Source organism: Daphnia magna, linkage group LG10 (genome assembly GCF_020631705.1).
Source record: "Daphnia magna isolate NIES linkage group LG10, ASM2063170v1.1, whole genome shotgun sequence".
NCBI lineage: Eukaryota > Metazoa > Arthropoda > Branchiopoda > Diplostraca > Daphniidae > Daphnia > Daphnia magna.
Window position 1 is genome coordinate 4,500,428 of NC_059191.1, and position 144,179 is coordinate 4,644,606.

General features: G+C 37.1%; 7 protein-coding genes and 5 long non-coding RNA genes across 22 annotated transcripts; 5 read left to right on the forward strand and 7 right to left on the reverse strand.

Annotated features, from left to right (window-relative positions):
• Positions 1–18,059: 18,059 nt before the first annotated feature.
• LOC123476898 lies at positions 18,060–18,812 on the reverse strand. The gene is made up of 3 exons (XR_006651951.1): positions 18,480–18,812; positions 18,160–18,405; positions 18,060–18,101 (listed from the first exon to the last, which is right to left on the reverse strand). It is a non-coding gene; the product is annotated as an uncharacterized LOC123476898 (long non-coding RNA).
• Positions 18,813–39,991: 21,179 nt separating this feature from the next.
• LOC123476820 lies at positions 39,992–42,490 on the reverse strand. Its single transcript, XM_045179564.1, has 6 exons — positions 42,171–42,490; positions 41,780–42,105; positions 41,559–41,714; positions 41,199–41,505; positions 40,255–40,716; positions 39,992–40,177 (listed from the first exon to the last, which is right to left on the reverse strand). Exons 1-6 carry the CDS (start codon positions 42,397–42,399, stop codon positions 40,038–40,040), a joined length of 1,620 nt encoding a protein of 539 aa, XP_045035499.1. The 5' UTR covers positions 42,400–42,490; the 3' UTR covers positions 39,992–40,037.
• Positions 42,491–59,897: 17,407 nt separating this feature from the next.
• Positions 59,898–60,601, reverse strand: LOC123477105. The gene is made up of 2 exons (XM_045180522.1): positions 60,563–60,601; positions 59,898–60,260 (listed from the first exon to the last, which is right to left on the reverse strand). Exons 1-2 carry the CDS (start codon positions 60,599–60,601, stop codon positions 59,898–59,900), a joined length of 402 nt encoding a protein of 133 aa, XP_045036457.1.
• Positions 60,602–61,390: 789 nt separating this feature from the next.
• LOC116935691 lies at positions 61,391–63,869 on the reverse strand. Of its 2 annotated transcripts, XM_045179675.1 has the most exons (7): positions 63,719–63,869; positions 63,516–63,653; positions 63,128–63,450; positions 62,906–63,061; positions 62,546–62,852; positions 61,875–62,338; positions 61,391–61,796 (listed from the first exon to the last, which is right to left on the reverse strand). In XM_045179675.1, exons 3-6 carry the CDS (start codon positions 63,368–63,370, stop codon positions 61,920–61,922), a joined length of 1,125 nt encoding a protein of 374 aa, XP_045035610.1. In that variant the 5' UTR covers positions 63,371–63,450; positions 63,516–63,653; positions 63,719–63,869; the 3' UTR covers positions 61,391–61,796; positions 61,875–61,919. The 2 variants fall into 2 exon arrangements, with proteins under 2 accessions (XP_045035610.1, XP_045035611.1); XM_045179676.1 differs by having other exon boundaries at positions 63,516–63,862.
• A 13,209-nt stretch (positions 63,870–77,078) lies between these two features.
• LOC116918382 lies at positions 77,079–79,756 on the reverse strand. Its single transcript, XR_006651659.1, has 4 exons — positions 79,356–79,756; positions 78,774–79,284; positions 77,730–78,695; positions 77,079–77,659 (listed from the first exon to the last, which is right to left on the reverse strand). It is a non-coding gene; the product is annotated as an uncharacterized LOC116918382 (long non-coding RNA).
• A 1,921-nt stretch (positions 79,757–81,677) lies between these two features.
• LOC116916450 (protein mothers against dpp) lies at positions 81,678–84,410 on the forward strand. 5 transcript variants are annotated; one of them, XM_045179504.1, is made up of 7 exons: positions 81,678–81,769; positions 81,867–82,040; positions 82,133–82,373; positions 82,476–82,938; positions 83,039–83,347; positions 83,441–83,681; positions 83,735–84,410. In XM_045179504.1, exons 3-7 carry the CDS (start codon positions 82,143–82,145, stop codon positions 83,892–83,894), a joined length of 1,404 nt encoding a protein of 467 aa, XP_045035439.1. In that variant the 5' UTR covers positions 81,678–81,769; positions 81,867–82,040; positions 82,133–82,142; the 3' UTR covers positions 83,895–84,410. The 5 variants fall into 5 exon arrangements, with proteins under 5 accessions (XP_045035439.1, XP_045035440.1, XP_045035437.1 ...); XM_045179505.1 differs by having other exon boundaries at positions 81,721–81,862; positions 81,934–82,044; XM_045179502.1 differs by having other exon boundaries at positions 81,721–81,862; positions 81,934–82,040.
• An 801-nt stretch (positions 84,411–85,211) lies between these two features.
• LOC123476794 (tetraspanin-2A-like) lies at positions 85,212–86,963 on the forward strand. Its single transcript, XM_045179506.1, has 5 exons — positions 85,212–85,426; positions 85,782–85,979; positions 86,127–86,306; positions 86,400–86,585; positions 86,711–86,963. Exons 1-5 carry the CDS (start codon positions 85,337–85,339, stop codon positions 86,807–86,809), a joined length of 753 nt encoding a protein of 250 aa, XP_045035441.1. The 5' UTR covers positions 85,212–85,336; the 3' UTR covers positions 86,810–86,963.
• A 2,978-nt stretch (positions 86,964–89,941) lies between these two features.
• On the reverse strand, positions 89,942–93,576 carry LOC116916447 (PAN2-PAN3 deadenylation complex subunit pan3). Of its 3 annotated transcripts, none has more exons than XM_045179514.1 (10): positions 93,162–93,575; positions 92,986–93,074; positions 92,550–92,883; positions 92,190–92,348; positions 91,799–92,077; positions 91,507–91,724; positions 91,286–91,425; positions 90,972–91,172; positions 90,737–90,899; positions 89,942–90,455 (listed from the first exon to the last, which is right to left on the reverse strand). In XM_045179514.1, exons 1-10 carry the CDS (start codon positions 93,364–93,366, stop codon positions 90,306–90,308), a joined length of 1,938 nt encoding a protein of 645 aa, XP_045035449.1. In that variant the 5' UTR covers positions 93,367–93,575; the 3' UTR covers positions 89,942–90,305. The 3 variants fall into 3 exon arrangements, 2 of the variants coding, with proteins under 2 accessions (XP_045035449.1, XP_045035448.1); XM_045179513.1 differs by having other exon boundaries at positions 93,144–93,574; XR_006651665.1 differs by having other exon boundaries at positions 90,283–90,455; positions 90,604–90,899; positions 93,144–93,576.
• A 4,519-nt stretch (positions 93,577–98,095) lies between these two features.
• On the forward strand, positions 98,096–98,600 carry LOC123476803. The gene is made up of 2 exons (XR_006651668.1): positions 98,096–98,159; positions 98,236–98,600. It is a non-coding gene; the product is annotated as an uncharacterized LOC123476803 (long non-coding RNA).
• A 4,133-nt stretch (positions 98,601–102,733) lies between these two features.
• On the forward strand, positions 102,734–105,306 carry LOC123466330. Of its 3 annotated transcripts, none has more exons than XM_045179515.1 (8): positions 102,734–103,060; positions 103,121–103,279; positions 103,334–103,511; positions 103,597–103,773; positions 103,838–103,948; positions 104,006–104,089; positions 104,157–104,656; positions 104,719–105,306. In XM_045179515.1, the coding sequence occupies exons 1-7, from the start codon at positions 102,923–102,925 to the stop codon at positions 104,348–104,350; spliced, it is 1,041 nt and encodes a 346-aa protein (XP_045035450.1). In that variant the 5' UTR covers positions 102,734–102,922; the 3' UTR covers positions 104,351–104,656; positions 104,719–105,306. The 3 variants fall into 3 exon arrangements, with proteins under 3 accessions (XP_045035450.1, XP_045035451.1, XP_045035452.1); XM_045179516.1 differs by having other exon boundaries at positions 104,006–104,074; XM_045179517.1 differs by lacking the exon at positions 104,006–104,089.
• On the reverse strand, positions 105,065–105,687 carry LOC123476804. Its single transcript, XR_006651669.1, has 2 exons — positions 105,306–105,687; positions 105,065–105,179 (listed from the first exon to the last, which is right to left on the reverse strand). It is a non-coding gene; the product is annotated as an uncharacterized LOC123476804 (long non-coding RNA).
• A 3,389-nt stretch (positions 105,688–109,076) lies between these two features.
• Positions 109,077–110,192, forward strand: LOC123476802. Of its 2 annotated transcripts, none has more exons than XR_006651667.1 (3): positions 109,077–109,141; positions 109,693–109,751; positions 109,828–110,192. It is a non-coding gene; the product is annotated as an uncharacterized LOC123476802 (long non-coding RNA). The 2 variants fall into 2 exon arrangements; XR_006651666.1 differs by lacking the exon at positions 109,077–109,141 and adding an exon at positions 109,311–109,470.
• The last annotated feature ends 33,987 nt before the right edge of the window (positions 110,193–144,179 follow it).

Here is a 144,179-nt window from a genome sequence, read left to right on the forward strand (position 1 = left end):
ATATACTTGTATTCAATGTGAATACACTGTTATACCATGAGTTTTTACTTCTATATGTAAACAGCATCAAATATACTTGTATTCAATGTGAATACACTGTTATACCATGAGTTTTTACTTCTATATGTAAACAGCATCAAATATACTTGTATTCAATGTGAATACACTGTTATACCATGAGTTTTTACTTCTATATGTAAACAGCATCAAATATACTTGTATTCAATGTGAATACACTGTTATACCATGAGTTTTTACTTCTATATGTAAACAGCATCAAATATACTTGTATTCAATGTGAATACACTGTTATACCATGAGTTTTTACTTCTATATGTAAACAGCATCAAATATACTTGTATTCAATGTGAATACACTGTTATACCATGAGTTTTTACTTCTATATGTAAACTGCATGGAATATACTTGTATTCAATGTGAATACACTGTTATACCATGAGTTTTTACTTCTATATGTAAACTGCATGAAATATACTTGTATTCAATGTGAATACACTGTTATACCATGAGTTTTTACTTCTATATGTAAACTGCATCAAATATACTTGTATTCAATGTGAATACACTGTTATACCATGAGTTTTTACTTCTATATGTAAACAGCATCAAATATACTTGTATTCAATGTGAATACACTGTTATACCATGAGTTTTTACTTCTATATGTAAACAGCATCAAATATACTTGTATTCAATGTGAATACACTGTTATACCATGAGTTTTTACTTCTATATGTAAACAGCATCAAATATACTTGTATTCAATGTGAATACACTGTTATACCATGAGTTTTTACTTCTATATGTAAACACCATCAAATATACTTGTATTCAATGTAAATACACTGTTATACCATGAGTTTTTACTTCTATATGTAAACAGCATCAAATATACTTGTATTCTTTGTGAATACACTGTTATACCACTAAGAGTTTTCTACTTCTATATGTAAACAGCATCAAATATACTTGTATTCAATGTGAATACACTGTTATACCATGAGTTTTTACTTCTATATGTAAACAGCATCAAATATACTTGTATTCAATGTGAATACACTGTTATACCATGAGTTTTTACTTCTATATGTAAACAGCATCAAATATACTTGTATTCAATGTGAATACACTGTTATACCATGAGTTTTTACTTCTATATGTAAACAGCATCAAATATACTTGTATTCAATGTGAATACACTGTTATACCATGAGTTTTTACTTCTATATGTAAACAGCATCAAATATACTTGTATTCAATGTGAATACACTGTTATACCATGAGTTTTTACTTCTATATGTAAACAGCATGCATGGAATATACTTGTATTCAATGTGAATACACTGTTATACCATGAGTTTTTACTTCTATATGTAAACTGCATGGAATATACTTGTATTCAATGTGAATACACTGTTATACCATGAGTTTTTACTTCTATATGTAAACTGCATGGAATATACTTGTATTCAATGTGAATACACTGTTATACCATGAGTTTTTACTTCTATATGTAAACTGCATGGAATATACTTGTATTCAATGTGAATACACTGTTATACCATGAGTTTTTACTTCTATATGTAAACAGCATCAAATATACTTGTATTCAATGTGAATACACTGTTATACCATGAGTTTTTACTTCTATATGTAAACAGCATCAAACATACTTGTATTCAATGTGAATACACTGTTATACCATTAGGTTTTACTTCTATATGTAAACAGCATCAAATATACTTGTATTCAATGTGAATACACTGTTATACCATGAGTTTTTACTTCTATATGTAAACAGCATGAAATATACTTGTATTCAATGTGAATACACTGTTATACCATGAGTTTTTACTTCAATATGTAAACTGCATGGAATATATTTGTATTCAATGTGAATACACTGTTATACCATGAGTTTTTAGTTCTATATGTAAACACCATCAAATATACTTGTATTCAATGTAAATACACTGTTATACCATGAGTTTTTACTTCTATATGTAAACAGCATCAAATATACTTGTATTCAATGTGAATACACTGTTATACCATGAGTTTTTACTTCTATATGTAAACAGCATCAAATATACTTGTATTCAATGTGAATACACTGTTATACCATGAGTTTTTACTTCTATATGTAAACTGCATGGAATATACTTGTATTCAATGTGAATACACTGTTATACAATGAGTTTTTACTTCTATATGTAAACAGCATGGAATATACTTGTATTCAATGTGAATACACTGTTATACCATGAGTTTTTACTTCTATATGTAAACTGCATGGAATATACTTGTATTCAATGTGAATACACTGTTATACCATGAGTTTTTACTTCTATATGTAAACTGCATGGAATATACTTGTATTCAATGTGAATACACTGTTATACCATGAGTTTTTACTTCTATATGTAAACTGCATGGAATATACTTGTATTCAATGTGAATACACTGTTATACCATGAGTTTTTACTTCTATATGTAAACTGCATGGAATATACTTGTATTCAATGTGAATACACTGTTATACCATGAGTTTTTACTTCTATATGTAAACAGCATCAAATATACTTGTATTCAATGTGAATACACTGTTATACCATGAGTTTTTACTTCAATATGTAAACAGCATCAAATATACTTGTATTCAATGTGAATACACTGTTATACCATGAGTTTTTACTTCTATATGTAAACAGCATCAAATATACTTGTATTCAATGTGAATACACTGTTATACCATGAGTTTTTACTTCTATATGTAAACAGCATCAAATATACTTGTATTCAATGTGAATACACTGTTATACCATGAGTTTTTACTTCTATATGTAAACAGCATCAAATATACTTGTATTCAATGTGAATACACTGTTATACCATGAGTTTTTACTTCTATATGTAAACAGCATCAAATATACTTGTATTCAATGTGAATACACTGTTATACAATGAGTTTTTACTTCTATATGTAAACTGCATGGAATATACTTGTATTCAATGTGAATACACTGTTATGCACTGAGTTTTTACTTCTATATGTAAACAGCATGGAATATACTTGTATTCAATGTGAATACACTGTTATACCATGAGTTTTTACTTCTATATGTAAACTGCATGGAATATACTTGTATTCAATGTGAATACACTGTTATACCATGAGTTTTTACTTCTATATGTAAACTGCATGGAATATACTTGTATTCAATGTGAATACACTGTTATACCATGAGTTTTTACTTCTATATGTAAACTGCATGGAATATACTTGTATTCAATGTGAATACACTGTTATACCATGAGTTTTTACTTCTATATGTAAACTGCATGGAATATACTTGTATTCAATGTGAATACACTGTTATACCATGAGTTTTTACTTCTATATGTAAACTGCATGGAATATACTTGTATTCAATGTGAATACACTGTTATACCATGAGTTTTTACTTCTATATGTAAACAGCATCAAATATACTTGTATTCAATGTGAATACACTGTTATACCATGAGTTTTTACTTCTATATGTAAACAGCATCAAATATACTTGTATTCAATGTGAATACACTGTTATACCATGAGGTTTTACTTCTATATGTAAACAGCATCAAATATACTTGTATTCAATGTGAATACACTGTTATACCATGAGTTTTTACTTCTATATGTAAACAGCATCAAATATACTTGTATTCAATGTGAATACACTGTTATACCATGAGTTTTTACTTCTATATGTAAACTGCATGGAATATACTTGTATTCAATGTGAATACACTGTTATACCATGAGTTTTTACTTCTATATGTAAACAGCATCAAATATACTTGTATTCAATGTGAATACACTGTTATACCATGAGTTTTTACTTCTATATGTAAACTGCATGGAATATACTTGTATTCAATGTGAATACACTGTTATACCATGAGTTTTTTCTTTGATATGTAAACTGCATGGAATATACTTGTATTCAATGTGAATACACTTCTGTTATACCATGAGTTTTTACTTCTATATGTAAACAGCATCAAATATACTTGTATTCAATGTGAATACACTGTTATACCATGAGTTTTTACTTCTATATGTAAACTGCATGGAATATACTTGTATTTAATGTGAATACACTGTTATACCATGAGTTTTTACTTTTATATGTAAACTGCATGGAATATACTTGTATTCAATGTGAATATATTGTTATACCATGAGTTCTTACTTCTATATGTAAACTGCATGAAATATACTTGTATTCAATGTGAATACACTGTTATACCATGAGTTTTTACTTCTATATGTAAACTGCATGGAATATACTTGTATTCAATGTGAATACACTGTTATACCATGAGTTTTTACTTCTATATGTAAACAGCATCAAATATACTTGTATTCAATGTGAATACACTGTTATACCATGAGTTTTTACTTCTATATGTAAACAGCATCAAATATACTTGTATTCAATGTGAATACACTGTTATACCATGAGTTTTTACTTCTATATGTAAACAGCATCAAATATACTTGTATTCAATGTGAATACACTGTTATACCATGAGTTTTTACTTCTATATGTAAACAGCATCAAATATACTTGTATTCAATGTGAATACACTGTTATACCATGAGTTTTTACTTCTATATGTAAACTGCATCAAATATACTTGTATTCAATGTGAATACACTGTTATACCATGAGTTTTTACTTCTATATGTAAACAGCATCAAATATACTTGTATTCAATGTGAATACACTGTTATACCATGAGTTTTTACTTCTATATGTAAACTGCATGAAATATACTTGTATTCAATGTGAATACACTGTTATACCATGAGTTTTTACTTCTATATGTAAACTGCATGGAATATACTTGTATTCAATGTGAATACACTGTTATACCATGAGTTTTTACTTCTATATGTAAACTGCATCAAATATACTTGTATTCAATGTGAATACACTGTTATACCATGAGTTTTTACTTCTATATGTAAACAGCATCAAATATACTTGTATTCAATGTGAATACACTGTTATACCATGAGTTTTTACTTCTATATGTAAACTGCATGAAATATACTTGTATTCAATGTGAATACACTGTTATACCATGAGTTTTTACTTCTATATGTAAACTGCATGGAATATACTTGTATTCAATGTGAATACACTGTTATACCATGAGTTTTTACTTCTATATGTAAACTGCATGGAATATACTTGTATTCAATGTGAATACACTGTTATACCATGAGTTTTTACTTCTATATGTAAACAGCATCAAATATACTTGTATTCAATGTGAATACACTGTTATACCATGAGTTTTTACTTCTATATGTAAACTGCATGGAATATACTTGTATTCAATGTGAATACACTGTTATACCATGAGTTTTTACTTCTATATGTAAACTGCATGGAATATACTTGTATTCAATGTGAATACACTGTTATACCATGAGTTTTTACTTCTATATGTAAACAGCATCAAATATACTTGTATTCAATGTGAATACACTGTTATACCATGAGTTTTTACTTCTATATGTAAACAGCATCAAATATACTTGTATTCAATGTGGATACACTGTTATACCATGAGTTTCTACTTCTATATGTAAACAGCATCAAATATACTTGTATTCAATGTGAATACACTGTTATACCATGAGTTTTTACTTCTATATGTAAACTGCATGGAATATACTTGTATTCAATGTGAATATATTGTTATACCATGAGTTCTTACTTCTATATGTAAACAGGATCAAATATACTTGTATTCAATGTGAATACACTGTTATACCATGAGTTTTTACTTCTATATGTAAACTGCATGGAATATACTTGTATTCAATGTGAATACACTGTTATACCATGAGTTTTTACTTCTATATGTAAACAGCATCAAATATACTTGTATTCAATGTGAATACACTGTTATACCATGAGTTTTTACTTCTATATGTAAACAGCATCAAATATACTTGTATTCAATGTGAATACACTGTTATACCATGAGTTTTTACTTCTATAGTAAACTGCATGGAATATACTTGTATTCAATGTGAATACACTGTTATACCATGAGTTTTTACTTCTATATGTAAACTGCATGGAATATACTTGTATTCAATGTGAATACACTGTTATACCATGAGTTTTTACTTCTATATGTAAACAGCATCAAATATACTTGTATTCAATGTGAATACACTGTTATACCATGAGTTTTTACTTCTATATGTAAACAGCATCAAATATACTTGTATTCAATGTGGATACACTGTTATACCATGAGTTTCTACTTCTATATGTAAACAGCATCAAATATACTTGTATTCAATGTGAATACACTGTTATACCATGAGTTTTTACTTCTATATGTAAACAGCATCAAATATACTTGTATTCAATGTGAATACACTGTTATACCATGAGTTTTTACTTCTATATGTAAACTGCATCAAATATACTTGTATTCAATGTGAATACACTGTTATACCATGAGTTTCTACTTCTATATGTAAACAGCATCAAATATACTTGTATTCAATGTGAATACTCTGTTATACCATGAGTTTTTACTTCTATATGTAAACTGCATGAAATATACTTCTATTCAATGTGAATACACTGTTATACCATGAGTTTTTACTTCTATATGTAAACTGCATGGAATATACTTGTATTCAATGTGAATACACTGTTATACCATGCTTTTTTACTTCTATATGTAAACTGCATGGAATATACTTGTATTCAATGTGAATACACTGTTATACCATGAGTTTTTACTTCTATATGTAAACAGCATCAAATATACTTGTATTCAATGTGAATACACTGTTATACCATGAGTTTTTACTTCTATATGTAAACAGCATCAAATATACTTGTATTCAATGTGAATACACTGTTATACCATGAGTTTTTACTTCTATATGTAAACTGCATGGAATATACTTGTATTTAATGTGAATACACTGTTATACCATGAGTTTTTACTTTTATATGTAAACTGCATGGAATATACTTGTATTCAATGTGAATATATTGTTATACCATGAGTTCTTACTTCTATATGTAAACTGCATGAAATATACTTGTATTCAATGTGAATACACTGTTATACCATGAGTTTTTACTTCTATATGTAAACTGCATGGAATATACTTGTATTCAATGTGAATACACTGTTATACCATGAGTTTTTACTTCTATATGTAAACAGCATCAAATATACTTGTATTCAATGTGAATACACTGTTATACCATGAGTTTTTACTTCTATATGTAAACAGCATCAAATATACTTGTATTCAATGTGAATACACTGTTATACCATGAGTTTTTACTTCTATATGTAAACAGCATCAAATATACTTGTATTCAATGTGAATACACTGTTATACCATGAGTTTTTACTTCTATATGTAAACAGCATCAAATATACTTGTATTCAATGTGAATACACTGTTATACCATGAGTTTTTACTTCTATATGTAAACTGCATCAAATATACTTGTATTCAATGTGAATACACTGTTATACCATGAGTTTTTACTTCTATATGTAAACAGCATCAAATATACTTGTATTCAATGTGAATACACTGTTATACCATGAGTTTTTACTTCTATATGTAAACAGCATCAAATATACTTGTATTCAATGTGAATACACTGTTATACCATGAGTTTTTACTTCTATATGTAAACTGCATGGAATATACTTGTATTCAATGTGAATACACTGTTATACCATGAGTTTTTACTTCTATATGTAAACTGCATCAAATATACTTGTATTCAATGTGAATACACTGTTATACCATGAGTTTTTACTTCTATATGTAAACAGCATCAAATATACTTGTATTCAATGTGAATACACTGTTATACCATGAGTTTTTACTTCTATATGTAAACTGCATGAAATATACTTGTATTCAATGTGAATACACTGTTATACCATGAGTTTTTACTTCTATATGTAAACTGCATGGAATATACTTGTATTCAATGTGAATACACTGTTATACCATGAGTTTTTACTTCTATATGTAAACTGCATGGAATATACTTGTATTCAATGTGAATACACTGTTATACCATGAGTTTCTACTTCTATATGTAAACAGCATCAAATATACTTGTATTCAATGTGAATACACTGTTATACCATGAGTTTTTACTTCTATATGTAAACTGCATGGAATATACTTGTATTCAATGTGAATACACTGTTATACCATGAGTTTTTACTTCTATATGTAAACTGCATGGAATATACTTGTATTCAATGTGAATACACTTTTATACCATGAGTTTTTACTTCTATATGTAAACAGCATCAAATATACTTGTATTCAATGTGAATACACTGTTATACCATGAGTTTTTACTTCTATATGTAAACAGCATCAAATATACTTGTATTCAATGTGAATACACTGTTATACCATGAGTTTTTACTTCTATATGTAAACAGCATCAAATATACTTGTATTCAATGTGAATACACTGTTATACCATGAGTTTTTACTTCTATATGTAAACTGCATGAAATATACTTGTATTCAATGTGAATATATTGTTATACCATGAGTTCTTACTTCTATATGTAAACAGGATCAAATATACTTGTATTCAATGTGAATACACTGTTATACCATGAGTTTTTACTTCTATATGTAAACTGCATGGAATATACTTGTATTCAATGTGAATACACTGTTATACCATGAGTTTTTACTTCTATATGTAAACAGCATCAAATATACTTGTATTCAATGTGAATACACTGTTATACCATGAGTTTCTACTTCTATATGTAAACAGCATCAAATATACTTGTATTCAATGTGAATACACTGTTATACCATGAGTTTTTACTTCTATATGTAAACTGCATGGAATATACTTGTATTCAATGTGAATACACTGTTATACCATGAGTTTTTACTTCTATATGTAAACTGCATGGAATATACTTGTATTCAATGTGAATACACTGTTATACCATGAGTTTTTACTTCTATATATAAACAGCATCAAATATACTTGTATTCAATGTGAATACACTGTTATACCATGAGTTTTTACTTCTATATGTAAACAGCATCAAATATACTTGTATTCAATGTGGATACACTGTTATACCATGAGTTTCTACTTCTATATGTAAACAGCATCAAATATACTTGTATTCAATGTGAATACACTGTTATACCATGAGTTTTTACTTCTATATGTAAACAGCATCAAATATACTTGTATTCAATGTGAATACACTGTTATACCATGAGTTTTTACTTCTATATGTAAACTGCATCAAATATACTTGTATTCAATGTGAATACACTGTTATACCATGAGTTTTTACTTCTATATGTAAACAGCATCAAATATACTTGTATTCAATTTGAATACTCTGTTATACCATGAGTTTTTACTTCTATATGTAAACTGCATGAAATATACTTCTATTCAATGTGAATACACTGTTATACCATGAGTTTTTACTTCTATATGTAAACTGCATGGAATATACTTGTATTCAATGTGAATACACTGTTATACCATGCTTTTTTACTTCTATATGTAAACTGCATGGAATATACTTGTATTCAATGTGAATACACTGTTATACCATGAGTTTTTACTTCTATATGTAAACAGCATCAAATATAGTTGTATTCAATGTGAATACACTGTTATACCATGAGTTTTTACTTCTATATGTAAACAGCATCAAATATACTTGTATTCAATGTGAATACACTGTTATACCATGAGTTTTTACTTCTATATGTAAACTGCATGGAATATACTTGTATTCAATGTGAATACACTGTTATACCATGAGTTTTTACTTCTATATATAAACAGCATCAAATATACTTGTATTCAATGTGAATACACTGTTATACCATGAGTTTTTACTTCTATATGTAAACAGCATCAAATATACTTGTATTCAATGTGAATACACTGTTATACCATGAGTTTTTACTTCTATATGTAAACTGCATGGAATATACTTGTATTCAATGTGAATACACTGTTATACCATGAGTTTTTACTTCTATATGTAAACAGCATCAAATATACTTGTATTCAATGTGAATACACTGTTATACCATGAGTTTTTACTTCTATATGTAAACAGCATCAAATATACTTGTATTCAATGTGGATACACTGTTATACCATGAGTTTCTACTTCTATATGTAAACAGCATCAAATATACTTGTATTCAATGTGAATACACTGTTATACCATGAGTTTTTACTTCTATATGTAAACAGCATCAAATAAACTTGTATTCAATGTGAATACACTGTGATACCATGAGTTTATACTTCTATATGTAAACAGGATCCAATATACTTGTATTCAATGTGAATACACTGTGATACCATTAGTTTTAACTTCTATATGTTAACAAGATCAAATATACTTGTATTCAATGTGAATACCATGTTATATTATGAGTTTATACTTCCACATGTAAACAGAATCAAATATACTTGTATTCAATGTGAATACACTGTTATACTATGAGTTTATACTTCTACATGTAAACAAAATCAAATATTCTTGTAATCAATATGAATACACTGTTAAATTTTGAGTTTATACTTCTACATGTAAACAGAATAAAATATACTTGTATTCAATTCGAATAAACTGTTATATTATGAGTTTATACTTCTACATGTAAACAGAATCAAATATACTTGTATTCAATGTGAATACACTGTTATATTATGAGTTTATACTTCTACATGTAAGCAGAATCTAATATACTTGTATTCAATGTGAATACACTGTTATATTATGAGTTTTAACTTCTATATGTAAACAGGATCAAATATACTTGTATTCAATGTGAATACACTGTGATACCACGAGTTTTTACTTCTATATGTAAATATGATCAAATATACTTGTATTCAATGTCACTTCAATTCTTAATACACTGTTATATTATGAGTTTATACTTCTACATGTAAACAGAATCAAATATACTTGTATTCAATGTGAATACACTGTGATACCCTGAGTTTATACTTCTATATGTAAACAGGATCCAATATACTTGTATTCAATGTGAATACACTGTGATACCATTAGTTTTAACTTCTATATGTTAACAAGATCAAATATACTTGTATTCAATGTGAATACACTGTTATACTATGAGTTTATACTTCTACATGTAAACAAAATCAAATATTCTTGTAATCAATATGAATACACTGTTAAATTTTGAGTTTATACTTCTATATGTAAACAGGATCAAATATACTTGTATTCAATGTGAATACACTGTGATACCACGAGTTTTTACTTCTATATGTAAATAGGATCAAATATACTTGGATTCAATGTCACTTCAATTCTTAATACACTGTTATATTATGAGTTTATACTTCTACATGTAAACAGAATCAAATATACTTGTTTTCAATGTGAATACACTGTGATACCATGAGTTTTAACTTCTATATGTAAACAGGATAAAAAATATACTTGTATTCAATAAGAATACACTGTGATACCATGAGTTTTAACTTCTATATGTAAACAGGATTAAATATACTTGTATTTAATGTAAATACGCTGTTATATTATGAGTTTATACTTCTACACGTAAACAGAATCAAATATACCTGTATTCAATGTGAATACACTGTTATATTATGAGTTTATACTTCTACATGTAAACAGAATCAAATATACTTGTATTCAATGTGAATACACTGTTATATTATGAGTTTATACTTCTTCATGTAAACAGAATCAAATATACTTGTATTCAATGTGAATACACTGTGATACCATGAGTTTTTACTTCTACATGTAAACAGAATCAAATATACTTGTATTCAATGTGAATAAACTGTGATACCATGAGTTTATACTTCTATATGTAAACAGGATCCAATATACTTGTATTCAATGTGAATACACTGTGATACCATTAGTTTTAACTTCTATATGTTAACAAGATCAAATATACTTGTATTCAATGTGAATACACTGTTATATTATGAGTTTATACTTCCACATGTAAACAGAATCAAATATACTTGTATTCAATGTGAATACACTGTTATACTATGAGTTTATACTTCTACATGTAAACAAAATCAAATATTCTTGTAATCAATATGAATACACTGTTAAATTTTGAGTTTATTCTTCTACATGTAAACAGAATAAAATATACTTGTATTCAATGTGAATAAACTGTTATATTATGAGTTTATACTTCTACATGTAAACAGAATCAAATATACTTGTATTCAATGTGAATACACTGTTATATTATGAGTTTATACATCTACATGTAAGCAGAATCTAATATACTTGTATTCAATGTGAATACACTGTTATATTATGAGTTTATACTTCTACAAATTAACAGAATCAAATATACTGGTATTCAATGTGAATACACTGTGATACCATGAGTTTTAACTTCTATATGTAAACAGGATCAAATATACTTGTATTCAATGTGAATACACTGTGATACCACGAGTTTTTACTTCTATATGTAAATAGGATCAAATATACTTGTATTCAATGTCACTTCAATTCCTAATACACTGTTATATTATGAGTTTATACTTCTACATGTTAACAGAATCAAATATACTTGTTTTCAATGTGAATACACTGTGATACCATGAGTTTTAACTTCTATATGTAAACAGGATAAAAAATATACTTGTATTCAATAAGAATACACTGTGATACCATGAGTTTTAACTTCTATATGTAAACAGGATCAAATATACTTGTATTTAATGTAAATACGCTGTTATATTATGAGTTTATACTTCTACACGTAAACAGAATCAAATATACCTGTATTCAATGTGAATACACTGTTATATTATGAGTTTATACTTCTACATGTAAACAGAATCAAATATACTTGTATTCAATGTGAATACACTGTGATACCATGAGTTTTTACTTCTACATGTAAACAGAATCAAATATACTTGTATTCAATGTGAATACACTGTGATACCATGAGTTTATACTTCTATATGTAAACAGGATCCAATATACTTGTATTCAATGTGAATACACTGTGATACCATGAGTTTTTACTTCTATATGTAAACAGGATCAAATATTCTTGTATTCAATGTGAATACACTGTTATATTATGAATTTATACTTCTACATGTAAACAGAATCAAATATACTTGTATTTAATGTGAATACATTGTTATATTATGAGTTTATACTTCTACGTGTGAACAGAATCAAATATAATTGTATTCAAGGTGAATACACTGTGAGACCTCGAGTTTTTACTTCTATATGTAAACCGGATCAAATATACTTGTATTCAATATGAATACACTGTTATACTATGAGTTTATTTCTACATGTAAACAGAATCAAATATACTTGTATTCAATATGAATAGACTGTTATATTTTGAGTTTATACTTCTACAAGTAAACAGAATAAAATATACTTGTGTAAAGGAGTACACGACGTTGTCATGTTGTCTCCAATACGGAAAAGTTTAATTTAATGCGGCGTCTTTACTCACAATGTCTTGTATACTTAGCAAGCATAAAACAACACGCACGCAATAAATAAAAAGCCGTGTATTATAAACCGATTTGCGACAGGTAGCCGTAGAATAATTAAACAAGCTCGTAAATTGAGGGAAGAATACTCATGACACTTTAAGGTTGCCAATGGGTACTAACTTCAAGGCATAGACGTAATAAAGTAATAGTCAATCAGCTACTTAGTGATTACTTAAAGGGTACTTATTCTGCGGCTTGCAAGAGTTACGGTAGCGGGCTCGGCGGGAGAGCTGCAGAGGCCTAAGTTGGCACACGGAGCAGGCAGAGTAGATCTGACTGCCTTTTGGGAGTTTACGGTGGCTTTTTATATGTTAGTCATCATCCCGTGGGGGACATACGGGACAATGTTAAGGTATAGGGGGACAAAATCGGGCGGTATCGGGCGAATTTGGACGTCACGAAGAGGTATAGGCGGACAAATTCAAGCGGTATCGGGCGAATTTGGACGATTGTTAAAAATAGGCCGGGCAGTTTCGGGCCGTTTCGGGCAATTCCCAACAGACAAAAATATATCTATTTTTAGCTACGGCAGGTTAAGGCCGTTTTGGGCGGCTTTGGACAAATCATAAAAGTTTCTATTTATAACGGGCGTGCGGAGACTTGTTCTCTCCGCTTGTTATATTTTCTAGAAAGTCTAATAACTAGGTCAACTAGTGGGGTATTAAGTTAAGGGGAGTTTAAGAAATAAGGTCTTAGTTTAATTAAGCAAAAATAAAAGGGGCAAGAAGGGGCTTCACTTGGCGTTTCGTTACACTTGTATTTAATGTGAAAACACTGTTATATTATGAGTTTTTACTTCTACGTGTGAACAGAATCAAATATACTTGTATTCAAGGTGAATACACTGTGATACCATGAGTTTTAACTTCTATATGTACACAGGATCAAATATACTTGTATTCAATGTGAATACACTGTTATATTATGAGTTTATACTTCTACATGTAAACAGAATAAAATATACCTGTATTCAATGTGAATACACTGTTATATTATGAGTAAAAACTTCTACATGTAAACAGAATCAAATATACTTGTATTCAATGTGAATACGCTGTTATATTATGAGTTTATACTTCTACATGTAAACAGAATCAAATATACTTGTATTCAATGTGAATACACTGTGATACCATGAGTTTATACTTCTACATGTAAACAGGATCAAATATACTTGTATTCAATGTGAATACACTGTGATACCATGAGTTTTAACTTCTACATGTAAACAGGAGCAAATATACTTGTGTTCAATGTGAATACACTGTGATACCATAAGTTTTTACTACTAAAGCTAAAACGGCGTTCGTAACACCAGATGGCCTTTACCAGTTTCTGGTAATGCCGTTTGGATTGGCATCAGCCCCAGGCACCTTCCAGAGGATGATGGATCTAGTGTTGTCAGGTCTAAGGTGGACGATTTGCTTAGTCTACCTAGACGACGTCATCATCTACGCGGGAAGTGCAAACGAACATCTAGTGCGCATTCGACAAGTGCTAACAGCACTGCATAACGCAGGACTAAAGATTAAACTAGTGAAGTGTCAGTTTGCCGCCCAAGAAGTGAAGGCTTTAGGCCATGTGATTAGCGGAGAAGGCATTCGCCCTGACCCGGAAAAACTAAAAGCTATAGAAAAATTCCCGTCACCAAGCTCATTACAGAAACCGGCTGAACAACTGAAGTGCGTTCGCAGTTTTATAGGATTGTGTTCCTATTACAGACGGTTTATTACTCAATTCGCTCACGTAGCTAAGCCCCTGACAGACATGTTCAAGAAGGGAGGAAGCTTCGTGTGGGAAGTGCCGCAAGAAGAAAGCTTCAAGACATTAAAGCAAGCGTTAGTGAAAGCCGCTACACTAGCTTATCCCGATTTCACAAAGCCTTTCGAAATTCACCCAGATGCGTGTGATTACGGTCTTGGGGCAGTGCTGCTGCAAAGAGTGGACAACGTAGAAAGACCTCTGGCCTATGCCAGCCTCTTTGCAAAAAGTGAAAATAACTATTCCATAACGGAAAAAGAATGCCTTGCGTTGGTCTGGGCAGTGAAGAAGTTTCAAAGTTACATCTGGGGAATGGAAACCATCGTAGTAACCAATCACCACGCCCTGTGCTGGCTACTCAGCAAAAAGGATTTGGCAGGACGTTTAGCACGCTGGAGTCTTCAACTACAGGAGTTTCTCCTAAGAATAATGCATCGCAACGGAAGATTGCACACAGACGCAGATGCGCTATCACGCTACCCCGTGAATGTCGTAACAAATTCAGACGAGGGTTTAACATACATTCTGGCCGCGTTAAGCATCGACCAGGACACTAAGAAAGAATTACAGCGCGCTCAACAAGAAGAATGGAGTGAAGCGTTTGCCGCCATCAAAAAAGGAAAAATGTCGGGACGCTATCGAATTAAAGATGACTTGCTGTTCTATGAGAAGATCGTGGACGACGGACGTCTTTTAAAATTGTGTGTACCACAGTCGTTTAAAGAGGAAGTTATGCGTTCGTGCAATCATGACATTACCGCAGGTCACCTAAGATTAACGCGTACTTTAGCGAAAGTACGTGCTCGTTATCATTGGTGGGCAATGGCCGAAGACGTAAGTGAATTTGTGCGTAGTTGTCGAGAGTGCCAATCTCGCAAACCTGTGTACCAGCGACCCGCAGGATTTATGGAAGTAAAAAGAACTGAACGCCCGTTCCAGAGACTAGGATTGGATATCCTAGGCCCGTTCCCACTATCAAAGAAAGGGAACAAGCAAATTATCGTGGCAGTCGATTACGTAACAAAATGGGCCGAAACAAAATCACTTCCGACTGCTGACGCAAACGAAATAGCGGATTTCCTAGTGAAAAGTATTTTGTTAAGACATGGAGCACCACGTCAATTAACAACAGATCAAGGCCGCTGTTTTACTGCAGAAGTGACACAAAAAGTGATACAGGCGCTCGAAACGAATCATCGTACCACGACAGCTTATCGTGCGCAAGCCAACGGACTAGTGGAACGTTTAAACCATACATTGGCAGACATGTTGTCAATGTACGTGAGTGCTGACCATCGTGATTGGGACGAGTCGTTACCATTTGTAACATTCGCCTACAACACAACCCGGCACGAAACTACGGGAAAAACTCCATTCTACTTGGTCTACGGAAGAGAAGCTGTACTTCCGATAGACGTTACGTTGAATACAGACCCAAACCCAATACCACCTGAAAATCGTAATTCATCGGAATGGGCAATTTAACGTCTAAAGCAGGCTCGACTAGAAGTACAAGCCAGAGCCGCCACAGTACAACAAAAACAAAAAGAAATCTACGATGAAAATCGTAGAGAAGCAACCATGTACCTACCAAATGAGGAGGTACTGGTCTACAAACCCATTAGAAAAGTGGGCATGTCAGAGAAACTTCTACATCGTTGGTTCGGACCCTATACAGTGGTGAGGCAAACAACGCAAAGCAACTACGAGCTTCGATTAGGCAAATCACCAAAACCAGAAATTGTGCATGTCGAACGAATGAAACCATTCATTGACATGACTAGTGTTGCACAGTGTACCAAAAATCCAGTGCCTTCTGAAGATTTGCAAGAAAATCAAAATAAGGGGCCAGAAAAAGAAGCATCTGCCAATGCTCAAGATCAAGAACAATCAGAAGAAACAAATACAAGGCCCTCCGAGGAAAATGGTGCACAGTCAGAAACTGCAGAAACAAATACTGACGTACCAACCATACCGCCAACAAGACAAGGAAGACAAGAAACCGTGCAAATGGCAAGAGCAGAAAACGCAGGCATACGAAGATCTGCTCGCATAGCTCAAAGAAAAACAGTGATGTTGACCCTACCTTTGATGCTGCTGCTTTCCGTAATGTCAGGACCAACAACTTCCAAAGAGATACTCGCCTATCAAGGCGTTATCTTCAAATCTGAAGAAGAGATAGCCTTTTCAGACTCTGAGTGGGTAGTCGTCACCGACTTCACATTCAATCCTTTAGAAACCGTCATTAAAACTCTACATGATGTATTAGGAAGAAAGGTCAACACTCTGAACTTCAGATACGAAGGTCCAAACGACGGGTTTAAAAACGGATAAAAGAAGAGGTCGAGGAACGAGCACGAGCAGAATTAAAAAACCTGAAAAAGAGTCAAGAAAGACTTAGACAACTAAAACAAGCAGTAAATATAGGCAGTACCCGTAAGAAAAGAGGCCTAATCGATGGAGGAGGAAAAGTTCTCAATTGGCTCTTTGGGGTGTCAACTGAAGAAGATCTAGAACACGTCAACAATCATGTTGAAAAGTTATCAACAGAAACCACTTCAATCGCTCACGAATTGGAAGTGCACGCGTCACTAATCAACGAAACGCTTTAAGAAACAAAATCAACGTCGAACGCCGTTGAAGAACTGCAAAACGCTTTTGAAAAACTAGAACGTGAGGCGTGGAAAACAGATCACAAAATTGATGGAATTACCCAAGAAGTTGAAAAACATGAAATAGCCAGAGCAGCCATTGAAAACACCTTTCGTGAAATCAAGTCAGCCTTGGCATGGCTGGACGAATCGATTGAAGATTTTGCCGTCGGCCTAGCAACAATGGCAATGGAAAGACTTCCAGCACTACTTTTCCCACCTATGCAAATCCAAGCAGTGTTAAAGGAAATAAAAGCAATCTTGCCATCTGGATGGTCATTGAGCCCTTCTATTCAAATGGGAGACACCTGGCAAGTTTATAAAGACGCAAAAGTAGCTGTGGCAGCAATTGAAGACAATTTAAGAATTTTCATTCACTTACCTGTGTTCGAGTTCCCATTTGGATTCACACTATACGAGGTAATAAGCTTGCCAAGACCAACGAAAAACGCCACCCAAGGGGCACAGTTTCATCCGTTACCGGCATTCTTAGCTGTGGCAAACGATAGACAAGCGTTTACCGAATTGTCAACACACGAAGCACATCGCTGCATGATGACAACCACATCGATTTGCCCTATCAGCAAAGCAATAAACAAAAGGCATAGGGAACCAAGCTGCGCAATGGCATTGTTTCTAAAAGATGAGAAAAGAAGCCGCGTACAATGTTCAACAAAATTATCTCCATGGACCGGACAACAAACTGTATACCTGGGACACCGAAGATGGGGATACACCTCAGCACAAGAAAGGACAATCACCATAACTTGTCAAAACAGCAGAGGAAAAACTAACACAGTGATTAAACGTGAACCTTTTGACGTGTTTGAAGTTCCAACAACATGTACGGCATACACAGAAGATTGGATTTTTCAAGCAAGCTTCAAGAAGAACGTCAAACATTCGTTGAACAACGTTACACTACCGCCGCTATCCGAATTGGAAAATGCAGACCTCATTCCACAAGAGTATGAAACGTGGAATATGGAAACGGCAGAGCCAGAAATGAGAAAATGGAAAAATAGGGGTCAGGCAACAAGCAAGGCCTCATTACAAAGCCGCGTTACTCTTATGGGGGAACATTTACGGATAATAGAAGAAGAAGAAAAACAAAGAAAGAACACCGAACGTACAATCAACGTCCGGTATCCCTTCGAAATTATCGCTGCTATAGCCACACTGTTTCTCAGCCTGGCAATAGCACTATTTCTTAGCAGACGACAAAACAAAGTTGTTCTGTCAAATCTGACTAAACGAGTGAATGAACTCGAAAGTCGACTGAAAAAACACGAAGAGGAAGTTGAAGAGCAGCTGTAAAATGTTCTTCATACGTCAACAAAAAAATTTTTTTCTCCCTCTTCTTGCTTCTTAAACTTTATATTCCGATTCTCATTTTGAATGTTCCTATAGTATAGGCATAGGAAAATTAAAAGAAAAATATTTCTTTTGATATAGAATTAGAAATTCTACTGTTTAAATGTTCTTTTTGAAAAATTTTTAGACTAAATGTTTCAAATGTTATCAATAGAAATAGGAAATTCCCTAAAATAACCCCAATATGAATGTTCCTTTCAAATAACTAGAAAATAACATAGTTATTTAGAGCTGTGCTAAAATTGTATTGCAATCGGGACGAGTTGCAGTCTGAGAGGGGGCATGTAACGCACAGCTGACGTAGGGTTATGCAACCTATAGAATTTATCTCATGGTTTATTCCCGAGAAATAGATAAAAGTGATGATTATTAAATGTCACAGGAAGGTTATCACCCAATTACTTAAATCCCTAGAACAGGAGAAAACGCCCAACGATGGTATAAAAGAAGACCACTCGGCTGGATCTGGGTTCCTTCCGTCTTAGTTATTCTTATGTGTCAAACTTGTTTAAACCTTGTTTCCCTTATTCTTAGTTAACTCTGTAGTCAATTCTCTTTGATTTCCAAATAAACGGCTCTGACGTCGATCGTCAGTTACATTATGAGTTTATACTTCTACATATTAACAGAAATAAATATACTGGTATTCAATGTGAATACACTGTGATACCATGAGTTCTTTATGTATACAGGTACAAATACACTTGTATTCAATGTGAATACACTGTTATATTATGAGTTTATACTTCTACATGTAAACAGAATCAAATATACTTGTTTTCAATGTGAATACATTATTATATTATGAATTTTTACTTCTACATGTAAACAGGATCAAATATACTTGTATTCAATGCGAATACACTGTGATACCATGATTTCTATTTTCTATATGTAAACAGGATCAAATATACTTGTATTTAATTTGAATACACTGTGATACCATGAGTTTTTACTTCTATATCTAAACAGAATCAAATATACTTGTATTCAATGTGAATACACTGTTATATTATGAGTTTATACTTCTACATGTAAACAGAATCAAATATACTTTTATTCATTGTGAATACACTGTGATACCAAGAGTTTTTACTTCTATATGTATACAGGATCAAATACACTTGTATGCAATGTGAATACACTGTTACATTATGAGCTTATAGTTCTACATGTAAACAGAATCAAATATACTTGTATTCAATGCGAATACACTGTGATACCATGAGTTCTATTTTCTATATGTAAACAGGATCAAATATACTTGTATTCAATTTGAATACACTGTGATACCATGAGTTTTAATTTCTAGATGTAAAAAGGATCAAATATACTTGTATTCAATGTGAATTCACTGTTATATTATGAGTTTATACTTCAACCTGTAAACAGAATCAAATATACTTGTATTCAATGTGAATACACTGTTATATTATGATTTTATACATCTACATGTAAACAGAATCAAATATACTTGGATTCAATGTGAATACACTGTTATATTTTGAGTTTATACTTCTAGATGTAAACAGGATCAAATATACTTGTATTCCATGTGAATACACTGTAAGACCATGAGTTTTACTTCTATATGTAAACAGGATCAAATAAACTTGTATTCAATGTGAATACACTGTTATATTATGAGTTTATATTTCTACATGAAAACAGAATCAAATATACTTGTATTCAATGTGAATACACTGTGATACCATGAGTTTTAACTTCTATATGTAAACAGGATCAAATATACTTGTATTCAATGTGAATACACTGTTATATTATGATTTTATACTTCTAAATTTAAACAGAATCAAATTTACTTGTATTCAATGTGAATACACTGTTATATTTTGAGTTTATACTTCTACATGTAAACAGGATCAAATATACTTGTATTCCATGTGAATACACTGTTATATTATGAGTCTATACTTCTATACGTAAACAGGATAAAATATACTTGTATTCAATGTGAATACACTGTAATACCATGAGTTTTTACTTCTATATGTAAACAGGATCAAATAAACTTGTATTCAATGTGAATACACTGTTATATTATGAGTTTATACTTCTACATGTAAACAGAATCAAATATACTTGTATTCAATGTGAATACACTGTTATATTATGAGTTTATACTTCTACATGTAAACAGAATCAAATATAATTTTATTCAATGTGAATACACTGTGATACAATGAGTTTTTACTTCTATATGTAAACAGGATCAAATATACTTGTATTCAATGTGAATACACTGTTATATTATGAGTTTATACTTCTACATGTAAACAGAATCAAATATTCTTGTATTCAATTTGAATACACTGTTACATTCTGAGTTTATACATCTACACGTAAACAGAATCAAATATACTTGTATTCAATGTGAATACATTGTTATATTATGAATTTTTACTTCAACATGTAAACAGGATCAAATATACTTGTATTCAATGCGAATACACTGTGATACCATGAGTTTTTACTTCTTTATGTATACAGGTACAAATACACTTGTATTCAATGTGAATACACTGTTATATTATGAGTTTATACTTCTACATGTAAACAGAATCAAATATACTTGTTTTCAATGTGAATACATTATTATATTATGAATTTTTACTTCTACATGTAAACAGGATCAAATATACTTGTATTCAATGCGAATACACTGTGATACCATGATTTCTATTTTCTATATGTAAACAGGATCAAATATACTTGTATTCAATTTGAATACACTGTGATACCATGAGTTTTTACTTCTATATGTAAACAGAATCAAATATACTTGTATTCAATGTGAATACACTGTTATATTATGAGTTTATACTACTACATGTAAACAGATTCAATTATACTTGTATTGAATGTGAATACACTGTGATACAATTGAAACAGAATCAAATATACTTGTATTCAATGTGAATACACTGTTATATTATGAGTTTATACTTCTACATGTAAACAGAATCAAATATACTTTTATTCATTGTGAATACACTGTGATACCAAGAGTTTTTACTTCTATATGTATACAGGATCAAATTCACTTGTATGCAATGTGAATACACTGTTACATTATGAGTTTATAGTTCTACATGTAAACAGAATCAAATATACTTGTATTCAATGCGAATACACTGTGATACCATGAGTTCTATTTTCTATATGTAAACAGGATCAAATATACTTGTATTCAATTTGAATACACTGTGATACCATGAGTTTTAATTTCTAGATGTAAAAAGGATCAAATATACTTGTATTCAATGTGAATTCACTGTTATATTATGAGTTTATACTTCAACCTGTAAACAGAATCAAATATACTTGTATTCAATGTGAATACACTGTTATATTATGATTTTATACTTCTACATGTAAACAGAATCAAATATACTTGGATTCAATGTGAATACACTGTTATATTATGAGTTTATACTTCTACATGTAAACAGAATCAAATATACTTGGATTCAATGTGAATACACTGTTATATTATGAGTTTATACTTCTACATGTAAACCGGATCAAATATACTTGTATTCGATGTGAATACACTGTTATAATATGAGTTTATACTTCTACATGAAAACAGAATCAAATATACTTGTATTCAATGTGAATACACTGTGATACCATGAGTTTTAACTTCTATATGTAAACAGGATCAAATATACTTGTATTCAATGTAAATACACTGTTATATTATGATTTTATACTTCTACATTTAAACAGAATCAAATATACCTGTATTCAATGTGAATAAACTGTGATACAATTGAAACAGAATCAAATATACTTGTATTCAATGTGAATACACTGTTATATTATGAGTTTATACTTCTTCATGTAAACAAAATCAAATATACTTGTATTCAATGTGAATACACTGTTATATTATGAGTTTATACTTCTACATGTAAACAGAATCAAATATACTTTTATTCAATGTGAATACACTGTTATACCTAAGAGTTTTTACTTCTATATGTATACAGGATAAAATACACTTGTATGCAATGTGAATACACTGTTACATTATGAGTTTATACTTCTACATGTAAACAGGATCAAATATACTTGTATTCAATGTGAATACACTGTTATATTATGAGTTTATACTTCTACATGTAAACAGAATCAAATATACTTGTATTCAATGTGAATATACTGTGATACCATGAGTATTTACTTCTAAATGTAAACAGAATCAAATATACTTGTATTTATTACGAATGCACTGTGATATTAAGAGTTTATACTTCTACGTGTAAACAGCATCAAAAATACGTGTATTCAATGTGAATACAATGTGATATTTTGAGTTTTTACTTCTACATGCAAACAGAATCAAATATACCTATATTCAATATTAATACACTGTGATACAACGAGTTTTAACTTCTAATGCAAACAGAATCAAATATACCTATATTCAATTTGAATGCACTGTGATACAATTAGTTTTTACATCTATTTTTAAACAGGTACAAATATACTTGTATTCAATGTGAATACACTGTGAGACCATGAGTTTTTACTTCTACATGTAAACAGGATCGATTGTACTTGTATTCAATGTAAATACACTTCGGTATTATAAGTTTATGCTTCTAAATGGAAACAGAATCAAATATACTCATATTCAATATGTACACACCGTGATACCATAAGTTTATACTTTTATTTGTTAACAGGATCAAATATACTTGTATTCAGTGTGAATACATTGTGATACAATAAGTTTTTACTTTTTTATGTTAACAGGATCAAATATATTTGAATTTAATTTGAATAATCTGTTATATTATGAGTTTATACTTCTATATGTAAACAGAAAAAAATATACTTGTATTCAGCGTGAATACACTGTGATACCATGAGTTTTTACTTCTATATGTATACAGGATCAAATTCACTTGTATGCAATGTGAATACACTGTTACATTATGAGTTTATAGTTCTACATGTAAACAGAATCAAATATACTTGTATTCAATGCGAATACACTGTGATACCATGAGTTCTATTTTCTATATGTAAACAGGATCAAATATACTTGTATTTAATGTGAATTCACTGTTATATTATGAGTTTATACTTCAACCTGTAAACAGAATCAAATATACTTGTATTCAATGTGAATACACTGTTATATTATGATTTTATACTTCTACATGTAAACAGAATCAAATATACTTGGATTCAATGTGAATACACTGTTATATTATGAGTTTATACTTCTACATGTAAACAGAATCAAATATACTTGGATTCAATGTGAATACACTGTTATATTATGAGTTTATACTTCTACATGTAAACCGGATCAAATATACTTGTATTCGATGTGAATACACTGTTATAATATGAGTTTATACTTCTACATGAAAACAGAATCAAATATACTTGTATTCAATGTGAATACACTGTGATACCATGAGTTTTAACTTCTATATGTAAACAGGATCAAATATACTTGTATTCAATGTAAATACACTGTTATATTATGATTTTATACTTCTACATTTAAACAGAATCAAATATACTTGTATTCAATGTGAATAAACTGTGATACAATTGAAACAGAATCAAATATACTTGTATTCAATGTGAATACACTGTTATATTATGAGTTTATACTTCTTCATGTAAACAAAATCAAATATACTTGTATTCAATGTGAATACACTGTTATATTATGAGTTTATACTTCTACATGTAAACAGAATCAAATATACTTTTATTCAATGTGAATACACTGTTATACCTAAGAGTTTTTACTTCTATATGTATACAGGATAAAATACACTTGTATGCAATGTGAATACACTGTTACATTATGAGTTTATACTTCTACATGTAAACAGAAACAAATATACTTGTATTCAATGTGAATACATTGTTTTATTATGAACTTTTACTTCTACATGTAAACAGAATCAAATATACTTGTATTCAATGTGAATACACTGTTATATTATGAGTTTATACTTCTACATGTAAACAGGATCAAATATACTTGTATTCAATGTGAATACACTGTTATATTATGAGTTTATACTTCTACATGTAAACAGAATCAAATATACTTGTATTTATTACGAATGCACTGTGATATTAAGAGTTTATACTTCTACGTGTAAACAGCATCAAAAATACGTGTATTCAATGTGAATACAATGTGATATTTTGAGTTTTTACTTCTACATGTAAACAGAAACAAATATACTTGTATTCAATGTGAATACATTGTTTTATTATGAACTTTTACTTCTACATGTAAACAGAATCAAATATACTTGTATTCAATGTGAATACACTGTTATATTATGAGTTTATACTTCTACATGTAAACAGGATCAAATATACTTGTATTCAATGTGAATACACTGTTATATTATGAGTTTATACTTCTACATGTAAACAGAATCAAATATACTTGTATTTATTACGAATGCACTGTGATATTAAGAGTTTATACTTCTACGTGTAAACAGCATCAAAAATACGTGTATTCAATGTGAATACAATGTGATATTTTGAGTTTTTACTTCTACATGCAAACAGAATCAAATATACCTATATTCAATATTAATACACTGTGATACAACGAGTTTTCACTTCTAATGCAAACAGAATCAAATATACCTATATTCAATTTGAATGCACTGTGATACAATTAGTTTTTACATCTATATTTAAACAGGTACAAATATACTTGTATTCAATGTGAATACACTGTGAGACCATGAGTTTTTACTTCTACATGTAAACAGGATCGATTGTACTTGTATTCAATGTAAATACACTTCGGTATTGTAAGTTTATGCTTCTAAATGGAAACAGAATCAAATATACTCATATTCAATATGTACACACCGTGATACCATAAGTTTATACTTTTATTTGTTAACAGGATCAAATATACTTGTATTCAGTGTGAATACATTGTGATACAATAAGTTTTTACTTTTTTATGTTAACAGGATCAAATATATTTGAATTTAATTTGAATAATCTGTTATATTATGAGTTTATACTTCTATATGTAAACAGAAAAAAATATACTTGTATTCAGCGTGAATACACTGTGATACCATGAGTTTCTACTTCTATATGTAAACAGAATCAAATATACTTGTATTTAATACGAATACACTGTGAAATCATGACTTTTTACTTCTATATGTAAACAGGATCACAAATACTTGTATTCGATATGAATACAATCTAATACCATGAGTTTTTACTTCTATATATAAACAGCATCACAAATACTTGTATTCCATGTGAATTCACTGTGATACCGTGAGTTTTTACTTCTATATGTAATCAGAATTAAATATACTTGTATTCAAATTGAATACACTGTGATATTATGAGTTTATACTTCTACATGTAAACAGGATCAAATATACTTGTAATTAATTTGAAAACACTGTTGTAAAGAACCAAAACAATTTATTCTTTATTCTTTTCCTTGTTTTTCCCTACCATTTATTCTTACGTAGCATAAGTGTTTTATACGCCTCTCTTTTCTATGTTATTTCTTTTTTAGACGTCTTACAGTCTGTTTTACCCTTCAAGCGTTTCAACTTGATTTTCTTGTAGTTCGACCTTCACGAACCCCGTATAAAAACTTTTTGTTCTATAGAAAATAGCTAGACCCCGTTCACAATTCAGTCCCTTCTAGAGATGTTCCCCAATTTTTTGTACTACTGAAAATGTACTTCACAAGAAACGACAATGAAAAAATAAGGTAAATTGTTAATAGTTTACATTACGGCGGAGTCGAACTCGGGTTCCGTGATCAGCTCAATAGCGTGTGTTTTTTGTTTGTTTCTTGTTTGTTTTCAATTTTTATGGTAATAAGTGTTACTTATTGCCTTCTCTTCGTTTGTTGGCTTCCTGTTTGGTTGAAATTTTTGATAACTTTTCATTGTTATAAAAGAACATGCTTTGTTAGAAATTAGTTCGTTATAAAAGATGAGGACACATGAGGATAGCGGTTTAGAAACCACTTTAGAAAGAAGATCTGTAAGAAAAGGGCCACTAATACAAAGATTTGTTCGTTCAGTAGGTGAAAGGTTCACTCCCTTACGATCAGGAGGCGGGTCGACGTCAATTTTGAGAAATAATGAAAATCCAGGTGACGACCTAGATAGTCATATCCCACATAAATGCGATATTGATCTTCTTGATTCCAATGAAATTAAAGAATTGAGATATGATGATCAGTGGAACGAAGTACTTAATATGCAAGTATCGTCACAAGACGAAATCGTAGTCGAACCCCTGATAGGCGATGAGACAAGAGAATTTCTATCATATAATCAACTTCTAGAACAGGCTCGGGCAATTACGGACCTTGTAAAAACAACAGATAGGGTAGAAAACACAGGAAATATCTCTACAGATTTCCAAAACCTAGAACTAATAAATGAAGAGAACCAAGATCGGGCATGGTTTTATCAGCAATACGGAAATACGAGAATAACGGAAATTCCTGTTGACGATCTTATTTTTGAATTGCAGTATTTGCTTCGAAATGGAAAAAAAAATAGAGTTAACAAACAAAGAAGTAGGAACAGCCTTAAGAGCATTACTCTTAACCGAGCCCACAATTTTTACACCAATTGAACTCTTTATGACCTTAGACCACAGTGCTTCTGTGGTCTAAGGTCATACTACGAAAGTACTGATTCAGGGTATGAATCGTTGAACCAGTAAAACCAAATCATGCAAAACAAACCGTCAGAAGAAATAAACCAAGACATGTCCATTAAAATATACGTAAAAGAAATGAGCCGTTTGATGGAATCCGGAATGGATTATGAGGATGCTTCTAAAGCAGCTGATTTTATTGTGCAACACGTTCTAACGAATACTAAACGTTGCATTAATTCCTCTCAGAAAACGAAGCATAATGAACAGCCTGTTTTTAACTAGCTATCAGCATTCATATCTTACCTTAACCCCTTTACATACACAACCACTTGCGTTAAGTGGACAAAGTGTAAAAATTCCAAGCATGTACAATAAGCAAAGTAATAACGGAAAAACTCCAAAGTACTCAGTTACCAGCTCAATTTCCAAAATGAATCCCTCAGTAATGTGTCCGTCAAAAGTAAACAGCATAGGAAACACCAACAATTCTATTTCTAACGCCATCGATAAAAATAAAAAGTTACAACAAAGCCAAGCAATGACGTTATTTAGTAACGTCGGAATTTACATAGACTGTGATCGCTCCGGTCGCTCTGATGACTGGCTTGCACATCTAGAATGAGTACTGGTTTTAGGCGATTTTAAAGAAAAACTATCTTACTACGCTCCAAATTGTATGGTGAAGCGGCTTATGAGTTTGATAACTTTAAACTTGAAATCCCAATTAGCGCGAAAATTTACGACAGAGTAAAGGAGCGTTTAATCAAACTTTTCCACTCTACAGAGACCAGGTCTAAACAAAGCGTTGAATTTCATAATATGCTACGGGAACCCGAAGAGAGTATGAGACGTTATGCGAACCGTATACGCAAGGCCTTCCACTTAACGTATCCTATAAAATCCACGATAGATAAAGCAACAGCTTTTTCCAAAGAGAAAATCATGATGGAAAGGTTTCTGGAAGGGCTGTCTTTCGACTTCCAGACCAGACTAATGTATAAAGAATTCGAAACTTTTGAAAAACTCATAGAAAAAGCTGAAATGATGGCCATGGCAGTAGAAGAAGCCCGAGTTACATCCAGACTAAATGCTTTTCAGGCCAAATACGTCGAACCTAATAGAGAATTGAATAAAGTAAAGGAGGATCGCCTTAGTACACAGGTGGAATCAAACACTTACCAAAAACATTTAGAAGAAAACACGGAGAAAATGCAAAGGCAAAAATCCACCAGAAGAAACGTGAGTTTTTCACGGCGCTCACCACAGTCAAACCCTCCAATCAATAAAACAGGGGATTTCTATTTTTGTGATTTTCACAACGATTGGAGCTATCACTCAATAAGCAATTGTAAAGCAAGGGAGAGTCAAGCTAATGATAAATGTTTTTGTTGTAAAGAAATTGGACGCCGAGCAAACCTTTCCCTCAGATAAAAAATTTGAAACCCAGTCCTCAAGAGGGTTATGACGGAAATGGAAAAAAACTCTCTTCGTTTGATGAAAGGGGAAACTAAAAACTACCGATGTAAGCGATGGGCCCCTAGCTGGAACTAAGAAAAAAGCCCCGACACCATATAAATAGTTTAGCAGTAAAATCTACAGTTCCTAGGATAAGAATAAAAATAGGAAATTCTGTTGTAAAGGTGCTGTTTGACACTGGAGCCGAGAGAAGTGTTATTAGTAGCACATTTTTTCACAAGGTTAAAAAAGGAAAGGAATTAATTAATTTCACTAAACAGGTAGATGTGGATCTTTTCAGCATAAATGGCACGCAAATCGTCACGGAAGGCACAATCACCGTTAACTTTTTTGTGGCAGAAGAAACGCCACGCCAAGCACTTAGGCAGAAATTCATCATCGTAAATGGAATTGTTGAAGATTGTGTTCTAGGGCGCGATGCACTTTGGAAACATCAGTTTATCTATAACGGAAGACAACAGTCCATCTACCGAGTCCCGGAAATTGATCACTTCCAGGAAACAGAAAATCCTTTGTGATTAGCAAATCTTCGAGAATTCTTTCAAATTCCACTAGTCATCTAGGGATTAGAGATGAGGAAACTCACCGTTTCAACCCTCTCAATACTTGTCATTTTGTTAGATGCTGTAATATTCCGTCCGGGCTTAGCCTGGAACCCTACATCTCTACGACACCAAATCGTTCGCTCCGAGTGGTGGCTGTTAATGGAACAAATAAAACTATATTTCTACCTCGCCTTACAGTGTTAGAAACCCTTCGTATTTCCAGACTCTCAAGAAAGCCTGTTGAAACAATGGCTTCAATTAGCGTAGCTTCAGATCAAATCAACACAGCAGCCGTTGAGTCGGCTCTTCCAGACATAGATGAGGAAAAAAAAGAGAAATTGCGTAGATTAATAATAAATAATTATAACAGTTTTGCTTTTAAAACCAGTGAGTTAGGCCATACTACTTTAGTAAAGCATGTCATTGACACACAAGGACAAGGGCCTATTCGTCAATGGGCATATCGCACGTCTCCAAAACAAAAAGAGATAGCTAAAAATATCATCTAGGAACTGATGCAAAATAAAATAATTCGTTATTCAATGTCCCCGTGGGCAGCCCCCATAGTTTTAGTAAGTAAGAAAACAGGGGATGTCCGTTTGTGTGTAGATTTTAGAAAATTAAAGGCAATTACAAAAAAAGATTATTTCCCTTTACCTCGTATTGACGACGTTTTAGATTTACTGGTGGGATAGAGGTATTTTTCCACATAAGATCTTGTCTCCGGATATTGGCAAATTGAGCTCAAGGAGGAATCCAAAGAAAAACAGCCTTCGTAGACGATGACAATTTGTACGAATGGAATCGTTTGGCGTTTGGTTTAACCAACGCCCCGGGAACGTTTCAAAGACTGATGAATTCAGTTTTACGAAGAATTATTGGAAAGATTTTTCTCGTTTATCTTAACGACATAATAATTTTTTCAAGAACAATTGAAGAGCATTTTACCAATTTGAAGACTGTTTTCTCCCTCTTAGAAAACGCGCACCTAAAAATGAAATTGTCAAAATGTGAAATTTTAGCGCAATCTGTTTCCTATCTTGGACACGTTATCACGGCTGAAGGAATAAAACCAGACCCTGCTAAAATTGAAACCCTTGTGAATTACAAAAGACCTGGTACAGTAAAAGAGTTACAATCTTTTTTGGGACTAGCCAGTTACTACAGACGATTTGTAAAAAAATTCTCTACCGTCGCCCACCCCTTGTTATCACAGACTAAAGGAAAACCTGCTGATAGTGTAACTTGGAAAACAGATGAAATTGCAGCTTTTGAGCACTTGCGACAATGTTTAATATCAGAACCTATCTTGATATACCCGGATTTTTCGAAGGAATTTCTGATTTACACGGACGCAAGTAACTATGGCTTTCTCTCTCAGATGAAAGACGGAAAGGACCAACCTTTAGCCTATGCAAGCAGACATCTCAATAAAGGGGAAATCAAGTATTCGGCAATAGAAACAGAGGCCACAGCAGTAGTATTCGGGATAAAACGTTTCCGACTTTACTTACAAGATCAACCTTTTGTTTTTGTAAGCGATCACAGGCCTCTTGATGGTTGCAGACTTTTAAAGACGAAACAATTCGACTAGGTAGATGGGCGATTTTGTTATCTAATATGAAGTTCAGTGTTCGGTACCGACCAGGTCGATTACACGAGAATGCTGATTTTCTTACGAAGAAGAAGAATAAAGAATACCGATGAATCTAATATCTGCCATTTCTGCAGACAACAACGTAATGTGTCAAGAACAGCAGAAAGACTCTCTGTGCAAAGCAATCGTTACGTTTTTGGAACAAAATGAACCTTGGAAAAAAAAGATGGCCCGATGCCTTCTTGGATCAATGAAATAGATAATTTCTTTGTTGAAGATTGTCTTTTATGTAAACACTACGAACCTACGTCAGTGAAAAGAAGAAACTTTGAACAGTGTTTAATGGTTGTTCCACTTTATCTTAGAAAGCAACTTTTACAAGAATACCATGATTCCCCATTGTCAGGACATATGGCAACTAGGCGAACATTCTTTCGTCTAAGGGACAAATACTATTGGCCTACCATGTAACGGGATGTTAAGGAATATTGCACTTCTTGTGAACCTTGTTCTCTGGGACGTCGAGTGCACAGTACGAAAGCCTATCTCAACCCGTTAGAACTCGCTACAAGACCTTTTGAAGTATTGGGCTTAGATTTTCTAGGTCCAATCACACCTCATTCACTTCAAGGAAACAATTATATATTAGTGATCACGGATAACTTTTCTAAATGGATAGAAGTTATTCCTCTTACCAACTGTACCGCCCTCAGTACTAGTAAAGCCTTAGTAGAACGAATTATTTTAAATCATGGTCCCCCGAAAGCAATAATTACAGATCGAGGCAGTAATTTTACTTCTGAATTATTTTCTGCGCTTTGTAAAGCTATAAACCTAAAACACATGAAGACAACTGCGGATCACCCTCAGACTAATGGGCAAACAGAGTGATTCAACAAAACTGTTGTTGAAATGATAAGGAAATATTTGGAGAATGGATTCGCGCGGTGGGAGGATATTTTAGCCCCCTTGTTTTCGCTTATCATAATTCTGTCCACTCGTCAACACTTGAGACTCCATATTTTCTAAATCACAGTCGTGATCCAGTCATGCAGATTGATCGATTTCTCCATCCTCTTCCCCCAGTAATAGTTACTCCCTCGGACTATAAAACGCTTACACGAAGCCTTTCAGCTTGTCAAAATCAATCTTTCCCAAGCTCGTGAACAACAAAAAGCCCAGTACGATAAACGCGTAAAAGAGCTTAAAATTTAACGTAAGAGATAAAGTTTTACTGGATATGCGAATGCCCTTGGCGGGAATTAGTAAAAAACATCCACATTTTATAGGCCCAATTCGAATTTTGAAAGTAAGCAACAATAGTACTGTGGAAATACAACAAGGCGTAGGAAAACAAACTCAGCTTGTACATGTGAATCAAATGAAACCCCTATTTGAGTCAATGATCTGGAAAGACGAACCAGGTGTCGACTTTTTAGATGTAAGAATTGAGAAACAGGCCGAAAAATTCGTACAAGAAACCGCAGATGAACTCGAAACTTTCCCTCTACCCCTAAAAACAAACCTTCAATCTGAATTAGAAAAAATTCCTTGTGAAAAAAAACTCCTACTCAAAATTCGATCAGAACCCCACCTACAATTCCTCCTACTCCAAATTTAATGATTAGTTCACCAACAATTTCGTTACCTCTCAACCCGATTCCAGAGACGTCAACCTTGCCCATACAACCAGAGCGTCGCCTCGGTTTACGTCCTCGGAATCTTTTAAAACCAGTTGTCAAATTCTGAAATTGTATTGCTGTTATTTTTTTTGTAAATCACCTTCAACTCACTTAAACTATCTTTAAGCCGTGCTTAAATTCTAATTATTGCGTATTAACGGATTTCTTTAACTTTTAGTAATAGTTGAACAATATCACTTAAAGCACTCTGTAAAAAAAAATAAATAAAACAGCTTTGTATAAGTAATCTTAATAATTCATGGAATGGATCCCTAAAATTGAATTTGAAATTACTTTTCTCATAGATTATGTCTTCTGCCTCTCCTAATCATACCGTTTTTCTGTCGCTCCATGCTCTTAACATCACTATTTGCAATTGTATGGCTTCTCAGCCAAACGGCGTCCTAAAATTCACTAGCGATGACTGTGTTATTTCTAAATAAGCTCCCTTCTCACTATTCCAGTATATTATGATGTATATTATATTCTTTCCTAAATCACCCGTTTTGTTGGTCATTCGTGTACCATGTGGCTGGAAAAGAAACACATCTATACTGAGTTCTGGGGTTGGCAAACTCCAAGTCAATCAAGAGTACCAATAGAAGTCAATGCACAAGAATGTGAAAAAATTGAGAGATTCCCGATTGTGATATGGCAAAAGCATGGACTACTTAGGAAACAATAAGTGGTCGTTCGAACGTATTCCAAAAGTGCAGAGTACCTGGCTTCAAGTCACAGCTGATCAGCTGATCAACTGTCCATTAGAAGAAGTTACTTTAGAAACTGAGTGCGCTAACTGTACGATAAGCTTACCCATTGGCGATATACCGGGAGGGATCAACGGATCCGTTTCTCACAACCTAGTGACCATTGTCTGGAAAGAATCGTTAAGAGAAGTTCAACAGTGCAAACTAAGGCTTGTGGAAACAGGTATCGCTCAACGTTACCTGACTAACAATAGTGAAATAGAAAGAATTTGTGACGTCGAAAGACATCGAAAATATTGCTGACATTATTCGGGCTGAAATCAGCGGAGCAGTACATTCTCAATACGCACGAGATCGAACTACCGATGGAATAAATGGAGTGGCTCGAGAAACTCGAGCTCTACAATGGGAAAATCAGGTGCTGAAACACAAAATTGCTATCGCCACCACACAACACAGTGGATGGCTTGCTGCCAATTACGTTAATTTACCCACATGTTGCAAATTGATAGCCACTGGTGCGTCTATCAATGCTCCCTAAAAAATTCAACAACCAACACTGAAATCACAAGCTGTGGTCAACAACCCAATCTCAGCGACTACACTTAAGACACTGAAGGATGGGAACTGACGCCTTACAACCTCTGTTACTTGCATAAAAATTTGGTCATAGTTAACAGCCTAGCACATTTCTACAAAAACAGTTCTTGGCATCCAATTGTCCCCGGTGTAATAATCCAAGGACATAGTTTGATCAACACTTTGCCGTATGAAATTGATAAGCTACTCGCACTTAGTTTACACCCCGCGTTAATCCCCCCAATGAGCACTACAGCTGCAATCGCCGAGATAATTGCTGCTGCTAAAGAAGAACATAGCATCCAACTTGGAAATCCTTTTCACATGAGCACTCTTCTTTCCTCACTCCAAAAAGAAAAGAACGTTTCCCTGTCGTCCAAGATTCTTAGTTGGTAAAGTAGCATTTGTAGTCTTCTAGGGATGGAATTTATCGGATTCGTTTTCTTTTATTTTTGTGGAGTAGGTTCCCTTATTGCAAGATACATACCTTGTTGTTCTTTTCTAAGTACTTGTAACCCTTTCACTTGCTTCACCAAAACATCTGATAATGATATAGAAATTTGCCACCCCACGTTATTAAACCCCTTAAAATCCATCCCCGCCCATTATTATTGTAAACTTACCCACCTCTAATCAACAACCCGCCCCGGAATTTTTTGCCCCATCAGCCCCTTTTCTACAAGGAGAGCCTCCATGGAACAAATTCCATCGGGACGCACTAAGACAAACGAATCGAGAAGCAGCTGTTCTGTTGAATTAATTAATGTTGTTTTCTTTGTTTTGGTTTTGACTTACTTTCTATTCCGTTCCAAATTTGACCTTCATTGATTGCGAGACGCAATCTTTTGGAACCGGATAGCTATATAAAGAACCAAAACAATTTATTCTTTATTATTTTTCTTGTTTTTCCCTACCCTTTATTCTTACGTAACATTAATTTTTTATACGCCCCTCTTTTCTATATAATTTCTTCCTTAGACGTCTTACAGACTGATTTACCCTTCAAACGTTTCAACTTGATTTTCTTGTAGTTCGACCTTCACGAACCCAGTATAAAAACTTTTTGTTCTATAGAAAATAGCTAGACACCGTTCACAATTCAGTCCCTTCTAGAGTTGTTCTCCAATTTTTTGTGCTAATATACTTCACAAGTAAACGACAATTAAAAAGTAAGATAAAATATTAATAGCTTACACTGTGATACCGTGTATTTTTACTTCTATATGTAAACAGGATCAAAAATACTTGTATTCAATGTGAATACAATGTAATATTATGAGTTTTTACATCCACATGTAATCAAAATCAAATATACCTGTATTCAATGTGTATACACTGTGATACCGTGAGTTTTTACTTCTATATGTAAAGAGGATCAAATATACTTGTATGCATTGTGAATACACTGTGATACTGTGAGTTTTTACTTCTATATGTAAACAGGATCAAATTTAGTTGTATTTAATACGAATACACTGTGATATTATGAGATTATATTTCTATATGTAAGCAGAATCAAATATATATGTATTAAATGTGAATACACTGTCATGTTATGAATTTTTACTTCTACTTGTAAATAGAATCAAAAATACTTGTATTCAATGTGAAAACACGGTGATACCATGAGTTTTTACTTCTATGTCTAAACGGGATCAAATACACCTATATTTAATATGAATATACTTATATTCGATATGAATACAATGTAATACCATGATTTTTTACTTCTGTATGTAAACAGAATCAAATATACTTGTACTTAATGTGAGTACACTGTGATATTATGGGTTTATACTTCTACATGTAAACAGGATCAAATATATTGGTATTCAATGTAAATTCACTGTGATATTGTGATTTTTTACTTCTATATGTAAACAGGATCAAATATACTTGTATTCAATGTGATTTATTTGTTTTTTATGAGCCCAGGCTATATCTATACTTCTACATGTAAACAGGAACAAATATACGTGTATTCAGTATGAATACACTGTGATACAAAGAATTTATACTTCTTTATGAAAACAGGATGGAATATACTTCTATTCAATGTAAATACACTTTTATACCATGATTTTATACTTCTATGTATAAATAGGATCAAATATACTTATTTTCAATGTGATTAATTTCTTTGATATGAGCCCAGGTTATATCTATACTTCTACATCTAAACAGAATAAAATATACTTCTATTTCGTGTGAATTCACTGTGATAACATGAGTTTATACTTCTAGAAGTAAACAGGATCAAATATACTTGTATTCAATTTTAATACACTGTGATTTTTTTACTTTATACTTCTACACGCAATCAGAATCAAATATACTTGTATTCAGTATGAATGCACTGTGATGGTATGATATTGTCGTGGGTGAAAAGGGAAATTGGTTATCTCTTCGCAGAGATGAGTCATCCGCTCCTTGGACAACGCTGCGATCATGGTGAAGAAATTATCGGGAGAAGTCCGCTCCAAGAAAGATACGCAGATACGCAGTCCGGAAGGGGAGTAATTCGCGCGACGGTATAAAACGCTGCCCCGAATCTGCGTTAGACGAATCTCCATCGGGTGAGCTCCCGGAGCTGGGCTCCGTTAGAGGAGTTGCCTGGTTTCCCTAGAGGTCTTCAATCGCTTCTCCAACTTTTGGTAATGGTTATCCCTTTTTGTTCGAGTTAAACCATTGTTTAGAATTTAAGTCATCACTTGTTGTATTCGTTTGTGCTCGTTTAAATACAACCAGTGTGACAATATTATATTTCTACATATAAACAGGAACAAATATACTTATACGTATGTAGTGTGAAAACACTGTGATACTCTGAGTTTATACTTCTTTATGCAAACAGGGTCAAATAAATTTTTTTCCTATGTGCTTCATTTCTTTCATATTGTAAGGACTCCCTCTAGAGTTAAGACGTTAATTAGAATTAAGTTAACTGCATTTAGTTTAAGGGTGTACAACCTCATATTTCTCCCCCCACCCTTGACCTCCTTTTTACGATATCTCTTTTATTATTTTATTGCCCCCCCTTCCGCTGACCAAGGTGTCAATGCCCCCATCTTATATCTCAACCTTGTTTCCCTTTTTCGCACCAGTTCACATTTCTTCATGAACTGGTTGCTGATGTTTTCTTTTTATTACCCCACGCCAACCTTAGCGTCCCCAAGCCAACTAGTGGTATAAAACCCAAAACACGATTTCTTTTCGCCAGTCTTCTCCTAGCTAGTGTGTGTATTAGTTCTCTTGTAGCTGTGTGACCAACTTGTTAGTGTTGAGACGGTATTAGTTCTCTTGTAGCTGTGTAACCGACTTGTGAGTGTTGGAGACGAGTTGAATAAACGGTTCACACCCTACCAATGCACGTCCTTTTCTTCATCCAGCGTTACCATACCCTCCGTAAAGTCGTCTTCAAACCGAATCACCTGGCATCGGAATGGAGTCAATTCAAGCGTAAGTACCACTCCAACGTATCCTTCATTTCTTTCCTACAATCTGTTCATTTCACATCCGTGCAGCCGACGTGACTGGCTGACGGATCATAACCCCATAACTTGTTTACCACCCAAGACAAACTGCCAGAATACTTTCCCTTATTTGCATTAACCCTATCTGTGCGTGTCTGTGTTTTATTGTGTGCAGTCAAATCAGTCACGTCAGACGTGACTGATCAAATATTGCAATATGAGCCCAGGCTATATCTTTACTTCTACATTTAAACAGGATCAAATATACTTGAAATCAATGTGAATACACTGTGATACCATGAGTTTAGACTTCTATATGAAAACTGGATCAAATATACTCGTATTCAATGTGAATACACTGTGATACCGTAATTTTAAACTTCTACATGGATCAGGATCACAAATACTTCTATTCAATGTGAATACACTGTGATACAAGGAGTTTTTACATCTTTATGTTAACAGGATCAAATATATTTGTATTCAATGTGAATACACTGTGATAGCATAAGTTTATATTTCTACATGTAATGGGAACAAATATTCTTGTAGTCAGTGTGAATACACTGTGATATCATGAGTTTATACTTCTTTATGTAAACAGGGTCCAATATACTTGTTTTCAATGTGCTTCATTTTTTTTATATGAGCCAAGGCTATAGCTATAATTCTACATGTAAACAGGACTTTCATTATACTTGTATTCAATGTAAATACACTGCGGTATTATAAGTTTATACTTTTATATGTAAACAGCAACAAATATACTTGTATTCAGTGTGAATTAATTGTCATAAAATAAGTTTTTACTTCTTTGTGATAACAGGGTCAAATATATTTGTATTGAATTTGAATACCTTGTTATATTATGAGTTTATACTTCTACATGTAAACAGAATCAAATTTGCTTGTCTTCAGCGTGAATACACTGTGATACCATGATTTTATACTTCTACATGTAAACAGGATCAAATATACTTGTATTCAATTTGAATACACTGTGATTTTTTTACTTTATACTTTTATTTGTAAACAGAATCAAGTATTCAGTGTGAATACAATGTGATATTATGATTTTATATTTCTACATTTAAACAGGATCAAATAAACTTGTATTCAATGTGAATTACTGTGATTCCTTGAGTGTATACTTCTATATGTAAACAGAATCAAATATACTTGTATTCAAAGTAATTCATGGGTTTTATATGAGCCCAGGCTATATCTATACTTCAACGAATAAAGAGAATCAAATATACTTTTATTCAGTGTGAATACGCTGTGTTATGAATACGAATGAGCGAATGAATACGATGACCCAACCAAAAATCCGAGGCAATTAATTGCCTGTTTTTGGCAATATAATTGTATGTTTTAACACGCAGTTATTTTGAAACAATTTCCTAAGACAATTAATTGGGTTGTAACGTACTTAATTGGGTGGTAACATAATGAAGTATAGAAAAAAAATTTTCAGGCAATGACGATAAATTACGTACTTATGTCCAATCTATAGTGTACGAAGTTTATTTAGTAACAAAGTGAGTGGTAATTTTATGTTTCTGGTATGATTTATTGTATACGACACTAACTGAAATTAATTGAAAATCACACGATTTATTGCATACTGAAGAATTGGACACTACGCTTGTTTTTACTTCAAAATAATATTTATTTATAATTGCATGATACCTGTTATTAGAATCACGTATTTTATCATACATTAAATAAAAATTTAATTTAGAGGAATTGTAATTAATCAAGTAATTGTATTTCATCGTTCAATAATGACAATTATTTTGCTGACGAGACCGTTACTTTATAACTTGCTGCTGTTATTTTGGAGCTTCTTCAACTTCTGTTTGGTATTGTTTAGAAAAGTGGAAATACCCTTTCGTACTTCTCCTTCTTTTTTCACCTTCTCGTGATCCTTGCATTGGAAAAAATCCAATGTCGCTTCTAGAAATGTTGCAAAAACAGTTGTGATTAGTAATAATGAAATATTGAATTGATTCTAATATATATATATGACTTACTAATTATGCTGAGCAATTCATTCTCATCCATATACTTCTTTCCTGTCAAATTTGCTGACATGGTATGCGTACCCAGGTAATTATCGGTGTACATGAGGCGAAGAAGAGACCCCACAAAGCGAGTTTCAGATTTCTTTGAGCCAGGCGGAATCTGGTCGAGAATGTCTTGCGTAATGGGAAATGGATTGTTATACAAATCCGACGGATATTTTTGTTGTTTGTTAGTCTCCTCGATCGGTGTCTCTGGTGCATTCAAAACAGGTGGTGGTGGTGAGGAACTCCCATTTGCTTGAAAATGTGGCTTAATATCTTCATACGCAAGTTTCGGTAAATTCATCTTCACACTTGAAGTAGCAGAAGCAAGTGGGGCAGCTGAGGCACATTCCCCATTCTTCTGCAACTGTTGGATGTACTGCTGTTTAAATATCAATTGGTCAACCCAAGCTTTGACGCTGCCGAATTCTGTAATACATAATATATACATTTAACTTATGACATACATACATTCTATATATATTCTACATACAATAATAATAACCAAAAATTCAACCAAAACTTATTATAACTTATGACATACATACATTCTATATATATTCTACATACAATAATAATAACCAAAAATTCCGTGCAATAAATTGGGCAAGTGCGCAATAAATTGTGTAATTATGTAATTATTTTTGCGTTGAAATGCATTTATTCAGAGTCGGGCATCACGCGAGCGCGCTCGAGCGTGTTCTTTTTTTTTTTTTTTTACACAAAGTTTTGAAAGGATAGTAAAACAGCTTACAGACAAAGGTAAAGTCCAGGGGGTAGAAGAAGAAGCTGTAAGCTGTTTTACTATCCTTTCTAAACTTTTTGTAAAAAAAAAAAAAAAACGAGCACGCTCGAGCGCGCTCGCGCGATGCCCGACTCTGCTAAACGGTATAATAAAGATTACAATTTACCTTGAAAAAACTTAAGATCTTTCTTCAAGCGATCATTCTCTTCTACTAGGGCACGTATCTTGCTTTTTAAGTGCTGGACGTCTTCAGTTGAAACAGGGGCCTGGCCCATCAGCATACTCGCCTTTAAAGATGATAGCACCTCCACCTCTGATTGCAAATTATCAGTACGGGTCAAAGTAGGAACGACATCTTCACATTCTTCCTCATCTACCAGCTCATCAGTTGTTTCGGGAAATACGAGTTTTTTCTTTGCTGGCGTTAGTTTTTGTAACGTGAAGCAGCCTGAATTGCTTTCAGAGGTGGAACCCTAAAAACAAGTTCAGTTATGATAAAATAATTGATAAATCTGCACATGATTACATCATCATTGCGTTCTTCCTTGTCGGAATACACCGAATGGCTTCTTTTCCTTGAGTTTCCCGATAACGAAATTGGCTCAGCATGAATCTCAGCAACAGTAACAGTGGGTGGCGGGCTACCAGGCTTATCCCGTTGAGTGTTGTTTAATAATAGACTCTAAAGAAATATATATCACACTTTAAATTTTAAAAAATATATTAATTAGAATGTCTGTTTGCTACCTTTTGTTGAACAATTTTTGCCAACGTATTTTCGTTATTGAAGGACTCACAAGCCTTTCTGCTTCTTTTGGGTGGTGGGTGGGTGGTCAATAGAGAAGAATTTGAAGAGTTTTTCTTTGACTGGTCATCAGCATGTTCTTTTTCGGATGCTCCATTTTGCTTTCTTTCTTTCAAACGCCTTGACTGTCTGCTTGCTCCACCTGGGCAGGATTCTTCAACTGCTGTTGATTTCTCCCAAACCTTCATTCTTATTTTGGGAAACAACTCGACAGCAACAATTTCATCTGACAACTGGTCACGATACTGCTTCAAAATTGATATATCATCTGAAAATTCAAAATAATATTTAAGTTACGAAACACAGGCTAGGAATTAAGAAATATATACTTACTACTGAACAACAGTATTTTGGCACACTGTTTCAATTTGATAACATCCTGTTCAGTACTACTTTTAATTGGACGACTTGGCCAAAACACCGTATGAGACTCGTTATAATCAAAATCCTGATCTGATACATCAGCAGATGCTATGTCGATTAAACAACTAAGACCTGTAGCCACAGTGCCATCGTCGAAATCGTAAAGCGCATACTTAGGCAATTTTTTCGTGGTAGGCATCACGCACCAAATCAAATTATAACCGTTAAAATTAAAAAAAAACAAGAAAAAAGCAAGTTTTAATAAGCACTTCACGCGTAGTGTCTCACGTGTTTCGAGTCTTCACACTGAATTATGGCTAGTTTTCCGTCTGCTTCAGGGATATGACTAAACAGCATTCTGTCAAACCACATTTTATTCGGTAATTTAATAAAATTAAAATGTTGCAACACGATCTTTGACATATTAAAATTATAGGATATATTTTTTAGTTTCATTTTAGCATATTTATTAATAGTGAAATTTATTACATATAATATGGAACCCAAAATAAACCGAGGAATCGTTTAGGGACATTCCACGCCAAAAAAACAAATCGATGGCACGTCAAAATTTAGATTTTGATAAAAATTGGAGTGTGTATTGGAAAATACATCAACGATTTATTGTCCAATTTTTGGATTTTTAATTTAATTAGTTTAAGAGTTATTGCGATGTAAAAATCGCATTTTTTCATTTTGCCGTGAAGGCAGAAAAAATTTTTCTTTTTCTTTTTTCTTATTCTTGCCTCTATTTTTCACTCGATTGTGATTTTAAAAATGTCAATCGATTCCTTATTACTTTCTTTATATAGTTCATAAAATAGTTTTCTTTTTAATAAAAAATTAAATGTATAGTTAAAAGAATGAAAAAAATTTCTTCTATACTAGTTATAGTTATAGTTATAGTTAACTATACATTTAATTTTTTACCAAATGTCCGTAAATTTTACGAAAAACTAGATAGCCCTTTTTCTTTTTCGGCACCTAGCAACAGTACCTTAAACGTACGAACTTCTACTATTGGTTCCCAAAAAAAAAAAGTTTTGGTCCCTGAAATAATTATTGCGATTGAACGGAAGTTTGGTTTGTTATTGGGTTGTCACAATGCTTTCTTTAGTGAACGGTTGGCGATTAACGGTAAATTGTTCACTACTGATGCCTATTGCCAACGTTTCAAAAAAGACAACTCAATTATTTGCACGAATTCTTCTTTCAACAAAGTGAACGTAATAAAAAAAATAATTTCTTATCATCCAAATTGCAATTGTCTTACATCTGTTGGGGACGATTGTTTGCTTCAAAAATCCAATGTTACCGAGTTAAACGTTATTTTGTTTTGCAACCGATTCTCTCTTCTTCCGTATCCCCTGTGTTATGATGAATATTCTGGTAGAAATTTGACAGCGTTCATGAAAGTGGTGAATCGAAATAATATTTCCACTGAAGTGATTTTTGCAAGTGAAATTCTGCATAAATGCATAATAATAAGCAGAGATGAAGATGAAAGCGACATTTGCATTCCTTGCAATATTAGAATTGAAAAAGATTGATATTTCTGCTGTGTGTTTACATGATGAAACAAGCCGGGCTTAAAAATTGCAGGGCAATAAAAATACAAATTTCTGTTGTCTAATTTTGTATTGTTCAATTTAGTACGTAATGAGCACAATTTTATTGTGTTAATTTTTATATTGCAGAAAAAACTTCCAGGATAGTACGTTAAAATAACGTTTACATATGTTTAATTCAATAGTGCATGATTTATTCTAAAGTTATTGCGTAATATTTTTTCAACGCGCATTAACTTGTATTTAAGTTTATCTATTGCATACTGTAGTTCATGATAGCATGATAAAATCTTATTAACATATGATAAAAAGATGTTAACACACAATTAATCGTGTTAGTATGCAATTTACTATTTAAACACGCAATGAATTGTATTTAAGTATGTCTATTGCATACTGTAGTTCATGATAGCATGATAAAATCTTATTAACATATGATAAAAACATGTTAACACACAATTAATCGTGTTAGTATGCAATTTACTATTTAAACACGCAATGAATTGTATTTAAGTATGTCTATTGCATACTGTAGTTCATGATAGCATGATAAAATCTTATTAACATATGATAAAAACATGTTAACACACAATTAATCGTGTTAGTATGCAATTTATTGCATACTTAGGCAATTAATTGCCTCGGATTTTTGGTTGGGGAGTTTATTCTGCAATATGTAAACAGGATCAAATATACTTGTGTTCAATGTGATTCATTTGTTTTATGCGTGCCGAGCCTATATCTATTCTTCTACATGTAAACAGGATTAAATATTCTTGTATTCAATGTTATAGCCACCACTTTTGGGATTTTTTCAAATGGGGAGATCTTATGGTTAGCTTTTACTCCAGATGGTTTTTTGCACTCGGTTTGCGCCAGTCTGTCCGCTATTTTGTTGCCTTGGAAGTCCTTGGGACTCGATATCCAGATGAGCGATGTTTGGGTCCATCTGGATTTGAGGCCGGATATCGTTTCTCTAATCTGGTGTAATGTCTCGTTGTTTCCTGGTGTGGTACACCCAACTGTTTTTTACCACCGAGCTAGAGTCGCAGAATACCATCATCTCTGGTGGGTTTTCGTCTTGTTTGTATGTATAGTCAAGGGACATTTCTCATTTGGATGTACATTGCGCATGTGGTCGTTTTTTAGGTTTTCGATTTTGCCCCGTCCGTGTATATGCACAACGTTGATGTTGGTATTTGCTGGTGTAGTGTTCTGAATTTCTCTAAGACTGCACCAGAATTAGCTTTTGCTATGTTCTTTGTTGTTTGGAACCATAGTGTGTTGCAGAGCATTGGTGGATGGGAGGGAGTTGTAGCTTGTAAATGGTGGCGGTGTTTTCTCGAAAGTGGATATCCCCAGCCGCTGGATGTACTACATTTCGTTTATCAGCCGCTGTGTGCTGGTTGCTTCTGGTCGGGTATTCCATTTGTTCGTCGAACAGTTTCTTCTCCGTATTGTACATTGGGTTGCGGGGTCTGGTGCTCAGATTTATCAAATATTTTCTGGTTAGCCACTTTCTTTTGGTAGCGATGGGTGCAGTGTCTGATTCTGCATAGAGTATCTCTTTGGGTGTTGAAATTTTGGAGCCTAGTATGATCCTGATTATGGCCTGGTGTACTATATCAAGCTTTTGCTTGACCGTAGTCTATTATGTTTGAATTAGCTATAACACAATTGAGAAACACACTTATGATCTTTTTATTAAGTACCTGGATGAATAGTTGGAGATCACTAGTTTGATAGAGAGATGCAGAGAGAGAGCATGTGAACGGTAGCAGTACTAGAAAAGCAAGAGAGCCACGTACAATGGCTGTACATGGTTGCACATTATGCACACAGATGGCGTTGGACACGTATGTTTTAACATCCCCTTTCAAACAGTACAGACATGAATAACGGAATGCAGATACATAAGATGTTTTTGTTTGTTTGTTTGTTTTTGTTTTGTTTTTTTTTTTATTTCCGGAAAGAGACGGGGCAAGACCAATGTGTGAGCGAATGAAGGAGAAACGCGAGGCCTCAAGAGGTTTAGTAAAGATATCAGCTAACTGATAGGTTGTACTGATGTAAACAACGTCAACAATACCAGCAAGTTGTTTCTCTAATGATTTGGTACCTGACATCAATGTGTTTAGTGCGCTATGATAGCGAAGTTTTTTCTTAGTGGATTCAGGGTCTTCGGTGATTTTTTCTTGTTGTGATGTTGAGAAAATACAAATTTCTTCCAGTGCGCTTCCCCGTCATTACAATTGTTCCTTCGCGTACGAAAGTTACATTTTGGTTTTTAAAATGAACATCAATTCCACGATCAGTGACTGATGCGATCGACAACAAATTTGTGTCTAGACCAGGCACATGCAACACGTCATGTAGTATGGCCGCGTGCATCGTATCACATACTGTAGTAGTGATATGTACACTTCCTTGTCCGCGAACAATCAGTTGGATTCCACCAATTCCATTTACAGTCCACGAAATCGATGTGGTGGGAATGTAGTTGTGCATGATGGACTCATCCTCACACATGTGATGTGTGGCTCCTGAATCGGCATACCATCCTCCTTTTGTAAGTTGTCTGGTACTTGCTCCAAGCGCAAAAGGTAGGTTATTAGATAGGGAGAGTTTAGCATTGCTTGTCTTTCTTTTAGAATGATTCCTTTCGTGTCTGATTTTCTTTTGACATATTGATTCAGTGTGATCATAGCATTTACAGTATGAACATATTACGTCTGGGGTTCCATTTTCTTCGTTTATGCGTCTTCGACATTCTGCTTCCGTGTGGCCAGCCTTTCCGCAATATTCACATAGAAGTTTTTGTTTCTTATAGTTTCTTGTCGTGTCTTGATGTTGATTGTTCCTGAAAATATACGATTTAGTAGCTGTAAAGGCTTCAGCATTTGGGGCTTTCATAGAAGACTTCTCTAAGAGAGGGGATGAGCAAGTGTTTCTATGTTGTTCATTCATCAATTTGGTAATAAGTTGGGGCATCGTCTTCTCTTTTGCAGAAAGATTGTCCCGTACGGTCATGAAACCTCTGAATTTGTACGGCAGTGTAGACACGATCTTGGTCATAATTTGGGATTCAGACATTGGTTGCCCTAGGTCTTCCAACTGTTGAGCAAGATTTTCTATTGCCGTGATGTGAGTCATCATATTATGTTCACTGACGTATTGGTAGTTGAAGAAACTTGCTTGTAGCACATGTGTGTTTGCAGAAGCATTTTGCAAGTACTGTGCTGTAAGTTTCTCCCAAATGGCAAACGCTGACTTGCAATTAACGAACGCCTGTTGTTCTTTTGGGGTGATAGTTGCCATAAGAATAACTCGAGCAGTTGTGTCACACTTCTTCCATTCTTTGATAAGGGTGCTATTAGTGGTAACCCCGTCTTCGTTAACAATTGGTTGGGGTAACTTGGACCTCCCCTGAGAACAGTAAGTATTGTTAAAGTTTAGGGGGCAATCGATCACATATTGTCAAATGATTATGTGTAAAATACCTCTACTATATCAAGTAAATCACTTTGGTCAAGAACGAGCCAGCAATTGTACTTCCACAATTGAAAGTTTGTGCCATTGAACTGCTCGATATGGCTACGTTTGGGAATTTTTGATTGAGTCATAGTAGTAACGTCCCTTAAGTCTGTGCATATAAATGATTAGTGGGCAATCGATCACATATTGGCAAGTAATTATGTGTGAAGTACCTCTACTATTTCAATTCCACAATGGGAGGCAGAAAAACAATTGTACCACTGAGTTGTTCAACGTGGTTGAGTTTGGTTTTTTTTTTTTTTTAACTTACGAAGAAAAAAAAAATCGGTTAACCTGGGCCCATAACCTGTTTGAATTAGCTATAACACAACTGAGAAACACACTTATGATCTTTTTATTAAGTACCTGGATGAATAGTTGGAGATCACTAGTTTGATAGAGAGATGCAGAGAGAGAGCATGTGAACGGTAGCAGTACTAGAAAAGCAAGAGAGCCACGTACAATGGCTGTACATGGTTGCACATTATGCACACAGATGGCGTTGGACACGTATGTTTTAACATATTATGCTTTTGACTAGGCTCTTGAAGAGTAAGATGAGTGTTGGCGTGGAGGGTCCCACTTTGGTGTTCGTTAGCACCTTAAACAAGTTCTTAACTCTCATGCATTTGGTGATTACTTGTTCTATTTGTTTTTTCCACAGCAGTTTGTAGTCGAATGTTACTCCTAGTAATTTTGCCGACGTTTTCGGTTGGATCCTATGGCCATTCAGAAAGAGCAGTGGGTCATCCCCTGGTTTATAGGCGCACGTGAATGTTATCTGCTGTTATCGTGCTGTTTTGTTACCTTCCCGACTGCATTGCTTTTTTATTTTGCCAAGCGTTTTTCTATTTCCTCTATTGTTATTTGGTCGTTGATTGTGTTTTGCGTGTTTAGCCGGGATTGCCTAAGTATTATCTCTTGATAGGTGGTGTTGTTTGGGACGCCAGTCGGATGAGCGGAGCTGGAATGGTTTAAGAAGACCTCGGCTTTTTCGCTGGGGTCGTTGGCCCGGGTAGGAAACAATACTGACCATTCTTAATCCGATGTTGATTTTAGGTCGGTTCACGTCGTAAATGCGTTATAAGTTACATGAGATTGGTCCATGGTTGGAAAAATATTGGAATGTGGTTTTTCAAAAACCAACTCAATTCCATCCTGGGCCATTCTTAGAAAGTTGAGTTTTAACGATGCATGTATCCCGCTACTAAACCAATGTCGATACAATTTCGAACCTTTGCTGTTGTTCGATATCGACTAGCCAATAATAATCCAATGTCCGAAACCCAAATTTCAACGATGTATATATCCCAATATTTATCCAATGTCAATACAATTTCGAATTTTTGATGCTGTTCGATATCGAAATGCCAATGGTGCCCCAAAGTCAGAAATTCAAGTTTAAACGATATATCTATCCATATACTAATCCAATGTTGGTACAATTTAAAAATTTTGCTTTTGTTCAATATCGAAATGCCAATAGTACCCCAAAGTCAGAAATCCAAGTTTAAACGATATATATATCCATGTACAAATCCAATGTTGGTATAATTTCAAATTTTTGCTCTTGTTCGATATTGAAATGCCAATAGTACCCCAAAGTTAGAAACCCAAGTTTAAACAATATATAAATCCATATACAAATCCAATGTTGGTACAATTTCAAATTTTTGCTCTTGTTCGATATCGAAAGGTCAATAGTATTTCAAAGTAAAAAACCCAAGTTTAAACGATTTATATATCAATATACTAATCCAATGTTGGTACAATTTCAAATTTTTTGCTCTTGTTCGATATCGAAATGCCAATAGTATCCCAAAGTCAGAAACCGAAGTTTAAACGATTTATATATCCATATACTAATCCAATGTTGGTATAATTTCAATTTGTTTCTCTTGATCGATATCGATTAGCCAATTATAAGCCAATATTAGACAAACAAGATTAAACGATCTTTATACCACGATACCAACCCAATGTCGATGCGATACGAATTTTTGTTGTTGTTTAACGATAATATTTTTGGTATGTATGTATATATGTATAGTTTTGGGGTAGAAGTCGGGGAACGGTAAAACCCTGTTTTTGGAATTGGTTTTTGGAACCGGGTTTAATTTTAGCGAGGAATTTTTAACATAGGTCCTACGATGTTACCTAGTCTCGTCATTCGATAACTGATATAAGTGCAGAATTCCATCATTTGCCGAGCATTGGCTTGCCAATAGAAAGCTTGTATTTTTGTGCATCAATCCAAGCCTATACGAACATCGAATTAATTTTGGCGAATGTTGTTTCATGCCCCGGTATACATCGAACAATAACATAAATTCGAAATTGTATCGACATTGGATTAGTATCGGAATATATAGATCATTTAATCTGTTTTTCCTAATTTTGGTTTACTATTGTCAAATTGATATCGATCAACAGCAAAAATTCGAAATTGTTTTAACATTAGATTAGTATCGGGAGATAAACATCGATTTCTGACATTGGTTTACTGTTGGCTAATCAATATCGAACAAGAGCAAAAATTTGAAATTGTACCAAAATTGGATTAGTATATGGATATATAAATATCGTTTAAACTTGGGTTTCTGACTTTGGGGTACTATTGGCATTTCGATATCGAACAAGAGTAAAAATTTGAAATTGTACCAACATTGGATTTGTACATGGATATATATATCGTTTAAACTTGGGTTTCTGACTTTGGGGTACTATTGGCATTTCGATATCGAAAAAGAGCAAAAATTTGAAATTGTACCAACATTGGATTTGTACATGGATATATATATCGTTTGAACTTGGGTTTTTGACTTTGGGGTACTATTGGCATTTCGATATCGAACAGCAGCTAAAATTTGGAATTGTACCAACCTTGGATTAGTATATGGATATATATATCGTTTAAACTTGAATTTCTGACTTATGGGTACTATTGGCATTTCGATATCGAACAGCATCAAAAATTCGAAATTGTATTGACATTGGATAAATATTGGGATATATAAATCGTTGAAATTTGGGTTTTGGACATTGGATTATTATTGGCTAGTCGATATCGAACAACAGCAAAAGTTCGAAATTGTATCGACATTGGTTTAGTAGCGGAATACATGCATCGTTAAAACTCAACTTTCTAAGAATGGCCCAGGATGGAATTGATTTGGTTTTTGGAAAACCACATTCCAATATTTTTCCAACCATGGACCAATCTCATGTAACTGATAACGCATTTACGATGTGAACCGACCTAAAATCAACATCGGATGAAGAAAACAGAATGGTCAGTATTGTTTCCTACCCGGGTGTGCTTTTTAAATTTGTTATTTTTAATTACATTTTTTGTTGTATTTTTGAAATTTTTGGTCTAAATTAACGATTAAACATGAAAATGAAATGATTGTTGTGTAAATTAGTATCTATAATCAGTAAAAATAATAGAACTGTAACCACGTACTAAATTTAAACTAACTTTGGTTTTCACTGGGAAATTCTTCTAAGTTTTTAACCAAATTCCGGAACTACTCCGGAAAACATATTACTTGATATGTATAGAAATAGCTAAGTGGATAAAGCGTCTGAAAGATGAAGTTGTTGTACAGTGGTCTAGGGTTCAAATCCGTCAAATCCGGCTAGGTTTGTCTTTACTTTATATTACGATGAATAAAGCTATCCTTTTGTTTTAGGCTACTATTTAATTTTTGATGTTAGAATGTTGAATGTTGGTCCAATGTTGTTTTGCGCCATTATTGGCTGCATATCGAAATCGCACATCGGCCCGGGTCATTTCCAACTTGAGTCGCCAAACCTTGTCCATTTCTGTTATGCCACTACTGATAAAATTATCCCGGATCAACACTGCTCACCAATGTTCTACCAAAATACATTTATAACATTGGTTAGGTGTTCAATTTTTAAAATTGATACAATGTTGTTTTTCGCTGTTATTGGCTGAAGATCAGAATCGCACATCGGCCCGGGTAATTTCCAACTTGAATTTTCAAACCTTGTCCATTTCTGTTATGCCAATATTGATAAATTAATCCCGGATCAACACTGCTTGCCGGTGTTCTACCAAAATACATGTGTAATATTGGCATAGCAGAAATGGACAAGGTTTGGCGACTCAAGTTGGAAATGACCCGGGCCGATGTGCGATTCTGATCCTGAACCAATGGCCGATTCTGTATCGGCAACAACATTGGACCTAGATAAAATTCCTACCCGGGTGGTGGCCATACCATTGTTGTTGATTGGTTGACCATCTGGTGTAGGATCTGTTCCTTTGTCTGTCATGCTCTTGACGAATGACCACATTTTGGTTTGGTCCTTCGGTCCTAGATCTGAAATGAAGTTGGTCCAAGCTTGTCTCTTCGCTGCCAATATTCCTTTCTTTTTCTTTGCTTCCGCCTTAGTCCTCATCGACCTCGCTTAAGTGGATAGGGGGAATTTTCTCCATGCTTTGTATAATTTCATTCCATTTTTTACCAGGTTTGCACAATCTTCATGCCACAACCTCCTTTTGGGTTTCTGATTGGTGGTGCCTTCTGATCTTGATTTTTTGAAAAGCCTTTTCATTTGCTCTCTCCAGTGCGTCCGAGAATATTTGCATCGTCATTTTCGGGTTCATCGTGAGCGCGAAGTTTTTGCTTTCCAGGTAAGATTTTATCTATTGGTTCCATGTTCCCTACTTCTTTTCATTGAGGATCCATGTGAATGGTCAGCCGTTTATCTTGTTTGGAGTTGCGTTGAGGGTGGCGATTAACAGAAAGTGGTCGCTACCAAGGTAGGGGCCTTTTCTTACGGTTGCTGTAGCTACTAGTCTTGGTGATACGAAAATAAGGTCTATTGTTGATTGTTTGCCTGTCGACGGGTCTACTCTAGTTCCTAAGTCCATTGGTGTGATTAGGCATGCATTTTATTCTAGGATAAGGGCTGCGTGAATCGATCGCCCAGCCTTGTTTGGTCTTACGTCTGATTTCCATGTAACGTGGTGGCCATTGAATTCTCCAGCTGTAATGAAATCATTGTTGTGGTTTATTAGGTGCGCCACTTCTTCTGTGTCGAAGTCTCCATTTGTAACAGTCACTGATATGAAGTTAAATTGTACAGAATTTGTGAACATAATCTTCACCCAGATTACTTCAACGGTGGTGGATGTCCTGACTTCTAGGGGTGCAAATCGCAGTGCCTTCTGAACTAAAATCGCTATTCCTCCTCCCATTCTGCTGGGGCGGATCTTCTTTAGTATTTGTTACGACTTAAATTTAACATTGTAGGTGTTGGCCCAGTGGGTTTCACTGAGCAAGACAATTTAAAGGTTGGTGCTGGACAAAAAATCGCGAAATTCTTCTAACTTAGATTATATAAGTCCTCTAGCATTCCACTGAATGCATTTGAATTCCTTCGCGGATCGGTGATCTTGTGTTCTAATCATCATGTGGTGAGTTTAGTTCCATGTGTTCTTCATTAAAGTTGAAAATAGGACTGGTGGGACTCTGGGGTAACCAAGGCGAATCCCCTATCCCTAGCGCATTGGCCGTTCTCAACTGCTGGGAATGGTGCGGAAGTCTGTATTGTGTATTGATGTGTTGCCCGCTGCTTGTGATTCGGCTGGTTAGGATTCCCTCTAATTTGTTGAAGCCAACCGCTTGTTTGTTGGTCATCTCTAATTGCTGTTTTTCAACATTGTCGAACCTTGCGTCAAAATTGGTAATTTTCTCATTTGTTGCTGTCCAAGTCCCCTAGCAGGACTTTTATTTTGTCATTTATTTTAGGATGGTAGTTTCTTTCATGATTATTTTTATTTCTTCCTGCAGGGGTTTAAGTTGCTCCTTTACTGCTGTCATCTCTAGGTATTGGCTGGAGTTGAGCGAGTCTTGAGTTGGTGGTCTGGTAGTGGTTTTTTACCTGGCCAATACGTCCTGTTTATTTGCCTGTCTCTGGCTTCTGTTATTGGGATGCCTTCTGGGTATGCCATCTTGATTATTCTTTTCATTTCTCTGTATGACGGACATTCATTGTCACTTGATTCATGTAAGTCACTGTTGCAGTTTGTACAGTGTGTTGAGCAATCCTTGTTTGGTGGGTGTGGTTTGCCGTACTTCTTGCACGATTCTAGGTTAGCGTTACACCCCGCAGTTGTGTGCCCTAGTTTTCCACATTCATGGCAGCGGTATGGGTTCGGGATTGAAATTTGAACTCTAAAGCTCATGAATGCTAGTGTGACTCTGTCTGGGATAGTGGTGATGAAAGGGAGAACTACTGATTCCGACTGCATTTCTAGTATGTTCCTTATGGGTAGCATTTTCACCTTAATGACCCCCTGATCTCATAGGGCCTCTAGGATTTCCTCTTCCTTGTCACCTACTGGTACGCCAAATATCACTAAATTTTTTTTTCGTTGAAGAGCTATTAGCAAGTTACGGGGAGGCCTGACAGGTTTTGTAGATTTAGAAGTCTGGTTTGTTGGGCTTGGTCGTACGGAGTCACCTATAGGTCTCCGCCTCTTAAGACTAACGCATCTCTGGGGTTCCCAGCTCCTTCAAAGATAGTTTGACGAAGGGTTTCTCGTTCCATTCTGGAGATGTTTTTAAAGCTGTGTCCGCCATCATTGAATTTGATAATTACGAGTGTTACGCATAGTTTTGGGTGCCGTTGCCTTTTCGAGGGGTGAGGGGGATTTTGGGCAATATTTTTTTGTCTTGTGAAGTGAATTTTATGACTATTTTGGTACCTTGTCGGTTGCAGAGTGCGCCTTTTCCGGCCACAACAGAGGACGGGTAACCATGGTTGATTTTACTTGCTGCTACTTTATTCCATCAGGGAGAACACTTTGTACGTCTAGATACTACAAAGGTTTTGATCGAACTCCAGATTTTCTGAATAGCAAAACGTAGCAGAATACACCATCACAAGCACACCAAAAACACAGGAGACGCTCGGCAGTAGCAATCGCCACCTGGTGGCGAAAAATGACAACTGACGGATTATTATTGTAACTTCAAGAAGTCATTTCCTTTAATGTAGGAGTGTTACTCCTCCTACAGAAGAACTGCTGTAAAGCAGAAAAGGAAGCAGGCGAGCGAGATACAGCTTTGAAGGTAACTATTAGCATTACGTTTACCCAAGTAAGGTAAGATGGTCTGACGTAGCGTATGCGTTGCTTGGTCCTGATCTGCCTCTGATAAGTCCCCAACTGCACGGTAGTAAGTATAATATGCGGGATCAGGTAGCGTGGCCTACGTCTTAAAAAAACAAAAAAACAAAAAACAAATCCGTAAATCCCTCCCGCCATGGCCGCTACTGGATCGCCTTACGAAATCTGCTTCATTGCGAGGAGAGTACAGTGGACGAATGCAAGGTAAGCCTTAGGAGTAAGAAGTTATTGTCGGGTTGGTGCAGTGGTTTGAGTGTTTAGACTCTAGTTCTCCCACGTTAAAATCGTCATTTCGTTTGAAGCTCCACCTTTGGAATGGGCAACATACGCCGAGTTCTGTTTCAGTAAAGTACTGTACATCGTTCCTTCTTCCATAGAGCAGCGACAAGCAGCTGTTCATACTTCGTGCCAGTAGTTACCACGTACGCGCGATCTTGAAACAGATCCGACATGTGGCGCTCTGAAGGACGCGACTCAAAGAGAGACCTGCACCTCGCGAAAGTATAGGTCTACTCAAATGAATTTTTTTAAAAGCTAAATGGTAACTGTAGAAATCTAGTTTTACTAATTTGTGTTAGCTAGCAAGTCACCGTTTTCTTATTCAGCACTGCCAATCAACTTTGTATTTATCTTCTTTTCAACAATTCCATAGCAAACAACTATTCTCACAATTTTAGATTGCATAAATGTAAGACTTTTTAGATTGAGCAAGCATTGCTCTTTTTCGTACTCTGCCCATCTGGTTTCGAGAGTATCATTAGTCGTTTCAATTAGATCTGCTTCCAGCAGAATAAGGGAAAGAGTTTGATAAGTCATAGCTCCCCCTTCCCACAGTGCAGATTTTTTTATTCTTTCTACATTTACCAAGGTTTTTCTATCGTTTTTCTTCGAACGTCTCAGTCCATTGCTAGACCGCAACATTGAAACAACGTCGATGTAGTTCTACAGCACAGACGGAGAGGTTTGAGAACATGGTTGAGCTTTTGATGTGGCAAATAGAAGATGATGACAAGCAATCATAGGAATAGATGGCGAGTCGTCTCTTTTCAACAGGTAAGCAAATTAACTGCTTAGATTTCGATCAGCTACCTAGATCACGAAAAGCATTCGGTTAAGTTTTTATGATCTTTCTGAAATCCGTTTCTTGTGCACTCGTTCATGGTCAGTCCCCTCGATAAATTTAGTCCACGATGCACGTGCTACCGTTTATTGGCCACTGTTAAAAGATGAAGAGTGCGTTCCATTTCATGTGTCTCCATGTTATTGCCCAAAACTGTGTATTTTAATGCATTTTCAATTTTGAATCGCCATTTTACAAGGAAAAAGAAAGGTTTTTCACGCCATTTTAATGTAAGTATGCCTTTGTGGCCTAATGGATAACACGCCGGCCTCCTAAGCCGGGGATCACGGGTTAGATTTCCGCTAGAGGTAGACTGTACAAGAAGCTGTAAATATTATTAATAGTTAATTTATCAAATTCTAATTTGAAAAGTATACTATTCGTGCAATAGATGGTGGGAAATGATAATCATGTGCTAATCAAGAAAACCCGAAATTTCTAGGCTGTTTTTTAACGGTACTTGTGAAGTGATCAAATAGGAAAAATTCGTTACATGTGTTCAGTGGTGCTGTTGGTCAGCGCACTTACAGGACAGTAACTGCTAGTGCTGATTAGATATGTCATGATTGCAAGTAATGCAGAGGTCGCGAGTTCGACCATCGCCTGGTGAATGTTTTGTAGCTGTTGTTCAGAAACAAATTTTGAAACTGGATTGTACAACAATAGCTCGATCATTTTTAGATGTTGACCTTGGAGTTTATTCAAATTTTTCAAAGGACCACAAAATGCAACAAAAGAAAAACGGACAAGTCACTTCAGGGCTCGGCCTACCCGGCCACCCCAGACCTTTTTCAGCTTTCATCGTTGCGACATGTCTAGTTCGAGTGATCCTTCTGCCTCTACGGCTTCGTCATCCTCGTCCGAATCGGGGGCGACCAGACGTCCGAGACATCGCTACCACAATAGAAGTCGTAGCTTAGACCAGTCTCGTTCAGCCGGAGAGGAACATCGTCGTTCGAGATATCGCAGTTCGAGAAGTCGCAGTTCAGGCAGGAGTCACTCAGTAAGATGACGAAGGAGTCACGAAGGAGCTCACGTGGGGGTCGTCCAGACCTTAGCCTTTCGGTTAATAAGAAGCCTAGATAGGCGGATCAGGAAGAGATCCAATTGGACGGATCAGAGCCAAGGAAATCTCAATTGCCGACGGAGGTAGAAAACGTCGCTGCCTTGCCACCTGCCAAGGATTTCTGTCTGGACCAAGCTCGCTCGAAGGAGCTTAGAGGTTGCATAAGCATGCCGGATGCAGAAGGTTCTGAGCAAGACCATGAAGGACGAAACGGAGAGTCATGGTTCCCGACAGTCCTGGAGCTAGTGGGCGAGCCAACGCTGGTTCTACCGACGGCAGGCATTCTGATGGGACCACTTGGCCAGGGTCACCCACTTGCAGGATCCCTCATCCAGATCGCTTGGCGGTTGTCAGGGAAGATTTCAAAATTGCTGGCGTTTCGGAAGAAGTGGTCCAACTACTCATGTAGTCGAGGGTAATTAATTTTTAACCTCGGACAAAATGTAACATGAAATTTTTTTAATAAGCTTTTTATGTAAATCTATATATATAAATATATACATAAATATTATATATAAATCTATATATCTTCTATATAAATCTTTATACGATTTCTCAAAAATAGCATTAGTACAGGAACTCAACGTCGCGACGACGATGAGAAATCGGAAAGTCAAAAAGGACTTTTTTTGCCAATCAATAATTAGAAAGCTATACATTGCTTTTAATTGGACTTTTTACAATCAATCGGGTATAATCTTGTTTATTTTATGGCGAAAGCCTCTAATTTTTAAGTTTTGTAGTTTATTAGAAAAATTTACTTTTGTCAAGGCTGCTTTGCCATAAGGCACCATGTAAACCGCGGCTGCCGCGCGGCTGAAAATTATTTTACCGTCTGTCACTATTTATCTCATAAATAACCTATTTTACAGCTGATTTTTATGAAAATTTGGTAAGTTATAAAGTAAAAGACGTAAAACACGTGGGAATATTTAAAACAATTTATTTCTAATTAGAAGTACCATATTTATACGAAAATAAAACAATTTGAATTTAAACTTCGTTTTTTTACAGAAATATTTAATATTTTCACGCAGAGTTTTGTATGTAACATCTTGAACACTAAAATAATAAAGCTCATTAAAAAAAATTCATGTTACATTTTGTCCGAGGTTTTGGGCTTTTTTTCGTAACTACCCTCGACTAATGGAAGGAACTCGTAAGTCCATGGGAGCTGCTCATCAGTCAGCGTGGAAGAATTGGCTTGGTTGGAACTTTCGACAGGGCTCAGATGCCAAGTTACCATCTATAGGACGGGTTCTGGAATTTTGTGGCTCTCTTGCAGGTCAGGGTAAGGCTTATCGAACGATAAATATTTATCGTTCGATGTTATCATACACTTTGCAAGGGATAGAAGGGGTAAGGATAGGTAAGCACCCTATGGTTATTCGTTTACTAAAGTGAATTTATGACAGGACCCCTCCAGCGCCCTGATACACCGGTTTTTGGGATGTTGCAGCGGTGGTGGATTTTTTTATGGCCATGGACGCAAATGAGGATTTGTGTCTTTCGAACCTGTCACGGAAATGCGCTATGCTGTTGGTTCTTCTTACCTTATCCCCTCTTACCTTCTATCTTACCTCGGCAGGGTCTCAGAGTTGGCTGGCCTAGCCCACAATTCTATTGTCATTGACGCAACCGGCGCGAAGCTATCCCTAGCGATGCCGGGGATATCGCAGCGTAGTGGGGCCCCTCTTCATGTTTTAAGCCTAAAGAGGCTAGTCCTGGTAAGTCGGGTTTGCCTGGTAGCAGCTTTGGAGGTCGGAGGGGGATTCAATAGTATTCGTTGTTCTTGAGCTTACGCGCTCCTCATCATTCGGTCGGGGCGTCAACATTAAGCCGTTGGTTGAAGGCTACTTTAGAGGAGACTGGCATAGACACCTCAATCTACTCCGATCACTCGACGCGAGGTTCCTCCACTTCCAAAGCAGCAAGTACCAGCATGTCGATAGAGGGTATTTTGAGAGCGGAAAGCTGGAGATCAGAATCCACTTTCACGCGCTTTTATCGTCGACAGAAAGATCTGTCTTTAGAGGCAAATACCGTGGTATTGGGCCGTTGAATCATAGGTTTTCTTTTGGTATACTTCGTAGTCACCTAACCAAGGTCGAGCTATTGTTGTACAACTGTACAATTGCTCGAATTCACGTAGCGAACGAAGGGCAGTTTGATTGTATAATTATAGTGAGACCTTGGTTCTCACTAGATCCCCTCCCGCCATCCCAAGGAATATATTGTTAATTTGTTTCTCCTCTGCATATTGGTTTCAGAGGCAAGCCGCACTTCGGGTTCCGATCAAGAGGCTCGGGCACAGGCGGAAACCGGTAATTGGCAAAGGAGAAGCCTGCCAAGAAGCAACAGCCATCAAGTTCGTTTATATTTGGTTTTCTTATTTATTGGAAAGCTTCACCGGAGGGTCTGAGGTGGCTGCGTAGGCCAAACCCTGAGGCGACTTGTCCGTTTTTCTTTTGTTGCATTTTGTGGCACTTTGAAAAAACTGTTTTGATGAATAAATTGCAAGGACAACACCTAACCAAGGTCTCACTATAATTATACAATCACAACTGCCCTTCGTTCGCTTCGCGAACTTAAGCAACTGTACAATTGTCTGACAGGTTTATTTGTTGGGCCAAGTATCTAGAAGAATCAAGTAAAAATATCGCGTTTTTACAGGTAAGCAATTGTGATTGCGGGTTCGACCATCAGAGGTACAACATAATGCCAGGTATTGTCGGGATTAAAAATGATGTTCATAATCATTGATGCTGTTTGATGCTGACGGTATCCATTGCGAAGAATGCGATAACATTCGTATCAATACTTTTAAGACATTGTTCATTCGACTGCCTTTCTTCCTGTTTACAGTTGGCAAATTTGCTAACTGCAATTTGCAATTAACTTGTATGCAATTTTTTTTAATTTGAATATTATTCATTCAGTCTTTGTGGCCTAAAGGATAAGGCACCGGCCTCCTAAACCGGGGATTGCGGGTTCAACTCCCACCAGATGTATAAATATAGGAAGGACAATAGTATTCTACGGTTCAAAATGATCAGCATTATTGTTGAAAGATAGTGTCATTCTGCCTTTGTCATTTGACAGATGTTCTCTTATAAAGGCTATATAATAAAAAAAACAACAGTAGCAATGCATGTATATGTTTTATTTATAGTATGTATTTATTTTAATAATAAATTTGACATCTCTTTGTTGTATATATATATTTCAGAACGCATCAGGCTTAGTGGTCGCAAGCAGCGTTACCGGAAGTCATGTAGATGGATCCGGTTGCTGGAACAGTGCTGGGTTGGGCAGGGTGGCCAGGAACGGTGACGGGAGAAGTAAAAACTGGTGCGGAGTAAGTACGAGAGGTGAAGGCAGGAGCGGTGACCTGAGGAGAGATGAAAGCAGGGGATAGGACAGCCAGAGAATGCAGGTGCGGAGTAAGCCAGTGCGGAGTAGGAGGCAGCGGGATACTTGGCTTCGCCTCGTACTTGACATCAGCCGTGTTTCCGTAGCCATCAGCTTTGTAGGTCACGATTTGAACACGACTATCGGGCAGTAGGTGGTGGTAGGTGCCGGTCGTTACTTTGCGGTCGCTTCTCTAGTAGTTTAGTGCGTGTAGTTGTTGCCATAACCTTCGTTGACGGCCCAGTTGAAAGGGTACGGCTGGGCGGGCTGCAAAATGGGCAATCGTTCATTTAGAAACTCTTTGAATTAACGAAAGAAAAAACAATTAGATTTACGTATTCCCTGGTCTCGTAAATTGAAGCCGAGTAAGAAGGCCTATTGTAAGATGAAGTTGGATAAGTTGGGCCTTTTCGATAAGCGAAATTGGCTGCGGCGACAACAATCAAAGCGGCCAGTACGAGGAACTTGAATATTGGAAGAGCTATTCTTTAGTACTAAACAGTAGTTTTCAAGCCATTTGATTTCAGGACCCATTTTACTTGGTTGGGGGGGGGGGGCAAATCGTCCATTGGGTGTACGAAATTAAAAAATAATAATGTAAATAATGTATTTTTTCATATTTTTTATATTTTTTATATTTTTTTACATTTTTTCATATTTTTTAATATTTTTCCAGATTTTCCAGATTAGCTAAATTAGGTGAAATTTTTTTAGATCTTTTTTTACATGTTTTTCATGCTTTCTTACAAAAAACTCTATTAACCCTTAAATAATAAAAAATTTATATTTTCTTCAGCAGATGAAGCCTACAATTTATTTCACTGTAAAATAACAGCAAATCAGCGCCGGGACTTGAACTTCAGAATCCAAGATTCACTACCAAATGTCCTGATTGCCTTAGCACTGTAGCTACCAATTTCGATAAAATGTAATAGTGGGATAACAGAAAATGTAAGTCGCTTCGCAAATAAAGAAATAAAACAAAAAGAACAGAAAATTAGAATAACGAATAAAAATTACGAATATGAAAATGTTGGACAATATTGCAATTCCGAACTTTGTTTTACAATTGGAAAATTTAGAGTTATCCCAACCAAAAATCCGAGGCAATTAATTGCCTGTTTTTGGCAATATAATTGTATGTTTTAACACGCAGTTATTTTGAAACAATTTCCTAAGACAATTAATTGGGTTGTAACGTACTTAATTGGGTGGTAACATAATGAAGTATAGAAAAAAAATTTTCAGGCAATGACGATAAATTACGTACTTATGTCCAATCTATAGTGTACGAAGTTTATTTAGTAACAAAGTGAGTGGTAATTTTATGTTTCTGGTATGATTTATTGTATACGACACTAACTGAAATTAATTGAAAATCACACGATTTATTGCATACTGAAGTATTGGACACTACGCTTGTTTTTACTTCAAAATAATATTTATTTATTATTGCATGATACCTGTTATTAGAATCACGTATTTTATCACACATTAAATAAAAATTTAATTTAGAGGAATTTGAATTAATCAAGTAATTGTATTTCATCGTTCAATAATGACAATTATTGTGCTGACGAGACCGTTACTTTATTACTTGCTGCTGTTATTTGGAGCTTCTACAACTTCTGTTTGGTATTGTTTAGAAAAGTGGAAATACCCTTTCGGACTTCTCCTTCTTTTTTCACCTTCTCGTGATCCTTGAATTGGAAAAAATCCAATGTCGCTTCTAGAAATGTTTGTAAAAACAGTTGTGATTAGTAATAATGAAATATTGAATTGATTCCAATATATATATATAACTTACTAATTATGCTGAGCAATTTATTCTCGTTCATATACTTCTTTCCTGTCAAATTTGCTGACATCGTATGCGTACCCAGGTAATTATCAGTGTACGTGAGGCGAAGAAGAGTTTCAGAACAAAGCGAGTTTCAGATTTCTTTGAGCCAGGCGGAATCTGGTCGAGAATGTCTTGCGTAATGGGAAATGGATTGTTATACAAATCCGACGGATATTTTTGTGGTTTGCTAGTCTCCTCCATCGGTGTCTCTGGTGCATTCAAAACAGGTGGTGGAGGTGAGGAACTCCAATTTGCTTGAAAATGTGGCTGAATCTCTTCATACGCAAGTTTCGGTAAATTCATCTTCACACTTGAAGTAGCAGAAGCAAGTGGGGCAGCTGAGGCACATTCCCCATTCTTCTGCAACTGTTGGATGTACTGCTGTTTAAAGATCAATTGGTCAACCCAAGCTTTGACGCTGCTGAATTCTGTAATACATAATATATACATTTAACATATTACATACATACATTCTATACATATTTTACATACATAATAGTGATATAAAAACCCAACCAAAAATTCCGGGGCAATAAATTGGGCAAGTGCGCAATAAATTGTGTAATTAGGTAATTATTTTTGCGTTGAAATGCATTTATGGTGCACTAAACGGTATAATAAAGATTACAATTTACCTTGAAAAAACTTAAGATCTTTCTTCAAGCGATCATTTTCTTCTACTAGGGCGCGTATCTTGCTTTTTAAGTGCTGGACGTCTTCAGTTGAAACAGGGGCCTGGCCCATCAGCATACTCGCCTTTAAAGATGATAGCACCTCCACCTCTGATTGCAAATTATCAGTACGGGTCGAAGTAGGAACGACATCTTCACATTCTTCCTCATCTACCAGCTCATCAGTTGTTTCGGGAAATACGGGTTTTTTCTTTGCTGGCGTTAGTTTTTGTAACGTGAAGCAGCCTGAATTGCTTTCAGAGGTGGAACCCTAAAAACAAGTTCAGTTATGATACAATAATTGATAAATCTGCACATGTTTACATCATCATTGCGTTCTTCCTTGTCGGAATACACCGAATGGCTTCTTTTCCTTGACTTTCCCGATAACGAAATTGGCTCAGCATGAATCTCAGCAACAGTAACAGTGGGTGGCGGGCTACCAGGCTTATCCCGTTGAGTGTTGTTACATAATAGACTCTAAAGAAATATATCTCACACTTTAAATTTAAAAAAAAAATATTAATTAGGATGTCTGTTTGCTACCTTTTGTTGAACAATTTTTGCCAACGTATTTTCGTTATTGAAGGACTCACAAGCCTTTCTGCTTTTTTTGGGTGGTGGGTGGGTGGTCAATAGAGAAGAATTTGAAGAGTTTTTCTTTGATTGGTCATCATGTTCTTCTTCGGATGCTCCATATTGCTTTCTTTCTTTCAAACGCCTTGACTGTCTGCTTGCTCCACCTGCGCAGGATTCTTCAACTGCTGTTGATTTCTCCCAAACCTTCATTCTTATTTAGTGAAACAACTCAACAGAAACAATTTCATCTGACAATTGGTCACGATACTGTTTCACAATTGATATATCATCTGAAAATTCAAAATAATATTTAAGTTACGAAACACAGGCTAGGAATTAAGAAATATATACTTACTACTGAACAACAGTATTTTGGCACACTGTTTCAATTTGATAACATCCTGTTCAGTACTACTTTTAATTGGACGATTTGGCCAAAACACCGTATGAGACTCGTTATAATCAAAATCCTGATCTGATACTTCAGCAGATGCTATGTCGATTAAACAACTAAGACCTGTAGCCACAGTGCCATCGTCAAAATCGTAAAGTGCATACTTAGGCAATTTTTTCGTGGAAGGCATCACGCACCAAATCAAATTATCACCGTTAAAATCAAATAATGAATCAAGAAAAAAGCTAGTTTTAATAAGCACTTCACGCGTAGCGTCTCACGTGTTTCGATTCTTCACACTGAATTATGGCTAGTTTTCCGTCTGCTACAGGGATATGACTAAACAGCATTCTGTCAAACCACATTTTATTCGGTAATTTAATAAAATTAAAATGTTGCAACACGATCTTTGACATATGAAAATTATAGGATAAATTTTTTAGTTTCATTTTAGCATATTTATTAATAGCGAATTTTATTACATATAATATGGAACCAAAAATAAACCGAGGAATCGTTGGTAAAAAAAAAAAAAAAAAAAAAAAAAAAAAATTTACTAAGGTGGGCGTGTTTAAGAAACGAAGAAATCCCATCAAATGCTCTATATTTGGGTAGGGTAAGGTAATGGATTATTGTTGGTTGCGCGACTGAATAAACAGGGAAGGGTTACTTATACAAAGGAAAAGACAACTTCGGTTCAGTCAAGTTTTTACATGCTTACGGTACAGAAATCTCGAATTTTCGTCTGGTATATTTTCAGCAGTATTTCATAGAGATTTGTTCTCATAACATTTTCACGTGCGTGTAAACATTGCGTCTACTCGTGCCACAAGATAATTTATAAAAGTCGTGAGATGAAGAAGCCTAACAGACCAGTCAATTATTTGTCTTGGCTGAAAAGACTGAACTGTGAACCAGTTGTCATACCAAGAACCACATACTACCGTATGCGACTCAACATGGGACTTGTAAATAGGCGTACGGTTGTTGGGCAGATGCGTGCTAAAAATGAGTATATTCGTCGTCATCCTAACACAAACTAGGGTAATCAATTATTCAATTGCCCAACATCCAATAAGCCCCAATTTATCGCACAGTTGACACCGTCACTTTTATCTTACAATTAATTGCGTGATTTAGTGCGAGAACGCGTAGTATCGTGCAATTATTTATTCTTTTACCTATTTTTTTATTTTTTCTGTTTGCTATTGTACAAACCAGTCGACAGGGAATACATTATTGGAGGAGACGTAGCTAGTAATAACATTTTTCACAACGACGATCATCACCAGGAGCAACAACTGAGGATTGATAGTGATGATGATGATGACCATTCGTCCAATACAGCTGACCATTCCCCACCAGAATACGCAAGTGGTTCCGACGAAGAAGGCGATGTCGATCGAGATGCTGGAGATCAAGTGATTGGCCCAAGTTCAAAAGACGTAACTGAAGGAGCACTTTTATCACTTATATTTGCTTTGTTAGTTAAACACCGACTTTCCAAGGGTTGCTTAGGCGACTTTTTACAACTCCTAAATATTGTTGTCCCGAATTACGTGCCCAAAACGACCTATTACTTCGACAAAATATTCTTTTCAGACATGATAGTCAAGACGCTCTTTTATTGTACTAATTGCCAATCATATCTTGGGGAACCCAGCACCATCCTTTTTTGCGAACACTGCCAAACAGAGTTTGAGGAAAATTTACTCTCGAAATCCCAATTTTTATTTTTTTAGCTCCATTGGTGATCAATTAAAAACGATCCTTGAGAAAGACGCAAGAGTTTGGGACAAAATTTGCTCAAATAAACAAAAATCCCTATTTCAAGATAGGAACTTAAAGGGGGAGATCTACACAGGTGACATGTACAAAACGCACGAAATTCGTAAATTTCTTTTTTCCGGGGATAATTTCTCCATGGCAGTGGCCACAGACGGGATCCGTCCATTCAAATCCTCTAGATTAGAAATTTGGCCCATATTCTGTACCATTAATGAATTAGATTTCAACGATAAATCTAGACATGTTTTATTAAGTAGCTTGTGGTGCGGACCAAAGAAACCACGGGTTGAGACATATTTCGTTCCATTTTTACGAGAAATCAAAAATCTTTTCATTAATGGACTGAATTGGACACAAAATGATGGCACTAAGCGTTGTTCAAAAGTAATTTTCCCCCTTTTCGTAGCTGATGCACCTGCTAGGGCAATGGTGGCAAACGCCATGCAATTCAATGGGTTCTACGGATGCGGATACTGTTTGCACAACGGACAAACTGTTGAAAAGGGATCTGGATTGGTAAGGGTTTTTCCCTTGTCTCTTCCCATGCCTGATAAAAGAACGCATGAAACAACATTCCAGCAAGCAGTTGAAGCAACAATAATACGTAGACCAGTGCAAGGCATCAAGGGGCCAACCATACTTTTTTTGATTCCATTATTAAACGTTATCACTGGTTTGATTCCCGACATAATGCACTGTGTGTATTTGGGGGTTGTTTCGCAATTCATAAAATTATGGTTAGGCAGCCCAAGGAAATCTTACTATATACCTAAATGCTCCCTAATCGATGATGAGTTAGCAAATTTAAAATTGCCTAATGAAATTTTGCGTGATTTCCGAAGCATGGAAAAAAATCTTGGAGATTGAAAGGCTAGTGAATTTCGCAATTTCCTTCTTTTCTATTCTCCTGTCGCCTTAAAAAAATTACTCCCCTCCACATATTACAAACACTGGATGTTGTTTGTAGCTGCCATGAGACTCTTATTGCAGAAGACCGTTTCTGTATCGGAAATTGAAACTGCCCACTTGATGATTTATAAATTTGTAGCTTTGATACCCAAACTTTATGGCGTAGAACATGTAAGTTACAACGTACATATACTACTGCATGTTGCTGAGGGAGCTAAAAACTGGGGAGCTCCATGGTCATCCTCTGCCTTCCTATATGAAGACGCTGGTGGCCTCATCAAGCGATTTTTTCATAGATCAAACTCCATAGCGAAGCAGATATTCAAAAATTTCTTATGTGCCAGCAAAATACGTAATTATTTTCGACACTTCATTCCCTTGTCTGAACCAAATGTCCGTAAATTTTACGAAAAACTAGATAGCCCTATTTCTTTTTCGGCAACTAGCAACAGTACCTTAAACGTACGAACTTCTACTATTGGTTCCCAAAAAAAAAAGTTTTGGTCCCTGAAATAATTATTGCGATTGAACGGAAGTTTGGTTTGTTATTGGGTTGTCACAATGCTTTCTTTAGTGAACGGTTTGCGATTAACGGTAAATTGTTCACTACTGATGCCTATTGCCAACGTTTCAAAAAAGACAACTCAATTATTTGCACGAATTCTTCTTTCAACAAAGTGAACGTAATAAAAAAAATAATTTCTTACCATCCAAATTGCAATTGTCTTACATCTGTTGGGGACGATTGTTTGCTTCAAAAATCCAATGTTACCGAGTTAAACGTTATTTTGTTTTGCAACCGATTCTCTCTTCTTCCGTTTCCCCTGTGTTATGATGAATATTCTGGTAGAAATTTGACAGCGTTCATGAAAGTGGTGAATCGAAATAATATTTCCACTGAAGTGATTTTTGCAAGTGAAATTCTGCATAGAACCATAGATGCATAATAATAAGCAGAGATGAAGATGAAAGCGACATTTGCATTCCTTGCAATATTAGAATTGAAAAAGATTGATATTTCTGCTGTGTGTTTACATGATGAAACAAGCCGGGCTTAAAAATTGCAGGGCAATAAAAATACAAATTTCTTTTGTCTAATTTTGTATTGTTCAATTTAGTACGTAATGAGCACAATTTTATTGTGTTAATTTTTAAATTGCGGAAAAAACTTGCAGGATAGTACGTGGAAATAACGTTTACATATATTTAATTCAATAGTGCATGATTTATTCTAAAGTTATTGCGTAATATTTTTTCAACGCGCATTAACTTGTATTTAAGTTTATCTATTGCATACTGTAGTTCATGATAGCATGATAAAATCAAGTTAAGATATGATAAAAAGATGTTAACACACAATTAATCGTGTTAGTATGCAATTTACTATTTAAACACGCAATGAATTGTATTTAAGTATGTCTATTGCATACTGTAGTTAATGAAAGCATGATAAAATCTTATTAACATATATAAAAACATGTTAACACACAATTAATCGTGTTAGTATGCAATTTACTATTTAAACACGCAATGAATTGTATTTAAGTATGTCTATTGCATATTGTAGTTCATGATAGCATGATAAAATCTTATTAACATATGGTAAAAACATGTTAACACACAATTAATCGTGTTAGTATGCAATTTATTGCATACTTAGGCAATTAATTGCCTCGGATTTTTGGTTGGGATATCATGAACATTTGTGAATCTTCCGTGATTTTATGCATGAGTTGCGTAACACAGAATTCAATTAAATTAAATTAATCAATGCCGATGGGCTAACACAATATATGAAGACGACGTTCCGTATTACGCAACTCAAATTACTCAATGCATTTATTGTGTTAGCCCATTGGCATTGCGTAATTGGGCATGGTCGAACCTTCCTTATGTTTACCCCATTTAATTGAATAGCATTGTGTAGCGAAATATTTTTCAGTTTGCATTTGCACCACTAATGGCTTTTTCCTAGTTTCAACCTGAAAATTTCTATTTTTAGGAAATGCTCAAATATTCGAACAAGATGTATAATAACGCTACAAAAAGTATTTAGGGCACCACAAGAATTTTTTAAATTCCGGGAAAATTTTTTGATCTAATTATGTAACTGACAGAACAGACAACGGCAGTATGTGCTGCACCCGTGAAAGGACGAGCACGTATCTTTCAACTCTCGTTAAAATTAGTTTGTAAGCGCGGAAAAAAATCTAAAACGCACATTCTCTGAAGCGCAAACATACAGCAAACCTAAAAATGTAGTCAAATTGAAAATTGAAGCTGAAAAACGTTTTTGGCGGATCATGATTCGAACCTTTGACTTTGGTGATCACCTGGACGGATATCATGTTGCAATTCACCGGAAGCTATTGTTAATTATTAATAAAATAATTATGTCTAATTGCTAATTTTACATTTTATTTTTTCTGTTGTTTTATTAAATTTTTCACATGTTGTTCATTTGGCAAAAGTGGATGATCGTCCGTAGACTCGCGCCCCAAGTTCAGGTTCCATGTACATTACTTCTATCCATCTAAGCCTCATCTAGGGTCATTAATAATCAACAGACGCTATAACCCCTAGGCTATGAGCGCCCAACTTAATTTGATTTCGACAGACTTCTAAAGTTCCTTCCACAACGCCGTTAATGTTGCAAAACTTGTTTATACATTGTCAGATCCATTTCTTTGGGTCCCACATGAGTTTTATTTGCCAGTTTGTAAAACAATTTTTTTTTTTACCAAAATGAAAAATAGATTTAATCTTATTAATGTTGTGGATTTTAGACTTGGTGCTGGTAGCACATTCTTTCTGCTTATTGAACATTTGTTCATGAGGATGGAAGTTTGAAAAATGCGGGGTTACCGCGATAACCCCGAAAACCCCCAAACCCGACCCGTTGATAAAGCAAGTGTGTTTGCTGTTTGGCACCCCGAAACAACGAGTTTTTCGCGCTGTCCCGTGGACCAAACTTGAAAAGGACATTGCACCGAGCGTAAAATAACAAATAACAATAATAATTGGAAATAAAATGAAATTATCATTATTCCGGGATTTATTATGAATTCCGGGAAAGTGTATTGATTTAATTATATAACTGACAGAACAGAGAATGGCAGTATGTGCTATCCAACGGAGAATTCTCTTTTTGTTCATTCGTTGTTTACTTTCATAACAAGTTAGAGTCAGAGATAAGGAGATGGCTCACTCCACGTAAAGCCCAGCAGTCGACATTTTCCCTCCTCCCCCTCTCTAGCAGACGAATTCGACTGCGCTGCTCCTTTCGGCCAGCTCCGGAATCATGGCTGTACTTGGCGGTAAGGATTTCCCAGTAGCGCTCCCCCTTCACGTTTTAAACCATACCGTCCTTACCGCCAAGTACAGCCATGATTCCGGAGCTGGCCGAAAGGAGCAGCGCAGTCGAATTCGTCTGCTAGAGAGGGGGAGGAGGGAAAATGTCGACTGCTGGGCTTTACGTGGAGTGAGCCATCTCCTTATCTCTGGTTAGAGTCAGCTGCCTGAAGCCCCGACGTTGCCAGAAACATCACAAACAACGCAAAAACTTTCTCCTATTTTTCAAATCAATTTGGGTTTCGGGTTTCATTTTTTAAATTCACATTACCTAACCTGTTACATTTCAATGAACATGAATTACCTCCCTCTTCATTTCAAACTGAGATGTTGGAAAATTCCCTATGTTTGAACTAGAATAAGCTTAAAGTATTCACGGTTGACCGACTTCGGGATCTGCCCCCGAGGCCCTGCCCGTGCTCCTTTTTAGTCCGTAGACCGACTTGGAAGTTAGTTCTTCATTGAATGGAATTATGGTACTTGCTGATGGACGCAATGCACACAAGAAATTTAGTGTTAAAGCTTAAGTAAACAGGGCAAGCTGGATTTGCTTCCCCAATTCTTAGCAGAAGACAGCCCCACCTGACCATTTACGTAAACCTTCGCACAGTCCTAATCATTTCTACGTTACTACCCCGTGGGGGGAAGGGGGGTAGTAACGTCTACGTTACTATCCCGAAACTATCGGGATTGGAAACGGGACTCACGTAAAATTTACTTGTTTAGCGGGGGGAGGCAACTCCAAAAACCGACCTTCTTCCTACTCAAGTTTCACTTTTCTTTTTTTCATTGCCATACTTACGAAGTCTCTCGTTCGGATGGATCCTTATCCTTTATCTTCTTGTAAGAGCAGAGAGAGACTGAGCTTCTCCTAAAGGGAGCCGTCCGCTCTCTATAGATGGAAAAGCAGTCTTGAAATTTCAATAATCATTGGTCAGTGCGCAATCTTGCCACCAGGTGGTAGAGTGACCGTTATCGTTTCGTATTGATGGCAGGTATTATTTTTTTTTTATTTTATTTTTTTGGTTTACCTTGTTTTAGCTTTAAATTACAGCAGTCATTTGGCTGCTATTCGTGTTTTAGATCTTAAAAAAAGTTCACAGTTGAGCGCCGTAGGAAACTGCCCCCTAAGCCATGCCCATGCTCCTTTTTGGCCCGTAGGCCGAAGCGGAAGTTTGTTCCTCAAATGATCAAGTCACTTAGTATCCTACTACTTTATTTTTTATTATTATTTTATATTTCATATCTTATTTTTGTTATTTATTTATAATTGTTTATCTCTCTTTATAATTGTTTATCTCTCTTTAATACTAGCATTGTCAGAACGTTGCTTCACCGGGGTGACAATCAAACGAGCACGAAGTACGGTCACAGTATTGGAGGAGCGACCGTGTGCTTGGCTCGTGGTTTGGAATCACAAGTCGTAGGTGGATGCTGACGTAATCTTATTACTTCGGGGTACCCATTGAGCGGTGCATAAAATTAGGTCTACCGATAACCCCAGTGTTACTGAATTTTTAAGGTAATACTTGAGGGGGGGCTCAGTGTAGTAGACTGGAGCTGCGTAAATGATTGTGTACTACTCAGCTTTGTTTGTATGGTATGCAGGGGCTTTAATCGTGTGTAACATTCAGCAGCCTTTGCGAAGCTTCAGTGTAGTACGACAGAGCAGCATAAGTTGTGGTGTAGTAGCTTGGGTCCAGGTAGTATGAAGGAGCAGCTATGGTTTAGTAACTTGGGGCAGCGTATTACTTCGAGGCTTCAATATAGTAGGTCGGCTAGGAGTAGTAAGATGGGGCACCTTCGGTGAAGTAGGTTGTAGCTACAAATATTTTTGGCACCTCTGTAGTGGTATAATACGACACAATTGTAGTGTAGCTTGGGGCAGAGTAATATTTTCGGGACTCAGTGTAGTAAGACGGTGAAGCGTACGTTAGGTAGTACAATCGGTAGGAAATTTTTGTCTTTTCTTACACCTATTTCATCGCATTATGTTTAATTGCTTTACTAGGACGAGAGTATGTTTGATAACACGTATACGATACTGAAGTTTCTCTTTAGATCTAAACAAAAAGGCGATTTGGTTTAACAAAGGGAATAAAACAATAAATCTATTTAAAAAAACTAGATTTCCTCAATAGAAAAATGTAGCAGAATGCACCAACACACCAAAAACACGGCAGACGCTCGGCCGAAAACGCCACCTGGTAGCGAAAATGACAATTATTGTAACTTCCAGACGTCATTTCCTTTAATGTAGGAGTGATACTCCTCCTACAGAAGAACTGCTGTAAAGCAGGAAAGGAAACAGGCGAGCGGATACAGCTTTGAAGGTAACTATTAGCACTTCGTTTACCCAAGCAAGGTAAGGTCTGACGTAGCATATCGTTACTTGTTCCCGAGCTCGCTGTGGTAAGTCCCCAACCGCACGGCAGTACGCATAATATGCGGGATCAGGTAACGCATATGCTACGTCAGACATCTTACCTTACCTTACGGGATCAGGTAACGTGGCCTACGTCTTTAAAAAAAATTTCCGTAAACCCTTTCCCGCCATAGCCACTGGACCGCCTTATGAAAACTGCTTCATTGCGAGGTGAGTAGAGTGGTCGAATGATAGATGAGTATTAGGAGTAGAAAATGATAGATGAGTATTTGGAGTAGAAACTCATTGTCGGGCTGGTGCAGTGGTTCGATTGGTAGCATGTACATGTGGTGTTACACAAAAAATTCAGTAGCTCTGGGGTTGTCGGTAGACTGTATTTCACTCGCCACTCGCCACTCAATGGGTACACCGACGTAATAAGATTACGTCAGCATGCACCTACGACTTGTGACTCCAAACTACGAACCAAGCACACGGCCATTCCTCCAATACTGTGACTGTACTTCGTGCTCGTTTTATTCGCGTCCAAGCGAATCAACGTCCTGACAAATGCTAGTATTAAAGAGAGATAAATAATAAAAAGTAAATAACAAAATTAAATGAAAAAAAAATAAAATAAAATATGTAGCCAAATGACTGTTGTAATTTAAGGCTAAAACAAGATAATTAAAAAAAATAAAACATAAAAAAAATTTAATACCTGCCATCAATACGAAACGAACACATCCTGCCACCCGGTGGCGAAGATTAAAAGGGCAAGGCTGGCAGGCTGGCATTGCCACTTCATGATGACATGAAGAGCGAACGGACGGTGGTTGGTCATGTTCGAGTTAGACAGGTGGAGCTATTAAGTATGCCAAACAAACCCCGGCCGACATTCTTTATTATTATTCGTTTGTCTATTTTTTCATTTTTCATTTTATTTTATTTTATTTTATTTTATTTGATATAGAATCTTTCAACGGCAGTAACATCCAAAACAGCCTCTGTTTTGGATGTTAGTGCTATGGCAAACTGCGAAAAGAAACCGAAAGTTTTCAATCAACCACGAAATTGTAAAATAACAAAATCAAATCAAATGACGTGTTTACTAGTTTCATTTTGAGAACTGTTGAAGAGTTGAACAACTGAGGTCTCCAATCACCTTCCGACGGCTTTATATAGCCGACGAAAAATTGGGTGTGTCGCTTCCCTTTTTAATCTGTCTTTTGACTTCGTTTTGAAAGCGGCGATCACCGCCTTGTGGGTGATTTACTTTTTCGGTTTGCAAGGCAGTGATTGTATTCGACACGTAGAAACAAACGCAATATGTTGATACTTGTCTTTCAGAATTCTTGCTTGTCACCACCAACTGACGATTTTAAAATTGAGCAAATTTCCGTTCACTTGCCGGATTTCAGTGAAGTAAAATGTATGATTTATATTGATCTCATAGATATTTGTGACTACCCTTGGCTAAAAATTGCCTCTCTCAAGAATAAAACTATTCGCAGCTTGGGAATATTGCAGCTGCGGGTCACAAAAGACAATTTGTAATAAGGAAGTCATTTTCAATTCCTGGGTCAAGATTGATCAGTTTTTATTCAACAACTATAGACCAGAAGAAAAAATAAAACCTTCATCAGTTAAAGAAAAGAAAAAGAACGCAGTGTGGCTAACGTGGAAAGTGAAAGTGAGGAATTTTTATAATACTCGGGAGCCTTGGTGGTGTAGTAACTCGGCAGTAACTCGGCGCTGTATACGTCGTGGTGCAGTAGGGCGCCTGAGTCGTGTAGTATCCGGAAGACGAGCCCATTGGTCAACCAGTCCATTTGGGCCTTTCCAGTCATCAAAGAGACAACAGCCAACAGCATTGTGGCGTAGTTGGCTGAAACAAAAAATGTAGGCTATACAATTTAATCTACTAATTCAGCTAAATGCAAAGCAGATACACAAAATTTTTCAATATTAAAATTCAATTGACCGCAGTTTAAATTGCTCTGATCCTATGACCAAACTGTGACGTAAAATGATAAATTAGCCATCATTGCACGCTATGGAAAACACGACGTGAATTACAACGGATGCTAGATATTGTACTGCTGTTGCCGTTTCCAAATTACTTACTCGACTGAAGCATTAGCCCTGCGGTTACGACACGCACACCTGACAGGTAGTGATGTAATAGCCAATATTCGTTAGGCTACCCCATCTTTTTGTCTGGCGCTTTTTTTGTTGTTGCCTAGCAATATGGGGTAGGGGTGCATTATTTGCAAACAACTCTATTTGCTGATTCAATTCGGAAAGGATACCTAGCCTCCGTTAAATGCGATTACTTTTAAAAACATTTAGCTCTTGAGTAATTTAACGTTATTTAAGAAAATTAAAAAATCATGTCATGTTTAGCTTACTCCTGTGCTACAAAACGTAGGCTAATTGTTAACTTGTGAAGACAATTTTGCGGACCACACAATGGAGAAGAAACTTGGTGCATTGCCTTTATACCAATTCATGACAATCTTTGTCACCTCCCTAGTTGATTTGTTCCAAGAAAAGCATTCTTTAATTGTTCTTAGACATCGCGATTGGAAAAATGGACTAGTTTTCCATTGGGATGTTAGTAGTGGGAGTTGTGTAATGTCCAGATGAAGCCTTGAAAAAAAGAAAAAAATTGTTGCACTAAGCTCTTGAATGACATGCTAGTATCTTCCAGACCTGTCACGATGGACCGAATCGTATAGTACAGCACCAATTCATATTTTCTTAACAACTCTATTGACTGCGTTTCAACACCCTTTAGACACCATTTCCTTTTTTCATCCCACAAAGAATGCACCATTGCATTTGTTCTTGACAGCTCAATTGACTGCGTTCCAACATCATTAAGAGATTGCTCCCTTTTGTTCCAGTGCGCGCGCTTCCATTGGTTCGAGAGGGTTCACGTAACTTTTTCTACCTGTAAAAAGGTCGACTACCTGAAAAAAGGTCGACTACCTGGAAAAAATGTTTACTACCTGGAAAAAGGTCGACTACCTGAAAAGAGTTCGAACTGTCGCCGGTTTGGCTTAACCTTTTTCGTTAGAATTGGCGCGGACAGGGCGGATAATAGGACGGACGGGGGAAAACGGCGGGCAGGAGTAAACCCACGGGCAGGGCGGAAACAACTGACAGGTTGGAAACGACGGGCAGGGGACGGGCATCAACTACTACTTCTCTTAAAGCGCAAAAGGTATTTGTGGGAGGGATTTGTTTCTGTAACTGTCTGTATGTTTTTCCGGGGAATTATCGTTGGGCGCGCGCTGCCATTGGTTCGAGTGGTTCAAGTGACTTTTTTCTACCTGGAAAAAGGTCGACTACCTGAAAAGGGTTCGAACTGCCGTCGGCTAGGCTTAACCTTTTTCTTTCGAATTTCCGCGGACAGGGCGGGTAAAAGGATGGACTGGGGAAAACGGCGGGCAGGTGTAGACCTACGGGCAGGGCGAGACCCGCAGGCAGTTCGAGATCCGCGGGCAGGGCGGAAACAACGGACAGGTTGGAAACGACGGGCAGGGGACGGGCATTGGTAAAGCACTAAAACTGCAGGTAAAGGACCAAGTAAGGAGCACGGGCATGGCCTTGGAGGCAGTTCCCAAGTGCGCTCAACCGAGATTTGTTTTTCCTTCATGGTTTGTTACGTGTATGAGAGGTACAGTATCCTGCACAAAAAGGTGAACACCTATTTATTTTGATAAAGCCATCTGTGGGTAGAAAATATGAATAGTTTACTTTTTTAAGGAGAGGTAGGGCGGTTTTGGCGCAAAATCATCATACGGGGTAATGTCAGTCCAGACACTTTTTTTTTGCCCTAGGTATAAAATGTCTGGAAAAAAGTGTAGACTGTATCATCGGTAGACTCCCCTACCCCCCGGCTAAGTAGAACTATTTTTGCAATACAAAATCAAATCTTTCCATTACTCGTTATTGTCATTATCGGGTTGGGTAATCGGGTAGCATATGGAAACACAAAATTACTTTTATCAGTATTATACGTGTTACCACGTATTATTAATATAAAATAAATAATACGCATTATTCCTATATATTACGTCCTATATATTATATATATCCCTATATTTACATCCTTTACATCCTATATACTACGTATAATATGTATTAATAACTTAACGTTATCCGTAAAAATATAGATATAGAATAGACAAATTTTACAGAAATGGATAGCCCTCATCAAGACGTATCCATTTCTGTTAAGTCATTGCTTTAAAAGGATCTACTTGAGTAGTAAACCGATTGGCTATTTTTTGTGTAGGTCGGTGTGGTTTGCCGGGTCTCAGGGAATTTCCTGCCCCAATAAAAGTCATAATCGGGAAAACAATTAGTTAATTTTTTTTAATAATTGACGAAATGGATAGCTGTTGATAATTTCTGTCCATTTCTGTAAAAATATTGCTCAAAAATTAATTACTCGAATGGTAAACCGGTTAGCCATTTTTAGAGCAGGTCGGTGCGGTTTAACGGGTAGTGGGTAATCCCCTCCTCCCAGTCATATATGAAATTAAAATATTTATTATCGGGGAAACTATAAGCCCGAAATTAATAAATTATACAGAAATGGATAGCTCATGGTGAGGGCTATCCACTTCTGTAAAAGCGATGAAAAAATATTCATAAACAAAAAAGTTTGAAAAAGAATGAAATTTTTTACTTACATCTATTAGGTCCAGCATAGAGCGCAAAAACTCCAAAAACATTCTTGTCTTAAATAAATAAAGGAATTGATAGCTCTTGGATCTGTCAATTTTTGAAAAATTATTGCTTTAAAAGTAGTTACTCGAGTAGTAAACCGATTCGCGAATTTTTGTGTAGGTAGGTGCGGTTTAACGGGTCTCGGGTAATCCCCATCTCCCAGTCAGTGATCTGCCGAATCGATCATAAATGTGAACGGAATCAAACCTGAATAGAATCAATCAATCAAAGAATCAAAGAATAAAAAATCACAATCATTCAGTGATGTTTGATTCAGAATTAAGAATTTAAAAAAAATCAAGAATCAGAATAAAAATTTTTGATTCTGTTTACAATTTGAATAAAAGCATCTCAATACAAAGAATGAATAAGTTGTAATGGTCTAGTTTATTAAAACGTGTAAGGTGGCAGCAGCGCTAACATTCAATCTTGGTTATAACAGACAGCTGGGGCATAAGTTATTCAATATTACGAAAAGTGAATCGGAAGTTTAGTTTTCGTTACTAAAATTAACCTTAAGCAGCAACAAGGTCTCAAAAATTCTATCTGCAAGACGGTTGCGTCGGGCGGTGAGGACAAGTGGCCCTGCACTGAACAACCTCTCGACAGACGCACTTGATGGTAGTGCTGTATTATACTCTAATAAAAAGCGTTTAACTTTTGGATATTTGTCAAGCATATAGCCAAATCTTTTTCTTTATCAATGAAAAACAACTCAAGTTCATCAAGGGTGGCGGTATTCTTAGAAGGGAAATATAGAGGGTCATGATCACGAATAGATGCTGACATTTCATCGCTGATTTCCTTTTCTTGAAGAAGCGCAATCTTACGAGCTACTAACTTCCTGTGAGATCTCATTTCTATTTCATCTGTTATCCAGTCTAGTTTGAACTTAGGATGGAAACTAGTGGCAATCATGAACTTTTCGTCTTGAAACCAAGTGCCAAATCTATTGCATTGACAATAAATATTTATTAGATAAGCAATATATATAATATATTTTAGAGGAAATGAGAAACCTGTTTTCGATATGAGCCAGAATTCCTCTCCGGATGAAAGCCCCAAAACCATTAGGTTGCATGTTTTGGCTAGTAATAGTTTGAATTTCCTGCTTGATTTTTAAAACACAAGGCAGAACGCAGCCGAGGAAATTATTCTTTTCTCCTTGTAGAATGTCGAGGTAGACGGCAATTGGCTTCATGACCAATAGGAATTCTTTTAATAGAATTCGGTCTGTGTCATCCAGGATCTCTAATTGGAGGCTTCACATTACTTCATCTAGCTTATCTTGATCCTTTGATAGAACGTCCTCTACTGCATCAAATTTGGAATTCCATCTCGTTTCACAAGGTGTTTTTATCTGACAACCTTAAATGTAAAAGAAAATGTGTTAGATAAGTCAATTCAAAACATTTCAAATAGCTTTTACCGAAAATTGAATGAACTTTATCAGATGCTAAACTACTTCGGTTGTATCTATTCCACAACTTTGTTAACTTACCAATGGCGCGGTTGTACTTCTCTTGAAATATACGATTGGTAAAAAGTAAAACCTTATCGAAATCGGCCGACGCCAGTAAATTTAAAAGATGGGAGGCGCAGCGGATGTGTTCTGGGAGATGGGCCGAGTTATAAAGGGTAGTATTACCGCCATCATCAACGCATTCAACAATAAGATGATCCAACATATCACCAATTGATATGATTCCATTATTTTCTATTTCCAGTTCGATGTAACAAAATCAAGATTTTCACTGTCAGATTCTTCGTCACTAATAATGTTAACCTCTCCATCTGATTCTTTTACTAAAGAAGTATTCAACATTTTTTGTTGTTCTGACTTTTTTTTTCTTCTTGTTAAGTTTTCACGGCCTTGCAAATGTTCGCACCGTTGTCGGTCACGATAAATTTTACTTTATCCGTAAGATTGAAGTTTTTCATCACCTCTTGAATCATCTTGGCAATCGCATCGAATGTTTGTCGCCCTGAAAGCACCGATACAATAAAATTTTTACTGATTTAGTATTACATTCTGATAATTGATAACACAAATCGAAACCAACCTTTGAACCTCTTGCATGCAAGAGCAGCTGATCTCCGCTTGTAGGTTTCTTCTTCAATTCAGTGACAAGTCACCCCCATGAAACTACGCTTAAGAGTACTCCACATGTCAACTGCGAGACAAACATGTTTCACTGTGGCTAGAGTCTGGAGTAGTTTTCCATGACTGGCCTCCCTTTCACTTTCGATGAGTTTCCTTAGCTTTTTAACACACAAGACATTCGCTCGGGGGTTCAAGCCGTTAACCATTGCTCGAAATGAGAGAGATTCTACTGTTTCAAGTGGCCTTGCCTCATTGATAATGTAGTTCAAAATTAGCTGATCAACAGCACTCTGCTCCTTTTTTGAAATAGGTTGAACCACGGCATAATTCAGTTTTGCTTGGTGAAGTTTTGATCTTTTTTCTCTGAGAGCTTCATTGCTGGATGATGACTTTGAATTCAATTCCATGTGTTTAACTTTTCGAGCATCTTTCAACTTTTGAATGTACTCCTGGTATACAAGTGGGTGTGTCTGAATAAATAAAAATAAAAAATTATTCATTACAATGTGGTTATCTTATACAAAAGGGAAATGCAACTAACTTTAAGGTGCCGTTGCCAGTTGCTTGTTGAGAATAGTCGGCCAGAACACTTCTTGCCACACTTTAAACATTTTCTTTGTATATTTTTGTTTTCTGGGATTTCTTCTCTTTTTTTTCCTTTAGAGTTTTGGGAAATTCGAAGTAGGTCAACACCTGCTGCTCATACCAAATTTTTGGCTCCTTTGACTTTGAATGTGAAGATAAATTGCTTTGAGAATGAGAAGCATTGGCAGTAGACCCATCCATAGATTCATTCAACCCATCTTCTGCTTCTGAATGAACAGCATCCTCTTCGATCACTTCCCATGAAGCACCTACTTCACTTTCATCTAATGTTGCATTTTCTAAACTCGCTTCCATTTCTATTCTGGTAGGTGACTCAAGTGTGAAGGGAACGATAAGTGAGGACTACAAAAATAGAATGATAGTTAGTATTTCAGATCTTTAATGAAGGAAATAAAAGTTGCATGGGCTACGTACTCTGTAGTCTGAAATTGAGAAGTGGGCAGTTGGGCACAGGCCACAGCGTTCTGGTATTAATCAAATGTCTCAATCACTCAAGTTTTAAGTGAACGGCAAGACAGAAGGAGTGAGAACAAGGAGTGAGGACAAATTGTCATTGAAACCTAGAAAAATAGAATGATATAGTTAGTATTTCAGAGCTTTAGCTAAGTAAATAATAGTTGGGCTACGTACTATGTATCCTGAATCCTGATAACATGAAGTAATGGTCTAATGGACGCTTGACGGCTTCAATTTTACTCTGAAATTGATGAGAACAGCACTCTGGTACGTACGTACGTGTACGTAGTCTACTAGCTGATACTCAAATAGAGAAACGGTATTTACGTAATTACGTTTACGTAGTATCTAGTACAGTGCCGGTCCAGTTATAGAACCGGCCTGTGCGTGGTTCTATAACTGAATGGTTCTATAACCAAGCACCCGATCTTAGTGCCACCTATCGTCGGCTCTTTCATCCCTCAAACTTTGACGGTCTTAGAATGTAAGGGCACATAGCAGAGTGGTAATGGTGTTCGCTATGGATCTAGAGTCCCGTGTTCGAACCGCTGCTATGACTAACTTAAAAAGATTTTTAATATGTGTGTAATATAGTCTATGGCTATGAATGGTGAGATACTAGTGTATCTTCATTAGTGGGGGACCATCCACAGAGGAAGTAGTTTGATGAACTAGAAGAACTGTTGTCATAACAGAAGGAAAAAGAAATTAGAGTTGATAGAAGGACTGGAATGGAACAAGGTGCTAGAAGATAAGAATGAATAGTGGAAGCTATTGTATTCTATTGTATTTGGTATGAATAACTTTACCGCCTATTATTATTGTATTTGGTATGAATAAATTTACCGCCTATTATTATTAGTTGGGTCATTGAACCAATGTACAACATTGCCTAAAAAGATAAAACCCATTACAGCAATATTTTATTGCATGTTTTAAAAGGCAAAACCCATTCATTCCCGCCATAGAAAATCGATATAGTTCATAATACGGCAGACGGTGGCGCTAAAACACGGCAAAGAAAAATCGGTTCGATAACCGAGCCGGTTCCTTAGCTAGGCGGTTCTATAACTGGACCGGCACTGTATTCTACTCAGATAATTAAATGGAATGGAGTAATCACTAAACACTAATCAGTAATGCTGTAATGGACGCTTGAATTTTTGTCTGAAATTTTAGAAGTATGAGAAATCGATAACGAGGACAGCTTCCGGTCAGAACAACGTTGTGACGATTAATTTTCAGATCAGATGACAGATGTCACATAATGTGAAAATTTGCTTCGAAATAAGAGAATCATTGATTCAAATTAATTTTATTGAAAAACACAAATTTTGGTAAGAATAAAAAATCGGAAAATCAGGCAAAATTGATTCGGCAGATCACTGCTCCCAGTAATACGTAAAATTTAAATAAAATTGAGCGGGAAAAATAATTTATATATTATTAGCTCTGGGTAAGGGCTATCCATTTCTGCAAAATTTATTTATTTCGGGCTTATAGTTTCCCGATAATAATTTTTTAAATTTCATGTACAGTATTACTAGGAGCAAGGGATTACCTGATACCCCTTAAACCGCACTCACCTGCCCAAAAAATGGAAAATCGGTTTACCACTGGAGAAATTATATTTTAAGCAATAATTTTACAGAAATGGATAGAGATTATCAAGAGCTATCCATTTCACAAATTTTTTACAATTTCTAACTACTCGAACTAATTGTTTTCCCGGCTTTAATTTTTATTGGGACGGGAAATTCCCTGAGACCCGAAGAAAACTATCGATTTTGCGTACAATGATTGATAGTCAACCCTAAGAAATCAATACCAAACTGGTAATCGATTACGATAACAATAATTGTTTAGTACAACCTGCACAGCTTCTTGAGACAAGTGCGTCACGCCATTCGTTATTGAATGGTGAAATTTGTCCAACCTCCATTATTTTAAATTTTGTGATGAAATTTATTTTATTCTTTCTTACTGGTAGGCTTCATCTGTTTTGATGGTCACATGAAATTTTATCTTTCATCAAGGATATCTGAACGTTAAAACAGACAAGCGAGCTAGAGTTTTTCTGGAGAGGCGTTGACACGTGAACTCTACGTTCTGTAACCACCTGCAATCAAATAGATTTGCGTCAAATCCGATCATCTGAAGAGTGGCAAGTAGTACCCTGAGATATTTCCTCTTAATCTTGTGAATTTTTAGGCTTTACTCTTCTATATAAATCTAAATATTTAATACTTTATGTAGATATTGGGAAATGTCTGCGCTGAACAGTCTGTTCTCATTTACAAGCCCAGCAGTGAAAAAACTACTTGGTTGGAAGCAAGGTGATGAAGAAGAAAAATGGGCTGAAAAAGCTGTTGATTCATTGGTTAAAAAGTTGAAAAAGAAAAAAGGTGCAATAGAAGAATTGGAGAAAGCACTTAGCTGTCCTGGACAACCAAGCAAATGTGTCACTATTCCAAGAAGTTTAGATGGTAGATTGCAGGTAAATCTTACACTTATTGTACCTAGTTTTAAATTGAGTGTATGAAACACACGAGGAAATGTAGAATGTATCTGATGGGTTTCCTGTTTATATTTCTTCAAGGTGTCACATCGCAAAGGTTTACCCCATGTGATATATTGTCGTGTGTGGCGATGGCCAGATTTGCAATCTCATCATGAATTGAAACCTTTAGAAATATGTGAATATCCCTTTTCTTCAAAGCAAAAGGAAGTGTGCATTAACCCTTACCATTATAAGAGGGTGGAAAGTCCTGTGCTGCCTCCTGTTCTTGTGCCAAGACATTCAGAGTTTGCCCCAGGGCATTCACTTCTGCCTTTTCAACAGTTACCTGAACCAGCAATGCCTCATAATGTCTCATATTCAGCTCATGGTTTTGCCAATCAAGCAGTTGGCTTGCCTCAAGCACCAGGGCCATCAAGCACTAAAAGTATGGAAAGACCAGTGGCCAGTGCCTTAAGTTCTCTATCAGTTACCACCAACCCAACATCACCTATGAGTAATGTTTCAAGCCCTGCGCCTAATAGCCCTTACAACAGTTTACCAGGTTATAAAAATTCTTTATATTGAATGTTCAGTTTTTAACTACAAAAGTCTTAAGTTAACATCAATATTTTTAACCCAATTCCTTTTTTTTTTTTATATAGCTGAAACACCACCACCAGCTTACAGTCCCCATGATGAAAATGCTTCCTCACAGGAACCTATGGATACAACTCATGGCCCTGTTGGTGACCTTGCTCCTGTGGCTTATCAAGAGCCCATTTATTGGTGTAGCATCGCATATTATGAATTGAATTCACGAGTCGGCGAAGTATTTCACGCTCAGTCCCATTCAATAATTGTGGATGGATTCACAAATCCTGATAACAAATCGGATCGATTTTGTCTTGGCCAACTTTCGAATGTCAACCGCAATTCGACCATAGAAAATACGCGGCGACACATTGGAAAAGGTGATAATTTTAAGTTGTGCGTAATGAACCAGTTACCAAATCTAATGAGTCAGTTTTGAATTGAGCAATATTAATGATATTTATGTGTATTAGGTGTCCATTTGTATTACGTGGGGGGTGAGGTTTATGCCGAATGTTTGTCCGACTCCGCTATATTTGTTCAATCTCGTAATTGTAATCATCACCATGGATTTCATCCCACAACCGTATGCAAGATTCCTCCTGGTTGTTCCCTTAAAATATTTAATAATCAGGAGTTTGCTCAGCTTCTGTCACAATCAGTCAATCATGGATTTGAAGCAGTGTATGAGCTCACCAAAATGTGTACAATAAGGTACAATCGAATTATTTATTTGCTGTGCGTATTCTTAATCTTTGTATTTTTAGAATGTCATTTGTAAAAGGTTGGGGCGCAGAATACCATCGCCAGGACGTCACAAGCACCCCATGTTGGATAGAAATACATCTTCATGGACCACTACAATGGTTGGATAAAGTTCTAACTCAAATGGGGTCGCCACATAATCCCATTTCATCTGTCTCGTAACAATGTGATGCTTCGTTAAAATTCGCAACTTTATCATGGTTCATCTAATCATTGTAGAAGAAGACAGTGCAACGGTTTGTGGGGAAGCTGCAGTTATTTTCTTCAAACGTTGTAGATGACTCCGTTGCGACAGTCTTTTTCACAGTTGAAAATTTGTTTACAGATCCATGCTAAATTGCGAATAGGTTTGCGCCGCAAATCTTCAAGTGTACCCGCATTGATACTGCTTGTTTCTTATTTTAGTTTTCCTCCAATAGCGAGCACTTTTCCCGTTTCCGTCTGTACCAACGGGAACGCTAACGTGTGCCATAATCTCTGAATTTGCTCATTTGGACTTGAGAATCTGAAATTATCAACAACTAAAATGGAGAAAGCAATTTTAAAACATTTTGCTGGGTTTCCAGGAGGCATGTGACATTTCTTTCAAATAGATTTGGTTTCATTGTGTGCTATGGGATTATAAAATGTTCTATAAATGTCTTCGCACCATTTTATCAATAAATAGCGAAATCCACATTTCAGTTTACTAGACCTATTTCTGACAGCATACGTACAGTATAGTCTGAAGAATTAATTGAAATTTATGGTATTAACCCATTACTATGCAACCGTCCGTTATAGAAGAAACACGTCTGGTCGTACTGTATATTTTTAACACTATTTCACAATTGACATTTAAGTGATGACCATTCCGGAAAAGCGAACCAAGTTCCAAGTGTTTAATCCTTTTCCGAATAAAACAACTGCTTCAATAGATATTGGTTATGACTTATGAGACGAAAAATCTCAAACAGATATTAGCCGTGAAATACACGTTTCGTAATCGTAAAATCGTGGCTACAAGGGAATGCTGATCTCACAGCTCGTTTATCACCCTTTAACCCAGCCATTAAGGCATACTTGGATATTATGGGCTGTGGCAGAGAAAAGGACATGGTTTGTTCCTAAAATTAGGTATCCTGTTCTCTTCGCATAGCCTCGTTACTTATCAATCCACGGTAAAAAAAAAGGAAAAAAAATAAGGTGGATGAAAGAACATCGAGTATGAAAACTTGCAGACACGGTCGCGTATGCTAAATAAGATGAAGATGATTAGGGATGAAGCTGCTGGACGCTGGAGAATGTGTTCAAAAATCTCAGGAAATTGTTCCAGGCATTGGGCAACAATTCTTACCTTATTTTCAGCAGCGTGCGTCGCCCACGGTAACACCAAATGCATGGCCAGAGCTTATCGTTAATGCGTTATCTTTCTACATATCAGGCCCTGTTACAAATATGTTGCTACAGGAAATGCAGATAACAAAAGCTGCAACGCAATAGACCCGTTCCTGTTTCAGGTAAAACTACGTTGGTGTTAGAGGTGCAGGATCCGTCGACAACGATATTGGCATCCAGCCATCATTATTCGGAAGATTTAGCAGTGATCAGTAAATTTTTTTCAAATGGCGGGAGTAGGAAGTGGATGGCCCAAAAGCGAACGTGCTCTCCTTTGCATGAAGTACTTTCTCTTTGTGTTCAACGTTCTCTCTTTTGTAAGTATTGCCTGTTGCTTTAATTTTTATTTGAATTAGCTATGTTTTCAGACGGATTGTTGGTTGATTGAGTGGAATGATCGTACAAATGACACTCCAGGTGTAAAAAAAACGGTAAAAAACGAAAGAAAATATGTACAGTAACATAAATTACACAATTAAAACGAATACCCGATTTTGCTGGTCGTCGGTTCACAGCGACGGCTATCTGTCCCAATGTCTATACGACAAACGTAACTGATAACTTTTATTGCGAGATAGCAGCCTAGGAAATGTATTACGTTGAAATGAACCTTGCAACCGCCAACAAAGCCTTGGTTTATTCAAAAACTTGAATGTTGAAATTTTCCCTTAGTTAACGGCTGTCGTTATTCTCACCCTTGGATTATGGATCCGCTACGACTGGGATTTTAAACACTATATTTTGGAACTACGGCTCTATCAATTTTGGACAGGAGTTTACATTTTGATTGCTGCTGCCTCCATTGTCATGGCCATTTCGTTCCTTGGTTGTTGTGGAACCATCATGGAGAATCCAACTGTTCTAGGACTGGTAAATATAAGAAAGAACAAATTAATATTACAACTCCAGACTAGGTTTTTAAATTTCAGTCGTCCGAGCCAATGTTTGGTTGAAAGACATATTTTAAACATGACTATGCACCATTTTTATTTTGTTTTTCGTCTCTGCGAATTATAGTATGGTGTGTTGCTCATTGTATGTTTCCTTTTGGAAATCGCTGGGGTGGCTTACCTTTTGAATAATGGAACATTATGGTCCAATGTAACTTGGTGGCTGCGCGATCGCTTCTATGAGCTGATTTACGTAAGCGACACTAACGCAAGAGAAGCTCGAATTTTACGCATCATCCAAGAAGAGGTTATTTACCATCAAACTGGTTTTTGTTTTCTTTTCTTTAGCTTTTTTCTTTTTTGTTTATTCACCTTTCTTTCAATCTTTTTTTCCTCATAGATTGGTTGTTGCGGTTCGTACAGCTCGTTAGACTATATCAATGTTAACAAGCCTGTGCCAAATGAGTGCAGAGATAAAGCGACCGGGAACGAATATCTTGACGGGTGTTACATTCGAATGTCCCGGTATCTAGAAGAACGCAGTGGTTGGATCGCAGGAGTATCCTTATTTCTTGCAGCCTTGCAAGTAAGTTATCCGTACTTTAAACAAAAGTAATTAATAAAAATTAATAAATTAACAAATAAATAAATGTTGTATTACCTGTTTGACTGACACGTTTTGTTCGTCCTTCTTTCGACATTGCTTACCAGGTTTTTGGCATTACGGCAAGCCTTACTATGCGGCACACCCTACGCAAACTTGAAAGTGAAGGTAAAGTATACAATCCTGTGAAGAAGTCCAAAGCCTAAATCCTTCGTCGCACTTTTTTTGTTGACATTATTTTGGAGCATTAGCTGCTTAGACACGATCAAGTCTAATAGAATTCATTTGAATCACTATCTTATCAACATTTTGCTGAAACATTAGTAAACAAACTAAAGAAAATACACCGCATATCGTGAACATATTTTATTTATTTTCCCTGAGAGATTTACCTTGATAAAGCTAGAAGGCTATGCCGTGATTATGGGCCCCAAAATGTTTATTATTTCCCCAGGGGTTCCAGCCGGGTGGCGATTGGCTGCGAATTGGGCAGAATTTTTGCGTGCAGAAACGGGAATTTTTTCGTTTTAATTTTTTTTAAATGTTATTCGCCGTCTAAAACTACGTGCCCTAGGCTTGTTTCCAAATCTGTAGGGTTCTTTGTTAATTTTATATAAATTTTTTTAAAAATCAAAATTCAAATTTCCGTCTTATAAGTCGGGCTGTGATTGGTTGGTGAATTTAGGGACCCTCCTATGTCGTGAGTTTTCGTTTTTTGAGTGAAATTTTCCTACAGTTCGATTCTTCATGTAAAACTGTATTGTTTAAGGTATTTTTCGTGATGAAAGGTTGGTTAGTTAATTTTTAATCTGTGTTTGTCTACAAATGGCGAGGGCGGCTGTCGTTTGTTATTTGTTGTATTAGCATTTTAAGAACAAGGAAGTCCCCCGTGAAAACTGCCTTGTACAATCAGTATTTCGTGTAGTGCCATCTAGTGGCAAAGGCAACGACGGAAATGTGCGATCCTAACCTAACCTAACCCGCCGTAGCGTTTTGGCACTACAACTATTTTACTTATTTTAGCCATCGCGGGCCTTTTATTATTTTTATATTATTATTTTATTATTGATCAACCTAACCGGTACTTTGTTTCAAACTAGGCTATCCCATTGCTGTTTTTTTTATTGAATAATTGCGCAATAGCGCGCGATAAGACCCGCAGCAGCATTTATTCAGTAGTGCACTAATCAAACTATAACCAATATTTGACGGGTTTAATTTACAGTTGTCCACTATTTCGAATTGGAATAATACGTTGTATTTAACTACATGATGACATGATAAAGTCGAATTGAAGAAAGGAAAAAAATAGAAAAAATTTTGTTATTGGAAAAAGGTGAAAATTAAAAAAATAGTAGATAAAACGAAGAATAAAATGGCAATGAAAATCAATTGTAGCTATGTGCTAAAAAACGTATTGCCAATTTTTATTTAAATTGAAAACAAAACAAAAAAAAAAAAAAAAATACCGTAGAATCCTGACCGCCTAACCTTCACTTCACCATTCAGCCCGGTTCAGCCATTGACGTATGCCCAACAAAATCTCGAAGGCGGACACCCAGTGGCCTTAATTCCAAAGGTAGTTCTACTGGTTGGTAGTTCAGTAATGTTTATCATGTTATCTGCCTATTAGAAATAGAGCGTAAGCATCAGGTGAGTAAATAGGGTTCTTTTTGCCTACGTACGCACTATGGTTATCCACAGTAATCCAGTAAGTTTCGTTGAAATATCATTGGAAATATCACCAACGGTTTGGGAAATAAAAAATAGATCAGTTTTCCGCATTACCCGATGTAAGATTTTACTCGAATTACTTTTCAAATATTTTGTTACTTAAACCAGAAAAAGAATTTTGAAAAATTTGGCTAATGTAAAGCTGCTATCGTTTCTTAGCATTTTCTTTTTCAGGCTGATAGGGGGCAAGTTTTAGCTGGCCACATAGGGCAAGTTACTTTCGATTTTGATGGCTTTTAAAAACGTGAAATCGTTCACTGACTTTCGGTTTCATGTGGTAGTTGTACAGTGAAAGACGGTTAGATTAGATCTTAAGTTCGTAAAACCATAAGATTCTTTGCAGAAAGTACCCCGCAATGAGATTAATTATTGTCATCTGTGACGTTGGGATTAGGAATCGGCCGGGATTACCGGAAACGCTAGCTTACTAATGATCGCGCCCCTATCTTCCGGTAGTAACTCAGGGCGAAACCTAGTCTGAATAATTTTACTTTTTATTTATTGGCATGTGTTTTTGCATGAAAACAGTAGTTTACTCAGTGTTGCCCCAAATCATTTCTTTGTAGATCAAATCTTTTTTCGATAAAAAAAAATTGATCTCCGCTCAAATCATTTCGAGAATAATCTGATTTGCGATAAATTTTTTCGATTAGCGAGTTCAATCGCTAATCCAAAAGTTACTTAAATAGAATTGATTAGCTAATGAAAAACATCTGTTAACAGATCTATACTCGCTAACTTAGCCAATGAACCAGACTCTCAGGTCTCGACCCTTCGAGACCGTCTCGCGGAGACCCAGTTGCTGGAATTTGAAGGGAAAGAATGGGGGTGTTTCCTGATATTCCCTTCCTCTAAATTCCAGACTGACAACCCGCGACGTCATCTACGGAGCTTAACATGCGGAGCTCAAGTTGTTTTGCAGGCGTTACTACTTACTACTCCTGGTGTACTTCATGCTTAAAGCTATACAAAAAATTGATCAACATTTGTTGATCTGAGATCAAATCAAAATCTATTTTCGATGATTTGATCCCAGATCAAAATTTTGATCGAGATTTTGAAATGGCTCAAAAAATGAGCGCGATCGGGGCAACTCTGATTTTACTGTATCTTTTTATTAGAAAACAAGTAACAGCTTGCAATTTTCACCGAAGTGAAGAGATGTGAAGGTTTTGGTGTGAAACCGTTTTTTGTTTAAAACTCCATTTTAAATACATTGGACACTGCACACACTGTAATGATCAACTTACCCAGTTGTAGGGGCAAAAATTGGTAAATATTTTTTTTGTTTGGTTTTTCCAAACGTAAATTAAGCTTACACGAATGACGGCAGACGTTTAAAAAAAAATCGTATGATAGCTAAATTATTTTTTTTAAAGACAAGAATCGATTAATAAAGTGTGAAAAAAAGGAAAAAAGACCCAAAAATGTGAGGGGAAAAGAAAAAAGGTGTGACACCTCTTTCTATTCTCCCCTATTGTTCTAATGGAGATATTTACTAGAAGTGCACTGAAGAAGAAAATAAGGCCAGAGAGGGATTTCGAGATTGGACGGATTGGAATAAACGAACTATGAAAAAGGCGATTGAGTTCGATAGGATCAGCTACTTACGGAAGAAATGTATTGATATTATTAAACACTGCATACAACTTGGAAAATTTAGAGCAATAACAGAACGCAATTCGTTCGTGTTACACACCTGCAATTGCAAAAATATTTGATCCAAAATGTTTCGTGGCATGGACGATGCCACGGCCTAGGCGTTTAATGAATTTCGAGTTCTCATTATCATGGCCATTCGCATACTTCAAGACTGAAATGGAAAAATACAGTTGTCGAAGCATGAGATTCATCTTCATACCTTGCCTTCCCTCATTCACAGACACATCAGTCACAAAACGCGCCAAATGGCGGATCGAATTCTTCGAAAAATTGGAGCTATTTGTTAATCCGTCTTCCCGTCTAAAGTTATTGCTCGTTACTGGACGAAGCTCCCAAAACATGTGAAGGAGCTAACGCTGCTTGTTGCAGTTCGTTAAAAGAAGTTTCCAAACACTGGTGCAGTTCAGCGTAGCTTACAACAAGAACGTTCTGTTGATCTCGCGAAGTTAAACATATCTACAACGTAAAACACAAATCGACAAAAACATTTAAAAATAAGTAGAAAAGTTAACTGCAAGACTTGCCGACTCTCAGATGGGTGTGCGGGGACCCTTCTTTAATTTAGTTTTATAGTTTATACATTAATTATTAATATTATCATTACTTTTTTTTTGCCTTGGGGAGATGATGTTCTTTCCCTGTGCTGAAGAACTTCCACATCTTTTTTAAAAGATGTATGAAAGATCTTCCGAGTCGGCAGGCCCTGATTAATTAACAAGTAATTCCAAAACACATACTTTATCTTGCGAAGCTGTATCAAGTCGATTGAGACACGCGACAATGTGTGCCAAATCAACCCATGGTCGACCGTCATCCGTACAAGGATGAAGCATATAATCTCGAAACAACTTGAGTAAATATCTGTCACCCGTTTCCGACCACGTTGAATCCAAATTTAACCTATACCAACGCAACATAAAAAGTTCGATGCGTTTAGGACGAGCAAAATAAAGTGTGGCAATTTCTCCTTACTCCGGTCGGTCAACAACAGTTCCGAGTTTTCCAAGCAAACGGAACAGACGACCATTATCCAATTCTCTGGCAAGCTGATCTTCAAGATAGTCGGCATGCAAAGTAGCTGCTTCTAATTGGCTGAAAAATCGAGCACCAATCATAGGCATTACTTCCTGAATGTTCTTGGCTCTAGAACCTTGAGGGGTGGAGAGCAAATACCTATAACAATTAACAAAGTAGTCGTACACATGAATCTCAAATGATAAAATCATTATACATTCCAAAAGAATGATGAATTTTGTAACGAGGAAATAACGACGAGCAATACTGACATAACTAAATTTCGAAGATCCGAGGAATAATTTTTACTGATGATATCCATAGAAGTGGGAACATTATCTCGTTGGAGAGCCAACAAAGAGTTGCAGGCCAATGCAAGAATAAGCTTTCCCAAAGCCAAGAGGTCTTCTTGCTTTAATAATAACAAAAAAATGTATATCGTTACCGTAGATTAATCAGAAAAAAAAGAAAAACAAAAAACCCTGATGCCAACCTGATAATGCGGAATCAAAGCTGAGACGTTGGAAGAACTCGAGTCATAGGTGAGTACATCAAAAATTCCGCCACCACATAATCGTAAACGGCCTCTTGAGGTCACCAGTACTTTGGATGGATCTAATGCTCTTACGGCCAAACCAGCGGAATGGACGGATCGCAAAGCTGAACATAGTTCAATTATGTAACTCCACAGTAAAGACTCTGGTAATACACCTAATACAATTGCGAATTTTTTAAAATACAGTAATAGATAAAACAAAAAATGTGGAATTTGTTGTTTGGAAGACCTTTGCCAGCCTGTTGTTGTAACATTCGATTCTTCTGCATTGTATACGGACGGGGCGCAGAAGGGTCACTGCTGAATGGATCCAGATGTGGAGCCGTTGAAGCTAAATACTTCGTCAGAAGTGTTTCAGCTCCAGGATAATAATCGTATGCAAAAACTATGGAATGATCGCCAAAGGCCTTGGTTGTAAAGGCTTCTCTCAAAGTCACCAAATGACACTGTTGCACTTTTCTCCACAGTTCAACCATCGACATACATTTAGCACTCGTGACTCTGTAACCTAGAGACGCAATTATTAAGTTTTGACGAAAATCTTCTTCTTTAATGATACTTCCACCCTCCCAATAATTATCAGGAAGCGTGAGTCAGTTGTGTTTTCAATATTTAATTACCATGAATCCTCTTCAAGCAATATCGCATGCCAGTTTTGCTGTTAGAGGCTTTATAGGTAGAAGTAATTAAGCCGTAAGTGTTGGACTTGACAGCCTGATTTAATGTATGAGTTTCAAGGGGAACCAGCTCATGATAATGATCAACATCTGACGGTAAATCTGTTTGGAAAGAAAAAATATTCTCAGGTTAGACCACACATTTTAACATGACATCAGTAACATACATGTCACCACAAAAGATTATTTTTTACATTGTCATAAGAATATAACAGTCTGTAGAAGCCTAGGTTAGATAACAGAAACTTGAATTGGAGGACAAAAAATAATGTTTTATGTTGAAAATCAATGGATTTAAAATACCTGGAAATAAAGCAGGATCTGATGTCAATAAAGCCACTGAGTTTCTTTGGATGAGGTCAGCTCTTATGTCTTCATTCATAAAAAATGAAGATCTCTGTTGACCAGTACAACTTAGTAAAAAACTAGAAGGCCCACTGTAAACTGAAAACAAATGATTGGGTTGTTGTGATGTTGAGACCAATTGGTTTGGAGACTGAATTCTTCTGCTCAATACTGCAGTATGAGCTATTTTATCGGTAGCTTGACCCCCATGATTTTGAATAGTTAGATCTTCATGGTTAGGTTTGATGTCATCTTCTGGTGTATAATAATAGGTAGTACCACCAACATTTTCCTGTGTCACAATCATTGGAAACAGACATAGGAAATAAAATTACTCATTTATATATGATAAAACAGAGTATAGCGATAAAATTTGAATTGCATGAACACACACCTCAAAGAGAGATGAATTAGATTCTCCAGCTGTTTGTATATCTGGTGATATGGATAACTCTTGTGCTTTATGCATACATTCATCTTTAACTGAAAAAGCATAATTAGAAAATGTTGACTTGTTTACATTTTTCTCAAACGACTGATCTAAGCCATTACTCTCAATAATTGACAAACTTAGTTCTGTAGATATTGATGCGGTGGTGGAATTGGCTGATCGAGATGGCGATGAAAATAAATGTATCGGAAACGTCGGAGATATACTGGATCGCGGAATGGAATTGTGTAAAAACTGACAATCATTTCCATAAAAACAAGTTCCAGACGCGGCGAAATAACGACACACAACAGGCTTACGCGAATGACTAACTACATCGTCCATTATAAACCAAAATAATAGCTTTTCTTGGTTAACTGTAACCAAAGAAGATAAAGAAACAATTGCTCCGTTCGTTTCAGCGTCACTCACTATTCGTAGCTACCCTATCAACTACTCTTAGGGGTTACAATATTTAGTCGTAAATCGTACCGTGTTCAGTTTACGTTTCTACAACAGTAGTGTAATCTAGAAGCGGTGTAAGACATGGACTACTCTAACTTAAGGACGGGATTCTTTCCCTATCTCGCCGTGTTAAAGCTTGTCGGGTGGGCTCTTTTCACGAAAAAAATAAAAATTATATCATTAAATGCAGCTTTAAAAGGCAATTCTAATTACATATTTTTTTTCTTTATTAAAGTATAATTTAAGGAGATATTTCGATTTTAATTGTAGAAGGAGGGGAAAAGGGCGGGCCGCCGGTGCCATCTATCAACCAAAAATCGCAAGTTCTTGCTGATTGAGAACTGAACTTGCAACTTGGTCTCCACCAGTGGATCCTATCTTTTAGGAAAAATAAGATAAGATAAGATAAGATAAGATACTTTTGGTATCTTTTCTGTATCTTATATCTTGTAAAAATTTCGAAGAAAAAATAGTATCTTTATCTTTAGGGTAAGCTCATTTTAGCCTAAAGTTACCTAAAAGATACAAGATACTTTTGACCCCATCTACCGGGAAAAAGTCAAGCTACCTGTAGCAAATTTTATTTAAAGTCAGTTTTCCGTCATGCCTTTTTTCTTTGTCTGCTGCTACTGACCTGACCTGAGTACTGCTAGTCTGCTACTGACCACAGTACTGAAATTACGACAGTTAAATTCAGGCATTCAGTGTGGCTTCCGATATATTAACGGCCAAACGGTCTGCCATGAAACCCGATCTTTTTCTAACTTAATGCTCATTAAGTGTAATGCTGGACTTAACGTAGGCTCATTTGATGAATAAATGAAAAGTAATGCTGAAAATGGATTTCCACGTAAAAATTTAATAAAAATCCAATGCGTTTTTTTTGGTATTAAAGTATCTTATATCTTATCTTATCTTATCTTTAGGCTCTTCAAAAAAATTTCAAAAATATCTTATCTTAACGATTTTTTTTAGATACTATCTTGTATCGGAGCATTTTTTTCGGTATTGATGAAATATCTTAACTTAACTTAACTTTTTTTTTTTTTTCAGTATCTGTATCTTTAGGGTAAAAAAAAAAAGATAGGATTCACTGGTCTCCACGAGACGGTCTCGAAGGGTCAAGACCATCATCGCTACATCCAGTGGGACTATTCCGGCCCTCTGATTGGCTCTCTCCTTCTCCTCACCCTAAAGCCCCTCCACCCTTTCTGCTTGTGGTGTGTGGTGTGTGTGGGGCGTGTGTGGAGTTTTTCGTCGGGCTGTCGCCTTCATTTGTTTATTTTTCGTGTGTTTACTAGGGGCCCTCACTCCGTTCAGGAAGTTCCCGATAGGGTACAGCCTGGACGCCAATTCGCCACACAGAAACCCGGAAACCATTTGCTCTTCCGGAAAAACTGACGACTGAGGCTGTGAGTAATTTCCCGATAGGGATTCTATCAAAACTCGCATTTCCCAACCCCCTGATACAGGCACCCCTACCCTTCTACAACAACCGGTGGATCGACCGACACTTTTTCTGAGACTTTACCCCAGAGATGGCGCTGATGGCGCGGCGATTTCAGGGGTGTCTACACTAATCTTTCGTTCGTTTTTTTATTTTAGATGCTGTGCCGCTGAGATTGGTCTCCTTTTGTAGAGGAAATAACGCAGCAGCTCCCGGTCGAGTCCCCGTTTTTATCGGCTGAATAGAAAAAGGAGTGCGGAGCAGTTTAGTCGGCCCATTCGAGTCGATTTCAGGGTCTCGTACGTATCTTTTATACGTTTTCTTATTTTAGATGCTGTGGCGCAAAACTTGACGTCATGTTGTAGAGGAGATAACGCGGAGATTAACGAAGGGGTCGTGTCAATTATCGGCTCAACGATAAAGGAACACGGAGCAATCTAAGAGCGACTCGAAGTTTTGGGAGATTTTTTTTCAGAGAGATGGCGCGTCGGTCATGAAGATAGGGAAAAATCAGGCCGCGAAGTGGTTTTCAAGGCGGGGCTTTGTGCGTCGCCTGGCAACGGACTGGTTTTTCCACAGGCCGTGTGAGGTTGTCGACATGGTCTCACTACATATGTATTAAGCAACTTGATCTCGGTCGCCGAGGTGAACCCTACCGTCTTTCATGGGTACACAGAAAGGTTGTAGGGTTCGCTCCGACGACACTAGGGGGAATTATTTACATCGTGCAACTGCACATCTTCCCTCCTCTCTACAAAATCCCCGAGCCGTTATTTTTTTGTTTTGTTATTTGTTATTATTTATGTTTATTGTTTATTTTTATTTCTGTTTCCATTCCGAAATACAATGCCTTTTAACTTTATAATTTTGTTTTCCTTTATTATAATATTACTTAATTAAGCAACGATATAATTTCATTAAAATTACTGTAATAATTGTGAATTTCCACTCATGGGCATTCGGGTAGTGGACCCGGTTTCAAAACCCGATATCATTACTGTGTACCCTATTTGACTTGTTTTTTGCAATACATCATAGTTTTATTTATTTTCCTTCACTTGCACACCCATTTTAAGTTAAGGCTGGGACATATCTTTTAAAGTGGGTATTTTAAACGAAAGAAAACCGCTTGATAAGCACCTACCCGAGTAATGACCCATCAGCTATTTTTCAGGTAGGTAGGTCGGTGCGGTTTAACGTGTCTCGGGTAATCCCTCTATCACAGTACACAAAATTAAAATAGCTTTATAGGTAACAATATTAGGTCTAAATAAACAAATTTTACAGAAATGGATAGCCGATGATGGGGGCTATCCACTTCCGTAAAATTTTTACTTAAAAATACCTAACCGAGTAGTAAACCGATTGGATATTTTTGTCGGTGTGGTTTGACGGATCGTAAATTAAATGAATTATAATCGGTAAACCATAAGCTCTATATTTTAAAAAAATTACAGGAATGGATAGCTCTTGATTAGATCAATCCATTTGTGCAAAATTATCGCATTAAAAATTTTTACTAGGGTAGTAAACCGGTTTACAATTTTTGTTAAGGTCAGTGTAGTTTCACGGGTATCGGGTAACCCCCACCTCCCCTGATTTATGTAAAACTTAAATAATTTTTTGCGGAAAAACTATAAGTCCAAATTAAATAAATTTTACAGATATCAATAGCCCTCATCAAGATCTATCTATTTCTATTAAAAATTTTGAACAAATATTCATAGAAAAAAAATTGAAAAAGGATTATATTTTTTACTTTTGTCAATAGGGTCGAGTATATCCATAGAGCGCAAAAACTATAAAAAAACGTCTTGTCTCAAGTTTTTTGTTTATGAATATTTTTTCATAATTTTTACAGAAATGGGTAGCTTTTGATGAGGGCTATCGATATCTGTAAAATTTATTTAATTTGGACTTATAGTTTTTCCGCAAAGAATTATTGAAGTTTTACATATATCAGGGAGGTGGGGGTTAGCCGATACCCGTGAAACCGTACCAACCAAAGCAAAATATTGTAAATCGGTTTACTACCCTAGTAAAATTTTTTAATGCGATAATTTTGCACAAATGGATTGATCTAATCAAGAGCTATCCATTCCTGTAATTTTTTTCAAATATAGAGCTTATGGTTTACCGATTATAATTCATTTAGTTCATGATCCGTCAAACCACACCGACAAAAATATCCAATCGGTTTACTACTCGGCTAGGTATTTTTTAAGTAAAAATTTTACGGAAGTGGATAGCCCCCATCATCGGCTATCCATTTCTGTAAAATTTGTTTATTTAGACCTAATATTGTTACCTATAAAGCTATTTTAATTTTGTGTACTGTGATAGAGGGATTACCCGAGACACGTTAAACCGCACCGACCTACCTACCTGAAAAATAGCTGATGGGTCATTACTCGGGTAGGTGCTTATCAAGCGGTTTTCTTTCGTTTAAAATACCCACTTTAAAAGATATGTCCCAGCCTTAAATTAAAATGGGTGTGCAAGTGAAGGAAAATAAATAAAACTATGATGTATTGCAAAAAACAAGTCAAATAGGGTACACAGTAATGATATCGGGTTTTGAAACCGGTTCCACTACCCGAATGCCCATGAGTGGAAATTCACAATTATTACAGTAATTTTAATGAAATTATATCGTTGCTTAATTAAGTAATATTATAATAAAGGAAAACAAAATTATAAAGTTAAAAGGCATTGTATTTCGGAATGGAAACAGAAATAAAAATAAACAATAAACATAAATAATAACAAATAACAAAACAAAAAAATAACGGCTCGGGGATTTTGTGTAGAGGAGGGAAGATGTGCAGTTGCACGATGTAAATAATTCCCCCTAGTGTCGTCGGAGCGAACCCTACAACCTTTCTGTGTACCCATGAAAGACGGTAGGGTTCACCTCGGCGACCGAGATCAAGTTGGTATTAAGGTCACACTTATTGCACCTCACACAGCGTTGCCAAACAATATCAATTTTTGATTTATTATTTTTTTTTCCCTATTTTTTTTTAGTCTGCTTCGAGTCGCGACTTTCCTTCTTGATCTAGAACGAGCAATATGTTTTCTTTTCGTTAACATTAACATTAGGCAACTAAAAAAAATGTTACTTTTAATATTTAATATTCAGGATTAAATTTTTTTATTTTTTACAGGTCATGCAAAACCATTCGTCAGCCACATTTACAGGACAATCATTAACGCACATTTTGTGGTACCATTTGTTGTAACCCTTTTTATCACATCCGATGAACTCCAAGCATTTTTTCTCTCACCCTTTTCTGCGACAGGTACAAAACAGATTTTCTGTTTCGACAGTCTCGTGAGATCTCGTGGCACGACTTTGAATGGATGGAAATGGAGTCATGCATGCCAAATTTTATTTCCCTAACTTGTAAAATGATGAAACACCACACGAAAAATGAGTTCCGTCTCCCTTTTTACTTCCCAAAAACCGCTTCCGTGTTTAACACAGAGCTTACGGGGAAACGGCTTTAGCGAAAATCACTGCCGTTAGTTATCTTTAATCCCCTCCTCTTCCGTTTTTGTCTTATATTAAAGAGCTAATTCTCTTCTACAAACCCAGTAAAAGATTTTTGGAAGGGGGAATTAGTTTTAAAGTTATTAGATTTTATATACAGCCCATATTTCCTGAAATTTTCTAAATATTGGTCTTATAGTTTTTCATTTACATGTTAAAAACCATTAATGAAGTTGGTGCGCTAACAAAACTGTTTTCGTTAATTTTTTAAACGGCTAGTCTAAAGAGAAAACCAATGACTAAATCGAAATCAGCGTTCAATTTCGATTATACCGTCTGATTTCTGGAGAATTTCAAGAGATGTCATTTTTGGCCGATTTTGACAAAAGTGGAAAGGCTATACCCTTCCCACTTTTTCATTTTTGACCAAATTTCAAATTTGGCTTAAAATACATGATTTAGATTCAGAATTGAATGAAAATCACGGAAATCAGGTTTACTTTTCTATTGGTCTTATAGTTTTTCATTTAGATGTTAAAAACCATAAATGAAGTTGGTGCGCTAACAGTTTCGTTAATTTTTTAAACGGCTAGTCTAAAGAGAAAACCAATGACTAAATCGAAATCATCGTTCAATTTCGATTATACCGTCTGATTTCTGGAGAATTTCAAGAGATGTCATTTTTGGCCGATTTTGACAAAAGTGGAAAGGCTATACCCTTCCCACTTTTTCATTTTTGACCAAATTTCAAATTTGGCTTAAAATACATGATTTAGATTCAGAATTGAATGAAAATCACGGAAATCATGTTCATTTGTCTATTGGTCTTATAGTTTTTCATTTACATGTTAAAAACCATAAATGAAGTTGGTGCGCTAACAGAACTGTTTTCGTTAATTTTTTAAACGGCTAGTCTAAAGAGAAAACCAATGACTAAATCGAAATCAGCGTTCAATTTCGATTATACCGTCTGATTTCTGGAGAATTTCAAGAGATGTCATTTTTGGCCGATTTTGACAAATGTGGAAAGGCAATACCCTTCCCACTTTTTCATTTTTGACCAAATTTCAAATTTGGCTTAAAATACATGATTTAGATTCAGAATTGAATGAAAATCACGGAAATCAGGTTTATTTTTCTATTGGTCTTATAGTTTTTCATTTACATGTTAAAAACCATAAATGAAGTTGGTGCGCTAACAGTTTCGTTAATTTTTTAAACGGCTAGTCTAAAGAGAAATCCAATGACTAAATCGAAATCAGCGTTCAATTTCGCTTAAACCGTCTGATTTCTGGAGAATTTCAAGAGATGTCATTTTTGGCCGATTTTGACAAAAGTGGAAAGGCTATACCCTTCCCACTTTTTCATTTTTGACCAAATTTCAAATTTGGCTTAAAATACATGATTTAGATTCAGAATTGAATGAAAATCACGGAAATCAGGTTTGCTTTTCTATTGGTCTTATAGTTTTTCATTTAGATGTTAAAAACCATAAATGAAGTTGGTGCGCTAACAGTTTCGTTAATTTTTTAAACGGCTAGTCTAAAGAGAAAACCAATGACTAAATCGAAATCAGCGTTCAATTTCGATTATACCGTCTGATTTCTGGAGAATTTCAAGAGATGTCATTTTTGGCCGATTTTGACAAAAGTGGAAAGGCTATACCCTTCCCACTTTTTCATTTTTGGCCAAATTTCAAATTTGGCTTAAAATACATGAATTCGATTCAAAATTGAATGAAAATCACGAAAATCAGGTTTATTTTTCTATTTTTTTATAGTTTTTTATTAAAACATTAAAACCCTAAATTAAGTTGTTGCGCTAACAGCACTGTTTTCGTTAATTTTTGAAACGGCTTGTTTAACGAGAAAACCAATGACTAATTCGAAATCAGCGTTCAATTTCGATTATGCCGTGGGATTTTGGATAATTTCAAGAGATGTCGTTTTTGGCCGATTTTGACAAAAATGGGGAGGCGGGGTGAAGCGGGGATGATTACTTCACACTTCGTCTTCATCCTACATGGATACGTTGTCAGTTTTGCCGTAAGGACAAATGGTTTCCGAGATTCTATGGCGAATTGGCGACCAGGCCGGACCCTATCGGGAACTTCCTGAACGGAGTGAGGGCCCCTAGTCAAGTAGAGCAAGTTAGTTATATCGATGGGCAAACAGTTTGTTTAAGAAACGTTCAAACTGGACGAACTAGTGTCAAGTTAAACGTCATCTAGCGGTAGTAAATTACCTTTGGGAAACAAACAAATGAAAAAGAAAGAAGCTCCATTCGGATTTTAAATTATAATAAGTATCTTAATCAGAGTTAATGGAGTAGGGGGGAAAAAATAAAAAATAAAATAAATGAAAAATTTCCCGATAGGGATTCTATCAAAACTCACATTTCCCAACCCCCTGATACAGGCACCCCTACCCTTCTACAACGACCGGTGGATCGACCGACACTTTTTCTGAGACTTTACCCCAGAGATGGCGCTGATGGCGCGGCGATTTCAGGGGTGTCGACACTAATCTTTCGTTCGTTTTTTAATTTTAGATGCTGTGCCGCTGAGATTGGTCTCCTTTTGTAGAAGAAATAACGCAGCAGCTCCCGGTCGAGTCCTCGTTTTTATCGGCTGAATGGCAAAGGAGTGCGGAGCAGTTTAGTCGGCCCATTCGAGTCGATTTCAGGGTCTCGTACGTATCTTTTATACGTTTTCTTATTTTAGACGCTGTGGCGCAAAACTTGACGTCGTGTTGTAGAGGAGATAACACGGAGATTAACGAAGGGGTCGTGTCAATTATCGGCTCAACGATAAAGGAACGCGGAGCAATCTAAGAGCGACTCGAAGTTTTGGGAGATTTTTTTTCAGAGAGATGGCGCGTCGGTCATGAAGATAGGGAAAAATCAGGCCGCGAAGTTGTTTTCAAGGCGGGGCTTTGTGCGTCGCCTGGCAACGGACTGGTTTTTCCACAGGCCGTGTGAGGCTGTCAACATGGTCTCACTACATATGTATTAAGGTAACTGGTAACACCTATTGCACCTCACACAGCGTTGCCAAACTATATCAATTTTTCATTTATTTTATTTATTTATTTTTTTTTCCCCTCATTTTTTCTACTTGATGTCGGTCGTCGGGGCGAACCCTACCGTCTTTCATGCCGACACAGAAAGGTGGTAGGTAGGGCTCGGCCCCGCGACGATCGGGTACGATTTTGGCCGAACCGCGCGGTTCCTTTTTTTAAAAAGGCCAAACCGGTGCGGTTCGGTTTATCAATTTTTGGGAACCGATCGCACCGCGGTTTCCGCGGTTTTACCGCGGTTTGTTGAGTCACACCGCGGTTCTTACGGGTCACACCGCGGTTTTAGGAAAACAACAACACCGCGGTTTTAGGAAAAACAACAACACACCGCGGTTTTAGGAAAAACCGCGGTGTGACCTGTAAGAACCGCGGTGTGACCCGTAAGAACCGTGGTTTTAGACAGTTTACACAACAAGTTTTGCACAGTTTACACAACAGTATAAGTCGTAAATTATGTGAAAAACCAGTTGTATTTTTGCCCACATCATTACAACAATTTTCTTAATCATCATTCGTCAATGTTTTCAATATCGAATTCAGTCAGATTGTGGGAACGTGAATCAATTTCGTTGATCAAACCGGCTTTAGGCCTAAACCATGAGCGCAAGCAGATGAGGGCTTCAACAGTCTCGGAATTAAGGCTCATCCTAGCAATTGCAATACAATCTTTTCCAGTGTTGAACGCCCTCTCACTGCCTGCACTAGTGGCTGGAATGCTTAACATATCTCTAGCCATGTTTGATAATTTAGGCCATCTTTTAGACCTTTGGTCCCAGTAACTTAGTATATCGGTCGGATCACAGTTACTGGACTCGGTCTCCTCATTCACATACTGTTTCAATTCATCTGCTTTGATTCAGTAGTTTTTGTGGATATAATAGCAGCTATGAAAGAATGGTCCGTCTTGGATTTTGAACTTCCGTGTTTGGGTTTGGGATCACTATCAATCGTTGTTTCGCTGTCAGCTGGCAAACTATAGGATTTCAACATAAGATCAATACTAAAAAACGCGATTTACGCTCAACGCGATTTGATTGGTTGATTTGAAATTTCCGCCAAATTTTCAAAAAATTTCAAAATGGCGGCGGTTCGCACCGGTTTGACGAATTCCAAACCGAGAACCGCACCGAAGTAAAAAACGGCTTAACCGAACCGACGGTTTGGTGATTTTTGGCCGGCAAACCGCGGTTCGCCCCGATCGAAAACGATCGGGGCCGAGCCCTAGTGGTAGGGTTCGCCCCGACGACATGAGAGCGATATTTTGAAATCGTGATTTTTGTGCCACTGGCGGTCTGAGTGTGTGCTTGTGTGCGTGTGTGGTGTTTGTTTACAAAAATACAAACGCAGCTACCTGTCGGTTTTAGATTGTTTCATTAGAAAACTCAGTGCCAAAGAGAATATGAACTCAAGTTAGTTACCATGGCAAGTGGAAATAGTGAAGATGCTGAAATTGGCTCGGATTATGGGCAGTATTGCTTGGAAGATATTCCTGCTGCTCAAGCAAATCGATTTGAATTTGGAAAAGGATATGATGTATCCTTTTTCCAAGATATCAGGGTATGTTTTCATAAATGATACTAATTTTCATTGTTTCTCATTGTTGTTATTATCTTTCAGGAAAAATATCAAGGAAGAAAGAACAACAATCGAAGGAGAACTCAACATCCAACCCTTGTTCAAGGCGTTCCAAGATATCCCACCCGCCCAGCACTTTGGTTGGATTTCAAGAAGCGCAAAGGGACCTGCAGCTCGAGGCGTACTTCTATACATGATATAGTATGTATTCATTAATTTTTTTAATATTATCCTAATACTTCATAATTGTTCTAGAAAACAAAAACAGCTATAGAAGATGGCATGGATCATTTTACACTGTCAGCATCCAAAAACACAAAGGAGTGGTCTACTGATGTTGGTGGGTATGAAAACCTTGCCAATGAATTCATGCAAACTCCTGAGTGCCATGCTGCAGTAGATACATGGACTAGCATTGTAAGAAAACACCAATGTATGTAGCTCATTTATGTTCAGTGGTACAACCACCTACAACTGTTAAATGACTAATTATTAGTTGCTTCTTTTTCATGCTATAGTGGCGAGAGAGAAAGATCCAGAATGGATTGCCCACCACAAGGAAAGCGAGATCCAACGCAAAAAAAAACGCGTGGAAACAATGTATGGCAAATCTTTAGGTCGTTCGACTTCAATATGGACGGAGGCCGCAACTGCAATTGCCAGTCATCAAAATAATGGATTCGAAATGATCAGAGGTAATTCTGAAGGTCATATTCGATGATTGATACGCTTCATCAAATGAATAATTTCTTTTTGTAGACTTAGATGGAGATGTGGCCCGATTTAGTACCCCTTCTCCTAACGAACATGATGTATTGCTAGAAAGTCGTGATCCTGGTCATCAACAAGTATTGCCTGATGTTCATGAAGGTATACTGGTTACTATTATTCAAATAAACCCGGTATATTTCAGTTTGCTTTTGTCAGAAAATGGATCACATCCAGAAACTTGGCCTAAAAATTTTCAATCCGCTGGAACTGATATTCTTGATTCAGTTAGGCCTTATTTAGGCATGACATGCAAAAATTTAAGGTTTTGAGGAAGTTCTTTACATTATATATCAATTCTACGTTGTAGGGAGTGAGCAGTCTGTTTCAAATATTACTACGCGACCGATGGCAACTTGTGTAGCTATCTATGGGTGTGATTCATCGAGACCGAATTTCAGTAGTCCAAGTGGTGAGCTAGTTGGACCAACTACCACCACAGTTCCAAATGCTTCAGGAAGCGATGGTTACGCTTCTGCTCGCGGCAATGTTCCACGAAATTAACCCGCTCCAATGCTGATACCTACTTTATCATCGACCTCGTCTGATTCTACCCAAATTCCTTCCGCTTCTGCCAAGCCTGGGAGATGCCCTCCAAGTGGCCATGGTGTCACTGGCGCAAAAGGACGCAATGGCTCGAAAATCCTTGGTAGTTCTGCGGAGCGCCCAATTGTGCACCCGTTAAGTGGTATTAGTAGTATAGGTACAGAAAATAATGCTAGCTCTCAGCAGGCAAAAAACATGTTTATTGTAGCCTACTGCTACCAGTCGACGTACTAGGCCCTGAAACCTAATTCCAACCCACCAGAAGTAAGTTACAGATGTTAGAAGCCATTTTATGGTTGTTTGATTGACTGAGTTTATTCTTACAGTATTACTACTACTATTATATTACTATTACTACTTATAACAAGAGGAACGTTTCCACCCCAGTGAGCACGAACCATAGGACTTCCGGAAGCGCCTCGCATGGCTAAGTTTTAGAGATGGTTTTACTGCAAAGCATGTAACTTACCCGTTTGCTCACCAAAGTGTTCAAAGAATTTCTTTTACGGTGTGACATGATTTTAGTTTTTTCTTACCAATCAAGATTTCAAACCAACCCAACAGTTGCAAGCCGAATCTGTTTATATGTGAATGTTGTACTTCTGTACTTTTTTTATAACTGCCAGAGCAAAGAAAAAGCTTTGTTTTAATGTAAACAAGACACTAAGCAAGTTTTAACGTCACCATTCTCTTGCCCTATGTTTACGCTGTCGTCCGTCCAGCGGCGAAGTAAAAGGTAGAAGACCACAATGCATTCAAGAAGATTTTATGTAAAGATACCGGCTGTCTGTTCATACAAATCGGAAGAAAATTAAACAAAGATAACACACTAAGCCCAGACAAGAAGAAAAAAATGGTAGACGTAGTATTGTTTCAGTCAAAGTTTAAAAATCTAATAAAAAAATGAACTTACATCCAGTACACTGGCGCTTGCTTTTGCGAAGGACTCGCCGGGCAGTGACGGGATTAATGATGAACATGTCTTAAGGGTGATGACGAAGCCATGGTAGATTTTAAACCAACCAGTACAACCAGAAAGAAAGGGAAATGGCAATCGTTTGGTTGTTTTTATTGCGCACCACGTAGAAGACATTCAAGGCACAATTAGTCGACGATCAAGTAGAAGAGAAATGGGCTACGTCTAATCACAATGTTGGGAAGTTTACGAAACAAGTTTCGTTGGTTCCATGTCGTCCGGAAGGACGGTGTTGCATGCTAATAGTTAGTCACGCAACTGAACTAATTTTTCCCTTCTTGAATTACTTTTTCTTTCGATTAGGAGAAAATCACAAATGGCATCATACAGTGTATTGTACAGCTATACGGTCTATGAAATAACTTCCGGTTGCTGAACGGGTAATTATTAGCACGCACGCTGGAGAATCGCACGGAACAGGGTGATCGAAATGTTGAACGGAAAAAAAGACAAGTAACAGCAGAGCGCAAAATAACCTCCCCCCGACCCCAGGCTTCTTTTTTCAGTTGCTTTTCGTTATTCATCGTTCTCCTTCTGCTTGCCTATTGTTTTAATTATATGGCCATACTCGTCATCGATCATCACGTGCGCCCAAAGGCGTTACCGTGTGATTGACCCTTTATGTTCTTCTCCTTCTTGTCAACTTAAGGACTGTTACTCAGTCGCTTGAATCGCTTGATTGTTGCTTTGAGCATTCAGCGGCAAAAATAGCAGCAGTTGGTAGATCGGGGTTGCTGTGAGGCAGTTCTTTCCCTCAAATCCTCAACTTCTAAGCGACGACGAAAAAAGAAAATAATTTAACGAACTTGTCCCACTTTCTCGTTTCTCTATAGACGGGAGGGAAAGGGGGCGAATAAGACACGCACGAATAAGACATGCTGTCACCCCCTGACAATGATCGCCTCTTCATACAGGCAAATTTTTTGGCTTACATGTTTCATTTCCTTCCTCAAGGAAACATTTCTTTTTTTTAAAGCTCGCTTCTTAATATAATTATATTTACTTTGTAAAAATCTTTAAAATATTCTCATGGATGATAAAAGTGAATAAATATATACTGATTAATCCTAATACATAAAGCACTTTGTGATTTGTTTCATCGAAATAGGCGGTAGTCGTATAATACGCGTGAGACGGCGTACGTCGTAGTGCGCGTGAGTGCGAAAAATGGTTTGGCGTCGATTCAAGGCATATGCATAAAAGATAGTCTGTTTTTGACTTCATATTTAAAATCAGCACAAAAAGTTGAATATATAGTAATATTTTCATAATAGAAGGCCCCAAGCGTATGGGGATATTTGGCGTTGAAAATGTTGAAAAATCGGATTCATTTCCTGTTTAAATCCTTCGTGCTTTCTAATTTCACCAATGCATTCATCACGCAAACTGTTATTCGATGGAAACTCATGGAAAGAATCACGTTTTTTAAAAACTGGTATTTGCACACCTATGCACTACGCAACTTTTTGTGACCATTCTGTAGACAATAGAAACACGTGTAAACGTGAAACACCGCGTTAATTCAATAATGTTCGCTCTCCTAGATTGTAGCCTTACAGAAGACAAGATTTCTGTACATTTAACAGGTTCGAAAATAGAACGAATGATATTTATTTGATTGTTATGCAAGCGAAAAAAAAACATATCCGTTTCATAACTAATTTCCCTTAATTTTTTGTTTATTTTTTCATTTCATGCCTCAATATTGATTATTTATTTTACAACGAGTTCGATTCTGAACGCCAGATGGCGAAGTCTTCGCCTCCCTTTTTCGTCTTATTGGCTCTCACAGGGGTAGGGATAGGAATTCTGGCTACACCTCGGACACTTAATACCTGCTTAACGAGTTATATTTTGGCGACTTTGAGGTAAGCGGATTTTATTTGGGTAATAAAATATTGCGGGACTCGGGTTGCAATAAGAAACAAGCCCCTAATGGTTACTTCCGGAAAATTTGCGTGACAATTTGCAAAAACTAAAAAATGAGCTGTTTTATTCTAACAATTTCAAATACTTTTTCTTGCATGCGTTAAGATGATGGAGCTATTATTCCGTTTTTTTTTCCCCGTCATTATCAGTACAGGCTGACCTTTCGAGCAATTAAGATACTTACTATAATTAAAAATCCGAATGGAGCTTCTTTCTTTTTTATTTGTTTGTTTCCCAAAGGTAATTTCCCGATAGGGATTCTATCAAAACTCGCATTTCCCAACCCCCTGATACAGGCACCCCTACCCTTCTACAACGACCGGTGGATCGACCGACACTTTTTCTGAGACTTTACCCCAGAGATGGCGCTGATGGCGCGGCGATTTCAGGGGTGTCTACACTAATCTTTCGTTCGTTTTTTTATTTTAGATGCTGTGCCACTGAGATTGGTCTCCTTTTGTAGAGGAAATAACGCAGCAGCTCCCGGTCGAGTCCCCGTTTTTATCGGCTGAATGGCAAAGGAGTGCGGAGTAGTTTAGTCGGCCCATTCGAGTCGATTTCAGGGTCTCGTACGTATCTTTTATACGTTTTCTTATTTTAGATGCTGTGGCGCAAAACTTGACGTCATGTTGTACAGGAGATAACGCGGAGATTAACGAAGGGGTCGTGTGAATTATCGGCTCAACGATAAAGGAACACGGAGCAATCTAAGAGCGGCTCGAAGTTTTGGGAGATTTTTTTTCAGAGAGATGGCGCGTCGGTCATGAAGATAGGGAAAAATAAGGCCGCGAAGTTGTTTTCAAGGCGGGGCTTTGAGCGTCGCCTGGCAACGGACTGTTTTTTCCACAGGCCGTGTGAGGCTGTCAACATGGTCGCACTACATATGTATTAAGGTAACACCTATTGCATCTCACACAGCGTTGCCAAACTATATAAATTTTTCATTTATTTTATTTTTTATTTTTTCCCCCTACTCCCTTAACTCTGATTAAGATACTTATTATAATTTAAAATCCGAATGGAGCTTCTTTCTTTTTCATTTGTTTGTTTCCCAAAGGTAATTTACTACCGCTAGATGACGTTTTAATTGACACTAGTTCGTCCAGTTTGAACGTTTCTTAAACAAACTGTTTGCCCATCGATATAACTAACTTGCTCTACTTGATTACTCACAGCCTCAGTCGTCAGTTTTTCCGGAAGAGCAAATGGTTTCCGGGTTTCTGTGTGGCGAATTGGCGTCCAGGCTGTACCCTATCGGGAACTTCCTGAACGGCGTGAGGGCCCCTAGTTTACTACCGCTAGATGACGTTTAACTTGACACTAGTTCGTCCAGTTTGAACGTTTCTTAAACAAACTGTTTGCCCATCGATATAACTAACTTGCTCTACTTGATTACTCACAGCCTCAGTCGTCAGTTTTTCCGGAAGTGCAAATGGTTTCCGGGTTTCTGTGTGGCGAATTGGCATCCAGGCTGTACCCTATCGGGAACTTCCTGAACGGAGTGAGGGCCCCTAGTTTATATAGTTTCCCGATAGGGATTCTATCAAAACTCGCATTTCCCAACCCCCTGATACAGGCACCCCTACCCTTCTACAACGACCGGTGGATCGACCGACACTTTTTCTGAGACTTAACCCTAGAGATGGCGCTGATGGCGCGGCGATTTCAGGGTGTTGACACTAATCTTTCGTTCGTTTTCTTATTTTAGATGCTGTGCCGCTGAGATTGGTCTCCTTTTGTAGATGAAATAACGCAGCAGCTCCCGGTCGAGTCCCCGTTTTTATCGGCTGAATAGAAAAAGGAGTGCGGAGCAGTTTAGTCGGCCCATTCGAGTGGATTTCAGGGTCTCGTACTTATCTTTTATACGTTTTCTTATTTTATATGCTGTGTCGCAAAACTTGACGTCATGTTGTAGAGGAGATAACGCGGAGATTAACAAAGGGGTCATTTCAATTATCGGCTCAACGATAAAGGAACGCGGAGCAATCTAAGAGCGACTCGAAGTTTTGGGAGATTTTTTTTCAGAGAGATGGCGCGTCGGTCATGAAGATAGGGAAAAATCAGGCCGCGAAGTTGTTTTCAAGGCGGGGCTTTGTGCGTCGCCTGGCAACGGACTGGTTTTTCCACAGGCCGTGTGAGGTTGTCAACATGGTCTCACTACATATGTATTAAGGTCACACTTATTGCACCTCACACAGCGTTGCCAAACTATATCAATTTTTGATTTATTATTTTTTTTCCCTATTTTTTTTTAGTCTGCTTCGAGTCGCGACTTTCCTTATTGCTCTAGAACGAGCAATATGTTTTCTTTTCGTTAACATTAACATTAGGCAACTAAAAAAAATATTACTTTTAATATTTAATATTCAGGATTAAATTTTTTTATTTTTTACAGGTCATGCAAAACCATTCGTCAGCCACATTTACAGGACAATCATTAACGCACATTTTGTGGTACCATTTGTTGTAACCCTTTTTATCACATCCGATGAACTCCAAGCATTTTTTCTCTCACCCTTTTCTGCGACAGGTACAAAACAGATTTTCTGTTTCGACAGTCTCGTGAGATCTCGTGGCACGACTTTGAATGGATGGAAATGGAGTCATGCATGCCAAATTTTATTTCCCTAACTTGTAAAATGATGAAACACCACACGAAAAATGAGTTCCGTCTCCCTTTTTACTACCCAAAAACCGCTTCCGTGTTTAACACAGAGCTTACGGGGAAACGGCTTTAGCGAAAATCACTGCCGTTAGTTATCTTTAATCCCCTCCTCTTCCGTTTTTGTCTTATATTAAAGAGCTAATTCTCTTCTACAAACCCAGTAAAAGATTTTTGGAAGGGGGAATTAGTTTTAAAGTTATTAGATTTTATATACAGCCCATATTTCCTGAAATTTTCTAAATATTGGTCTTATACTTTTTCATTTACATGTTTAAAACCATAAATGAAGTTGGTGCGCTAACAGAACTGTTTTCGTTAATTTTTTAAACGGCTAGTCTAAAGAGAAAACCAATGACTAAATCGAAATCAGCGTTCAATTTCGATTATACCGTCTGATTTCTGGAGAATTTCAAGAGATGTCATTTTTGGCCGATTTCGACAAAAGTGGAAAGGCTATAGAGTTGGCTAACGTCCGAAGTTGCCAGTTCGATTAATTGTGAAAACAAAATTGGACACAAACTAGTAACAGTTTTTGCATGGCGGCTTACGGAGTTTCGCCCGTTGTAGTTTTAGTTTTAATTTTTTCCATTGAAATTATCTTTCTTTCCATTCATAATTGGATCACGAAATTCCTTCGTTATCAGGTAATCTTGTAATTTTTATTTGACCTCGATATAGACTGTACTTTATTTATTATTAATTTTTTGTAGACGTGTTTACTTTCTGTAGCAGACAAAAATGGATGTTGTAGAGGAAACTGGCGGGCTGATAAGGGAGCCCGCCAGTTTTTGTCTGCTACAGAAAGTAAACACGTCTACAAAAAAATTAATAATAAATAAAGTACAGTCTATATCGAGGTCAAATAAAAATTACAAGATTACCTGATAACGAAGGAATTTCGTGATCCAATTATGAATGGAACGGAAGATAATTTCAATGGAAAAAATTAAAACTAAAACTACAATGGGCGAAACTCCGTAAGCCGCCATGCAAGAACTGTTACTAGTTCGTGTCCAATTTTTTTTTCACAATTAATCGAACTGGCAACTTCGGACGTTAGCCAACTCTATACCCTTCCCACTTTTTCATTTTTGACCAAATTTCAAATTTGGCTTAAAATACATGATTTAGATTCAGAATTGAATGAAAATCACGGAAATCAGGTTAATTTTTCTCTTGGTCTTATAGTTTTTCATTTACATGTTAAAAACCATAAATGAAGTTGGTGCGCTAACAGTTTCGTTAATTTTTTAAACGGCTAGTCTAAAGAGAAAACCAATGACTAAATCGAAATCAGCGTTCAATTTCGATTATACCGTCTGATTTCTGGAGAATTTCAAGAGATGTCATTTTTGGCCGATTTTGACAAAAGTGGAAAGTCTATACCCTTCCAACTTTTTCATTTTTGACCAAATTTCAAATTTTGCTTAAAATACATGATTTAGATTCAGAATTGAATGAAAATCACGGAAATCAGGTTAATTTTTCTCTTGGTCTTATAGTTTTTCATTTACATGTTAAAAACCATAAATGAAGTTGGTGCGCTAACAGTTTCGTTAATTTTTTAAACGGCTAGTCTAAAGAGAAAACCAATGACTAAATCGAAATCAGCGTTCAATTTCGATTATACCGTCTGATTTCTGGAGAATTTCAAGAGATGTCATTTTTGGCCGATTTCGACAAAAGTGGAAAGGCTATACCCTTCCCACTTTTTCATTTTTGACCAAATTTCAAATTTTGCTTAAAATACATGATTTAGATTCAGAATTGAATGAAAATCACGGAAATCAGGTTTATTTTTCTCTTGGTCTTATAGTTTTTCATTTACATGTTAAAAACCATAAATGAAGTTGGTGCGATAACAGTTTCGTTAATTTTTTAAACGGCTAGTCTAAAGAGAAAACCAATGACAAAATCAAAATCAGCGTTCAATTTCGATTATACCGTCTGATTTCTGGAGAATTTCAAGAGATGTCATTTTTGGCCGATTTTGACAAAAGTGGAAAGGCTATACCCTTCCCACTTTTTCATTTTTGACCAAATTTCAAATTTGGCTTAAAATACATGATTTAGATTCAGAATTGAATGAAAATCACGGAAATCAGGTTAATTTTTCTCTTGGTCTTATAGTTTTTCATTTACATGTTAAAAACCATAAATGAAGTTGGTGCGCTAACAGTTTCGTTAATTTTTTAAACGGCTAGTCTAAAGAGAAAACCAATGACTAAATCGAAATCAGCGTTCAATTTCGATTATACCGTCTGATTTCTGGAGAATTTCAAGAGATGTCATTTTTGGCCGATTTCGACCAAAGTCGAAAGGCTATACCCTTCCCACTTTTTCATTTTTGACCAAATTTCAAATTTTGCTTAAAATACATGATTTAGATTCAGAATTGAATGAAAATCACGGAAATCAGGTTTATTTTTCTATTGGTCTTATAGTTTTTCATTTACATGTTAAAAACCATAAATGAAGTTGGTGCGCTAACAGAACTGTTTTCGTTAATTTTTTAAACGGCTAGTCTAAAGAGAAAACCAATGACTAAATCGAAATCAGCGTTCAATTTCGATTATACCGTCTGATTTCTGGAGAATGTCAAGAGATGTCATTTTTGGCCGATTTTGACAAAAGTGGAAAGGCTATACCCTTCCCACTTTTTCATTTTTGACCAAATTTCAAATTTGGCTTAAAATACATGATTTAGATTCAGAATTGAATGAAAATCACGGAAATCAGGTTTATTTTTCTATTGGTCTTATAGTTTTTCATTTAGATGTTAAAAACCATAAATGAAGTTGGTGCGCTAACAGCACTGTTTTCGTTAATTTTTTTAACGGCTGGTATAATGAGAAAACCAATCACAAAATCAAAATCAGCGTTTAATTTCGATTATGCCGTATGATTTTTGGATAATTTCAATAGATGTCGTTTTTGGCCGATTTTGACAAAAGTGGGAAGGCTATACCCTTCCCACTTTTTCATTTTTGGACCAAATTTCAAATTTTGCTTAAAATACATGAATTCGATTCAAAATTGAATGAAAATCACGAAAATCAGATTTATTTTTCTATTGGTTTTATAGTTTTTTATTAAAACGTTAAAACCCTAAATTAAGTTGTTGCGCTAACAGCACTGTTTTCGTTAATTTTTGAAACGGCTTGTTTAACGAGAAAACCAATGACTAATTCGAAATCAGCGTTCAATTTCGATTATGCCGTGGGATTTTGGATAATTTCAAGAGATGTCGTTTTTGGCCGATTTTGACAAAAATGGGGAGGCGGGGTGAAGCGGGGATGATTACTTCACACTTCGTCTTCATCCTACATGGATACGTTGTCAGTTTTGCCGTAAGGACAAATGGTTTCCGAGATTCTATGGCGAATTGGCGACCAGGCCGGACCCTATCGGGAACTTCCTGAACGGAGTGAGGGCCCCTAGTTTGGCAACGCTGTGTGAGGTGCAATAGGTGTTACCTTAATACATATGTAGTGCGACCACGTTGACAGCCTCACACGGCCTGTGGAAAAACCAGTCCGTTGCCAGGCGACGCTCAAAGCCCCGCCTTGAAAACAACTTCGCGGCCTGATTTTTCCCTATCTTCATGACCGACGCGCCATCTCTCTGAAAAAAAATCTCCCAAAACTTCGAGCCGCTCTTAGATTGCTCCGTGTTCCTTTATCGTTGAGCCGATAATTCACACGAACCCTTCGTTAATCTCCGCGTTATCTCCTGTACAACATGACGTCAAGTTTTGCGCCACAGCATCTAAAATAAGAAAACGTATAAAAGATACGTACGAGACCCTGAAATCGACTCGAATGGGCCGACTAAACTGCTCCGCACTCCTTTGCCATTCAGCCGATAAAAACGGGGACTCGACCGGGAGCTGCTGCGTTATTTCCTCTACAAAAGGAGACCAATCTCAGTGGCACAGAATCTAAAATAAAAAAACGAACGAAAGATTAGTGTAGACACCCCTGAAATCGCCGCGCCATCAGCGCCATCTCTGGGGTAAAGTCTCAGAAAAAGTGTCGGTCGATCCACCGGTCGTTGTAGAAGGGTAGGGGTGCCTGTATCAGGGGGTTGGGAAATGCGAGTTTTGATAGAATCCCTATCGGGAAATTTATACTATTTATGTTTACTTTTATTGTTTGTAATTTATTCTAATACACTATTTATACCTTTATTAAATCGCTTTTCAATTTATAAAACAACAATGAATTAAACATCGGTATGTTTCAATTAGATTTATTGTGAATTATCACCCATGGGGAACTGGGTTGGTCCGGCCGGAGAAAAACGGTTTCAAAATCCGATTTTGGGAGAATCGGGAAAACTATAAGTCCAAAAGTTTTAACAATTATAGGAATGGACATATCTTGATAAGATCTATCCATTTCTGAAAAAATATTGCTTAAAAATTACTTATTGGAAGAGTAAACCGATTTGCCATTTTTCTGGTAGGTCGGTGCGGTTAAGCGGGTATCCAGTAATCCCCACCCCACAATAATACGTGAAATTTAAAAAATTTTTTGCGGGAAAATTATATGATGAAAATTAATAAATTTTACAGAAATGGATAGCCCTTGACAAGGGCTATCCATTTCTGTAAAATGATTAAGATAATTTTCATAAACCAAAAAATTTTGGACAAGACGTTTTTTGTAGTTTTTGCTCACTAGAGATATACTCGATCCTATAGAGTTGGCTAACGTCCGAAGTTGCCAGTTCGATGAAATTCTGAAAAAAAAATTGGACACGAACTAGTAACAGTTCTTGCATGGCGGCTTACGGAGTTTCGCCCGTTGTAGTTTTAGTTTTCATTTTTTCCATTGAAATTATCTTTCTTTCCATTCATAATTGGATCACGAAATTCCTTCGTTATCAGGTAATCTTGTAATTATTATTTGACCTCGATATAGACTGTACTTTATTTATTATTAATTTTTTTTGTAGACGTGTTTACTTTCTGTAGCAGACAAATGGATGTTGTAGAGGAAACTGGGTGGCTGATAAGGGAGCCCATAATAACAATCTGTGAATAGAGGCAATTCACATCGCGGTTTCACGTATCAATTGTTTCGATGTCCGCCATTTTCTCTGGTTGTTTATGTCATGTTTTGCGTTGTCTGTATTGGCTGAAAGTGTTATTTCCCAATAAAAAGTGGATTTTGTGAATCAGTGTTTAATTTTTTTAAATTTTTTTTTGTGTCAGTTAATTGCTACGTATCTTAGTTAGTATGTGTAGCAATTTCTGTTTCCAGATCACATTTCTTGTATTAAAAAAAATCTTTTCTGTAGGGCTGTCAGAAGATAAACGTAAGTATGAAGCAAAACTATTAATAGTAGGTTGTGATTGCCCCTATACAATTCACGAAGAGTATTGGTGCAATGGACTTAGCATCGCAGGAAAAATGCCACTGGTAACCAATCTTGATTTGGTAAATTACCTGCTATGTTCCAAGTCTCCATACACGCATGAAGATGTAAAGGCTTACAAGGGCCTTGAGACCTACAAGAGATTTATCGATGGGGGAATTGGATCATTTTGTGCAATTAGTCTTTTAAACAAAAATTTGTTGATGAAAGCGAAGGTTATTACTCTTCATTTGTTTATTTGTAACATTACTATAACATATAACTTTTTGTTGTCATAACGTATGAATAAATTATACTTCATAATTTGTATTACCTCTTGAACATTTAAAATTACTCTTCTTGACTCTCTATCCATGGCTGACTTAGCGTTAATATACACTTTGTCAAGATTCAGGGATGGGGCCCAGTCTGGGTGTGTTTCTCCAGTGTACTAAAAAGGTTTTCCTGTGTGATTTCAAATAGAAGAATTAGATAGACACATTCACTATTAATAAATTTGTCGAGACTTACCTAGAACAAAATGTGCATTACAAACTCTAATGTTATTTGTTTTTGCAACCCGGGGCACAACAATATTGAAAACCCATGACAGCCCTACAGAAAAGATTTTTTTAAAAATACAAGAAATGTGATCTGGAAACCGAAATTGCTACACATACTAACCAAGATACGTAGCAATTAACTGACACAAAAAAAAAATTGAAAAAAATTAAACACTGATTCACAAAATCCACTTTGTATTGGGAAATAACACTTTCAGCCAATACAAACAACGCAAAACATGACATAAACAACAAGAGAAAATGGCGGACATCGAAACAATTGACACGCGAAACCGCGATGTGAATTGCCTCTATTAAGTGACTATGCACAGGGACTTGATGAAAAAGACAAACGACAGTATGTAGAAAAACTAGGTAAATGTGAAATAGATTGCCCATTTTTTATTCCACAACAAATGTGGGTAGTGGAAGCCGTTGTTATCGAAAAACTGTGCCTTTCGTTATAATAATTAATTAATTAATTACAATGGGCAATCTATTTCACATTTAACTAGTTTTTCTTTATTGTTCGTTTTATGTTTTTAATTTATTAATTTATGCTATTACACTACTTATACCTTTATTAAATTGCTTTTCAATTTATAAAACAGGGATGAATTAAACATCGGTGTGTTTCCATCAGAATTATTGTGAATGAACTCTCATGGGCAACTGGGTTGGTGCGGGCTGGAGAAAAACGGTTTCAACACCCGATTTTGGTACAATCGGGAAAACTATAAGTCCAAAAGTTTTAACAATTATAGGAATGGATATATCTTGATAAGATCTATCCATTTCTGTAAAAATATTGCTCAAAATTTCCTTATTGGAGAAGTAAACCGCGTCGGCATTTTTGAGGTAGGTCGGTGCAGTTTAGCGGGTCTAAGTTAACCCTCATCTCCCAGTAATACGGGAAATTTAAATAATTTTTTTCGGGGAAACTATAGGACCAAAATTAATAAATTTTATATAAATGGATAGCTCTTGATAAGGGCTATCTATTTCTCTATAATTTATGAAAAAATATTCATACACTAAAAAGTTTCAAAAACAATGAAAATTATTACTTAAGTCTATAGGATCGAGTATATCTCTAGAGCGCAAAAACTACAAAAAAGTTCTTGCCCAAAATGTTTTTGTTTATGAAAATTGTCTTAACTATTTTACAGAAATGGATAGCTCTTATCAAGAGCTAAAATTTATTACTTTTGGTCTTATAGTTTTCCCCAAAAAATTATTTAAATATTAAGTATTATTCGGGGGTGGGGATTACAAGATACCCGCTAAACCGCACCGACCTACCGGAAAAATGGCAAATCGGGTTACTCTTCCAATAAGTAGTTTTTAAGCAATATTTTTGCAGAAATGGACAGATCTTATCCAGATATATCCATTCCTATAAGTTTTTTAAGTTTTGGACTTATAGTTTCCCCGATCATTACAAGATCGGGTTTTGGAACCGCCAACCCAAGGCCCATGGGATGACAATTTACACTAATTTAAGAAAACACACCGGTAATTAATTCAATCTATTATATAAAATGAAAAAAACAATTAATGTAAGTAAAAATATTGTATTTGTAAAACTTAATAAAGAACAAACAATAAATGTAAATAATAAAAATACACGAAAGAAACAAACAAATCAAAGCGGCAGCCCCACGGAAAACCACACTGTGTACATCAGGAAAATGTGGGAGCGGAAAGCAGAAAGACATAGAAGGATGTAAGGGTGAAGAGAGCCAATCAGAGGGCCGGGATAGTCCCACTGGGATGTACGGGTGACGGTCTCGACCCTTCGAGACCGTCTCGCGGAGACCAAGTTGCACAAAGAAACAAACAAATCAAAGCGTGAACTCCACTCCCACGGAAAACCACGCTGTGTGTATCAGGAAAATGTGGGAGCAGAAAGCAGAAATACATGGAAGGGTATAAGGGTTGAAAGAGCCAATCAGAGGGCCGGGATAGTCCCACTGGGATGTAGCGGTGACGGTCTCGACCCCTCGAGACCGTCTCGTGGAGACCAAGTTGAATTGTAGGCTGCCCTCTATCAACTAAAATCGCATGATCTTGCTGATTGACATCTGACCTTGAAATTGAAGAAAGAAAACAAACAAGATTTTTGGCTCCCAGATGGCACCGGCGGCCCGCTCAATTTCCCTATTTTCTGATAGAAAATATTTAATATCTCGTTAAGGGTTAATTTTCAATATAGGGACATTCCGTAAGTCAATAATTATTTTTAAAAATTAAATTTAATACAAAATTTAAAAAAATTACATGGCCGACATAGGAATTGTTGAAGAGTCCCGTCCTTAAGTTAGAGTAGTCCATGTATAAGAAGAACAAAAATTAAGGGCGATTGAAATGTAGGGCCTCTTAGCACTCTCTCATATTGCAAGGACTACTTAATGGTTAAGGCACGATAGCAAGGTATCACTCTCTGTAGGGGAAAACGGCGGATGTTTTCTAAGTGGTTCCAGGACTCCCCGCTAGGTTCGCTAGTCTAGGAGGCCGGTCGTCTACAGGGATGATAGGGTAAAACACCTTTTTTTATTTTTCGAATTTTTTATTATCAGTTCGTGTGCTAGAAAAGTAAATCCACTAGAGTTCTTTTTCATTCCCGATTTTTTTGGACTAAAATCCAAATGACGGTGCAATTTGGAAATTTTTTATTTATGTTTTAAATTCACGCTATTTTGAAAAATTGTGACGTTTTCGGCGTTGCCTAGTTTTCAACATCATGTTTTGTATTGTATGACTTGACCAGTGAGGCAGTGGCTGGGATTGGGAGAGAGCGGGAGACAGACTTGGCCGATTAGACGTTTTTGGTACTGACTGATGCCGTATACAGAATGATTTCGCTTTGAAATCAAAAACAACAAGAATTAGGCAACGCCGCAAACGGCGCAAAAAGCGCAAGCCTAGTGGAGCAACCAGAGGTCTATGACTCTGAAATATGGAATAAAAATGGAATTTAGGCCATTAAAAATAGAAAATATTTGTACTAAACAGCAATCAAAATGAGATTTTTGGCCATAAAATTACTTATTCGAAATGGTATTCGAAATTATACATTTTGGAGTTACAACGAATAAGAATAACGAATACGTATAAGCAAAATTTTTATTCGACGAATAACGAATTAATATTAGATTTTTGCGTAATTCTATTCGAAATTTTATTCTAAAGTTTTATTCGACAGAACACTGGTCACAGACTCCGTGAACAAGCCATAGGCTGTAGAGTCACAGACTCCGAGAACGAGCCATTGGTCACAGACTCCGAGGCGGACCTATTTGAGGCATAGACTCAATAGTGGGAAAAGATGGTAGAGTCACAGACTCCATGATATCCGAAGACTGTAGAGTTACATACCCCGATGTTGAAAAGAGTTAAAATTCTGACATCCAATTACGCATTTGTAACTAATCTAGAGGAAACCATACCACTAATGTTAAACGTAACAGCTGGCGTATTAAGCAAATGAAATGATGATCGCGAAACAGTTTCGTGGGGATAATTGTCACGTACAAGAAACTGTATATCATTTTGGGTTTTAAATCGAAGGTGGTTCACCCACTCATCCCTCGATAGGTTTATGAATAAGGAGATTCCTGAACGTTGTAAGTCGTATAGACGTAGTCGAGTCGTAAGTGCCGATGGCATAAAAGGCTGGTCAGCCTGTCCCTATTTTCGTCCTAGTCTGGTCGGGCACTGTCTGATAGTGGATGCGAGCCAGTCGTCTGCGCTGTTGTACCGATTTGGCCAGTGGCTCGGTTAGTATGACAGCCAAGTAGTAAGGCGACGTGAACACCCCCTATCCATGTACGGGTGACAATAGGGGGTGTTCGACTTCGATTCCCGAAATCGTTCGACATGGAACCACCGATTCCATGTCGAAAGGATAGCCCAAAAAAAGTCGTGGCAGCACTGGTCGCAAACATCTAGATCTAGATGATGCTGATGGCAAAGCTGCACCGGTACTTTTTCCTATAGGGCCGCGTATATTTATCGTCTAGCTGACAGTTATTGTCTAGCTGACAGTTATCGTCTAGATGAGGTTTACCAATTAAGAGTCAACTATTCTGATTCTCCCAGCAACAGTATCAGACAAAAGTTCGCATATTGTGAAAAATGGCATCCATTAGTACGGCTCGTCCCCGATCAACTTTGATCGGGGCAGCCCACGGGTCGTAAAAAAAAGAAGCGATTTTTTCGGCGCTGAGTTTTGGATTTGTAAACTCTGGGCGGGGTGAGGGCCGAGATTTGGCCACCCCGATCCGCCCCGGCGCTCCCTGCAAAATTTGACCAGGACGAAAAATTTGTTCGGAATTTTTAAATAAGCCAATCAAATTCATTTATCATTTTTGGGCTACCAGCCCTCCCATCTACTGGGGAGTATTGAGTATATACATACATGCATTGCATTCCATAGGTCAAACAGAGTTATTGATTCAGATAGGGGAGACTGGAGTAAGCCGGGACGGTTTTCGTTTTCCCCCTATATCTCCCAAACTAATCATTAAATTAATTTATTATTTTGTTTTTATGTATTCCATATGGTAATGTACCCCCCACATTTTTTATATAATTTAATAATAAACCATTTTCCCATATAAGACCTTTAAAGTTTTCTTAGATTTGTGGGAGGAGCCTATTTTGAGGGGTAAGTGAGGACACTAGGGTGGGTGGTGAGGGACGTCCTCCGTTTTCGCCTTAAAATTCATTAAAAAAATTTGTAAAAATTGAAATAGCGTCCCACTGCATAGACTCTATAAGTTAATAAATGTTTCAATTTGATTATTGTGTTAATAAAATTTTTTTCTTATATGATAAAAAACCCTTATTACAAGATAGGTGGGGGTTGGGCTTATTGTAATCGATTAATATGCTGAATAATCGATTGCTTGTAATCATTGTAAGGAACAGTAATGGCGTCATGAACTCGGTGATGATTGATGAAGGCCAAACCCGCCCACTAATGTCCCATTTTAGTCAAAAACAGCTGTCCCGATTTCCCGATAAAGACAATTTTTTTAAAACGTTAATATTAGCTACAGTAATGGATAAAAAATTATAATATTTGTTTTTAACAATAAAGAAATGATTAAGCTTCATTTCCATATTAAATTTACATGCCATTTGCGATTATTTTTTTCTAGAAACATTAAATGGCGGAGACAAAATTAACTAAAAAAAACCGTTTTTTTAGTTTTGTTAATAACTGATACAGTTATTGACAAAACTCAACCAAATTTCATGCCAAAGTAGATTGTATGTATCTAAATAACATACTAAAATTTTTTTTAATTTTATTAAAATCTACTATTTTTCCCCCTACTGTCCCTCTTGACCCGGTGTCCCGGCATACTCCAGTCTCCCCTATATATCTTTAGCTGTTCATTTATTTTAATTTTGTTGAGTAAAGGGTTGATCTCACATCGATTGTTTTCATTTGTTCGGTGTTCTCCCACTCGGTTGTGGGCTTACGTCAGCCACGTAGGCCGTTTGGTTTGGTGAAAAGGAGAGAAATAGGAACCTTCAAAATATATTCAGAAAAAGGGTCCTAATTCTCCGGGTCCTACTTCTCCGGGTCCTATTTCTTCAGATTCTATTTCTCCGGCTACCAAAATTTTACCGATGACTGTTTCGTTTAGACGATTTGATTTGCATTCGTCGGTTTTTCGTTGTGACGAGTTCCAAATGGACAAAGAGGCATCAACATCAGATTATATTTGTTCTGGTTATTCTCCAGTATCCTTGAACAACAACGACTATTTGTGTGAAGAAGAAAATGTATGGTACCACGGACACCATCAAACACCTGGTACATCACAAAGAAAATTTATAAAGTCATTGGAGAGGCTATCTGTGGAGAACGGAAGGGCAATGCAACATTACTTCTATTAACTCCCTTAAAGCCTCGCTTACACTAGAGGTTCTTCTTAAGCTTTTAGTTCCTTAATCTTTTAAGTTCTTAAGAAGTTAAGCTAAGTTTTTAATTTTTCAACTTACACTGTAAAGTGACTTTTTTTTTTAAGAAGGCGGAATTAGTTTTCATGCAAACGCAAATAAATATAAGCAGACGAACAACTATTTTTGTGTTGATGTTGAGCGTCATCAAAATGGATAACTACGATTTTGACGTGGACCAGTGGAAAACCAAATGTGTTGTTGGATTCACAGCTCTTTTATTTGCGGTAACTCTACTTAAAAAAAAATATCTTATTCGTAAAAGACATCCGAAATAAAACTACAAATATAAGAACCTTTGTGGTGGCACCAGTGCAAACAAATTTACGAAGAAGTACGCACTAGCCGAATATTCCTATTGGCTAGAGCTTAAACTTTCCGAAAAGTTTTGCAACTTAAAAGCTCAAATATCAAACCAGTTTGATATTTAAGATATTAAGCTTTTGAGTTATTAAGCTGTTAAACTTTAAAAAATTATTAGTGTAAGTCAGAAACTTAAAAGCTTAAGACCTTAACTTCTTAAAATTAAAAGCTTAAAAGCTTAAAAAACCTCTAGTGTAAGCGAGGCTTAAATGAATTTAAACAAATTGTTTTAAGCGTTTAGACCTGAACAATTAACAGGATATTAACCGGCTTTACATAACAGAATACGAAAATTGTTTGGTTTTCTCCCGACGATTATTGTACTTTGTTTGAAAGACATTTTTAATTTAGAAAAGACCTACCGTGATGAGGCTCGAAGCTCGAACTCGAGTCTCCCGCATCGCTTTCAGAAACGAAACCACGTCGCCAACCGTTGCTAAATGATATTACAAATAATGCAGATAATACTTATTTAAACTATTTGAAAGTTGCTAAGCGTTTTGCATTAGTTTAAATATTTCCATTTACTATTACAAAAAATTTTTTTTTTCCCCCCCCTTTTTTAAAAAAAAAAACACAAAAAAAAAATAAAAAAAATTTATACCCTTTTTTTAAAATTTAAAAAAAATTTTTTTAAAAAAAAATTTTTTTAAAAAAAAAAAAATATTTAAAAAAAAAAAAAAAAAAAAAAAAAAAAAACCACCCAAATTTTTTTTTTTAAAAAAAAAAAAAAAAAAAAAAAAAAAAAAAAAAAAAAAAAAAATTATTAAAAAAAAAATTTTTTTTTTTTTTTAACAGCAACAACAATCGTTAAAATTGTTAGCAGATGATTATATGGTTTTTGTTGGTTTTAACGAGCGAAAACTGTTAGTAGCAGACAAACATACGGTTTTTGTTGGTTTTAGCCAGAGCTGCCGTTCGATCACGAAATTGCGATCGATGATCTCGATCTCGATCCTACCCCAATTTGGGATCGAAGAATCCAAATCGATCGGGGTTTTTTATTTGATCGATCGATCGGCGAAATCGATCTTTTCGATCATTTTTTTAAAATTTGTATTTCCAGTGTGCTACATCACACAGACGATAGTGAGGCTTAAATACAAAATGACAGTTCAACTTCATACACATAATTACACATGTAACGTTGGCGGTGACAGCTTCTTGGCTGTTTTTTGACAGATTAGCCACCCAATCCCGACAGCATGCACCGTTCAATTTTGAAAAAACAAGCATTTCGAAATTTGGATCCGAAAGACTACATCTTCTACTACTGAAAATTAAGCCGGCAGTGCTAAATAAGCGCTAACAAGCAGCTGATGATGGTAAGCCTGCTATACCCACTGGGAAAATCAAATGAATGTAATAAATGTTATATCAAATAAAACTGTGTATGAAAGTTCTTTACTGAAAGATCTTCTTTATCGTGGGAAAACGATTTTACAGGGTGATGTCACCATTTCCTAAACACGGGAATAATGCATAATGTCCTCTGAAAAAATCAAATTGTGTGGGGGAAAAGAACTATTTGTAAGAGCTTCGTGGACGACCCATAGATGGCGCCACAATCGGAAAGATCATCGATCAAGACCATTTGGATCTCAATCTCGATCCAAATTTCGGGTTGAGATCAATGATCTCGATCTCGATCGCAAAAAAGTGATGGATCCATCATCGATCTCGATCATTTCAATCGATCGCGGCAGCTCTGGTTTTAGCGAACAAAAATCACTATCAGCATATCATTATACGTTTTTTGTTTGTATTGAACGAACGAAAACCAAAAGTCAAGATTAACAGTGTTCGCGTCGTGGTTATCAATGCAAGCTATGTAGGAGGAATCCCTGTAGGAATCATACTGATGCTTGCATGAAGCTATATCGACTTCATTCTGCTCTTGAGTAAGTTACCTTTGCAATGCGATTGATCAATAACGGAAAAAGTAAAGCTTAATTATACAGTCATGCGTGCAAGTTTCTTTTGCAGGCAAATGGGTCTATATCCTTTCATTTTGTTTGGACGGAAGGGATACTATGTTGCCTACCATACCCTCGTTTTCTTTCCATTCTTCTCTTCCTCTACGTTTCAGTCAATTTTCCTACTTTTAATGTTGCACCTTTTTCGCGGGTTGCAAAGAAAGAGAAATAGGAATAGCATAAAGGGGTACGGTAGGCACCAAACTATCCCCTCCATAAAAAAGAAATAGAGAGATATAGACCCATTTGTCTGCTAAAGAAACTTCCACGTATGACTGTATACCTTATAAATTTGGCTGATGTAAGTTGTGTTAGGAAAAAGGCAATGGAAGCTGCGGAGGATTCACATTTAAAGCTGGGTTCTCAGACTCATCACGATCTAAAGCTACTAACAATGAACTAAGGCTAGGTACGAAATTAGTTAAACGGTCCCAAATAACACCCTAGCGAACTAAGTCCACCCTTTTGAAGTTTTAACAGACGTGTTGGATGCAGTGAATACATTACTAATTCATCGTTTAACTAGTAATAGACGACTATTTATGAGAGTGATTTCCACCAAAATGGGAAAAAATCACGGTCAAAGTCAAAGCTATCCATGTAAAGTTTTACCCTATATTGTAGCTACGTTCATTAGATCGATTCTGTACCCTGAAAACACTGATAAGATTGTATCCGGAATTGAACTTCGGCCCTTTGATACTTTGCAAAAAGAATCAGACGCTTAAATACTCGGTTTAGCTAATGTAAAATAATATTAACATGAAGTTTAATAAAGTGAAGAAACTTGTTTGCTAACTTATAAAAATATTCTCACTTTGCGTGGCCAGTGTATGAGTCCACCTTCTTTGAGAAGCTGGACTCTTTTACTAAATAAGACAAAATTAAAAGAGAAACGAATGCGTTTTATCCACAATGCCGATATATTTTGGCTATACGTCTAAGGCCGATTGATTGCACAATTAGAAAATAACAAACCTAATTAGAAGATACGAAATGGAAGCTAAGTCAGGAAATTATATGTAAGCGAATAACATAACAAATGAGAAGACGAGAATCGGAAAATAAGGTAGGGGAAGGGGAACTAGCAAGACGACTACATTGGGAAAGTGGAAGGATGGAATACTGGAATCAGAGCAGCTGTTCCATTTGCAAGCTGTTGCTTGACTGACTCTTCTTAGTTCGTGGGTTCTTGACGGAAACTTTGATGTCAAGTGGCGTGATATTGATGACACGTCGGTACTTTATGCGTGCAGCCAATCAAAAGATGTTAACATGAATGGCTGGATGAGCGTCGTGCGTGCGACCAATTAACATATGTTTGTCTAATGGCTGGATGTACGTCACGTGTCTGAGTCAGACAGCAGTTGTTCATCTAGGTCAATGCTACGGCGCATATTGCTTAATATTGCTACGCAGTTTTATAAATGTGAACAGTAAGTGAAGAGAAGTAAAATGCGGTTATAAAGAAGGCAACTAATGGAGGCTTCGTTACATTACCATGATTCACAATTAAACTAGTAAGCAGTAAACTAAACCAGTAATTTTATCTTTGCATTTTTTAAAGCATAAAATTGCGCATTTAGGAGGCCTAACAGGAAGAAATGTTTGGCTAACTGAACGTGAAAAAAATTCTCACTGAAACCCAGGTAGGTCGTGGGCAGGGTTGGAAGCGTTACTTTAAAAAAGTCCCTTTTTCCAAAAAAATACCGCAGTATGAAAATAAAACCTTACCGCGGTAAAACGGTAACGATAACCACAGTAAAAAGTGATTGCATTCGAACAAAAAATAATTACTATACAAATCAACTGTTTTTTCCGCAATTTGGTTATAACGAATTGTAAGCTCGTAGAAATAATAGTTTCTTGAAGTTTTTGTCTGGTAGACGCCTTGTCATTGGTCAAAATATAGCTCCAGCTACGCTGTAAAGCCGCTCAACTAAGGCAGAAGAAGGCAAGACAGCGTTGCATAACCTCTTGGGCTTGATCTTCAATGAAGGCTATGTCCTCGTTTTACAAATTTTCGCGACCGAGTTGTTAAGCGAACGGGAAAATGTTCGATTGAACGTAAAGGTGGTCTGCTGTCCGATTTAAATGGTTTTTACAGTAATCACTAGATGGCGTAAAAAGTACCGTTACTGTTTTTGTTCTTTTATTGCTGCCACGTTAGCGGTAGTATTTCAAATCAAATTCCGTGATACCGATATTTTTACCGTATACTCAAAGCGGTAGTCCAACCCTGGTCGTTGGAGTAAAACAGAAGAACCGTAATCCAGATCGTTACCCTGATCCTAATTTTAAGACAAAAAGAGCTACCCATACGGCCCAATTACCTAGCCATTGGACATGGTGCATAAACCTACTGTTGAATAGGGTCAGTTGTTACTTTTTTGAAGGGGTCTTTGTTAGGGAGGCATAGGTTAGGCAGGGGGGGCAAAAGTTTAGGTGGCAACAATCTGGGGTGGGGGGGGGGAGGCAATTGTAGCGAACATGTAAGGGAATTTGTCAAGGGGGGAAACCATCCACAAGGCAAACGAAGGAGAAACTCAAGCAATTTAGGTTTTAAAAAGGCAAAATAAGACATTTACAGGTTAATTCCCTCCATTCCGTGATTTATTGTTTAACGATTGGTTATCATTGCCATTCGCAATAACCTATTCCTTTTAAGATTGTCTTGGTAGTTTTTTTCGTTGAAGATTACCATCTAATAGATACATAAATGATATTAAAGAGGTGTAAAGCAGCTATCCATCAAAATATGAAAGAAATGGTCATGTACATTAGTTCGAAGCAGATGGTTTCAGATGCACTAAAATAGGATGCAAATAAATTTTACACTCTTTTTACGGTAAGGGTTTTATGGTAAAAAAACTTTAATTCGACTTATTGCACTAAAAACGGAGTTGATTACTGCCTTGATTATGTTTTTTCAATGCATTGATGATGAAATATCCGAAAACGATTTCTTTAGCGATGGCAATGGAGCAGACGAGGAAGAAAATCTATTTCAAAGTGCAATTCAACTTTGAAGAAGACCAAATATTTGTTAGGTTTCAGAAGACAGTTGAAATGTGAAAATTGAATATGGAATAAAAACAGGATGATTTTATTTTGGATCGTTTATGTTTGTGATTAAATTACACAAAGAATTTGTAAACTGAAATGTTTAATTTTAAATACATTAGGATTAATAGCTATGAACGTTGTAATGATGGAAATTAGGTGAGAGAGACTCGAATTCTGCTGGAACAGTTTTGTATTTCTAAGTCTAGAGAACTACGTTACAAACACTATGGTGACACAAAGAAGTCCTCGGCTGTCGATGTTGACTGACGTCCGGCATCTGCCTGTTCTTTCTGTCTTCCAAGTCGCCTTAGGTGGTTTATATTGTAGCGTTCACGCATCATTGTAAGAGAACTCTCGCCATCCGTTATAGCTGTAACGGATAGACAAACGACCGATGGAAGTGTCATTCGAGTGTCATCCGATTGCTGATGCATCGGATTCGCCGACTGACCCTTTCCCACGCCTGAAAGACTATAAATGGGACTGTAGTGTAGACCTTCGTGACCAGTGGTTAGATAGAACAGTTATGTTTACTTTGTGTAGTGTTTGAGTATTGAAGAGATTGAATACTCCGATATTGATTCACCGAACCCATCGGCGATAACTTGTTACAATATAGTCGAGGTGTCCGGGATGCAATTCTGAGATTGAGTTTGAATTGCACGGTAATAAACTCAGTCAGGCTGTGCTTTGGGTATCCCCAAAGTCCGTGACAGGTTGTAACTGTTGGATGAGTTACAAGCTGAGATCAGGGGTTACCGTGACTCATCACTTGCGTGAACAGTGTTGTTCAGCGCGAAGCGTGAAGACGAAGGAGTTTTATATCAAACACTTAAAAAACTGAACAAGCACAGAAAGAGTATATTGGCAAGCATATGAGTAATTGTATTTGCATGTGACAAGTATCTGAGTGATTGCATTTGCATGCAGGCTGTCCCTATCGATATTGAATGACAATATCGATTATTAAAATACTCATTACAAACGCGTTACTTAACAAACAATAAACAAAAATAAATAAATAAAAATTGCCAACTTTTAATCTTTGCACCACAACGTTTTGATCGCCAGCACCCTCATCATGGACTAGGTACGATTCAAATAATGCTTCAAATAAAAAGAGGTTAGGGCTTAAAACTCTTCCATGACACCTTCGTCGTATACGAATAACAAATAATAAGAAATTCGTTTGAATTTTGTGCAATTTAAACTTCAAGTGGTTGGAGTAAAGTTTGGTGTTCTAATCTCCCCCCTCCTCAAAATATTATGTTAGTATGTTACTTTAAATTTAGTGTGTAGTTAAATAGTTAAATGTATAGTAGGGGAGATCTGGGTTATGATGGACACGGATCATAAAGACAAATACCATAAGTCCTAAAGTTAAAGAAGGGCGGATTTTTTGAAATTATGTATGTAACAATCAGACTTTTACGTCCTGAAATCAATTTTTATTAAGATTGTTACCGTTTTTTGGGTGTAAATTACACCGTGTAATCGAGAAATAAAAATAATAGACGTGCTTTCTGTTGTGTACCTCCCCATTAACTGTTGTATTTTCTAACTTAAAAACAAAACTATTTATTTAAACAAATTTACAGAAATAATTAATTATTCATTTCTTCAGTGTTTTTGTAAAAATGAAATTATAATGTTTTTTAATTGAAAGTTATGAACAAAATAGTAAAAGGCATAGGGCTGGGTCAACTTGAACAGCGAATTCTTTGGATGATATCGTACAACTTTGACATCTAAGAGAGAGGAGCTCAGGGAGGAGCCAAATAGACCAGCTATGTCAGCTTGTTTACATAGAGATGTTGTTAACCTTTTCTCTTTTTAAAAACAAATCTCTTGCCTAATGTTACAGATTTACCGTTACCGATGTTTCTTCAAAACGGTCCTGAGCACTGCCGTACTGCATGTGAGTCCTAATGAAAGCCTGTTCCATTTATAAAGTTGCAGTGATCCTTGGACGATTTCGTCCTCTAAAAAAAACCTTGCGTCTCAATGAGTATTGAATCATTGAACTTATTGCCGGGGCAAATGGGCTATGACTATCTCGAAAATTTTTGTTTTTTAACATAATTTCTATCTTTGATTTGACAGTTTATTAAACGCTTAGGTGGTTCTCCAGTCTTTGATTGATTGGTGCACTATCTCCGATATTTATAAAATGCTTTACGTGCGTAACTAAAACAAGGTTAGATTCTTTGTCTGCAAATAATAACTTTTTTTTTCAAGTAATAGTTTGATTTTTGATCGCATCTCTTCTGGAAAAAGTGTAGTCTTAATTTCTGGCTTACCCTGTTATCCTTGATCTGCTACTGGTGGGCTATAAATGTCCAACTGTGTGAACGGTAGCCGGTGAAATAGGACCGAAATGAAATAGGACTGGAGAAATAGGACTGGGAGAAATAGGACTGATTGTTTTAAATCTTTAGAGAAGTCCTATTTCTCCTTTTGCCAGTCCTATTTCTCCTTAGGGTTAGGGCTATTTTCTTATTCCTACTCTATCATTTTTCTTGACAATGAGCCTCCAAACCGGTAGGCAAGATGGGAGGAGAATTGATCAAGACAAGCGGGTTGGCTTATATCCTTCAGTCCTTGAAAATTACCATTGACAAAATTTCAGCGCTTAATTCACTTGCAGCTTAAGAACTCGAATTTTTTGTCAGTATTAACCGAAATTTTTTACAATATATAATTCATTTATCAAAAAAATTAATCATTTCATAAATTTGAGTGCGATTTTACGTTGGTTATTATTTATTCTTCTTACGACTTGCATCATAGAGGGGCCACGATGGGTGTGGTCCTCACCTTTCTAAGGAGGGGGATGATTCACCAAAGGGGCTGAGATTCCAAGATACGAATGATCCCCCGCAATTTTCTCTGTGTTGCAAGATGTACGAAGAATTTACAATAGAAAAAGTTACACAACATTTAGATTTATTCAATTTAAATTATTTTTTAAATGAACTGTATTCAGTAAAAAATGAAAGTTAATATTCTGCAATAAAAAGTTAAATAGGATAAGGAATTCTTAACATGCAAGTGAAGTAAGCGTTGACATTTTGTCAACGGTCATTTTTAAGTGCGTAGGCATATAAGGCCAACGCTCTTCTAGTATAATTCCCCCCATTTCGCCTACCGGTTTGGAGGCTCATTCTCCTTAAAGATGTAAGATAAAGGCAAACAAAATAGCCTTAAATCCAAGGAGAAATACGACTGGTCAAAGGAGAAATAGGACTGTTCAAAATGTGTTTAAAAAGCAGTGTTGTCAAAATCTATTGCAATTTAAATCATTTTTTCATGATTTTGATTTTGATTTAAATCATTTTTAAATTTTGCGATTTTTGATTTGATTTATGCGAAAATAAATCATTTTTAAAAATCAAAATCACCATTTTCTATAAATTTTAATACAGATTACAGAATCTTCATCATTCTTTCTAAAATACAACGATCATTGTGGGAATCGCGCCTGATACTTTAAGTTTTGTACTGATTTTGTTGGGAGGATGGGACCAATTGAAACGCGGGGTCAATTGAAACAAAAATCTAGCTCTTGGCGTCTGACAAAAATTTTGGAAAATGAGTTAAAGAATAGATAAATTTCTACACAATTATATACTTTTTGGCTGATTAAATATGAACTAGTCTGGGGGACCAAAAATACACAAAGTGTTTCATTTGAACCCATTCTATCCTACACTAATTTTCCCCTTGCTATCAATCAATTGCAAAAAAAAAAAAATACAAAAAATAATTATGAGTTTGTGGATGAAAATTACGAAAAACTACAACTTTTGTTCTTGTTAAGGTTACTAACTGTTCCAATTCCAGTTAAAGATCTTAGGTCGATAATCTAGTTTACTAGTTCCATTACTTCACCTACTTCTTCTTCTTCTCGTGTTGAATCGTGTGCTCTTTCGGTTTCAAGAGTGTGAAGTTCTCGTTGCCAATGTTCTGCTATACGACTCTCCAAATACAATATTTTGTCTTTCTGCTCAGCGGTGTATGCTTGAACTTCCACTCTCAAGTTCTTTGCTCTTCGCGGTTAGGTCAGCTAAATTGTTACTAAAAAATATTTTTTCTACCTGGGTCTCGTTATAGGCTCTTTTTGTCTCTCTGATCTCGTTTTCTAACTGCTGGATCCTTTCCGTCGTGTATCTAGTCTCTTTCTCGGTGGCATCTAGTTTTCCTACCAACAATTTTCAGTCTTTCATGATTCGGTTAATTGTTTCTTGGCTTTCTTTTTCTACAGTCTAGAGAACTTCTTCTTTCTTCTTCAGTCAACTTTAAAGTGGTTTGCTGCAAGGATACTTTCCTGATTATGCTCTAGTTTCTTAATCCGGACATGAGTTTTTTCAAGTCACTTTTTGAGGGTGTTTTTTTTTCTTGCAACTGTTCAAGGGAGCTACCTAATGTGTATTTGAAACTTTTAGCTTTCTTTTTATTAATGTCAAGTTGCTTACGTAATTTTGAATTTTACAAATTTAAACCAGCTTATAGTTTTTTTTCATTAATCTGTTGGAAAAGGACTCTTTGTAGTACAGTTATTGCGCCAGATAAAAATTTATTTTCTTTACCATGAACACATTTTAATTGTGGTAAAAGAATCTACTTTACTATATTCTCCACCACGCGAGGCTATGTGAGTTGTCTCGGGGTGTAATATTATCTGGGGTCTCTAAAGTTTCCATCAATATATAGTGTGTATAAAGTTGTAGTGTTTTGTTACTTTTTCTGTTGATTTCTTTTTGTTTTTCTTCTATCTGCTTTAACTTTAGCGTTTTGAGATGGTTTGGTTGGGTAAATTTTTTTCGTTAAAATGTTCGCACTCAAGCTCTACGAGCTCTTTTCAATGTGCGATAAACTATTCTCCAAGTTGTTGTGTTTCGAACTCAGGGTCTTGGGTATCAAGGGTATCTAGGGTAGGGTATAAGGAAGGTAAGTGCTCATGAGTTTGAGTTAAGTCGGGGTATAGTGGATTGTGGATTAGTATTGAGAACAGTCTATGGGAAGTTTTTAGAGATACTATACATTCGCTTACCTCTGATGTCCTAGGTTCCGACGCACCTTGTAGTCTCACTAGCACTTGCATTTTCGAAACTTAATACAATACTCAACAGATCTTTTAACTCGCCTTTCCGTCTCGTTGGGACCTCCAAATGTAAGATCAGTTTTAAGTATGTATTTTGTTCTCGGTACACAGTACAACGTTCTCACTGCCGGTAGTAACATTCGCCGGTGTTAATATCCGCGGGTGGTCCCGTCAACCGCGATGCACGCCAATCGTGACATACGTCAACCGTGACGTACGTTGACCGTGACGAATGTCAACCGTAACAAGATGAAGTGGAAGGGGCTTAGTTGAGTGACATACACTACGGATCACTCAAACTCCCGTGCAAGGTTAGTGGGAATGTAATATAGTAAAAGCGGCTTTTAACCTTCAAACTACGCACGAAACCATGAACCGTAAGCATACTCAATCTCAAGAATTGAACCACAAATAAATATCTAAACTATTGAGCCACTTGGCAGCCATGGTCTCCTGGACAATGTAAACAAACTGCCAAAGAAAGAGAGGAAGGTCCCCACACAGTTAAACAAACACAGAAATAAAACAATTTTTGGCAAAACCCAACAAAAACAGCAAAACAGCTGTGCAAAAGAAACACTCAACAACACGAATATAACAACAAAGAGTTATCAAAAATCTAAGAAATCTCACAAAATGATGGAAAAATGGGAGAACACAAAACACTTCTGCATACGAAAGCTAACGGTTTTTTTACGTGGTGTGGCCGTTTACTATATAATGCAAAACTGGATTGACTACATCCCAATAATGATTTTTCCTAAAATAATACCTACTCTAGGTTGATTTATTTAAATAATTACTGATTTTGGACTGGCAGCCTCATGTTCAGTTAACATTTTTACATTCATTAGTAAAGTCACTGATGATAAGAAAACAAACCATAATTGTATTATTGATGTTGCAAAACAACTCCATAAGTTATTGCGAGATAAAATATCGATACTAACCACTAGATGACGCTATTTGATAAGCACACCACTAGATGGTCGTAACTAAAACCCTTAATTAATCGCCCACCGCTTGGTGATTATAAAAGGTTTGATGCCAACAGCATCTCGTATTCCCAAGTGGTCACCCTCCTAAGTACTCATGGATTTTAATGCAGCTTAATGTAACGAAGTCATCAAAATATATATCTTTGCAAGATACCCACAATATGATTGACCTGCTTCTTGTTTATGCTTACCCTATATTCATCTTATATTGTTATTCACTATTATAAACGTAGTTACTAGTTGCTTCATGTGCAATCATGTTGACCTAGATGAAACTTCCGGGTTCTGACTCACGCGTGTGACGTACCTGTACGTCAAGAACATCACTCCACGTTAAATGACTTCTGTGATTGGCTACATGAGTGAAGCACCTATACGTCGTCACAAATCACGTCATACGCGAAGATCCGACATTTCATGGTGCATCCACTTTCTGACAAGACTTAGACCAAGTGCCAGCTTGCAAGGCGTTCGGTAGCCGAACGCCGAGCTTGAACTGTCACTCTTAAACAATAAACTTTGTTAAAACAATAAACTTGATGTTTTAATTTATTCTTATTAGTTCACTTGTTATTCTTCCCCACTTATTTGTTCTTCTTTCCTCTCCGTGCATCGCAAATATTATATTTATCTTCTCAACACGTATTCCAAATACTATACGTGTCGGCAAGTAGTATTGTTTCCCGTTTTTTTTCTATTGTCCTCTCCTTGGAAGCCACGTTTGACTCCGCTGCCACTAAATGTAAGCTACTTAATAAATTAATTAGAACTTACTTCTTCATATTTATCGTTTAGAGTGAAAGTTGGTAATCCAAATAGAACTGAAAGTTTGGGAAAACAATACTAAAGGACTGAACTGGTCTTAAACCCAACTGAACTGAATTTCCTCAACTCATCTCTACGTTTTCAACAAAAGGTTTTATACTTAGTACTTGAGGTCGAACTACAAGGAAAAATATGTGAAACGTTCGTTTAAGGGTAAATACGTTTTTAGGGAAAGTAAACGTCTAGAGAAGAAATTACAAAGAAAAGGGGGGCGTATAGAAAACGATGGTTGCATAAGAATAAATGGACAATAAAAAAACAATAAAAAATGCAAAATTGTTTTGGTTCTTTACAACATAGAACCTAACGACCACACAGTTATTCTAGATGTTGAAACGCGCTTTAATTCTTCTTATTTCATGTTAATTAGGATAAAACGACTTAGAGTACCCCTTACTACATTCTTGGCTTCCGAGAAATCTCATAACTTTGTGATAGAGGAAACAGATTGGGCTCAGTTAGGCCATATAATTTTGGTGTTAAAACCCCTTGATAACATGACGAATTATCTGTCTAAGTCTCACTTTCCCTCTATCAGTACAGTTATTCCTTCATTTGTTGCCTGCATAGAGAGGATAAAAGAAGTAGCTGAATCGTATCCAGCATGTTTGAGTGCTCAATCAAATGAGTCGAAGCTAGATTTCTATTATCAGGCTGCATTGAAAAAAACCTGTTTATTTCACAGCTACCATATTAGATCCTCGCTTTAAACACTGTTTTTTAAGGGTAGGAGAGACCGTACTGTGATTTAAAAAATGGTTTTTGAAAATCCGGAACCATACTGAAAGTTTTCGGGTACAAATTAGGAGAAGGAACAAACAACTTCTTCAAATCTAACGCGGATAAATGGTATGTTTAAGAAAAATAAGCAATTGTGGTTGGATGAGGAGGTTAACTCCTATTTGGCCGACAGTATTTCTCCAGAGCACACTGATCATATTGTAGCGAATGGTTTCTTGCTAGTTCAAGAAATACGAGAGTGGCGTGAGAGAGAGAGCTTTGACGCCCGTTCTCACCCTCCGTTATGGATGTAACGGAGAGACTCGCCATCCGTCAGCAATGGTCATGTTACTTCCTCCAATCGCTTAGCCTTGAATGGACGGAAGAGCCGAACGATGAAAAAGCCGGGGGGACTTGAGTAGGCGGGCAGTCTTGTGTTAGTCGTGAGTTATTTTCATTCTCTTTGCTAAGTGTAGTTAGTTTTTCTGTCTTGGTGTTACCCTCTTCTATTGCATCTTGTGTACTTGTGAGTGTTGATCGAAAACCCCCTAATAAATAGTGTTACCCCGTGATCGCTCGTGACATGGTGGAGATGCAGGGTACACCTGCCTGCTAGAGTAAGGTAAGACTAAACAGGGTTTTCTTTTGTGAAGGTAATAGTGGAGTAAGGAACTAGGAGGCGGGTACTGTTGAGAGGTCCTTGGGAAGTGCGACCAGCGGGTACGGTTACCTTAAATTGCTTGGGCATAGGACCACAGTCCCGGCCGAACTTCTTACCCCTCTGTTTTCCCTCACTACCTGTGAAGACCTTGCTCTGTGGGTAAAATAGGTGTACGGGGGGAACCTTGAGACCGGAGAGTCGTACGATTTCCGTTTAAGGGGGTAGATGAATTTTGGTCAACCTAGGCAAAGTAAAAGGATAAGAGGGATCGCAGCATCACCTGAAAGGGAAGCTAGCGAGCGAGGAAGGCAAGGGAGTGAGTTGGAGGTTAAGCCGGAGGTCCTGGCGGGAGCTTGCGTGGACGCAGGGACTCAGACTTCACCCTCGATCGGCCATTTAGCTTCAAATCTTGGAGCTGAATCCCAGAATCCGATCGGAGGTGTAGGTGGTCAGACCCAGGTTGTTTGTAATTATCAGAGGTTGCGAGCGCAACAGAGGCCCCGGGATAGTGGGATTGGGGAGCAAACGGTGGTAGAACCTGCGAGTACCTCTGAGGAGGTAGTGGGAAGAGTGCGGGCATCGACGTATCCACTCGCTCCAGGTAGTGAGTCCGCTAGTAGACGCGAGCTTGTCGAGAGCTGGGTAGAAGGTACATTCAACGCTGAATCCCTTCAGTGGGACTCGGGGGATTTGCGTGAGATTTGGTTAGAGCCGAGACACTCAGAGGGGGAAGACTCTAGCGAAGACCCAGGTAGATTAAGTTCCCAGGGTGGGAGAGGCCTGAGTGTCTTATCGGGAGATTCGCCGGGAGAGACTTCGAGTGACGACGAGAGAGAGTCAAGTAGCGAATTTTCTAGCGCTTCGAGTGTCCCTTCCTCTGTACCCCCTTTAGCAATGGCCCAACGAGCACCCGCACCGCAGCTGAAATACCGTGCTCCCCCAATTTTCTTCGGGAAAAAGGACGAGGATGCCGCCGATTGGCTGGAGCGCTACGAAAGTACCGCTCACTACAACCGTTGGGGAAACAATGAAAAAGCGGAAAATTTTGGGGTGCATTTAGACGGGGCAGCCCGTAAATGGTTCCTTTGTTCGGGCGCTCCTGCCCAATGGGAGGATATCCCGGCGGTGGCAGCGGCGCCAGGGGTAGCGGCTGTGCCGGCAGTGCCCGGGCTACGAACAAGGTTCCTAACGGAATTTCAGTGGCAGCATTATAGTCGTTACCAAGAAGCTCGGTTACGCCAGCGCAAGCAGGGCATTGAGGAGTCGGGAATCGAGTACTTTTATGACGTAATCGATTTATGTCGTAAGGTAGACCCGGGGATGACCGAAGAGGCGAAAGTTGATTATCTTTTTAGGGGGCTGAAACCCACCTTGTTGGAGAAGATTTGGATTGTTAGCCCTAAAACGTCCGCAGAATTTTTGGCAGCTCTGAAATTGCACTCGGAAGCCTCAGAATTGGCTAATCGACCTGACTGGGCCATTAGCGTCCTAGGCGCTGCGAAGGGAGGGGCGCCGCCTCAGAAGGATGCGAGGGATGAGTTACGCGATTTAGTGCTTGAGCTAAAGGCTGAACTCGCTGAGTTGAAGCGAGCGGATAAATCCACGGGGTCTACCACTAAGCGGGAGGGGGTGAGGTCCCCTCAGAGCTCGGTTTCGTTTGCGTCTCGTACAGCAGACGGGAAACCAATTTGCCATAGGTGTGGGAAGGCAGGCCACATAGCTCGTTTTTGTATGGCGGAAAAGGTGAATGACAAAAAGAAGGAACCGGCGCGGCAACGGACGGAGGGAGGACGAGACGACTCACCGGATGACCGGAAGGGGAACCGGAAGGAAGACAGAAGGGACGCGTCGCGGACCGGTGGGGCAACTCGCGAGAAGAAAGTCGAGAGTCGCGAGGCCCGAGACAGTGACGGGGTTAGTGTCGGAATGGTCTCAACCGATGAAGATGAAGCTGAGGAACCCACGGTTCTACTCATAGATTCCTCACGTTTAATTACCGAAACTGTAACCTGTCAAGGGGTGGATACCCGGGCCGTAATCGACACTGGCGCCGTAGTGTCAGTCGCGTCCCCCGAGTTGCAGCGTAAGCTACAGAGGGAACGGGTGGAGTGGGACGGGCCGTCAGTGGTAATGGTGAATGGGCAAAAGGCCCCCCCACTAGGTGCCATGGAGTTAGAAATCCAGCACCAGGGGAAAAGAGCCAGCGGACGAGTACTAGTACTCGAGATGAGGGGCATCGAGCTGCTGCTGGGAAATGATTTCCTTAGTCAGTTTAAAAGGCTGCAAATAAACTACGATGCAGAGCGCCCGGAGTTGTTGCTAGGAAGTATAGTGGAGGAGTTGGCTGACGAAGAAGAACACAAATCAAGCCCGAAGATAGTGACAAAAAAGGCTAGAATGCTCCCTCCCCGGGCCATAGTTCCGGTTGAGATTGAACCGGCGAACTTGGGCAAAGCAACCTGGATGATTGAGCCCTCCGAGCACCTCTCACGAGTTAAGGGAATCACCACTGGGAAGGTGCTAGTGTCGGCTGACCCTCTACTTGATCGCGTGCTTATCGTAAACTGGGCAAATAGTAAGACGTATTTACGGGAGGGCACGGTGTTGGGTCAGATAGAAATCGTTGATTCATCAGTAGTTCCCATTGAAGAAGCGGCACCGCAAAGAGAGGGTGTGGCTGTCATGCACATGTCAGAGGAAGCCCGCCCTGGGCCGTCGCAACCGGGTGTCATCCCCCGCGAAGCTTTTAGAAAGCAAGTCTCGACTGACCTCCCCGCCGCACACGCTGAGAAGCTAATAGACGTGCTCGAAGAGTTTGGCGCCTGTTTCGCCCTTAAAGATGGTGAGCTAGGGATGTGCCGTAAAGCAGTGCATCGAATCAACACCGGAGCTGCCGCACCAGTGCACCAACCGCCGTACAAAAGCGCATGGAAGGAGAGGGCGATAGTGCAGCAGCAGGTGGACGAGATGTTGCAAAAGGGAGTAATCGAGCGCTCAAGTAGCCCCTGGGCTTCCCCGGTCGTTTTGGTGAAAAAAAAAGATGGGAGCTGGAGGTTTTGCGTGGATTATCGGCGGTTGAACGCCATCTCGGTGAAGGACGTATATCCCTTACCGAGAATAGAGGAAACGTTATCTCGTCTGGGGAATGCTTGTGTTTTTAGTACAATCGACCTCGAGAGCGGGTACTGGCAAGTACCCCTCCACGAGGCCGATAAAGAAAAGACGGCCTTTGTGACGCCGGACGGTCTTTACCAGTTCTTAGTGATGCCGTTTGGTTTGGCCACGGCCCCAGGGACTTTCCAACGGATGATGGATTTAGTGCTTACAGGTCTCAGGTGGACAGTCTGCCTCGTCTACCTGGACGACATTATTATTTACGCGGCTGGGGTTGACGAGCATTTGAGCCGAGTCCGTCAAGTCTTGTCTACCCTACAAGGAGCGGGGTTGAAGATCAAGTTAGTTAAGTGCCAGTTCGGGGCGGGCGAGATCAAGGCTCTAGGTCATGTAATCAGTGGGTTAGGTATTCGCCCAGACCCCGAAAAGATAAATGCCGTCGTCAATTTCCCTACCCCCACCTCGTTCAGAAGGCCCAGTGAAAGACTGAAATGCGTGCGTAGCTTTGTGGGGCTGTGTTCGTATTACCGCAGATTTATCCCTCAGTTCGCGCATTCTGCTAAACCCCTGACGGACATGTTTAAGAAAGGGGGGTGTTTTGTATGGGAAGCGCCACAAGAGACGAGTTTTTTCGCCTTGAAGCAAGCCCTGGCCCGAACGGCCACTCTAGCCTATCCCGACTTTAATAAGCCATTTGAAATTCACCCCGACGCGTGTGATTACGGCCTAGGGGCCGTACTATTGCAACGCGTCGACAATGTTGAGAGACCACTAGCGTATGCGAGTCGACTCCTGTCCAAGAGTGAGTGTAACTACTCCATAACAGAAAAGGAGTGCTTGGCTCTAGTGTGGGCTGTGAAGAAGTTCCGCAGTTACATCTGGGGAATGGAGACTCTGGTGGTGACCGACCACCACGCCCTTTGCTGGCTGCTGACGAAGAAAGATCTAGCGGGACGCCTAGCCCGTTGGAGTCTCCAACTCCAGGAGTTTTTACTGCGTATCGCGTACCGAAACGGGCGATTACACTCGGACGCCGATGCACTGTCTCGTTACCCAGCTGACGCAACTCTGGAGCTTCCTGAGGAATTACAGTGCATGTTTGCCGCTCTGAGTATCGACCTAGAGACCAAAGGTGCAATCCTGAGTGCCCAAAAAGCCGAGTGGAGTCGCGCATTTTCTGAACTGGAAGAGGGGAAGCGATATCCCCAATTCCGTCTCAGAGATGGAATGCTATGTCGAGCGCAAGAAAGAGAGGACGGCCTCCTTTTACGATTGTGTATCCCTCAGTCCTTCCGAGAGGAAGTGATGCGTGCCTGCCACCATGACATTACTGCGGGACATTTGGGGTTAACACGGACCCTCCACAAGGTGCAAGCTCGGTATTACTGGCCGGGTATGGGAAATGACATTCGTGAATTCGTGCGGAAGTGCCGCGAGTGTCAGTCGCGCAAACCGATATACCAGCGTCCGGCTGGATACATGGAGATCCAGCAGAGTGAGCATCCCTTCGAGAGACTGGGCATGGACATTCTAGGCCCTTTCCCTCAGTCCAAAACTGGTAACACCAACATCGTTGTTGCCGTGGACTACGTTACAAAGTGGGCGGAGACTAAGGCTCTGCCGAGAGCGGACGCCGCGGAGGTGGCTGACTTTTTAGTGAAAAGTGTGTTGTTGCGTCACGGAGCCCCTCGTCAGTTAACAACCGATCAAGGACGCTGTTTTATGGCCGAGTCGACACGAAAGGTACTACAGGCGATGGAAACCAACCATACGCCCACCACGGCATACCGGCCTCAGGCGAATGGTTTGGTCGAACGGCTGAATCATACTCTGGCTGATATGTTATCTATGTATGTAAGTGCGGATCACCGGGATTGGGATGAATCCTTACCATACGTTACCTTTGCCTACAATACCAGTCGTCAGGAGAGCATGGGAAGAACCCCTTTCTACCTCGTGTATGGGAGGGAGCCCATTCTTCCTGTCGACGGAGCCTTAAATTCCGACCCGAATCTTGTTCCTCCTCGCGACCAAGACCCCACGGAATGGGCCCTAGGAAGGTTACACCGAGCGCGTCAAGATGTACAGAGGCTCAGTGCTGCTGTACACAGAAAACAAAAGACTCGGTACGATGGGGGACGCCGAGAACCCCCGACTTACCTGCCGGGAGAGGAGGTGTTAATTTACAAACCAGTCCGGAAGATCGGGAAGTCGGAAAAGCTTCTACATCGCTGGTTTGGTCCCTACACGATCATACGCCAAACCACCCCCAGCAACTACGAGATCAGACTTGGCAGGTCCCCCAAGTCCGAAATTGTGCATGTGGAGCGCATGAAGCCCTTCATCGATTGTGTGAGCCCTAGGCCCCAGGTGCAAACTACAAGTGCCTTGAGCTCCGGCGATGAAGAGGCCTCTCAGCAGGACTCGCCCCAGGCCCGCACTGGAAATCGGGCGCCGGTCCGACCACCGGAGCGGCCTCCGTCGTTGGAATCAACCATCCCGCAGCAAGCTACACCAGCCGCTGAAGAGGTAGGCGGAGGCCTCCGTCGTTCCGCGAGGATCCGGGCGGCCAGAAAAACATTCCTGTTGACCTTCCCGCTTCTATTGTTTCTCACGGTGATGGGAGAGTTTAAGCCCACCTCAACCAAGGAAGTAGTGGCTTACCAAGGGGTGATTTTTAAGTCAGAGGGCGAGGTATCGTTCTCTGATTCCGAATGGGTCGTGGCTACCGACCTTACGTTTGATCACCTGACGACCATGATGAAGACCCTGCAAGAGTGGCTCGACGTGAGGATGGATACTATGGCTAATCGTTATGACGGCCCTAGAGACAAATTCAAGCTAACGCTACAACAGCATGTGAAGGGGAGAGCAACCGTCGAGCTAGGGAAGCTGCGACGCTGTAACCAACGTTTCAGTGATCTAAAGGCGGCCGTCAACCTGCAAGCTGCGAGGCGTAAGCGAGGACTAATCGACGGAGGTGGCAAAGTCCTAAATTGGCTCTTCGGAGTGTCCACGCAGGAGGATCTCGAGCATGTACACGGTTGCCTTGACAGGTTATCCACGGAGACTACGTCCATTGTGCATGCTTTGGAGGTTCACGCAACTCTCATCAATGAGACCTTGTGGGAGACTAAAGCAGTTGCTGACGCTGTGGCCGAATTACAGACCGCTTTCGCACAAATCGAGAAGGAAACCTGGAAACTGGACCAAAAAATTGATGGTGTTGTACGGGAAATGGAAACGCATTGGATAGCTATTACGAAAGTGGAAGATGCGTTTCGGCAGGTGGAGTCCGCCATCGCCTGGCTTGATGAGGCGCTGAATAATTTTTCGGTTGGCATCGCCACTATGTCCATGGGGCGGCTTCCTGTTACTCTTTTCCCTCCATTGCAAGTGCAAGCGGTGCTGAAGGAAATCAAGGCGGTTTTACCGCCCGGTTGGTCGCTGAGTCCCTCCATTCAGAACGGGGATATCTGGAAGGTTTACACAGAAACGAAGGTTGTCGTAGCGACCGTAGGTAACTACCTCCGCATCTTTATACATTTACCCGTGTTCGAGTTCCCCTTTAGGTTTACGCTATATGAGGTCGTCAGCTTACCGCGCCCCATTGGCAATGCCACACTAGGTGCTCAGTTTGAGCCCCTTCCTCTATTTCTTGCCGTGGCTAGAGATAGCCAGGCCTTCGTGGAACTGACGGCCTCCGATTCTTCCCGCTGCGTGGCTTCTCCTACGTCCATATGCCCGCTCAGCCGAGCCGTAAGTAGGAAGCACCGGGAGTCGAGCTGTGCTATGGCACTGTTTTTGAAGGACGAGGTGCGGAGCCGCATCTACTGCAGAACTAAGCTTTCGCCCTGGAGAGGCCAACAGACGGTTTATTTAGGTCACCGTAGATGGGGTTATTCCACCACACAAGGAACCACTATCACGTTCACCTGTCCACACGAACGCGGGAGGCCCAACACCGTCATCGAGAAGGAAGCGTTTGATGTCTTCGAGGTTCCCATGTCGTGTTCCGCCCACACCGACGACTGGATTTTTCAAGCAAGCCTCAGGAAGAGTGTCATACATCCACTCAGTAACCATACTTTACCGACTCTGACGCAGCTGGAGAACCTAGATCAGCTCCTACCCGAGGACGCTGAAAGAGAAAATCCCCCTCTCGGCGAGAAAAACAGTGCGCCTACCAAGCCCTTACTATCGCGCCACGCTAGGTTTGGGAGCCGTCTTTCACTCATGGGTGAGCACTTGCGCGCAATTGAAGAACAAGAGAAAGCGAGAGAGGATATGGAGGTCAACCGCACCGTCGGCCCCCGATACCCCTATGAACTAGCCGTAGCCATAGTTGGCCTACTGCTGGGCGCCGTGACTGTGCTATTTTTCGGCTGGCGCCGATATCAGTTGTCGCTCGCCAGCGTTACCCAACGCTTAGTTGAACTGGAAGGCAGATTAGCTTTGCATGAAGCTGAAGTGGAGGGACGGTTGTAATCCGACCCCCCCAAACACAGAACAACTTATTTCAGTTTTGGTTTGTGTCATTATTCTTATTCCTAACTTTTTTTTTCTTTTTTCCTCCCTTATATGTAGTCGGTCCGGTATTTTATGTGTGGTTTTTCTGCTGTTAAAGTTAGTGTGTTGAATTGGTTTCATGTATGTTAATTAGAACGAGACATTAGGCCCGTCTAGTTTCTGCTCGAGGGAAAGTGCGATCGGGTCGAGTCGCCGGCTGAGGAGGGGGATGTAGCGAATGGTTTCTTGCTAGTTCAAGAAATACGAGAGTGGCGTGAGAGAGAGAGCTTTGACGCCCGTTCTCACCCTCCGTTATGGATGTAACGGAGAGACTCGCCATCCGTCAGCAATGGTCATGTTACTTCCTCCAATCGCTTAGCCTTGAATGGACGGAAGAGCCGAACGATGAAAAAGCCGGGGGGACTTGAGTAGGCGGGCAGTCTTGTGTTAGTCGTGAGTTATTTTCATTCTCTTTGCTAAGTGTAGTTAGTTTTTCTGTCTTGGTGTTACCCTCTTCTATTGCATCTTGTGTACTTGTGAGTGTTGATCGAAAACCCCCTAATAAATAGTGTTACCCCGTGATCGCTCGTGACAATATTCATTTTTGATAAGCTCCTTCTCAAAAGGATCAATCTCCTTGTAAGTATGATGGCAAAAACCTATTTTAGCGTCCCGTCGACTTGCCATCAGAGCTTTTTTTCTGGTGGACGTTTAATTTTTCACCACATTCCTGGTTCATTGTCTGCTGAAAAGTTATCTGCTCTCATGTGCCTTAATAACAGTTGGTTGAAAAACGGATCCACATTCAACCAATAAAAATTTTTTCAGGCCTATTGGTTTTGTTCTCATTATTTTTTATTGTTTCAAAAAAGGTGGAAACTTCTTTGTTGTTTCCATGTTTTTTCTTTTCTTTTTTGAAGCGAATCTGTTTCTGTTTCCAGAGGGATAGTTAACATAAAAAAATTGACATGAAACGCAGGT

Bases quoted from the DNA above. Each gene is read 5' to 3' on its own strand.
- LOC123476820 (XM_045179564.1), bottom strand. From the start codon at position 42,399: ATGCCTACCACGAAAAAATTGCCTAAGTATGCGCTTTACGATTTCGAC. The intron at 40,717-41,198 runs GTAAATTGTAAT...TATGTATTACAG, and splicing joins AGATCTTAAGTTTTTTCAAG to AATTCGGCAGCGTCAAAGCT. The intron at 40,178-40,254 runs GTAAGTCATATA...CAACATTTCTAG, and splicing joins TGAATTGCTCAGCATAATTA to AAGCGACATTGGATTTTTTC.
- LOC123477105 (XM_045180522.1), bottom strand. From the start codon at position 60,601: ATGGGTCCTGAAATCAAATGGCTTGAAAACTACTGTTTA. The intron at 60,261-60,562 runs GTACTAAAGAAT...CTAAACTACTAG, and splicing joins GGCTTGAAAACTACTGTTTA to AGAAGCGACCGCAAAGTAAC.
- LOC116935691 (XM_045179675.1), bottom strand. From the start codon at position 63,370: ATGAAGGTTTGGGAGAAATCAACAGCAGTTGAAGAATCCTGCGCAGGT. The intron at 63,062-63,127 runs GTAGCAAACAGA...ATATTTCTTTAG, and splicing joins CAAAAATTGTTCAACAAAAG to AGTCTATTATGTAACAACAC. The intron at 62,339-62,545 runs GTAAATTGTAAT...TATGTATTACAG, and splicing joins AGATCTTAAGTTTTTTCAAG to AATTCAGCAGCGTCAAAGCT.
- LOC116916450 (XM_045179504.1), top strand. From the start codon at position 82,143: ATGTCTGCGCTGAACAGTCTGTTCTCATTTACAAGCCCAGCAGTGAAA. The intron at 82,374-82,475 runs GTAAATCTTACA...TATTTCTTCAAG, and splicing joins GTTTAGATGGTAGATTGCAG to GTGTCACATCGCAAAGGTTT. The intron at 83,682-83,734 runs GTACAATCGAAT...TTGTATTTTTAG, and splicing joins ACCAAAATGTGTACAATAAG to AATGTCATTTGTAAAAGGTT.
- LOC123476794 (XM_045179506.1), top strand. From the start codon at position 85,337: ATGGCGGGAGTAGGAAGTGGATGGCCCAAAAGCGAACGTGCTCTCCTT. The intron at 85,980-86,126 runs GTAAATATAAGA...TGCGAATTATAG, and splicing joins ATCCAACTGTTCTAGGACTG to TATGGTGTGTTGCTCATTGT. The intron at 86,586-86,710 runs GTAAGTTATCCG...ATTGCTTACCAG, and splicing joins TATTTCTTGCAGCCTTGCAA to GTTTTTGGCATTACGGCAAG.
- LOC116916447 (XM_045179513.1), bottom strand. From the start codon at position 93,366: ATGGACGATGTAGTTAGTCATTCGCGTAAGCCTGTTGTGTGTCGTTAT. The intron at 92,349-92,549 runs GTATTTTAAATC...CTTTCCAAACAG, and splicing joins AGATCCTGCTTTATTTCCAG to ATTTACCGTCAGATGTTGAT. The intron at 90,456-90,736 runs GTATGTGTTTTG...TTTACGTTGTAG, and splicing joins ATACAGCTTCGCAAGATAAA to ATATGTTTAACTTCGCGAGA.
- LOC123466330 (XM_045179515.1), top strand. From the start codon at position 102,923: ATGGCAAGTGGAAATAGTGAAGATGCTGAAATTGGCTCGGATTATGGG. The intron at 103,280-103,333 runs GTATGTATTCAT...TAATTGTTCTAG, and splicing joins GTACTTCTATACATGATATA to AAAACAAAAACAGCTATAGA. The intron at 103,949-104,005 runs GTATACTGGTTA...TGCTTTTGTCAG, and splicing joins ATTGCCTGATGTTCATGAAG to AAAATGGATCACATCCAGAA.